Consider the following 144,179-nt stretch of genomic DNA (forward strand, 5'->3'; position numbering starts at 1 on the left):
CAATAAATATTATAAAATATCCAGGCAAGATTAAAATTTCACTGATTGTCTCAGAAATGTTCTTACAGTTTGTTAACATGAGGATCCCATTAGGATTCAAACACTGCCTTTGGTTGAATTAGTTCTTAAATCTTTTAAAATATAAAACGTTTCTCCAGTTCTTTTTTCTTGCATTGTATTTAAGAAACAGTAATTTCTTTACAGAATTTTCTTTATTTTAGATCTTCCTGATTGCATCCCGATGGTGTTATTTAACATGCTCCTCTGTCTACAGTATTGTTTATAAAATTGGTAAATAGGTATAGAGGTTTGATTCAATTCAGGTTCAGTTTTTTTTAAAGTAGGAATATGTCACAAGAAGTATTGCGTTTGTACTACTACATCAAATCAGAAGACACATAAGCTTGGTTCTCTTTCTGTGATATCAACAACAATTAATAATCATTGCTTGAACCCAAGGTTTCATTAGGGGTTGCAGACTGGTGATATTTTCATTTTACCAATTCTTCTTCATTTGTTAACTACAATATTTCCATATAGAAAAACCTTCTCTCATCAACTATTCCCTTAGGCTACCCTGAGGTGCAGTTCTTCCAGGAAAGGCAAGGTAAACACTTGATTCATTCTTTCTGTTGTTTTCTTTTTTGGAAGAATGTATCGGTTTCCCAGCATTCTCCAAAGGGAACAATAAGTTTTGTTGGTCATTTCTGTAGTTGTTGTTGTTGTAAATATCATTATGAACTCTGGATTATTGCAAATTTGATGTGTTCCAATTTATTGTAGGTATTGATCTTCTTAATGCTCAAATTGCTCTATCTCTGGCCACTGGGAACATCTTTTATTGGCTCCTGTGTTCCTTTGTTGTGACCCTATTAGTCTTGGATAGATTCCTTGCTTTCCAGTATGACCAACACATTTTGCTCTAGTCTTCCAATTAGCCTTTTCTCTATTAGATGTTTCTTTGTTCTTTTAAGTGGGAAATACTATTTTGAGTAGAGACCACAATCTCAAAGCTGGGTGAATTCATTGTTACTGCTTGATAAATATTTCTAAGATATTCCCATGAATATAGTTAGAAAAAACTTAAAAAAGAAAAAACAAAATAAATAAAACATCATGCCTGTAATCTCAGCACTTTGGGAGGCCGAGGTGGAGGATTGCTTGAGCATATGAACTCCTGTTCCATATCAGCCTGGGCAACATGGTAATGAAAAAAGTCTCTAAAAAAAAAGTTTTAGAAATTAGCTGGGTGTGGTAGTGCATTGTCTGTTGTTCCAGTTACTTGGAAGGCTGAGCTGGGAGGGTCACTGTAGCCAGAAGGTGGAGGCTACAGTGAGCTGTTATTGCACCACTGTGCTACTGTACCGCCTGGGTGACATGACAAGACCAGTCTCAAGAGGAAAAAGAAAAAAGAAAAAATAGATTATAAATTCATACTATTCATAATGATATTTCTAACTATAAATTAGGATGACTGTATTTATTTAATTTTTATATGGCATCTCTTTTTTTCTAACCCTGAAAATCTTGGTTCCTGATGAGACTGAAATAAGTGTGTGAACACCCTCTCTCTCTCTCTCTCTCTATATATATATATATATATATATACATAATTTCAGAGATAATATTGGTATTACTAGTGATATAATCACAAAACACAGTTCAAGATTTTTTTTTTGTAGTTACTTTTGTACTTAGGCTGTTTCCCACTAGGAATGTATAGATAAATTCCTATATTGTAAAAGAACTTAAAATAATTCTTTTCTGTGTGGTTAAATTTTCATATCTCTATCTTATTAAGTTTATTCCATTTTGTTTTTAATTAAAATTTTATTTTGGTTTATTTTACTTTATAATGATGTAAAAGTCTGTTCTTGCATTGCTGTAAAGAACTATCTGACACTGGGTAATTTATAAAGAAAAGAGGTTTAATTGGCTCATGGTTATGCAGGCTTTACAGGAAGCATGGCTAGGGAGGCCTTAGGAAACTTTCAATCATGGCAGAAGGCAAAGAGAAAGGAGGCCCGTCTCACATGATCAGAGAAGGAGAAAGAGAGCAAAGGGGTAGGGATGCTACATACTTTTAAACAACCAGATCTTGTGAGAACTCACTCACTATCATGAGCAGAAAGGGGGAAATCTGCCTCAATGATCCAATTCCCTGTCACCAGGCCCCTCCTCCAATACCGGGGATTACAATTCATTATGAGATTTGGGCAGGGACACAAATCCAAACTATATCAAATGATATAAATCACGTATATGCTTCCAAAGCTGATACTATCAAACGAGGTACTTTCAGAAAAGTTTAGCTTAATTACATTTTTACCCATTCTGTCCTCTCTGTCCCCCATAGGTTATTGTTATCCTTCATTTAAAAATAATATATGCAAATAGATTTCTCTATATTATTTTCCATCTTAGATAAAAGATGCCTTTTTTTTCCTCTTAACATGCTTGTTTTTTAATGTTTACCTAGTAAACCCTAGTGATTATAGCACACTCATATGTAGATATTTATTTTATGGCTATATATTATTCAAATATGCAAAATCACAGTTTATTCAACCAATCTTTTTATGGTAGGTATATGCATTGTTCCTAGTCTTTTGCTATGTCAAAGAGTGCTGCCATTAATAGCCCTGTGTACACAACTTTTTGTGTTTTTGCTGGTGTTTCTTTGGGATAGGTTCCTGGAATTAGAATTATTGGGTCAAGCACAAATCTATACCTAATTGTGCTAGGTATTGCCAAATTCTCCTCTATAGGGATTATAACATTTTGCAGTCTTAGCAGAAATGTTTGAGAGTATTTCCCCACAGCCTTTTCAACAGAGTATGTTCTCAAACTTTTGGATTTGTGCCTAATATGCAAAAAATTTACATTATAATATCAATTTGCATCTTTCTTATTATGGCATCTCTTTACATGATAAAGGACCATTTGACTTTCTTTTTCTGTGAATTATCTGTTTATATTTCTTGCCTATTTTTCAAAAGGATTTTTAGCCCTTTTAGAAGCTCTTTAAATATCATCCATTTACATATTAATTATTTGTTATATAAGTTCCAAGTATATGAGAGGAATACATTCAACTTTTCATTTCTTCCTCTAGCTATCCAGTTATTTCAACGTCAATGATTAAGAAATGGAATATGGTGGTTTTTATGCAATTGAAATAAGACCAATGTAGTTGGAATAGGGCAGTTGGAGAGCCATGTGAAATAAAGCTAGAGAAAGTAGGTACGGACCAGATCATATACAGTCTTATGGTCTACCCTGAAAATTTTGTTTTTTATCTTAATGGCAGTAGACAGCCACTGAAGAGTTTCCAGCTAGGTAGTATGTGTCAGGGGATGTTTGAGCAAACCTCCCTTAGCTGGAGATGGTAGGTTTATTTGCTCAAATAGGAGGCAAGACATTGATGACCGGGTAGCCAAGTCACAAGGGGGAGAAGTAATGACTAAGTCCCAGGGTTACGTATCTTTAGTATTAAAGATACTAAAGCCCCAATAGCTTTAGTATTAGAAGACATGTATTGACTTTTCTCATTCTAATATGTTTCCCATAAGTATTGCTACTTAAGGTTAAAATTTTAACTTCACCTCATCTGAACTGCAGTAGCTGCCTGTATGTATGGTACCTGTAATGTGTCAAGCTATACCATTCTGTGGGAAACAACACAACCTATAGCAAATTTCAAAACTTCTTTTGCAGCTGTCTGGAACAAACTGGATAGGCACCATATCACATGGGCTGTATAGGGACACTAGCCATGGACTCAGCACACTTTTGCTCTTCCCATCAATTGCAGTAATTTGTAACTGCCCACTTGTCAGCACTCCTTTAAATAATGCTAGTGCATAGTGAGTTCAGCTGGAGAGTCATGGTATCCTACTCTTCACAGATTTAGCCAATATATCTAGCTTTTCTTTTCAAGGTACATTGGATACATTATTAGATTGCTCTTCTAACAAGAAGAAGCTAACAAGTGGGTTGGGAAATTGTCAATTTAATTAACCTAATTAACTTTACGGTTAGTGCCTCTGTGAAGATAATGGCTTATAGGACTATAAAACTCTAATCATTAGTGCCATCTAATTGGCAAAGGGAAAGGGGTGTGAATAAGAGAAAATATGTAGTGTTGGATTAAAATTTTGAGATTAAAATTTTTAAGAATCAGGAGTATAACTTGGATCCTTTGAACTGAGATGAACTGGGACCTCCTTCAGTTTGTAGATGATGTGAAATTAAAATGGAACAATCTAGTAGTAGGTGACAAGTTAACACAAGGTGGAGAAGCCACAGAGTTTAATTTTTATTTAAATTTTATTTTTTTTTGAGACAGAGTCTCAGTCTGTTGCCCAGGCTGGAGTACAGTGGTACAATCTCAGCCCACTGCAGTCTCTATCTCCTGATTCTTGTGCCTCAGCCTCCTGAGTGGCTGGGACTATAGCTGTGTGCCACCACTGGGCATGGCGATTTTAGTATTTTTAGAGATGAGGTTTCCCCATGTTGGCTAGGCTGGTCTCAAACTGATCTCAAGTGATCCACCTGCCATAGTCTCCCTAAGTGCTAGGATTAAAGGAGTGAGCCACTGCACCTAGCCTAGAGTTCAATTTCAAACAAACCCAACAAAGCAAAAATAAAATAAAAAAATCCACGGCTGATCGATCTGTTTCTTGAAGTTTTGAACATACAAAACACTTTCTTATAACAAATAGGTCTGACAAGAATAAGGTCTTATTCTAGTAAGAATAATATAAAGGCCTGATCTTTCCTAAAAAAATTCTCCTAAAACAGAGAAGCAAATTTGCTATATAAAAAGCTGACTTGGGCTGCTTTGTGGTGAAAGGATCAGAGAAAAGCAAGAGTGATACCAGTCCTCCAGGTAATAGATAATGATGGAAAATAGATGAATTTGAGTGATCTGCAGGAATTATAAACAACAGGGGCTGGGCGCAGTGCCTCATGGGAGTCCTAGGCAGGTGGATCACCTGCAGTGAGGAGTTCAAGACCAGCTTGGCCAATATGGTAAAACCTCATATCTACTAAAAATACAAAAATTAGCCAGGCATGGTGGCACATACCTATAATCCCAGCTACCCAGGAGGCTGAGGCAGGAGAATTCTTTGAACCCACAAGGTGGACGTTGCAGTGAGCCGAGATCACATCATTGCACTCTAGCCTAGGCAACAGAGCATGACCCTGTCTCAAAACAACCCCCCTCCAAAAATACGCCCCATAGGAATTGGGGATTAATTGGTCAGGGGTGAGGAAGAGTCAAAGATAAGTGTCAGTTGAGGCTAGGGTTTCCGCAAAGCCCTTATGTGGACATAAATGGAAAACTTGCAGGCTTTGCAGTACTAGCGTGAATAAGCAGAACTTGTCTTGGTGTTGGCAAAATAAGGAAGTGTCTGCTGGCCGGGCGCGGTGGCTCATGCCTGTAATCCCAGCTCTTTGGGAGGACGAGGCAAGTGGATCATGAGATAAGCAGTTCAAGACCAGACTGGCCAACATGGTGAAACCCTGTCTCTACTAAAAAATAAAAAAATTAGCTGGGTGTTGTGGCAGGTGCCTATAATCCCAAATTCTTGGGAGGATGAGGCAGGAAACTCACTTGAACCTGGGAGGCAGGGGTTGCAGTGAGCTGAGATCATGCAGTTGCACTCCAGCCTGGGCGACAAGAGCAAAACTGTGTCTCAAAAAAAGGCAATGTGTTTAATCTTCCAATTTAGAGAATATTTTATTTGATGTGATCCTTATGCCATGGTACATTAGGTATGCCTTCATGAGATACAAGGGAACTAATAAGATAATGAGTTTACCTAGATGCCTACTTATCTCACTTTTACTCTTTACACAGCTGATTTACTGCTTTAATCAAAGCAAAAGTGGGCCACATGGTGGCTCACACCTGCAATCCTAGCACTTTGGGACGATGAGGCAGGCTGATCACTTGAGCACAGGAGTTGAAGACCAGACTGGGCAACATAGGGAGCCCTCATCTCTACCTAAATATAAAAATTAGCCATGTGTGTTGTGTGTCTGCCTGTAGTCCGAACTACTCAGGAGGCTGAGGTGGGAAGACCACCTGAGCCTGGGAAGTCCAGGCTGCAGTGAACTGTGATCTTGCCACTGCACTTCAGCCTGAGTGACAGAGTGAAACCCCATGTCAAATAAAAAAAAAAATCAAAGCAAAAGTAACTGAACTGAGCCCAAGTTATCATTTGCATCATTATGTCTGTAATCCCTGTGCACCTTCAAACTTAAATCAGTGAGTTTCTGGCCTGAGCAACTGACTATGTAGTTGGTGTTGCTGTTGCATGGACCACTAGGATTTTTGTTCTTATTGTTGTCCCTGTTGTTGTAGTTATGAGGAAGGTAAAGAAAATTAGGTCAGTTTTGGACATTGGGATGTTTGAGGTCACTTTGATACTTCAAACGGAAATAGTAACTTGGCAGTTGCATATATGGGTCAAGATCCTAGAAGCAAGTTATAAAGATAACAATTTGAGAGTTCTTGGCTAAACAGATGGAAACTGAAATTATGAACACGGATGAGATCACCTAGGGAAAGAGTACAGTTGGAAGAGAATACAGACAAAAACTGAACCTGAGAAAAACACATATTTAATAGTTAAGGACAGTGAGTAGGCTGAGAAGACAGATGTATATACCAGAATAGGTAAGAGAAGCTTGGTTTCTGAATACCAAGAAGAAGATTATTTTAAGGAGAGCGTGGTCAACAGCGTCAAATGCTACTGAGAGTCATGTAAATGAAAAACTGAAACCAGGCATGGTGGTATGTGCCTGTAGTCTCAGCAACCTGCGAGGCTGTGGCAGAAGGATTGTGTGAGCCCAGCGGTTTGAGACCAGCCTGGGCAACATAGCAAGACCTCATCTCAAAAATAAAAACTTAAAATAAAAAGTGTCCTAGCAATCAGCGGTTATTGATGGCCTTAGTGAAAGCTGTTTTTGTAGAATAGTGGTGGCTAAACTCCGATATTAATGGTTTTTGGAGGGCTTAGGAAGTGAGGAAAGGGCACCAAGTACTGACAACCCTTGAGAAATTTAACCTTGAAGGGAGGGGAAAGATTAACAGGAACATTTTAGGAAGCCAGGAAAGAGATCCAAGTAATAATAGCATGTGTGTTAACTGTTAATTCCACAAGAATTTGATCTCATGAAGGGCACAGAGCAAAGAACAGAATTGAGAGATGAGTAAGATGCAATCCCTTCCCTCAAAGTACTCACGGTTTAGTAGGAGAAAGAGGGATGGATAAATAATTATTCCATGGAAAGTACAATAATAAATGTATTAGACTTGATAGTAGTATAGGTGGGAGTGAAGAGCATGTTTATTAGAAAGGAGAACAGAGAAGATGTAGAAGTGCCTTTTGTAAAAGGCACAAGATTGATATGCTCTGAAGAGAAACCAAAGTATTGACTTTTGAACTGAGTTATGAATTCATATGTGTTTGCTAGGATGACTATCAGAAAGATACTCCAGAAAGAAGGAAAAGCAGAGTTTCTTGGAAAACTACAGGTAATCTTTAAAGAGGTGGGTTCTTGGAATCACACTGCCTAGATTTAAATCCTGCCTCTATCATTAGCAGCTTTGTGTCCTTGGGTAATCACCACAGCTTGAAAAGCCACAATTTCCTCATCTATAAAATGAAGGCTGATATTCCTACCTCAGGATTTTAGGGAGCCTTAAAAGCTGTGAAACACTGAATTCAGTAGCGGGCATGCAGCAAACCATCAATACACATTAACTCTTGTTATTATTTACTTAAAATACAAAAAGAGAGGCAGAACGAAGAAGATAATCAGGAGTCACATCATGGTAGATTTATCAGGAAAGTTTGCACTGTTCCCAGCACTAATTAAAACAAACGAGAACAATTATTAGGAAACAGTTCAACTGAAGTCAGGCTTAGGTCTACTAAAAATAGTTTTCAGGAAGCATCTTAATTATAATCTCTTGTTGATTAAGCCTAAGGCAACAAGTATGTACAAGTACCTTAAAGTCTACTAATTAGGAGGCTGAGATTGCTAACCTCTAATTGTGCAATTTGCAAAATTTTTTACATTACATTTTGCAATGCAATGTATTATTTTCTATAAATATTGGTGGTGAACTTCATTTTTCTAATATTTTTTCTTTTTACATTTCATATTTTAAAAAATTATTTGGTAATATGATAATACTTTGATTTCATCACAAAAATTATTTCAACCCTACCACTCAAAACAACAAAAAACACTGATCATGCAGGGCAAGATGGCTCATTCCTGTAATCCCAGCACTTTGTGAGGCCAAGGCAGGAGGATGGCTTGAGCCAGGGTTGAGACCAGCCTGGGGAATACAAGGAAACCCTATCTCTACAAAAAATTAAAAGAAACTAGCGGTGCATGGTGGTGTGTGCATGTAGTTCCAGGAACTTCGGAGGCTGAGGTGGGAGGATTGCTTGGACCCAGAAGATTGAGGCTGTGTCAGTTATGATCATGCCACTGCACTCCAGTCTGGACGACAGAGTGAGACCTGGTCTCAACATAAAGTAAACAAACCAACCAACCAACCTTGATCACATAGTGTAGCTAACCTTCAGAATGTTGGCAAGGTCATTTTTTTTTTTTTGAGATGGAGTTTCGTTCTTGTTACCCAGGCTGGAGTGCAATGGCGCGATCTTGGCTCACTGCAACCTCCGCCTCGTGGGTTCAGGCAATTCTCCTGCCTCAGCCTCCTGAGTAGCTGGGATTACAGGCATGCACCACCGTGCCCAGCTAATTTTTTGTATTTTTAGTAGAGACGGGGTTTCACCATGTTGACCAGGATGGTCTCGATCTCTTGACCTCGTGATCCACCCGCCTCGGCTTCCCAAGGTGCTGGGATTACAGGCTTGAGCCACCGCGGCCGGCCCGCCAAGGGCATTTTAAGGGTAGAATCAGACTCCAGAAAAAGCTGCAGATGGATCTAAGGAAATTGGCATGGGACCTATGACCCCTATCCTTTAGACATAGTTTGAATTGATAAAGGTTTCCCTAGTCCAAAAAGTAAGCGATTTTTGAGAAAGTAGTTTTCTCTGTAGGAGTTCAACTTCTCACTTATGTGAACAATATTCCTTCCATAAAAGAATTTTTGGTTTGAAAAGATAATTTGGGATCACTACTGTTTGGAGTATTTATTATTTTTGAAGCTAAAAAGTTCATGTGGATATCTTCACTTAGGAATGAAATTTTACAGTCTTTGAGAAGGCATGAACTCTTGATTTTGTTGATACTAGTTATATTGTTAATGCTGATTTTGATATTTAGTATGGACTGGTTTATGTTACAACCTATGTGTGTGCCTCAATTTCCCTAACATGGTCGGAGCCTGTAGATAACACCTCACTTTATGTATAGTTGGGTTAATTCTTCAAGATGTTTAATGCTCTCCGAGTTCACTTCCTGTGGTTGACTATACACTTTCCACGGTAGGAGGTCTTGAACTTCTGCTACTACTTAGCTCTTATCTTTAGGCTTGTGGATGCTTAATAAGAACACTGAGACAATCTAAGAGTACAGGGCGATTTTTTTTTTAAATAAAAGACATTTTTTTTAAAGAGACAGGGTTTCGCTCTGTTGCCCAGGTTGCGGTGCAGTGGTGGGATGGTAACTCCCTGCAGCTGCCAACTCCTGGGCTCAAGCAATTCTCCCAGATTCTCCCACCTCAGCTTCTTGGGTAGCTAGGACCACAGGTGCACCACCGGCCCAGCTAACTTTACGTTTCTTGTAGAGAAGGCTGTGGTGGCGGGTCTCACTATGCTGCCCAGGCTGGTCTCAAACTCCCCGCTTCAATCGATTATCCTGCCTTAGTCTCCCACAGCGCTGAGATTACAGTTCTGAGCCACTATACCCGCCAACACAAACTTCAAAAGGCAACTATGGATTTCAAGGTGACCTCCTCCCACCCCGCCCATAATAACATCTGTGACCCAATACACAGATGGGTCACTGATTTTTTATGACCGAATAAAAAATTTCATCAAATAATATTTATTCCACTATCTGAGATGTGCCTGGTATCTCTATTTCTTTCTTTCCTTTTTTCTTTTTTTTGGAGACAGAATCTTGTTCTCCAAGCCTGGAGTGCAGTGTTGCGATCTCGGCTCACTGAAACCTCCGCATCCCAGGTTCAAGGGATTCTCTTGTAACAGCTTCCTGAGTAGCTGGGATTACAGGAACTTGCCACGACGCCCAGCAAATTTTTGTATTTTTAGTAGAGATGGGGTCTCGCCATATTATCCAGGCTGGTCTTGAACTTCTGACGTCAGGTGATCTGCCCGCCTTGGCCTCCCAAAGTGTTGGGATTACAGGCCTGAGCCACTGCGCCCGGCCATCTACTTCGTAGGAAACTGAAACCACAACACGCACCTGTACCCCTTCAAGGTAGAAACAAGCTAAATTAGTTTTACGAATCACTAAGCGGGTCGCTAAAGGCCTACTGAAAACGCTCTTCGCGGCTGCTCTAACTGTACAGCCCATCCGAAATGCGTCGGTTACAGCTGCGAAGGCCCAGGCCGGAGGCTAAGTCATAGAGCAGCACTCGCGCTTCGCCCCGGCAAAATGGAGCGTTACCTTACGGGGAAGCAGCGCCTCACCCACCTACAGCCAGGACTCGGTGGATGATGCAGGACTCAGCCCATTTCCCTGCCCTCCAGCTTTCACAAAGTCAGCCCCGCCCCCTTATCTTTCCCCAGAGAGTTTGGTTTCGCCCTCGCTAAGTGGGCAGAGCGCCGAACGATCGATGCTTTCCTCCCCGCCCCGAGATCCGCCATTTTTGAGGGCGGGGGAGGAGAAACAAGCCGGAGCAGCAGAGGCTCAACTGGATGCTGACTGAGTTTTGCCTCTCGTCCCAGCCCTGTGGGGCCGAGGCGGAAGAACCTATCAAAGCCCTTCCTCCCGCCGCCTCTCCGAATGAGGTGTCAGCGCCCGTGCGAGACAGCCCCCTTCCTCCTGCGAGAGTGAGTGGCAACCTGCGGCTCGACTGCCAGGCGCCCGCGCGCGCCCTCGCGCGCCCCTTCGCTGTCAGTTACCCCGCGCGCCTCCGCCCCTCTCCCGCCAGCTCTGCGCGCGGCGCAGACTCGTTTGTTTGTTTCTGCAGGAACCCAAGAGGAGGCCGAAACCGAGACCATGCCTGGGAAGCTGAAGGTGAAAATCGTGGCCGGGCGCCATTTGCCAGTGATGGACCGTGCTAGTGACCTGACTGATGCCTTCGTGGAGGTTGGTGCTGGGTCCTGCCCCTCAAAACACAGGGAGCGCCAAGCCCTCTGAAGGATCTACCCACCTCGCCCCCAGCCCCTCAGCTCCGTTCCCTTCTCGACTGCCCTTCCGTCGGCCGTGGTTGCCCAGCTCTCCCACGAGGGATGACCACGGAGACCTCAGCGCGTGCGATGGGTGCACGGCTCCTAGGCGTCCGCGGCACATCCCGTTGCGCGGCGAGGCTCATACTGTTCTGCATGCCGGGGTGACCCTGATGTCAGGACTCATTAACAGGCCACCTGCCACTCAGGAGATCCAAAGGCGTGGCCGCGCAGCCACACACACACACACACACACACACACACACACACACGGACGCCGGGTTGACTCTGATGTCAGGACTTACAGGCCACCTGGCACTCAGGAGATCCCAAGGTGTGTCCCCGCAGCCACCAAAACATGCACACACGCACACACACCCCTTGGGATGGGTGACCAGATTGGTGGACATCACGTTTAAGAACGTGCATGAAGCCCTTTATGGGCACTTGGAGTCCCATAGTCTGAGGAAATCCACTCTCAGGCCTGATATTTTTGTGAATCTGCCTTGCAAGTTTTAAAGCACAACTGTAACACTTCCTGCTCGTGTATGGACTGGTAGGTCTGATGAGGTGTGTCAGGGTAATTTAGGCCTTGAGGTAGGAAGTCAGTTAATTGCCATGGACTTAAATTGCAAAATTGCTTTTTAAGTCTAATGATTAGTTTAAAAGTCATGCAAATTAGTAAAGGCCTAGGGCCGGAAGGTAATAACCCAGAGTCTGAAAGAAGCCAAGTAAAGACTGTAATAAAAATTGGCGTGATGAGCCAGACCATTTGAGCAGTAATCATTTGGGCTATTAGTGCCTAGAGTTGCCGGATAGATACTTCATAATATATAGCCCGATTTCATCTCAATATTCCTCATTTCCTAAATGTTCTCTAACTTAATAATTGCAGTTCATTGCCCCTCCCACCACCTATTGTCATGGTGATTCTTAATTCATTTGAGAAAGTTCTTGAGTGCTCCTGTGCCAGATACTAGGTAATAGGAATCCACAAACAACCAAAGCATAGTATTTGCTTTCAGGTAGTTCAGACATCGACCCACACAGCCTATTTAATAACTAATAGCTAACATGTTGAATCTAATAATTTCCAGATCTATGCTAAGTACTTTTAAATTCTTAGTTTTCACAACAGTCCTGCTACAGGAGCATTGTGACTGTCCCATGTTACAGTTGAGGTAACCGAGGCCCAGGAAAGGTAGAAAATTTGCTTAAGATTACGTAGCTTGCAAACCTCCATAGCCTGACAGACAGTTCTCTTAACCACTCTGCTAATACAGCCTCACTAAACAAAGTGATGAATGTTGTATTAGAAAACAGTTCTGTCCCTGAAGGTTGAGAAGGGTTCCCTGTAGAAGTGACATTTGAAGGGCACCCAGGATTTTACCAGGCAAAGGCATAGAATGGGATATATAGTATGTTCAGGAAACTGTCTTAGTTTGGAATGGCTCTGGAGTAAAGGTAGGGGATATGTGGGTAGTGGAGCTTGATAGGGATGAGGCTGGAAAGCCCTATTTTCTATGAAACCTCCTTTTCTGTAATATTTATAAGGAGGGACAAGGAAGCTTTTTTTTTTCTTTCTTTTTTAAAGAGACAAGTTTTGCTCTGTTGCCCAGGCTGGAATGCAGCTCATTGTAGCCTCCCACTCCTTGCCTCTCAAGCCATCCTCCTGCTTCTTCTGCTTTGGCGTCCCAAAATGCTGGAATTACGGGCTTGAGCCACAATGCCTGTTCAGGGGAGTTTTTTTGTGCAGAAATAAAATAAGATCATACTTGTATTAGTTTGTTTCTTTATAGAATGGCCTGAATGAGAATGCTATTGATGGACTAGACAGATGGGCAGTGAGGCAGGGAGATCAGTTAAGAAGGTGATAAGATTATCCAGGTAATAAATATGTGGGGATGGTAAAAGGAATGGATTTGAACAGAAAGATTTTTGGGATATTGCTTAGGTTAAAATTGTGAGGCCTTGATAACTAGGTGGATTTTGCTGGTGAGGAAGGGGGCTGATTCACAGGTTACTTATTTCCTTCTTTGAACAAATTGAGTGTCTGCTGTTTGCTAGGCCCTGAGCTAGTCACTGGTTTAGCTGATACATATGCATGTATACATGGTGAATAAGACAGACTTGGTTCCTGCTGGGTTTTTTTTTTTTTTTTGAGACAGAGTCTTGCTCTGTTGCCCAGACTGGAGTGCTGTGGTGTGATCTCAGCTCACAGCAACCTCCGCTTCCCAGGTTTAAGCAATTCTCCTGTCTCAGCCTGCTGAGTAGTTGGGATTACAGGTGTGTAATTTTTGTACTTTTAGTAGAGATGGTGTTTCACTGTGTTGGCCAGGTTGGTCTTGAACTCCTGACTTTGTGATCTGCCCACTTTGGCCTCTCACAAGCGTGAGCCACCACACCTGGCTGGTTCTTGCTTTTAATGCAGCTTATATTTTAGTGGGAGAGATATACGTTTAAAGGGTACATAAATGATTAAATATATAGTTACAAATTGGGATGTGTGCCCTGAAAGAGAACAATAGAAAGAGAACGATAAGGAACACCTACTTTAGGTCGAGTAATCAGGGGAAGTCCCTGAGAAAGTGTGCATCACACCCAAGATCTGCTGGATGAGAAAGAGCCCGCTGCTGAGGGAGTATATTTGTGTGTGTAGAGGAGTGAGTGAATAGAAGATAACCTGGAGATTTCATGTAGAGATTTGGTGTGTTTAGGAAGCGAAGAATGATGCATGTGGCTGGCATGTAGTCAGTGAAGGGAAGAGTACTATAAGATAAAGTTGGAGAGTTAATCAAAGAGCCAGTCTTGCAAGGACAAAGGCCATGATTGAGAGTTTGAATTTTACCCTAAATTCATTGAGAAGCAGTTGTTAAGATGAGCACTATTTTTATACGGAAAATGGATTGAAGGGGAAAGAGTAGAAATTAGGCAGTTATCAAGATTCTGTAGTAGTTCAAATAACAGGTGATATGGGAATGGTTTTGGTAATGCGGACAAGTGGATGAATTGCAGGTATATTTTGAAGATGGACTAAAAGGTGACTCCTAGCTTTCTGAAGTATTTGGTTTTCTGACGTTCCATTGGGATGATAAAGATTGAGGAGGATCATTTTCCATTTCAGCATGTTAGGTTTGAGATATCTATACGGCCTTTAATTGGAGCTCTCAAAGAAGTGATTTGATTTATGACTACAGTATTCAAAGAAAAGTCTGAGTTAAAAGTGAGCACACTAGCCAGTGTTTCTCAACTATGAGACCCAGTACTCCCTTTAGATACCTGGTATTTTGAAATCTACCTTTTCTATCCTGGCATGATATTTTTTTGGTAATACAGCCTGTGTATACTTACAATTAAAAAAATCAGGGCCGGGCGCGGTGGCTCAAGCCTGTAATCCCAGCACTTTGGGAGGCCGAGGCGGGTGGATCACGAGGTCAACAGATCGAGACCATCCTGGTCAACATGGTGAAACCCCGTCTCTACTAAAAATTACAAAAAATTAGCTGGGCACGGTGGTGCGTGCCTGTAATCCCAGCTACTCAGGAGGCTGAGGCAGGAGAATTGCCTGAACCCAGGGGGCGGAGGTTGCCGTGAGCCGAGATTGCGCCATTGCACTCCAGCCTGGGTAACAAGAGCGAAACTCCGTCTCAAAAAAAAAAAAAAAAAAAAAAAAAAAAAAAATCAGTACAATGGTTTAACTATAATAAATAGAAGTATTTGTTGTTATTATTATTTTTTTTGAGACAGAGTCTTGCTCTGTTGCCCAGGCTAGAGTGCAATGGTGTGATCTTGGCTCACTGCAGTCTCTGCCTCCTGGGCTCAAGCGAGTCTTCTGCCTCAGCCTCCTGAGTAGCTGGGATTACAGGCTCCTGCCATCGCGCCTGGCTAATTTTTATATTTTTAGTAGTGATGGGGTTTTGCCACGTTGGTCAGGCTATTCTCAGACTCCTGACCTCAGGTGCTCTGCCCGTCTCGGCCTTCCAAAGTGTTAGGATTACAGGTGTGAGCCACTGCGCCCAGCCTGTTATTTTAATATGAAAGTCCTTTTTCATGACCATAATAGAAAGCATGAAGTAATTAGATGAGTCAATAAATATCGGCCTTTGAATGCATTAGGTACTGTACTGGATGCCCAGGCTATAGCAATACATTAAAAAAAAAACAAACTTCAGTCATGGAACTTACATTTTAGTGGGAGGAGGGAGTTCATAAGTAAGATAATTAAATAAAAGATATAGTATGCTGGATGGTGAGAAATGCCCCATGTGGAGAAAATAAAGCTGGGATGTGGGATAGGGAATGCCTTGCCTATGTGAAAATCATGCAAATAGGACTGCTTCTCAAACAGAATGAGACAGTTGTGTAGTTTTGGGATCTCAGATCTTCATTGCCATTGGTTATCTGATTTTTCCAAAATAGTCAATTCATGGGAAAAAGCAGAGTTGCCTCTTGATTTACATGATGGTTGTAGTTCTTGACAGTTACGTACCTTGAAACCTGATTGTAACACTTTTATCTGTAAAACTGAATTGGGTTCTAGGTAGGTTTCTTCTTTCTTTTTTTTTTCTTTTTGAGACGGAGCTTTGCTTTTGTTGTGCAGGCTGGAGTGCAATGGCACAATCTCAGTTCACTGCACCCTCCGCCTCCCGGGTTCAAGCGATTCTTCTGCTTCAGCCTCCCAATAGCTGGGACTATAGGCACACCACCACGCCTGGCAAATTTTTTGTATTTTTAGTAGAGAAGGGGGTTTCACCATGTTTGTCAGACTGGTCTTGAACCCCTGACCTCAGGTGATCCACCTGCCTTGGCCTCCTAAAGTTCTGGGATTACAAGTGTAAGCCATCACACCCAGCCTTTTCGGTACACATGTGATTATCTAGTGGGGCATTGGAAAATCATGACATGGTAAAAGTCTTCATTGTTGATAACTCTTTTGAATTGAAGAATACCTAGCATCTTTGACCCTTCCTCAATGCAAATGCTGTTTTCCCCAAAAGCACTGGTAGGCATTTCTAAAGCTTCTTTAGGAAGTGGTTCTGTCTTTTTTGCAAACCTGTGACTTAGGGTGAGGGAGATAAACAGGATAAATCCTTGAAAAAACTTGATATTAAGAGGTTTATTAGAGGAGGAGGACTAGAGGAAGGAAACTGAGATTGTGAGCCAGTGGGTGGGAGAAAAATGGGGAACGAAATGTCTTAGAAGGCAAGAGAGGAAGTTTCTAGAAAGAGGAAGCTCAACTGTTAAATGTCACTGAGGTCAAGTAGGAAGACAGAAAAATCATTGGATTGAACAACATGGGTTGTGATGAGGCGTGATGAGGATGGAATCCCATCCTGTCGTGATTTAAAGAGAATTAAAGTACATGGGAAGTGAGGAAGGACAAAGAGCATGAATAGGCAACAGTTTCAAGAAGTATAGCTATGAAGTGGGGGAGGAAAAATAGCGTGGTATTTGAGAAGTAGTTTTAGTACTTAAAAAAAATTAAAAGATACAGAACTTATTTGTGTGATAATAGCAATAATCCATTAGAAAGGGGAACAATTAATGCAGGAAAAGGGGGATAATGAAGGATTATACTATAATAAAGGGATAAATAGCTTGATATAGACTGTAAGTTTGTAGAAGAGGGAGATAATGAAGCTTGGGCTAGTCATAAGAAACCTTTATCCTGGTCCTGGAGGATGGTAAAATTTCCGGAGGCAGAGAGAAAAAGGAAGACAAAATTTTCAGGTGACTAGGACAAACTTGGTAAAAGCAAAAGAAGAAATTGAGTATGTATTGATGTAATTGAATGCATTTCAATTGAATGAATTTCATTCATGTGTAATCGAAAGTAGGATTCTTGTTGAATAGAAGTGGGAAATGGGGGATATGGATTACTGAGTAGTCCAGAAATTAAGAGGAGACGTTTATATAGTTGACGCTCTCTTAACAACTTCCATTAACTGACTCATTGCAATCCTCAGCACTCTGCATTCCTTCTAATACGTGTATTTGTAAATGCTCCTCTGAATAAGACTACTCTCTAGTGTGTCTGGAGTCTCCTATCAGTTCGCTGATAATGCTTAACCAAAAAGCAGTTGTGTTTATTCCCAAATCTGCTATGTCAACTGTATTTATTACTATAATTTATTTAAACCTTATATAAATCAGTGAATGTAAAGACATGGAAATGGTCACTAAAAGTTGCTCATGAATTGGTGGAGAAAAGATTGTAAAAAATAGAGGATTCTTTGTTTATATTTTTTAAAGCTGCCCAAACTGGAAATCATAGATGAATGTGGCTTACGCAAAAAAGATGATGTAGACCTCGAAGCAGTTGACCTTTATGCAAAGAAGAGGCCTTGTCCTTACATTAAAGACAGAGGAATGAATGTTTGTTTATGTGTTTTATCTTAAAATGTTTACAGTTTGCATTATTTTTAGTGATTCTCTAATTTAACCAAGTTATTTGATTAACTGATCAAGCATTGGTCCTGGTTGCGTTGATTGAGAGAATTTCCACTCTGTATGATGTCAGGAGTGTAGGGACCCAGTGAAGTAATACTAAAAGATGATTAGTGTTGCTGGAATCTCTAAAGTAAGATGGGGTTCTGTACAAGGAAGTATTAATGGAAATATATCTCAATATTAATATATGTTACAATTGTTTGGCATTGTTTGCAAGAATTGTTTGCTACATTGTCATCTTGTGTTTTTCCAGGAACCTTTGAAGGAACAGGAGAGGAAAATAAATATTTAATGACTATTTCCTATGTACAGACATTTTGCTAGGTCTCTATATGCATTATATCATGTAATGCTCACTTACAATCCCACTTTTCAGAGGAGGAAGCCAATTTAAATAACAGTTTAAATAACAGGTTAAATAACTTTCTCAAGGTAATTTAGCTAATGAGTGGGTAAAGAGGATGCTTTACTGGGGGAATCTCCATTAAAATCCCTGATGTTCTTTAACAGAGTTATAAGACATTCTTTTAATTGCTGAGTAATAAAATATCCTTTTAATTAAGTAAGACTGAGTGAACCGAGATTCTCTTGTACTAGAATGGAAAACATCCAATGTTGGCAAAATACACACTCCAGCCTTTTTCTTTTTGTTTCTTGTCCTTTATATGTTTGTTTGTTTGTTTGTTTGAGAGGCTGGGTCTTGCTCTGCTGCCCAGGCCTGAATGCAGCAGCCTCAAACTCCTGGCTTCAAGCAGTCTTCTTGCCTTAGCTTCCTGAGTAGCTGGGACTCCAGGCACACGCCATCATGCCTGGCTGATGCCTTTTCCTTTTTTTCTGAAATCATTTTTGTTTGTTTAATGCAGTTTGTGGACTATCAGATCTTTATTTAGAATGAACAGTTGCACAACAACAAAAAGGCACAGTATAGCACAACTGTTACAGTGGGACAAAACTGTAGAGTGCTCTAAACTTGTCACTTAAAAAATCATGTGCGACTTTTGGCAGTTGAGCCAAAACCCTTAAGTATATTTGGCTTTTGAATGGTTTTATAAATCCTAACAACATTTTACTTCATACAAAGCAGCTTTAGATAGACTAAACAATAAGTATTTCCATTGTGCCTTGAATATTGAAATGGAATGAAAATTAAATTAGTAATTAAGCAAGAACCTCTCTTCTTCCTTTTTCTCATTGTTTCATTTCTTTATTGTTGTGAATTAAAAAAACATGCAATACATGAATACTTCCCATTAAAAAAGATTCAAACAGTCAGAACTATAACTTGAAAACCCCTTACTTCTTACAACACTGTACTGTATTCCTTACATCCTGTCAGTCCCTTCTTCAGTGATAATTGCTATCAGTTCTTTGGCTTATGTTCATCTATTCTTCATCCTCTTACAAAAAAAATGTTTGTATATCTACCTTGCATTTTTATAAGCAAATATCATACCTTATACATTCTGCTACTTGTTTTTTCAGTTATTGTGTCATTGATATCTTCTCATGACAGTACATTCTTTAGTAGGGTCACATGATGTATTCTGTCCCTTTCCTGTTGAGTGACTATTTTTATAATTTTGGTGGGGAGGGCTTATGTGAAAGTACTTCTGTAGGTTAAATTCCTGGAAGCAAATTTAGGATTCTGTAATTTGAATGAAAATAAAGTTATTGCCATTTGAATTTTAAGTTTTGATGTTTTTGAATTTTAAAGTAACACATTTAAAATAGGTAGTATATATGCATGGTTCAAAACTCAAAATCTACAAAGTGAGTCAGCTTCTGTCTCACAGCCTTTCCCTTAACCAACCTCTTCTACTCTTTCTAGTGGCCACTGTTACTATTTCCTGTATATCCTTCTAGAAATAATGTGTGCATTTCTTGACATATACCTATTATATGAATTCTTTTTTTGTTTGTCGAAGAATGCCATATATCTGCAGTAGAAAGCTATATCTTGGCATATCTTGGAAGTTATTCCTTATCAGTGCATGGAGAACTGCTTTATTCTATTTAGTGCTACATTGTGTTGCTTTACCATAAATTTAATTAGTTCCATACTGATAGATATTTAGATTGTTTCCAAGCTTTTGCTACGGTAATGCTGCTGATACATGTCATTGTGTACCTCTGTGGGATAAATTCTGAGAAATAGAATTGCTAGCTTAAAAATGGATTTAAGGCATTTAAAATTTTGGTATATGTTGTCAAGTGGTTTTCTGTAGAGATTGTTCTATGCTCCTACCAGCAAAGTATGACAGTACCTCACCAGTTCTGTTTTTAAACCTTTTGATCTTTGCCAGCCTGATAAGTAAAAATATTTTAGTTTGCATTTCTCTTAGTATGAATGAGGTTGATCATCTTTTGATGTGGTTAAAGACAGCTGTATTTCCATTTCTGTGCCTTGTCTGATCATATCCTTTGCCTATTTTTTCTGTTGGATTGTTGATCTTTTATTGCTCTGTACATGCTCTTTAGAAATTGGGGAAGTTAGTTCTTTGTGTTATGTGGAGCTGGTCAAGCAGAACAGTGGGTAATCCCTTGTAGTGGGTAATCCCTTGTATAGTCTATAAGCTTACCTGGGCCCATCTGTACCTTCTTCCCTTTGTCTCAGAGGATTAATAGTCTGTTTTTCTCCTTTATGGTTAATCCCTCTATTAGTTTGCTGACATTAAGATTTTCTTTTATTCACATTTTTGATATTTATATGTGAATAATTTCTTATTTGTTTTTAGGTAAAATTTGGTAATACCACCTTTAAAACAGATGTGTACCTCAAGTCACTCAACCCTCAGTGGAACTCGGAGTGGTTTAAATTTGAGGTAAGTTTTAAATGTCAGCATTTTTTAATGTATTTTTTTGAGATGACTCTTTTCCCTCAGGAATGATGAGAACCCTTTATTTCAGGCATAGTAGTTTTTCTACATCATAAAAATACTTTCTTCTCTCTTTACCTGAAAGTATTGAATCTAAAAAAAGTTATATTACATTTAAGAAAATACAGTGTATAATAACACATGAACAAAAGAAGTCCTCAAATGTATCATTTTATTATTGTAGTTGTCTCTAGATTTTAGCATATACCAAAAATTACTTAAGAACAATATATGGATTAAAAGAAATTCTAAAAATTGTGGTAATGTATATCGTGAATATTGCCGTGTAAATCATTTGTAAGTGTACAGTTTGGTAGCATTAATTATAATCACAGTGTTTTGCTACCATCACCACTACTTCCAGAAATTTTTCTTCACCCTAAACGGAAACTGTACCCATTAAGCAGTAACTTCCCATTCTTTCCCTAGACTCTGGTAACCTCTGATCTACTTTCTGTCTCTTTGAATTTGCTTATGTTAGATATTTCACATAAATGGAATCCATATACTACTTGTCCTATTGTATCTGGTTTCTTTTAGTCAGCATAATGCTTTCAGGTTGACCCACACTGTAACATGTATCAGAATTTCATTACTTCTTATGGCTGAATAATATTCCATTGTTTATATATGCCACATTTTATTTTCTAGTTGAGTTATTTATCTTTTTGTCATTGAGTTGTAAGAGTTCTTTATATATTCTGAATATTAATTCATTATCAGATATATAGTTGCAAATATTTTCTCTCATTTAGTAGATTGTCTTTTTACTTTTTGATAATTTTCTTTGATGCACAAAAGTTTTTAATTTTGATGAAGTCCAATATGTTTAGTTTCGTTTTGTTTTCAAATGAAAGAATCCATTGTCAACTCCAAGGTCATGAAGATTACCCCTCTTGTTTTTTTCTAAGAGTTTTATGGTTTTAGTTTTTATATATAGGCCATGGATTCATTTGGAGTTAATATTTATAATGGTGTGAGGTAAGAGGTCAACTTTATTCCTTTTTCATTTTTATTTTTTAAGACAGAGTCTTGCTCTGTTGCCCAGGCTGGAATGCAGTAGCACGATCTTGGCTCACTGCAACCTCTGCCTCCAGGGTTCAAGTGATTCTCCTGTCTCAGCCTCCCTAGTAGCTTGGATTACAGGCCTGAACCACCATGCCAGTAATTTTTTTTTGTATTTTTATAGAGACAGGGATTTGCCATGTTGACTAGGTTGATCTCAAACTCCTGACCTCTAGTGATCCACCCACCTTGGCCTCCCAAAGGGCTGGGATTACAGGTGTGAACCACCATGCCCAGCCCAGACTTCATTCTTTTGCATGCAGAAATTCAGTTGTTTGGGCACATTTATTAAGAGAATGTTCTTTTCCTGTGATTGGTAGTGCACACAGAGACAGAAGGTAGTTATGCTCCGGTGGCTTATGGCCTGGTGATCTTAGGGGACTTCTTCAAGAGAGGAGCCTCCCATCTCCTTACCCAGGTTTTTTTTCATTCCTCCTCTCTTCCCATGTGTGCTTCCTCCCTCGAGGCACTTTGAACCTGGAGGTGCCTATCACCCGTGTTCTCCTCCTGTGCTCTTCTTAGAAAGTCCGTTGTGTTGCTGTTAGGATGTCTGTTTCATGTTGTGCTCCGCCACCTCCCTGCAGTTTCTGCTGTCTTTCTCTGCACATCGGTATATTTTTTTCATGCATCGATTTGGTCTGTTAGCATGCCCAAATCCTCCAAGAGATTATAGGGACTATACTAGGCTTTGGGAACAACAAGATGACATACAAAAGGAGATATAGGTCTTACTTACAGACGGTTATTATAGCCCAGACACTGGTGAAGTGCTTTACATGTGTTAACCTCATTGAATTCTTACAATGCCGTGAAGGCACCTTTTATTTTAAGATGACTCAGAAGTCCAACTCAGAGCTAGCTAAGTGGTAAAGTGGGAAAGATTCATGTGTCAGACTTGAAACTAAAGTCTGTTCGACTTCAAAGCTATTACCAGGCCACCACATCTCCATCTTACATTCTCTCATTCTACCCACCACTCCCTCCCCAAATTAAACATCCCTATCAGTTATTATTCCTGTGCCATCAATGCTTTTCCTGATTTTTTTTGTTCTTCACTGCTGTATCCTCAGCACCCAGAACAGCATGTAATAGGCTCTCAGTAAATATTTGCTACACATATTGCCCATCTTCTCTGATACTACTTCCTTTACCTCAACTGGAAGTGAAATTTTCTTGTTTGAAATTTCTGTTGGACAACTTAAGAACCTTGTGAGGACCAATTTGGTTTTCCTCCCCTGCTATTTCATGCCAACCCTTATACTGGGCAGCATTGTGGTTGCTGTGCCTTTTCTGAGGCCTATGTAACAGCCATTGTGGAGCCTGGGTAAAGTTTAGACCTTGCAGGGTAAGATGTGTTTTTCAATGAAAGAGAACAAGGGAAGGAAAGCATTGGTTTGCTTGAAAGATGCTTTGATCATGCTTGGGAACCTATGTAACTCATAGATGAAGATGGAAGAAATGACACTAGGATTTTTAGGCACTGCTTTGCTTATGGTTTATATTAGGACCTTGATCTTTCTTTTAGTACTGGAAGACACATTCTCTAGTGGTTGGGATACTGGGGAGCAGCCCTCTATTGGAAAAGCTTAAAGGTCTGGATTAAGAGAACAAATTCTATTTCTGGTGCCTGCTAATTTGCAGATGACCTCAGACAGCCTTACTATTTGGAGCCTCTGTGTTTTTCAAATGTGAATCTTTTCCAGAGTAGTATTGAGGTGGCTATGAAACATGTTGTTTATAGGAAGGTCTTTGTGTATGTTAATATGAGTTGGAACTAGTCAAAAAAAAAAAAAGGAAATAATATTTTTAAATCACTCAGCATTTTGGGATAGTCATTCAGCATTTGGCAGAAAGTGGGTTTGAATATCGGCATTTTTGGGTATATCTTCTGTTCTTTAGTTAATGTATAGTTTAGTTAGTCTGAATGGCATAGGTGTGCTAAAATAATAGAACTGCAGTTTGAAAAGCTTTTGTGGCCATACTTAAATGTCAGCTTGCCTAAGAAAGGTGTGCCTCATCTGTAGACTTGGAGCATTTATGGGCAGTGGCAGCTTTTATTTATTATCTCTGTGGAATATAACTGTGTTTCTCAAAATTACTACCTCATTAGAGTAGCTTGTCTGTGTCTCAGTTGTCTACCAAAAGGATTCAGTTATAGAAACTGTTATTCTTCTTCAGTCTAACGCTCTCCCAACTGAGCTATTTCGGCTGACAAACTGTTATTCTTAACCTCCCAGTAGCTTTCACCCAAAGGTTTTCAAGCAGATGGATCTAAGGAAGATAATTTCTAATTTCTGTAAACTCCAGCTCTTTTAAAATGAGCTTCCATGTTATCTGCTAGAACATTGAACTGAAAGTCAGTAAATTTTTTTTAGGACTTCACCTTTGAGGCAAGTTTAAAAAAATCAGTTGGACATAGATATAAGGATTTATTTCTGAATTCTCAATTCTGTTCCATTGGTCTATATGTCTATCTTTATATTCTTACCATACTATTTTAATTACTATAGCTTTGTAGTGAGTTTTGAAACCAGGAAGAGTGAGTCCTACAATTCTATGATTTTAGTTGAGATTTTTGTTGTGAAATATTTTGATTTTCTTCTCATTTTCTTTTGTGTATATGTACATATTTTTCTTTTAGCTGTTTCTAAAATCCCACTATGTATTTTGAAAGACCTTTTACACATGTATTCAGTCTATTGTGTCATTTTAAACTACATTATTAAGATTAAGATGTGGAATACATGCATCAAAAATAATCAGAGTAACTTGCTTACATGATTTCAGATGGAATTAGAATTACAGAGTCCATCTTCATTACCCAAGCAAAACACTGGAATGCTTATACAGTTTTATTTTGATGGCCTTTTCCCCCCACTATAACCTAGAAATGGTTAAAAACAAATAGTTTTAATTACACTGTTATTGGAATGGTGAAAAGAGGCAAGCTTAATATGTCAGAGTAATTTTCATGGTACTAGGAAATATTAAAAAAATGATATTTCATTTTATTGATGATGATAATAAACTGGTAATTTTTAAAGCTAATGAGTACCCAAGAAGCTTACTTAACAATATAAAAAATAATACATTTATTTTATGAAATACGGGATTTACCAGGCAGTTCCCTTAAAATTTAGTTAGTTACTGGCCAGATGCCGTGGCTTATGCCTATAATTTCAGAACTTTGGGAAGCTGAGGTGGGTGGATCACCTGAGGTCCAGAGTTCAAGACCAGCCTGGGTAGCATGGTGAAACCTCCTCTCTACTAAAATACAAAAATTAGCCGGGCATGATGGCATGTGCCTATAATTGGGAGCTACTTGGGAGGCTGAGGCCTGAGAATCCCCTGAACCTGGGAGATGGAGTTTGCAGTGAGTCGAGATCATACCATTGCACTCCAGCCTGGGTGACAGAGCGAGACCCTGTTTAAAAAAAAAAAATTTAGTAAGTTACTGTTTTGACTAGTCTTCCTGAATAATGTATATGCTGTGAAAAATGTACTTAAAAGTTTTGTTTATAGTTATGTAGTTCTTTTTTTAACTCTGTTTATCAGCTGTTAATTGCATTCTGTTATATATATGTATTAACTATATATATATAGTGAGTACTCAAATAAATGTCTTAAACAAAATAGATGTTTTTATGTAAAAGAAATGTGCCAGGCATTGTAAGGGTAGTGTGGTTGCTCCATGCAGTCATTCCGGACTTTGTCATCTATACATAGCTTGTGGCTTCTCTTAAAAAGATTCAACGTCCTTTTGGCTCCAGTTTAGCACCCAGAATTCCAGTGAGCACCTGAGTGTTCCAGGCTGGCAGAAGGAGCTAGAGTGAAGGGGAGTCCAGGAGGAGCGGGTGATGAGCTAACATAACACTTTCAGCCGAGCAAGCCTTCTTTAAGTTTTCCCCCTTCCTACCAAGCTCTGTGTAATGATTTATGCTTGTATCACATTTGGTTGCAAGGGAGGCTAAGAAATGCAGTCTTTTGGCAGTACATATTGCTAATTTAAACATTTAAAACATCTCTCAGAAAGTCTTAATTTAAAATGTTTTGTGATTTCAGATGGACTCCATTTAATCTACTAAATATTCTTAATTACCTCATAATTCTTGAATTTCTCTATTCAGGTTATTCATATAGTTAGCGATCTATGTATGATGTATCAGAAGCTATTTTTGGTCACTTAGTTTTTAGTATAGTGCCCTCTAATGTCAGGAAAGGGATACCTAGTGTACTATGAGAAAAAAATGATAATACTCAGTGGTGAATGTGTAGGTGGTTAAATAAGTATATACAGAGAGTATTTTTAATGGTGTTAGAAATTGGGGGGAATGCCTTGGAGTAATGGTTAATGGTTTGGTTTAGGATTCTTTCTGTTTTATTAAATGTGTAAACAACAGAATAGTAGTGGAGAGAATGCCATTGGATGACAGATGATTCGGAGTGGATTGTTACTCAAAATGATCATTTTATTTTAACATTTCATTATGGAAAATCTCAAGCATGCACAAAGGTAGATTAGTATATTGAACCACCTATGAGTCACCCATCTTTAACAACTGTCTACATTCTGCGGTTCTTGTTTCATCTTTTTAAGTACCCCCCCACCACCAGTTTTCCTTGTGGGGATATTTTAAGGCAAATTTGAGATGTTATATAATTTCATCTATAAATTCCAAATTATATAACTCTTATAAAGAAGGACCCTTTATAAATAAAGCCTTAGATCATATTGTCACACCAATGATATCAATAATAATTCCTTAATGTATTTTAATTCTTAAAATTATCTTCAGAGACTGGTTTATTAGCTTAACATTAACAAGAAATTAAATAGGGATAGGGAAAGGCCTAATGTTTCATATTTAAGTTTAAAAAACCACCAAACTATAAGGGTTGTAGAGCTATCACTTGACCAAAGCATGTATAAGAATGATATAGAGATTTTAGCCAGCCACAGATTTAGTCTTAATAGAACGATATGTCTGATGTAAAGAAGAACATCCACAGACTGCATTTTGAAAGTATAATATTCTAATTATAGAAAATAATGATCCCTTTGTATTCTGTCCCTGTCTTAATATGTTCCCTTCCATCATTTTGAATCCTAACTGTGTATAATATGTTCCCTTCTAGCTACTATATTTGTTGAAGGGTGCTGGCAAATTAGATAATAGCATGATATCCAGAAAGTGGCAGCCAAAATAGTGAATATGTCTTCCATGAGGAAGAAATTGTTTTGTGCTGTTCTCCATTGTAAATCCCTCTGTTTGGCACAGTGTTTGACACATAATAACTCAATAATGACTGAATAAAAGGAGAGAGGGTAGACGTTTATATCATGAACTTGATTCGTGAACTTAGATTGTTTTTTCTTACACACAAAAAATTGTTAGTTTTGCTTACGGGTTTGTTCTCTGAAATTGCCTTTAGAAATTGTGGTGTAATTGTGCTCAGATAGCATTCTTCTCACTATAGATACTACGTGAACTCTGATATGACATTCCTTAGGCATTTTTGCTGTATATTTTAGGCAGAGTTATAAAATATAGGATAATATTTTAAAAATTGAGATATAATTTTTTGTTGTTGTTAATCATCCCACTCTTGTGCTGGAAAATAAACTTTTTTTCTTTAGGAAGATGGTATATTGTGTAGGAAAAGGAGTTATATCTTTTTTTGTTAATTCTTCTCTCTACTTTGGTGCTTAGAAATAAATCGGTAAGATTTTATTTGGAGATATGTCATCCTTTTCATTTGGTATAGGTATACATTTGTGGTAATTCAGATTTAAAAACTATGTGAGATTTAATTTTAAGGTATACTTTTAGGTGGATGATGAAGACTTACAAGATGAACCTTTACAGATCACAGTTCTTGACCATGATACTTACAGTGCAAATGATGCCATTGGTAAAGTGTACATTGATATTGATCCTTTACTGTACAGTGAAGCCGCCACAGTCATCTCAGGATGGTTTCCAATTTATGATACCATACACGGTAAGGAATAATAAGAAAGTATTATAAATAACAATCTTAATCTTTTTTATTTGTCCTTAAATATGTTTGTGCTATATTTGATGGTTTAAAATATATGTCTTTAGGCTGGGCTCAGGCCTGTAATCCCAGCACTTTGGGAGGCCGAGGCAGGCAGATAATCTGAGGTCAGGAGTTTGAGACCAGCCTGACCGGCATGGAGAAACGCCATCTCTACTAAAAATACAAAATTAGCTGGATGTGGTGGCACATGCCTGTAATCCCAGCTACTTGGGAGGCTGAGGCAGGAGAATCGCTTGAACCTGGGAGGCAGAGGTTGCAGTGAGCCAAGATTGCACTCCAGCCTGGGCAACAAGAGTGAAACTCCATCTCAAAAAAACATATATACATATATATCTTTAAATGATGCCTTTTAAAAAATAGACAAATAGTAGTAAATTATTGTTAGTAAAATTCTTGCTTCTCTGAACATAATTTGAGATAATGCCTGCTAAATTTGTGCAATATTATAGGTAAATGAATGATTTAAAATTCATCTAGTATTGATATGTGTTTCTAAAACACATTTTCAAACTGATTAATAATGATTTTTGTACTTAAAAATTATTTAAAAGTCTTTGTTGCCTGAAGCAGAGCTCTCAAACTATAGTCTGTGAACACATAATAGTAGTTCCTTAGAGGCTTTCACAGAGTCTGTGAGTTGAGAATTGTTTTCCATATAATACTCTTATGTTATTCATTATTCTTTTTCTTTCTCACAAAGGTGTAACAAAGTTTTCTAGAGGTTTTATGATATGTGACATTATCACACATTGATTGCAGAGCAGAAATGAGACTGTGCATCATTAGATATGATAGAAAATTCCAAAAATGTAACAGAGTGTCACTCTTTGCACTACATATTTTTTTTTTGAGATGGAGTTTCACTTTGTTGCCCAGGTTAGAGTGCAGTGGCGTGATCTCAGCTCACTGCAACCTCTGCCTCCCAGGTTCAAAGGATTCTCCTGCCTCAGTCTCCAGAGTAGCTGGGACTACAGGCACCCACCACCATACCCAGCTGATTTTTGCATATTTAGTAGAGGTGGAGTTTCACCATGTTTTTGTAAATATATTTTTATTAAAAACTATTGCTTATGTTTACATAAATGAGTTTATTAACTTTAAATGAAGTAATAAGTATATGTTTTTAAATTCCCAGTTTTAATTTTTAATATGGTAAATATTGATAGATGTGACCCACCCATATAGACAAAAGGTCATCAGTGATTTTTATTTATTTATTTTTTGAGACAGAATCTCACTCTTTTGCCCAGGCTAGAATGCAGTGGCACAATCTCAGTTCATTGCAACCTCTGCCTCCCATGTTCAAGTGATCCTCCTGCCTCAGCCCCTCTAGTAGGGGGGATTACAGGCACACGCCACCGTGCTTGGCTAATATTTGTATTTTTATTAGAGATGAAATTTTGCCATGTTTGCCAGGCTGGTCTTGAATTCCTGACCTCAGGTAATCCACCCGCCGGCTCACCGCAACCTCTGCCTCCTGGGTTCAGGCAATTCTCCTGCCTCAGCCTCCTGAGTAGCTGGGATTATAGGCACGTGCCAACATGCCCAGCTAATTTTTTGTATTTTTAGTAGAGACAGGGTTTCACCATGTTGACCAGGATGGTCTTGATCTCATGACCTCGTGATCCACCAGCCTCGGCCTCCCAAAGTGCTGGGATTACAGCCATGAGCCACCGCGCCTGGCCCTGTCTTTTCTTTCTTTCTTTCTTTCAACATTTTTAACTTGGGAATTATATTGAGAGTAGTTTATTAAAAGGATATAAGATGTTTGCTGGGATTTATGTATAATTTGTTTTGTGATATTATTTATATCCTATTATTCACTAATGTTAAAAAATGGTAAATTGAAAAACAGCATTTTTAAATAAATTAGGGAATATATAAACTCTTAGTTATAGAGTCAGGAAAAAGTGTATTTTCAAAAACCAATGTCATAAGAAAATTATACAATATATTATGAATCACAGAATTCAGGTTACAAAACATGATTTAAAATGTGTTTAGAAACAAAAGAATTGCATATACGTGGTATCAGTGGAGAAGTTACAGAATACATGATAAAATATTTATCCCTGGATAATTTTATTTCTGGATTATAATTCTGTTTTCCTTGTTTGCCTTTCTCCATATTTTCTACAATGTATATGTATTTTGTCTGTAATTAGAAAATAAAATTCAGTCAAATGTTATATTACTAATTGAAAAAGATGCTGAAGAAGTCATCTGGGATTAATTCTTGGGTTTGGATTAAAAACAATAGCTGTATGAGTGAATTTTCCAAACATTTTATATTAAGCATTATTTATCGTTGGTTTAACATGTTTATGGGCCCTTTTTTAGGAATGTAATGCTTTCTTTTTCTTTTCTTTTTTGTTTTGTCAAGGCAGAGTCTCACTTTGTTGCCCAGGCTGAAGTGCAGTGGCAAGAACATGGGTCACTGCAGCCTTGAGCTCCTGGGCTCTGGTGATTTTTCTACCACAGCCTCCTGAGTAGCTGGGACCATGGACGTGTGCCACTGAACTTGGCTAATTTTTTTTTTTAACTTTTTGTAGTGATGGGGGTCTTACCATGTTGCCCAGGCTGGTCTTGAACTCTTGGGCCCAAGCAGTCCTTTTGTCTTGGCCTCCCAAAGTGTTAGGATTACAGGTGTGAGCCACTGCACCCGGCTCATATTGCATGCTTGCTCTATTTCTTGTTTCTTTTTTTTCTTCCTTCCTTTCCTTTCTTTCTTTCCATTTTTTCTTTTTTCTTTCTTCTTTTGAGGCAGGGTCTTGCTTTGTCACCCAGGTTGGAGTGCAGTGACACAATCTTAGCTCACTGCAGCCTTGACCTCCTGGGCCCAAGTGATCCTCCCGCCTCAGCCTCCCAGGTAGCTGGGATTATAGGCACATGCCATGACACCTGGCTGATTTTTAAATTTTTTGTAGAGACACGTTTTTGCCATATTAGCTAGGCTGGTCTTAACTCCAGAGCTCAAGTGAACCGCTCACCTCAGCTTCCCAGAGTGCTGAGATTTGCTTTCTTAATATTTTAGTAGGTAAATTATTGAGTCAGTTTTCTTAGGTTTTCCACCACAAGTACGAATTTGACATGAAGTCAGGACAGTTAAGTGAAAATATTTAGTGAATGTTTAGAGATAAGAGCTGGGTCATTCTTATTTATCAGTGCATGTTTTGAAAACCCTTATTCTTGGAATTTATTTATTTAATTAATTTTTAAAAATAGAGACAGGATCTCACTGTGTTGCCCATGCTGGTCTCAAAGCTGTCCTCCTGCCTTGCCTCCCAAAGTGCTGAGATTACAGGCATGAGCCACTACTCCTGGCTTGGAATTTTTTAGTTAGCTTACTTTTTTTTTTTTTTTGAGACAGAGTTTCGCTCTTGTTACCCAGGCTGGAGTGCAATGGCACTATCTCGGCTCACCGCAACCTCCGCCTCCTAGGTTCGGGCAATTCTCCTGCCTCAGCCTCCCGAGTAGCTGTGATTACAGGCGCGTGCCACCATGCCCAGCTAATTTTTTGTATTTTTAGTAGAGACGGGGTTTTACCATGTTGACCAGGATGGTCTCGATCTCTTGACCTCGTGATCCACCCGCCGCGGCCTCCCAAAGTGCTGGGATTACAGGCTTGAGCCACCGCGCCCGGCCCGTTAGCTTACTTTTAACTTGTATTCATTGAGATGAATAAAACTTCTTTTGTTTTAAATCAGATTCTTGCATTAATTGTTAAGAATATATAATCTGAGATCATAAAGATGTGAATTTTAGTCCTGGATCTGCCACTTAACAGCTATTGACACTATGAAAAGTTTTTAACTTTTATTATTTAAATATGAATTTCTTTCTTCGTAAAATGGGGATGATACTACTACAGAAATTACCTTATTGGGTTGACGTGATCACTATGAGATACAAACATAAAGCATTTAGTACATCCTCTGTCAGTGCTCAGCAAATCTTGTCACCATAATCATTATCGTCATCTTCAATTTAAATTGGACTCTTTTCTGATTAGTCTTGGGTCAAATTGGAGACTTGTGGTGAAAATGAAAATTATTCATTTTCTAATGCATATACATGTTAGGCTTCAGAAAATATACAGACACTACTGAGAATAAAATAATTAAAAAACAAAGCTGGCATTTCTATTATAATCAATGTTGTGCCTTGATTTATGATGGGATTATGTCCAGATAAACTCATCTTAAGTTGAAAATGCATTTAATACATCTAACCAACCGAACATTGTAGTTTAGCCTAGCCTATCTCACATGTGCACAGAACACTTGTATTAGCCTACCGTTTGGCAGAATTAACTAAAACGAAGACTACTTTTTAAATAAAGTATTGAACATCTCATGTAATTCATTGAATTCTAGACTGAAAGTGAAAAATAGAATGGTTTTGTACCATGTTAAAGTTCAAAAAATTGTAAGTTTAAATCATTATATTTTAAAATCATTATTTACCATTAACTTGCTTCATTATTTAATTGTACATTGCTTTCTTAAGGTAGAAACTTGATTTTCTTTTTAAATTTGTAGGTATCCGTGGGGAAATCAATGTAGTTGTCAAAGTAGACCTCTTCAATGATTTAAATCGGTTTAGACAGTCATCATGTGGAGTCAAATTCTTTTGCAGTAAGTAAATACATTCTATTACTCAACAGGAAATGTAATAACTGTAAAATATGAGAAATGAAATTAACATTTCAGATAGCAAGTAGAAAAGGTATTCTTGGTTTTAATGCCAAAGTGAAAATTGTTAATTTTCTAGAAATAGTTAACGGTAGTTCTGATTTGAGTATAAATGGTATCTAGTTTTTGAAAATTTATGGAAATTTTCATTAGAAAAATCGGTGACATTTTAATATAGTATAAAACACTGAAAGAAAGGAGCAGAACACTATGGCTAAGCACTGTGGTGCTATCCTAAATGACACAGGCTTCTATGGGTATTGAGTCTATAGAACTCCTTGAAATGTGTGGGTCTGAAATGGGCAGGTCCGGGTTACTCACAGCCAGCCTGCAATAGTAGAATTGAAATCCCTAAGTAGTTGAGTTAGCTTCAGTGCACAAATGTTTATTTTAACAGACTAATTTGGTACAGATGTATCAGATTCTCTTTTTAATTTGAACTTGACTCCTCAGGTTATGTCAGAAAGGCAGTGGTTTGATTTTTGTAACTGCTTTATGGTATACAGAAGTACTTTTACAAAGGGCTTTGAATAATGAAAGATTTAAAAAAATCATTATCTGCTTTCTACGTATTTATATAACAATTAGCTAGCTGACTTTAATTTTGATTTTTTTAAACTTTGTATTGAATTCTATTTAAGGCTGTCTATAGCTGTTTTCCAAATTATGCAAATAAATTCATATTTACTTACATGAGAAAGGTGAGAGGCCTCATGGAAGAAAATAATTATTTCTAAGAATAAAATAGATCTTAGAAGACTTATTGGAAGTATTATTATAATTACATTGAGAATATTATAGTAAAAGGTGTTCTGTTATGTATCTAAAGGTCAGAAAACTGAGATGTACATTTTTTAAAAATTCAGAATTTTTTTTTGATAAACAGAAGCATGATAATTTGTTTTAACAGCAACATCTATTCCAAAGTGCTATAGAGCTGTGATAATTCATGGATTTGTAGAAGAACTTGTGGTCAATGAAGACCCAGAATATCAGTGGATTGATCGAATTCGCACACCAAGGGCATCAAATGAGGCCAGACAGAGACTCATTTCATTAATGTCAGGTATTTAAAAAAAAACCAAAACTTTATTACTGACTGATTTAATACTTTCCTAAATTTTTCACTTTCCTTTGTCATGCCACCTCAAATTTTGCGATGAATTATAAGTCACTAAATGCCTTCCCCTGGCCCAGTCTTCCTGAACACACTTGGATTGGCCTCTTTTAACAAGTGGAAATGTGAATCAGAAGCTTTTAGTGAAAGGAAATTGTGTTGATGAGGTAGTATAGTGGAAAGAGCCCTGAGCAACAGGGTTAAGGAAGGAACCCTGAGTGGGAACCTGGATTCTAGTTTTCCTCCATCTACCATTTATTTGTCAGAGCTTAAGCAAATCGCTTCCCTCTGTCTCTCATTCTTTCTGTTCAAATGTTGCCTTTTCACAGTTCTTCCCTGGGTACGGTAGGTCCCTCTATCCCTCCGACCACTTTCCCTGCCCCTCTGACCTCATTCCCTTTTTATATTTTTCTTTGAAAAATTTGCTTACCGTTTTAAAGTTTATATTAATGTTTATATGTGTATATATGTGAATACATATGCATACATATATTTTACACAAAGTATCAATGTTTTTATTTTTTTTACCACTATCATATCCAGTCTTATAGTATATAATGTAAAGATTCGAAGCAAGAATGAGATTTATATTTATATAATAAATATATGTTTTTATTCTCTATATTTGTGCTGTATAAGTATATATTTTATAATTATGCTATATTGTAATAGAATTATGTTCTATATTTTATAGATTATGTTTGTATATTTTCTCTGTATGTAATATTAATATATGTTAATTGTTTTTTTATCTGTTTACCCCACCACTATGTAAAATCCACTAGATTTGAGCTTTCTCTTTCTCATTCACCTCTATATCTTTAGCACTGAGAAGAAAAGAAGAATACCAGCCTGTAGTACAGAGCCAAAATTGTTTGGTAAATGAATGCATGAGTGGGTGAACCTTACTTGCCACTTCTATAAAATGCAGCTAATAATGTCTTACCTCCCTGAAAGTAGGAGGCTGGACCAGAATATCTTTTAGGTTTCCTTCAAGTTCTGAAAATCGTGATATTCTTGGACTCTTTTTTTTTTAACCACTGTCATATCCAGTCTTATAGTATATAATGTAAAGATACGAAGCAAGAATGAGATTTCCCTTTTTTGTAGGTGAACTGCAGAGGAAGATTGGCTTGAAAGTACTTGAAATGAGAGGAAATGCAGTTGTGGGGTACTTACAGTGTTTTGATCTGGAAGGCGAGTCTGGGTTAGTGGTACGAGCCATAGGAACAGCGTGTACTCTGGATAAATTAAGTAGCCCAGCAGCATTCCTTCCTGCATGTAATTCCCCATCCAAAGAAATGAAGGAGTAAGTATGAATCAGTGAAATTGTTCTTGCCAAGATTTTTATCTTTTATCTGTGCATTTTCATTTGATTTGAAAGATTTCAGTAGGGTTGTTCAACATTTTCTCTGTGATGATTTTTATTTGTGATGACCATCAAAATTTAAACTTAAAAATATTTAAATATTGTAATATTTTATTTATACTGTCTTTTTTTTTTTTTTTTGACAAGGTTTTGCTTTGTTGCCCAGACTGGAGTGCAGCGGCACAGTCTTGGCTCATTGCAGCCTCCACCTCCCAGGCTCAGGTGATCCTCCCACCTCAACTTCCTGAATAACTGGGACTACAGTGGTACGCAACCACACCCAGCTAATTTTTGTATTTTTAGCAGTGATGGGGTTTCGCTTTGTTGCCTGGGCTGGTCTCAAACTCCTGGGCTCAAGTGATCCACCTGCCTTGACCTCCTAAATTGCTGGAATTTACAGTTGTGAGCCACTGTGCATGGCCTGTACCATCTCAATATGAAACTAAAATTAAGTAATATAAAATTAAACTTATTCCAGATTATTAAGACACTGTATATATAAAGCATAAAATGAATATTTGTGCATTGTGTGGCATTTTATTTTCTGAGGAATGCTTAAAACCCTCTACCAGATAATCCCGTTCTGCTTATTAATGGCCACATAGTAAGTATATAAAGCAGGAAAAATTGATTTGTGCATGAGTCTTAAACTCAAATGTCTGGAGACCAGGCAGTTTATATAAATAATTTAAAGGCATATAGTTAAGTAGAGTATACGACCATCTGTAAAGACAAGGTTGGCAAACTTTTTCTGTGAAAGGCCAGTATTTTAGGTTCTGCCCATACAGTCTCGTCTTTATTTACAAAAAAGGAGTTTGCTGATCCTGAATCTAAAGAAATTTAGAGTCATACATTTTAGAAAAACTATGTGTGATCCTGCAAAACACTTCTCTTGGCTTGATTTGGCCTGTCTTTGTGTGTCATCATTGTGTCAGAGGCAGAGGTTTCAACATGATACTGGTGGTGACCGTCAACACAGAATGTTTGGAAAAAGATTTTTCTGTCATAATGATTAGGGGGCTAGGTCCTCTTGGGGACTAGAGGGGCTGATTATCCTGCACAGCAAGGGCCAACCCTGTACAGTAAAGATTTGTTCCATCCTAAGTGCCTGTATTACTTCAGTTGAAGACCACTCATCTAGAGATGCTTTAAGTCAAGGGTTGGCAAACTTTTTCTGTGAATGACCAAATGGTACAGGTAAATAATTTAGTTTTTGCTGATGCTACTTCCTAACTGGCATTGTAGCACAAAAGCAAGCATAAACAGTATGCAAATGAATACAGTGTGGCTGTGTTCAAGTAGAACTTATTTACAAAACAGATGGCAGGATGGATTCAGCCTGCAGTCTGTAGTTTGCGGACTTGTCCTAAATAATCAGGGAGTCAGAATTGTGTAGTCAGAAAAACTAAAACGGTTCCCAGTTCAGCAGTAGTCAGGAGGGGTTGAATAGAAAGGTATCATAGTTTGAAAAAATATGTTTTTTCACAATCATTTTTAAATGAAAGTTTCATCTAAGTGTGTTCTTTTTGTTTAGCCATTTTATTTTTTGCTGTTTGGTAGTCACTTGGGTTGAATTTTATTCATAAAAGGAAGTACAGTGTTACATACTGCTTAATTTTACTTGGAAACACCTTGGCATATGAAATAATTGTTTTAAATTAGTCAAAGAGTGAATTTGTTTTATATTCCATTTAAAATATCTCCCAGAAAGATAAGAATTGCCAGCTGCCAGCAGTAGAGTCAGATTGCAGGTTTAGCTTTTTGAGGGATTCAAATTTTTTTTCCTTCTTTGTATAGCAAATTTAAGTAAATATTTAGTAGCAAATTAAAGTGCAAGTTTAAGCAAATTTAAGTAAGTTACTTAGTGGAAAGAGAATGACAATGCTATGTTAACTGTTGTTTTCTTAGAATGTATATGGATAGCAAGGGGATGTGTTTCGCATGCATTCAGGAAGAGTTCTACTAGTGTAAACCGTAACCTTCTGGGATACGTTTTCTCCTTTTCTAATTTTGTTGTGGCCTCATGATGAATGTAAGTTACTTTCTTAGGGTTTTCTGAAAGGTATCTTACTAAGTAAGTTATTTTTTAAAAACTCCTCAATACTCAGGCTGTTTTATTTCAACTGGCTTCATTGTATTTTTGATAATGAAGCAATTTGGGTTCTATTTCAAAGTCTATTTTATTATTCAGCTGATTATAACTACTCTGGTATTTAATTATCATGCAATATTGTTGAATCTAGACAGGAATTTGATAAAAGGTAGTTCAGATTATGTTACTGACTGACTGCAAAGAAATATTAATATTATAAACACCACGTGATATTATTATGAGGCATCCTTTTATTCAGGGAGACTGATAGAATCAGAAAACTCCAAGAATACATTATGGTGATGTTCTAGTGTATTTGATTTTAATTTGATGCTATAATTTGAATATTTTACACTGTTCATTTTAGTTTTATCATTTTATTTTACTTATATTAGTGCTGTGTTCTGCTTCCTAAAGTTGTTTTATTCTTTTAGGTGTTTAGTATCATGCACATTGTAAATCCCTTTGGTGTTTTCTAGCTTAACTCACTTGGCAATAGAAAGTGCTTTTAAGTATAATTTATTGCTTCTCTACTTAAAAAAATGTACCAAGAGACAAATTCTCCTGTGTATAGTACCATAGCATTGTTTATTTTTAAGTCTTGTACTTTTAAGTTCTTTTTGAGAATTATTATACTTTTTCTCACTCTCAGTGGAGAAATAAAAACAAAAACAAAACCTTACTCATTTTTTTGTGTAAAAGTAGACCACCAATGAATTGTTTGATTTTTATCAGTTATAGTAAATACTTTTTCATTTCTATTAGCAGCAAAGGCAGAAAAATTTCTCCTATTGTAAAATCAGTAATATTTTCAGAAAGTAGTTTGTAGAGCTTAGAAAAGATTATTATGATCAATTATGATTTGATCATAATTGTTTGAACCTTGACAGATTGTGAATTGGGGAATGTTCCTGGGCAGTCAGTAATATAGCAATGGAAAAGAAAAAAAAAGTCAGGCAAAGTTGGGCTCTTGGCCTGCCTTTAATTTGTATTGTAAAAAATGAGAATGATAGTTTTTCAGAGCATACTCACATATGATTCATATGAGTGTGTTTCCCACGTTGTGTGTTAGCAAAGACATTGCACAGTGAAATAATTGCTAATATGAAAATCAGGATTCTTATTTATATAATATACCTTTTTACAACATTCAATGTAATCCTTTAAGCCAAACTTTTTCTTAAAAATTTCAAATGTTATCTATGAATATACACTTGTATACCTGATCTAAGTATAAATATATACACACATAGATATGGTTTATTATAGGATGTAAGTTAATGACTAAGAAAATTTTGATCTGGAATATAGTTTATATAACATATTCTGGATGGGGGCCAAAGTTATTGACATTATGTTATGAAGATGTCTTTAAAGGCATGGTCTCCTTGTTTTGTTTCCAGTGTAACCCAATTTTAAGCTATATATTTGGTGTGTAGAAATACTGGAACACGTTTATCTGTGTACATCCATTCAGTTCACTTATTTCTCTTTATGCGGTCATCTTTCATATTCTTAAGTACTCCTGTCTTATTAGCCTAGACAGATATAGTTATTTAACTTTCTTTATAGAGAATGTAATTAGTTATGTCAGCTATTCGTATCTCAGTTTCAAAGGTAATATAAGAACTTTATATTTGACTTTTTACTTTTATGGGTATCCTTCCCCATAAATAGTTCATAGTAAGTTCTATTGTGATAAAAATAATAATAAATATGTTAAGGAAACTTAAAATACAGATCTTAGTCTTGTTCTCATTTAATTTCATTGACTGTTCTGCTTGCTGTTTTCTTATTCACAATTAATAAATTATAATTAATTTATTAATCAGATACTTTAAAATTATGACTATATCCTAACAAATTAATATTTAGCTATTTTTCAGTTTCAACTTGCTTTTGCATGCTAGGGATTAAAAACAATAAGTTCTCTTCCCTAACTAAAGCTCCTTTGAAATTATTTTAACATAACTCTGCAATCTGTTGTATGTATTGTTTTCTTTTCTTCCACTTTGACCACAAATTCCCTCAGGTCTCCGCTGGTTCATCCTCCAAGCCATGGATGCCGTTCGACTCACAACAGCCCAATTCACACTGCTACTGGCTCACGACTTACTCAGAACTTCTCTGTGTCTGTTCCCACTCTCATCTATACTGGTACGAGACTGCTCAGACTCCAGAGCTGGGGAGATGCAGGCCACGGGCAGAGTGGCTGCAGAGGCAGGCAGGCAGGTAGTGTAGGCAGGTACCACAAGTCCTTCCTTCATCCTTTTCTTACTCGAAGTCCAGCTGCAGTGAGAAACTTCTGTATTTAGCTGCCACAGAGTCTCTAACTATATGGAAGTAAAGGTGTCCTTCCAGCTTCCAAAGTCTCTTCCACAGATCTTCAAATAACCCTATCTTGTATATGTGTACTGTGAATTTTGAGGAGAATCCTCCCATGTATATTTTTATAATTATTTCTGCATTCATTTAAAAATAAAATTGATGATTAGATTCTAAATGAAATAACTGCCAAAGCTTCCAATTTGCTTGTTTTCTTTATATATAAAGCCTGTTACACTAGGTTCTGTTTCATTCTGTGGAAGAGAGCTATTGGAGAACAGGTAAGCAACTATTCTGCATTAAATGCAATGTTTCTGTGTAGTTGTGTTCATTTTTCTCTCTGCTGTGTTTTTAGCTGTGGCACTCTTGCTGCTATAGGATAAGGAAACATTTTTTTCTTTTGAGGATATCTGTTGTGTGTGCAAATATAAAAACAATTATGAGTATTTACACACACCATTTGTAGTTACCATTTTTCTTTTGTAACTTATGGCATTGTTTATTTGGAAATATTTTGTCATATATTCTTTTGATTTCTCCTTTTGATATTTTTTTACCCTCTTAGTCTGTCATTTCATGCTTTTTTGCTTTTTCACTTGGCTTATTAACTGTTTCAATGCAGATAATATTTATCTGGAGAGTGATGAATGGTTAAACAGCAATTGGTTGTCTTTGGCCTTATTCCCAGCTCCACACATAAGAAATGACTGCTGGCCCTGCCCCAGTTCTTTCCTGGTGTTTGGATCATGCTGCCTCCTGTCAAGCCCTTTGGCACATGATTACTTAATATTTCTCCACCTTCTTCTGGCAGGATTCCCTTCAATGAAGATCCCAATCCCAATACTCACTCATCAGGACCCTCAACCCCTCTGAAAAACCAAACCTATTCCTTTTCACCTTCCAAGTCCTACAGTCGACAGTCCTCTTCTTCTGACACAGATTTGAGTTTGACACCCAAAACTGGTAAGGCACTTCCACCCACCTTTTGGTTTTTCTTTTTTTTAAAATTTGTTTCTATTTCTTACTAGCTTTCCATCCAAATCTTTCCTCTTGTTTTTGGCATTTTTATAAGTTAAAAGAGGATGTAAATACTGATCATTTTCAGTTACTGCCATTAAAATATGAAAATTTTGTATAATTCAGAAATTATCTTGTCGGAGATCTATATTTTGTTGATTTAATGATAGTGTAGATATCAAAGTCCAAGATATATTTTGGCATATAGACATTTTTCATTTTATGCTAAAATTAAGAGGAATAACATCTTTAAACATTTGACTAAAAAGTAACACTAGTAGCTTGCAATCAGATTTCTCATGCATATAAGAATTTTTGAATTATTTCTGCCTATTAATGAATATAATTCTAATATTTTATTATGAAAAAATTCTTAACCACTGAAATGGTTATATTGGAGTGCATCTATTAAGTGGGTATTTAAAATGTTTGGTTTTATTAGTCTTTCTAGATATTAGAAAATAGTATTTTTACTTATTCTTAAATTTTTCTGTTTATCAAATTTATATATTTTTCTTTTCTATTGTATTTTGATGAATGATTTCTGGATTTTTATGAATATGTTTTATGATAAAAAGTTGATGAAAAATTAAATTAGTTCCTTACATTTTAGAATAGAATTAACTTATTTAAATCTCCAAATTATTTTTGTTCAGAAAAATCTAAAATAAATTTAAAAATTAAACAGTTAATGGTGTGAAATTTTTATAAACAGTATTTTTGTCTGACAGTTTTCCCATCAGATGATTAAAACATAGTCCTTATTTGTTATTTTTAATTAATATTTTTTAAATAGCCTTATTTGTCTGTTAGAAAAGAAATTTATGTAACAATTCTAGATTTTGTGAAAATAAGGAAAAGTCTAAATCCAAAGCAATGCTACTTCTAAGAATCAATTTTTTCAAATTCTGTAGATTTAGTTTGTTTTTATAAATGAAGTTGTAAAATATAATTACGAACACCTGTTTTCTTGAAGATAACAGCTTCATCTTTCTAGATAATTGTGAGTAATGTCTACAAATAACAAAGTTATTTCATAGTAATGAATGCTTTGGAATTTGGCACCTTATCAGGTTTATGTCATAAAAGTTGAACCATCCAGATTGTAGTGAAACATTTTTTTTAATAAAGAGTAAGAGACTCTCTCCTTAAAACTGATGACAGTCAAGACAGACTTTATTACTATTTGAGTAATATTTAAAAAAAAATACTTTTGAGACTTTGGTCTGCTGACTACATATTCCAGGCCTTTTTTTTCCCTTTTTTTTCTTTTGTCATACCACAGATAAAGTTTGGAAAGCATTTCCTTGATCTGTTTCTTTCTTTTTTAAAAATTCACCAAAAAAACCAAGTCTAAAAGACTGTCAAGTAATAAATTAACTGAACCAGACTTATCTTCTCTTAGCTTTCTAGTAGGCAATCTTGCATTATCAGTGAACTTTTTGTATTTTGTCTTCTAGCTCCAAATTTTTAGTTTAAAATTTATTTACAAATTGGGTATTATTCTCATGTATTTCTGTATTTATAAGCTACCTCTAAATAATTTTGTTTTCCCTAAAATTATTTATTATTTCAATAGCTTAATTATAAAATATTAGCAATTTTCAGCCCCTTGGCCTTATTACGAGTCCCTAAATATCTCTGAATTGTTTGGAGGAGAACTCCAATTTCTCATGGAGACTTTAAATGGCAAAACTGTGATTATTATCAAAGTTCTAAAACTGTAATTTTAGCATGTACTTCCTGATTCTCTGCCTTCTAATTTTCGTTTGTCAGAATCAGTGTCTTGAGAAATAATGGAAAGAGATAAGCTGATTATACTTTATTTGGGAATCCAAAAGCAGAATAAAGTTAATAAAATTTAGACTGAGAAAATTTTTTTTTTCTGTTTGTAGTTAAAGCTATTTATTATCTGTTTCTTCTGGTAGGTCTCTTCTTTTAAAAAATTTTATATTTATTTCTGTAGATACTAATTTTTGACATTTACAAGATTTTATTTTTATATTTTTTTCAAGTATTTAACAGGAGTTGAATTTTAGATTTACTAGTGTTAGAATATTGATTTAACACCTCATTTTAGCTAATTTATTTTTAGCCAGGCTTTTGACTATGTATAGTTTTTACAGAGGGTATTTGACCCTTAGGGTACTCATATCTCTGTAAATGCAAATAATGCTATGATCAGAATAAAGTATAAATGCAAATAATACTCTGATCAGAGTAAAATATTAAACATTTTAGAGGAAAAAGGAAAGTACTAATATACATCTTAAAACTGGACAGAAATAAGTTAAAATTAATACAACTGTCTACCTAATCCAATACTGAGTATTTTTTATGGATATTCAATTAAAGTGTCCATAAATGCTGTCTTATAGTTAGTAACATTTGAAGTACTGCACCTTTATCACTTTAAGTGTTTATATTTTAGGCATCAAGTTCTGGCTCTAAAAATGTGAAAATGTGGTACATTTTAATCTTAAATTTTTAAGCCAAAAGGGCAGGCAAGTTAAGTATTTTGAAGAAGTCAATTAAAATTTACTAGAATCACATAAAATCCTAAGTTAGTGATTTAAAAAATTTTAATGAATGTGAAGTTTGTAAAAGTTTTGTTAAGTTTTAGACTATGCCTTTTATTTACATTTACATTATGTGGGATAGATGGTCTTGCTAGTGACTTTTCATTTGCTTAGTGTAATTTGTCTATGCATTTTAAAGTTCATTTTTACTGTTATATTTTGCCTCATCATTGCTTTCCTTAGCCTGCATTTTCTGATCATCTTCTGAATCTGCATCTTTTCTCTGCTACTTGCCTCCACAGCACCTTACCCACAGGGACCTAGGATTTACCTGTGTCCCAGCTCCCCCTCTCTCTCTTGTGGTTCCCTTCATCTTAAAAAGTCCTGTCTCCTCCTCTCGGAATCTAGCCTTATCCCTCATCATTCTAGCCTTGTCAGCCCAGTTCTGAGGAAAAGTGTTTCTTTCAGTGAAGAGCTGTTCCTGGCTGCTTCTGGTAGGATCACATTATGTCAGCTTTTTAATCCCTTTATTTTTCATGCTAAAGAATTATTGGGTATTTTATACAAGATGCATTTCTATTATTTTTTTTACTGGTAGATGGAGATAAACAATTGGAAATATAAGGATATAATTGAGGATTACTTGATGGCTAGTAATGAATATTCTACCAAATTATATATTAAAAAGATTACATGTTTAAGGGCATAGATCTGGTTATTTACAATATTATTAGGTTCTTGTTACTAGAGTTTCTGTTTTAGATGCTTTACTTTCTTTTCCTTCATACCAGCTCCATTCACATTGGACCTTTATCATCATGTTGCTAAACCATACGATGACATTAATAAATTATTCTGTTTGAATCAGTTTAAGTCTAATTTTGGTGATATTCTTTGATTATCTTTTTTTTCTGTCTGTTGCATTAATTATTAAATTATTCTGCTATTATTTCACTTATCACTACAAATTTACATTTTATTTTCTGGCTTTTAATATGCTTCATATAAAGATCTTAGTTTCATTTCTATGTTTAGTATTGTATAGTCTCTAAAAATAATGTTCAGGTTACTTTAAGAAAAATCATTTTTTTGTTTTTAAGAACAGAGTGGGACTATACACATGCTAACCTTTGTTTCCTTATCCAAGAACAGCTAAAAATGTAAAAGTTAATCAGTTCCTTTTTAAGTCATTGTAGTAAATTTGGCTGTATGCATCTTCAATTTTGAAAGGGATGGGATTAATTCTAGTCTGTAGATCACTGGCTTCTTACCTGTCCCTTACTTTCTATGATTCTTTGATGATAGTTGATCTATTGGTATGGTCAGAACAATAAAATAAGGTAGGGAAAGAAATTTAAAATTAAGCCTTAAAAAGTACATATAAGAACTTGGGAAAGATAATTCTTTCATCCATAACTGTACATTTGTGATGTGTCTATTACATGTCTGTGGTTTTTTTATTTTAAAAAATTTTATGTTGATTTTTGTGAATGAGCATTGACAAGTATGAAATTACTGTTTTGTCATGATATGTTTAGAAATGGGAAGTTACAAGAAAATAGATTAGACTATATTTCAAAATCACCTAAATTTTATGCTTTTTAGAGAATTTTGGAATATTTTAAGTGAGCACAAGTAGTGCTTTTGTCTCTATATTTACATTTAATCAGACATTTAATATTTCTCATTTTTTAGTATTCTTAAATTGTTAGCTTAATAATTGTTATCTTGATTTTTTAAAATGATGAGTCAGCTTTTAAAATGGAATATTTTGCAAAGATTACCTTAACATAATTTTTTAAATAATTTTCAGAAAAAAATTAAGTCCCAAACTAGCTGTGGTCAGTAGGACTCTGACATCTTGCATCTGTAGAAAACTTTGTGAATAAAAATAGAGTAAAATATGTGCTTTAGTTGTCATCTCCAATGCTTTAAATGTTTTGATCATTTTATCATATTTCTACTCATGATGTTTATGAGGATGAATGCAATTAAACTTTGTTTCTATAGTTGTTTTTTTTTTGGTTGTTATTTATGTACTGATGTTCTGTAGGAATGGGAAGTGGTAGTGCTGGAAAAGAAGGGGGGCCATTTAAAGCTCTTTTAAGACAACAGACTCAATCAGCATTGGAACAGAGGGTAAGATTCACTTGATATTCTATATTCTTACACTGTGAATATGACTTTGTTATCTTATGCTTCCATGTACTTACATGCTTTCATGAACTGTTTTGATTACATACCGATAATTTTGCAGTTTCGAAGTCCATGTAGTTAAGGTATCAAAGTAATTTGTTTATGTGTAACTACTTTTAATTTGGAATAATTATATAAAAATTTTTGTTTTGTCCTCCAATCTTTTATCAGAAATACTATTTTTGAGAATACCTATTGAATGCTGAAGTCATTTTCCATTACATCTGTTATTGGAAAGGAGATGGTAAACATTTTTGCAGAAAAAAAATTCCAGTAGCATTTTATTATTTTTAAAATAATTCCTTAGTATATTAATATATTTATTCGCTGAGATTACTTTTATCATTGGCCAATCTCTTAGGAATAAAAAATGTCCAGATTCTATATTTCTAAAGATTAATATAAATAATATGATTGCATTCACTGCAGTATCTAAAAAAAAATAAATAATGTGGTTATTCAGTATAATGCATCTATTTTAGTTATTGTAAGTTTAATATTTAGTTATGTTTGATGATTAGGAAAATAAGCAGTTACAGTTTTTGGATGATTTCTCTCTCTCTTTTCTTTTAAATAAACTTCATTGCTAAGGGAGGATCGCCTCATAGGTTCTGTAGAAGGCGGGTATGTTTCTGAAAAATGTGTGAGAGCCTATTTCTTGTACTGAAAGCTTTTCTAGTTGTAATCTTGGTCATTTAAGTTTTATTTAAGCTTTTAGCAAATATTGACAGCTTTTTTCTTTTCATAATGCAAAGTTTTTTTTTTTTAATTTAGTAGCACTGTGAGGCTCATGTTCTTTTCTCTACTAACTAATATGATGCATGGTTATATGTCATGTCAATAATTTTAAGACAATTCTATAGCTTTCATTATGTCTGATTTGGAAGCTATAAGCATTTACAGAGTTTTCTTTTACATGTTCTGTATTACACTAGCATTTGGGGGAAAAAGGTAAAAGAGTAAATACCTGTAAAAGGATACATTTAATAAAATAAAGGTATTTCTCCTCTAGAGGCTGATACAATTTATTTTTCTAGACTTTTCCCTCCTTATGCTGACAGTATTTGTGTATGCACTGTTTACCTCGACAAGGCTGGAGAGAGCAGAACTGAACTAAGCAATGATGAGACTTTGGCTCATTTTTTGCTTCATGCCCTATATAAGCAGGAGTTACCTTTCAGCTACTCTCGAACCTTGCAGGCAAACCTACAACTGCCACCAAAAGGCCCACCTACACATTCAAATCAACTATTAAAACCAAATGTAACAAAAGACTGAAAATGTTGAAGAGTGTCAGAGTGAAGGTGTGTGTATCTGCTTACCATTTTTTTAGGCCAGAATGCTCTTACCTCTTTCCCTGTCCCATTTTTATGTTCTCTACAGAGTTTTTCACAGTAGGAATATGATTTTTTTGTAATCAAATTACCATTCTGGAATGCACATCAACAAAAAAATGTGGGTTCCCTTGAAATTCGATATAGTAAGATTTTACTTGGATATGTACCTGTGACTTTACTACCTGTACCAAGAATCTTTAAAAACCATCTCACTTTAAGGGAAAAAAATATTAATCAGTGAAAAGCATTTTGAATTTAGTTTGGATAAAATTTGTGTTTTCAAATATGCATTTAAACATTCTTAAAATTTTGGCTACATTTACACATTGGACATAGATTACTAAATAATCTTCATGGAATTAACAGCAAAGGTGTAGAGAACTATAGTTTTCATTTACAACTTTCTCAGTCCTGAGTTGGCAGTACGTCTACATCGTCTTACTTAAATAACTGCTCTTAAGTAAGCAGCAAAAGCATTATCATTTTTGGCTTTCTTATTCACTCGTGACTGCCATTAGTATGGCTTTTTTGGGAAAAACAAGGAGTATGAAGAATTCTCCCCTTATGTATTCAGATATGATTTAATTCTGCCAGCCTGAACACTAGATTATGTCATTGACATGATCTACTTATGTGATGTTTTATATTTATTTCTTTAATTTTCCTTTTTACCCCTTGGTAAACCACCCTTAATTAATTGTATGTCTTTTTTTTTTTTTTGAGGAATGATAAACTTTATTTGCCCAATCTCTTTTACAGATTATTCAAGTAGTAGTTCTCAAAATTAAACAGAAACATTAAAAAAAAGTTGACAAGATCTTGGCAGTAGTTGCCAGGTTTTTGAGTGATGACAAATAGAGATGAAAGTTTTATTTAGATTTAAGTTCCACCTATGAATTTTTTGATGTAAAGTAAATAGGTATTTAATTAATTAATTAGAAGAGAGGCCCTCACTATAATGCCCAGGCTAGTTTCAAACTCCTGTACTCAAGTGATCCTCCCATTTCAGCTTCTCAGAGTCTGGGGAATATAGGAATGAGCCACCATGCTCAACCAGATTTGTTTTTCAATAAGACTTTTATTTTACCTGTGAGAAAACCTGAAAGTACTTTTTTAGTTCCTTCAGCAAAGAAACCTAGTTAACTTAGCATTTCCTAAATATATTCTACCACAGAACTTTTCTTTTAAAATACCTGTTAGTTGAGGAACACACTTTGGGAAACATTGATATACAGTAAACTCTTGGAGAATTTTGATCTTTTCAGAAGTGGGAGTAAAATTGCACAATAAATCATGATAGAAATCTGTTAGGGGTTTTATACCTAAAAGTTTGGTCTTTTACAATAATAAAAAGAGTATTTGATTTGAAGAATAAATAAACTATTTAAGTATCTCCGAAGAAAAATCCTATTTAAATCTCTTTTTAAAAGAATACTCCCATTGTGCTCTGACGATTTTTCAACTACCCTATCTTTGAGCACACACTATTAAATATTTTTATGCTGCCTGCCCTTGGCTTATGACAAAGCATCAGCATGTAAAGTTTATGTAGGTACCACAGGGAAAGCTGCTTTAAATATGAAGACTTTCTGGAGAAAATTTCTTCTGCAGTTCCTGAAATTCACATCTAGGCGTTGAAAGCAGGGTGTGCTTGGGCTGATCGTAAGGAAGCTTTTCTTTTTTTTCTTTTTGAAATGAAGTTTTGCTCTCGTTGTCCAGGCTGGAGCACAGTAGCACAGTCTCAGCTAACTGCAGCCTCCACCTCCCGGATTCAAGTGATTCTCCTGCCTCATCCTCCTGAGTAGCTGGCATTACAGGCTCCCACCGTCACACATGACTAATTTTGTATTTTTAGTAGAGACAGGGTTTCACCATGTTGACCAGGCTGATCTTGAATTCCTGACCTCAGGTGATCCACTTGCCTCGGCCTCCTAAAGTTCAGGGATTACAGGCGTGAGCCACTGCACCCAGCAGAAGCTATTCTTTTACACAGAAGAAAAGTCTATAAATTCATCAGGTGTAATAAAATCAAGTCCTTAACTCTAAATGATAGTGAAACCAGATGATAAAGTTTGTTGCTCAGAAAGAGTCTAGGAATAAAAGGCCCTCTTGACTTCCGTTTTTCATATAAAAAAATGAAGATAATAGTACTTCCCTCATGGGAAAGGTTATAAAACATAGGCCACAGAGCCTGGCACATAGAAGCACTTGACAGTGGTTGCAGTTATGGTGGTGATGATAGGTACTTAACAATCTGCTATAAATTTCAGCAGTAGGCCTTCTAATGAGAGAATTGTATGAAGATGGAATTTTAGCGAAATAAAATGACATTTTAATTCATTATAGGTTAAATTTTGTGTTTTAAAGTGAATTGGTGTGCTGATTAGGTGAACTGGGGACCTGTAAGGTAGAGTTTAAGTCAGCAGAGTGGGCTGTGGCATCTGTGGGCAGCCATTGCCCTGTGTGCTTCTTTCTGACCAACTCCAATATGATGCTTTCCCTCCTTTCTTTATCTCAAACAAAGAAACCTTGGGGAGAAGGGTAAAGAACCCTGAATTGAGAAGTCATTTAGCTTCATTTTTTCATACTTACGTAAAATCTTATATGAAAATGTTTTCTAATATGTAATTTACCTATTTTATTTCTTCTAGAAGGAAGAAGGAAATACTGTCTTCCATTTAGCTTACAAAAATGTTATTTTCAGTGTCTCTTGCCTAGACACTTAAAAGATTTAAGTATAAAGATTACATATAAAGTGATTTTTTTATTCTTTGAGACTACCACATGCCTCAGATAGTTTGAGGAAATATTAAAATTTAAGTGATCCTAACATTGAAAAAAAAATCTCAAAGATTTAATACGTTGCAAATAATATAAGCTCACCTATATGTTTCTCATTTAAAACTCACATTTACAAAGTTCAAATGGACTTGCTCTGTGATTACCAAACTGTTTTCCCAAATTTTTTAACACTTAATATTTGTTGTGTAATTACCCCGTATGTGCTGTACCTAACAATAAATTCATTCACATATTTTTATAACTCAAAACTTCATTTACATTAAAATTTTCTAACAATAAGTATGAGTTTATTATGAGATAATCTTCTAGTTTGTACAATTTTTATTAGATTTCCAGAAATAAAACTTTGAGGGCAGAAAAAAAGTTTAAATGGAAATAAGGATCATTTTGACTAAACATATTGTAATACATTTATTATAAGTGACATATTCTCCTTCCATCCTCTTCCTTATTTTCCCTCTACCTGTCTCCTGAGCCAGACCTAACTACTTTCATAGACTAGTTTTTTACCCTTTTTTCCTATATAGCCTAGATTTTTCTTTCTGTTGTTTAAAGATTACTTCTCAATTTGAACTGAATTTATTTCTAAATATGTGTGTGTATACACACACACAAACACACACACACAAACATATATTTATTTATACTCAACCTTCATGGGTTGCTGAGGTGTGCAGGACTGATTGCTTTTGTGCTAAATGATTCCAAGTTGCTGTGCTTTGTGATTCTGCTTTTGTGAGTTTGTATTCTCCATGCTTGAAGCAGCCAGTGAATAATTCTTGTTGCTTTTAATGTGCCTGCTTCTGGTAGTATTCTGTATCTCTTTACCAGCTTTTTTTGTTGCATTTAATCTGTGGTGGTCTTGAAAATAAGACCATGGTAAATTTTAGAATTGTATGTTCTTAAGATTCATATTTGTAACTACTTAATATTATAGTATGAATATGATCTGTTGGAGTCTGCTATGAATAAAGTATGTGTGAGCTTTAGTGCTTGAGACCGTAACAGTTCTTTTGACTGTTGAGAGCCCTGTTTTCCTTATTTTTGTCAATTATGCCCAATTATGTTCAAAATAGCTTAGGCTAGTGGTAAGTGATTCAGTTAAGTGAGGTACATTAATCTTGGAGTCAGACAGTTCAAACATCAAGTTTTCCTTACTTGCATCCAGTATGTAAATGTGAGGGGCCTCCATGTTTTCACAGGAGCTCCCTTTCCTTATTGGGTGCTAGTTCAATGAATTTCCATTCTCGGCTTTTCCATTTCTCTTTGTTGTGTTTCTCTTTATCTCTAAGTTGATGAATTTCATGTCTTTGAGAGAGAAGGGGAGAATAAAGCATTCAAGAACTTGTGGAATTTTATTCCCTTCCTAGATGTTATCTATAGACCTTTCACATTTCCTTAATATACCGTTATGCGCTTGCATTTGAGTAGAGTAAATAGCTTCACACAATTATTTTCTACCCCCCTCAACTTGATACTTGCCCCTATCCTCTTTCTCTTAACCCACACTACTTATCCTCTCACTTACCCTCCCTTAGTCCCACTTTCATTTAGGTCTCTTGGCCTCAGGTTTTTAACATCTTTACCAGTGTCTTAGATTGGGTGTTCATGTGAAGGGGATATCTACACCACTGAGAAATAGATAATGGGGAATAGGGATAGGGTAGTTTCCTCATCCCATTGAGAAGTTGAATCAGAGTTGGAGATTGAGAGGAAGGAAGAATGTGTTTCAAACAAATTGAATGAACACTTTTTTTTCCCCTCATTGAGAACTGATGAAATGGGTCTTTGGATTCTGTGTAACATTGTATATATGGGAAAATTGATTTAGAACTCTAAACATTTAATACAACTTTTAATTACAAAGCATGTGTAATATATAATGGGTGGCCTTTTATTTATGACAAGCTTTTTAATATGCAATTTTTTTTAACACTTTACACACAGTGAGTTGTATTTTTCCCCTAATCTTTCCACTAGGAATTTCCATTTTTTACCTTGACGGCGTTTCCTCCTGGATTCCTTGTACACGTTGGGGGTGTAGTTAGTGCACGTTCTGTGAAGCTTTTGGATCGTATCCACAATCCTGGTATGTTCTTAAAAAGTTTCAATATTTCCTTTATTTAAACTGTGGTTATTAAAATTGATGTTTATGATTTTTTAAAGCCAAATGTATCTGAAAAGAGAAAGGAAAGTGTAAACTAGCATGCTACTTAAATATATTTGTAGTAATCTTAATTATAAATAATCAAACTAAGGATATTTTAGTTACTTTTCTGTAAAAAACAAACCTTGGTTTATTTTTGGTCACAGTATCACTTTAAGGAAATCCTTAAATAACTTTTTTCAGCTATTTTCTTTGACCCAGGGGAGATAAAAATTTTTATAAATTGACTATTATGGCCATTAGTTTAAGATGTTAATTCTTTTCATTAGCAGTAGCTCTTTATAGATTACTTAATTTCCTTGTTCTTAAAACAGGTATTGAAAAAAATATAATTGGGCACAGTAGCATGTGCCTGTAGTCCCAGCTACTCATGAGACTGGAGCAAGAGGATTGCTTGAGCTCAGGGCAGCATACTTGGGCAACAGCCTGGGCAACACAATAAGACCTATGTAAACACTGTGGGTGTCATAACAGATTGGTAGCAGAGGGAACCAGATGAGTCTGTGGGTCAAAGACCCTCTTCCTGAGCAGGCAACTGGAGCTGTCATTTTTTAGAGCTTATTATGTAACTTGAACACACTGGGACTGTCTTAGACCACGGCCATCTGTCCCCTCCAGCCTGCCCAGGCAGCCCTCAGGAGACTGAGAACCCAGATCCTAGCACTGTGCTGGGATTCTACTCTGTCATTGGTGGAATCCAGCCTGGGCAACAAAGTAACTGTAAACATTGTGTAGAGTATCTAAGAATTGAAAAACAGACAAACCAACCAACATCTGGTCCCACAGTTTCTTTTATGTAGCTATTTGTTTTGTTTAAGCATAGTAGCTCACTTCTTTAAAATATAGGACCATAATTATAACAGCAAGTAGGAATGAAAGTCCCAGTGGATTCAGGCGCTTGGATCAGAAATACTCTGGTGATTTTTCTACGTGTAAAACAAGCATGATAGGTAGTGGGAACTTTCCATATGGAATGTGTTCTTGCATTTCTCATTGACTAGATACTCAAACAACATATGTTAAACCTGAAGTTATGTTAGTATTCTTATTTGGCATATATATATATGTATTTTTTGAAAATTTTAAATTGTCACATCTAGTAACCTCTTTGTGAGACTTGTATTGACAGCTGTAAAAAGAGTAAAATGCTTTGAAGTTATTGGACCAAAACATTGTCGATAATGACTATTTTTGAGGATACAGAGTGTTATTATTCTTTAACTTTTTTTAAAGTTTAATTTATGCCTTGTAGTTTGATGTCATTTGAGTTTATTATAGAGAAGACTGGAATTCTCTGGACCCTGAATGAGATTTCAGAAAAACAGTGCAAGTCAGGATTATTTAACGCTAAAGCTGGGAAAATACATCTTTTAAGCACTGGTTTTCTCTTTTTTTTTTCCTTCTTTAGTTTTTTTTTTCTCTTGTTTCTTATTTTTGTGGACAATATAAGATGTTTATTGTAGTATTTGTGTACAGTACTTAAAGAAAAATTCAGACTGATGCCAGTTTAACATATTGGGGTCTTGAAGACTATGCCAAATACTACATCTTTGTGTTAAGGAACTTGAATTATTTGGAAAATTCAAAGAAGTACTCAGTTAAGATACCTGACATCAACCTTGTGACCCAAGGCTAGTTACCTGTGTTTCTATGGACCATTGACTCAAATATTCTAATATATGGCACCCACTGATCTGATAGTTAGAAACATGGTTTCAGGAATATATTTAATTACTGGTGATATCTTCTGCTTATTGAAAAACATTTTGGGCCAGGTATGGTGGCTCACACCTGTAATCCCAGCACTTTGGGAGGCCGAGGTGGGTGGATCACCTGAGGTCAGGAGTTTGAGACCAGCCTGACCAACAAGGTGAAACCATGTCTCTACTAAAAAAATGTAAAAATTAGCCGGGCTTGGTAGCAGGCACCTGTAGTCCCAGCTACTTGGGAGGCTGAGACAGGAAAATTGCTTGAACCCAGGAGGCAGAGGTTGCAGTGAGCTGAGATTGCGCCACTATACTCCAGCCTGGGCGATGGAGTGAGACTCTTGTCTCTAAAAAAAAAAAAAAAAAAAAAAAATTATTTTATTTTATTTTATTTTGTTGCTTCCATGAACTCTGAGTAAGCTATAGAGTCTGGGAGAACAAATGAAGTTTACTTAAATATAAGGTAGAGAGTTGTATTTAAAATGTTACTACTTAAAAACAAAACTGATTGCATTTTGGGGTTTATTTTACCTGCAAGTTCACGCTAACTTTGCAAGAAATGTAAGAATCTAATTCCAAGGAAGAAAAGAATAATTTTTATTACGGAATGTATTTTGTGTATTATAATTACCAGCTCACCCATTCTCTTCCTTTCCTCCCAGTTTAGAGCATTTTTTTCAGTTTACATGTAGAAATTCTCAGTTATTAATGGATTATTTCCCAAAAAATCATGGACATACATACAAGTGCTTTCAATGGTGTATGAGTTACATTTTCATTTTGTTTTATTTTTAGTTAAATACATATAATTATTCTAATGGTTCCAGTATTATATTATTTTGATTTAAAGTATCACATTCTGGCTGGGCACAGTGGCTCACACCTGTAATCCCAGCATTTTGGGAGGCCAAGGTGGGCAGATCACTTGAGCTCAGGCGTTCAAGACCAGCCTGGGCAGCATGGTGAATCCCTCTCTCTACCAAAAATACAAAAATTAGCTGGGCGTGGTGGCATATGTCTGTGGTCCTATCTACTTGGGAGGCTGAGGCAGGAGGCTCACTTGAACCCTAGAGATGGAGGTTGCAGTGAGCTGAGATTGTGCCACTGCACTCTAGCCTGTATGACAGAGGGAGACTCCATCTCAAAAAATAAAATAAAATGTCACATTCTTCAGATTCTTTTATGTATTATGCACTAAAAAGGAACATTTTCTTAAGAACATTTACTAATCTCCAGGCCTCTTAAGTAATTATTTATGAAGAAATTTTAATATATTGAAGACAAGGTGAATCTTAAAACTCTAGATTAATATCTACTCTAATGATGGTGTTTTAATTTTGTGACACTGAGTTACTCTGCTGAGAGAAACTTAACAGTGGATTGAGATGCATGTGCTAATGTTAAAAATGCCATGTTTGCATTCTCAAATGAATTTTGCAGCTATTTTTTGACTAGTGAATATGGGAAATTTTTGTTTCATTCTCAGTATAGAAGGAAAAAAAAATCTTATTTTAAAACCACTACCACCTGCTAACTATGGATTATTATTTTGGAGGCTTTTTTAAAGAACACCCTCCTTTGGTAAATATTGAGCAAACAGGTGACTACTACAAGGGAAAAAATGGGGTGGTTTTAAAAATGAAGGTAATTAAATAATTAGATTAATGTTAGATTACTGTAGCATGCTCCTTCTCCCCTTTCTATTTCTACTTCTTATTAACTCTGCTGTCTGTGTCTTTCCAGTTCCTGTCGAGCGGTGTTTGTCAATTGCGTTCTTGTTTGTAGTGTTTTTTGTTTTATTCCTACTATTCTGCACCTAAAACTGATCTACTAATTTGCTGTTTTGAACTCAGCCTTTGTCGGAATTATGGGTAACACAAGATCTTACAAACTGCTAGACTGGAATAGTTTCAATTCAGGTATTTTAATGGTCATTCAGTACTACATATGCTGACAAAAATTATGGCAGCTCAGTGAAGTTTTTAGAAATGTTCTAGATGAAGTAGGTTTAAGGTCAATTCAGTTATACAGATATATTCTGTGCTGTGTATGTAATAACTTGTAATTTCAGTGGAAATACAAATAAAAAATGTGTTAACGAAAATGAATTAATGAAAGCCATAGGAATACCATAAATTAGCAGCAACTTTTCTTAGGTGATTAACTTCAGAATGATCATTTAAATTTATATTTATTACCCTTTTTATGGGTTTTTATATCAGGTAAATGATGTAGGCATTAACTTTATGATTAAGCAAATATTTATTAAATATAAGTAATTTTTCATAAATTAAAATTTAGATTTGAATAGAATATGTTTAGTGTTCTATAGAATACTGTAAAAGTATAACTGTTAGCATTTTTATTTATAATTCTAGAAGTGTTCCAAGATTTGATAACTAAGAACAGACTTTTTGGGGATTAACAGCTTTCTTAAACTTTCCTCCTTCCCTTTTCACATGTGAATATAATTTTTAAAAAGTAACTTTATATATGAATATAGTTTGTAGCTTTTAAATAAACCAGACTAAGATAGAGAGCTACAGCTGATGATGTGCTTTAGAGTCAAAGCAATTAATTTTTCCTTTTGCCAAAACATTAATAATGTATATTTCTAATTGTTTATATTATATTTTTTAGATTGAAATAATACAACCATTTTGATTCAGTGTCAGAAGCTGGTATGTTGCCTAAAGAAATTTTTCAGTTGTTTGTCTCAAAGTGTGTCTTACAGAAAAGCAAAAGCACCAAGGGGCTCAGAATTTTAGATAATATCTCATAATCTTTTCAATATTGAAAACTTGTTTTGTTCTTAGGAGTTCAAGATATAAGTTTTGATGTAAGTAATGCATGTTTGACTATGAAGTAAATCATGTTCATCATGTAGATTAACCTAAATTCAGTCTGGTAAACCATGTAAGTCCAACCTTTGCAGATGTAGATTGATATCAATTGGTAAATCCTCAGGGAAATTTCCTATTCAGGTTTTTACCAGCATGCTGTCATTGATTAGAATTAACGTGATCATTTGTTAGTGTAATATTTTATAATTGGATTTTAGTGAGAAATTGAAAAATACCTTGTTAGGTTAATTTCTTAAGAAATTTTAAAACATAGGCAGATTAATATAGTGGAAAGATATATAGAAAAAGGACATTAAGAGCAGATTGATCATTAATAATATAAGAAACTGATATCTTGTCAGGGCAGAGATGTTTAGGGTGAGACATGTGTTGGTCAAATGATGAAACAATCTTGGAAATGGAAATAGTAATAATTAAATCTTACAGATATTACAAGGAGATTGTCCCACATAGGCCGAATTACACTTTGGCAAAGAAAAACATGGTTGAGGAAGCAGTATATCTTGCCATCATTTAAAATAATGTCAGGTAGGACGTGTATGAAGAAAAAAGGTGGATATAAGTTATAGAATGTTAAAAGAACATATATGATGACACCTCGTAGTGTGCTTTTTATTGAGTAATTAGAATCTTTCTGGTAAGAGCTAGTATATCTTCAGAAAACTGATTTTCATGCTTGTTTAGGAAAAATAACTGATAATTCTGAAGAAAAATTTGAGATAGGTAAACATATGCAAATCATTTATGTATTGTTCTTTGTAATTTGAGAATATTTAGCCATTGTTCTCCTATGTGGAAAATCAAGAATTGACCATGTTAGGAAAGTAATTGTTGAGATACCATTTTTATTAGGGCTAGAATTGCTCATTCACACTGTATTTCCTGGCTTCTTTGCACCTTATATTATATGAGGCATCATCATTTTAATGATAACCTTCCAAGAGAAAAGAAAAATATATACCACCATATTAAACATACCTATTAATCATCAGACATTCTTATTTCAGAAACATTAAAATGTGGAAAGATATAGGAAAATGTTATTATACAGTCATGTTGTATAAAACATGACATTATGCAAGCTTAAATATCAGAATTTATTTTGTGCCATACAATTTGCTAAGTACTAGGGTGGAAAGATTGCCAGTCCCCCTGCCTTCATGAAGCTCATATTCTTGGAGGATAGAAAAACATTAAATAATTTACTGTGCGTTATGGTGTGATACAAGATAAAGAGTTAAAGAGGAACTCTTGATTAACTCTGTGTATGAGGGAAGCTTATAGAAGTGGTAATTTTTGAGCTCAGATTTGAAGAATACCTGGGAGAATCACATAGATTTATATTTCAGTGTTTTTGGACCCATGTTTATACATAGTTTGAGTATGGTTTTGAAACTTCCAGCATTTACAAAATGATATTCTAGCCAGTACTTTTTTGATGATGTTTACATAGTTACTTTATACTTACTAGGTTGCTTGCCACTGAGTACAAAATATCTTGGTTGGTTTAGCTTTTTTTTTTTTTGTCTTCTTTTCTTCTGCTTTGCTGCCTTAGTTTGTGTTAACTACAGTGTACAGTGTTATAATTTTTTTTTTTTTTGGGAGATGGAGTCTTGCTGTGTCTCCCAGGCTGGAGTACAGTGGTGGGATCTCAGCTCACTGCAATCTCTGCCTCCTAAATTCAAGTGATTCTTGTGCCTCAGCCTCCCAAGTAGCTGGGATTACAGGTGTGTGTCACCACGCCTGGCTAATTTGTGTGTGTGTGTGTGCACATGTGTACTTGTACGTGTGTGTGTTTTGGTAGAGACGGGGTGTCACCATGTTGGCCAGGCTGATTTCGAGCTCTGACCTCAAGTGATCCTTCTGCTTTGGCCCCGCAAAGTGCTAGGATTATAGGCTTGAGCCACCACACACAGCCTTAGAAATGTTTTTATAGAGCGGGAAGAAGGGAAGTAATATTAGAATTTATTTTTAAAATTTTGCCTTTACTTATCATACTGCTTATGTTTCTGGCTTGGTAATAGACTTTGAGAAAGGCCAGGGAAGGCAAGTGTTGCTGTTAGGAAGGAGGATGCGGCATTTATAAATCTTGTGTGTGGCATTCTAGGAATGGTAGTACATAAGAATAAGGGTAGCTCATGGTCACATTTACATTAGGTCATTGACTATAGAGTGGAGAATGGGCTTTAAAGGCAATAAGATTAGAGACGGGGCGACGGGTTAGTAGACTGTGTGGTAACCTTGGCTATATAGGTAACCTAGGTTTTGGTGGTGATAAGAGAGCTACATTTATCAAGAACTTACTATGTGGCACATACTCTTTTAAGTGCTTTATAATTGTAGGCCATTTAATCCCCAAAACAGATCTATGAGGTTGGCACTGATTTCCTATTTTGTAGGTGAGCAAAGTGAAACAGTAGTTTTCCAAAGGTGAATAGTTGAAAAGTGGCTGAGCCACAGTTGTACCTGAACTCTGGCTTCAGAACCTCTCTTAACTATAAATTAATGAGACATTTTGAATATAAGAACAGCAGGACCTAGTAACTAGTGAAATGTGGCAAATGAAGCAGGTTCTTCTCTGCTTTCAAGGCAAGAGAAAGAAAGAGGAATTATTCCACATGCCTGCAGCTCTAAAATTATACTTAGCAGTTGAGTTCTACCCTTTGGAAACTCAAGTTTATTTGGAAGTTGAGATGAGAAAATATTTAAAGAGTAAATTTTAATAGTCCTAACTCATTTTTCAAATTTTATTTTTTTCCCCTGAGTTACCACTAGAAGTATTTGAGTTGCTCACATATATAATATTTAAATCAGTGATAATCTTGATAGTTGCAGATAATTTGCTATTTTTTTTTGTATAGATTGCATGTCAGCTTAGATACTTTTTCAGGAAGTGGCAAGAAGAAATAAAGTAGTTTTATAGTATGGTATCAAAATGTAATTATTTATTAGTTGGAGATAGCTTTCGATCTTAGACAAAATTTTTGAGTTTATATTTTAAGTCCTGAGTTAGTAAAACAATTGTTTAACACTAGATAGCCTTTCGTTTGTTTTTGAGAATATTTTTAAAGGGTTTTTAAACAAATTTTATTTTAGGCAGATGGTAGATCTTAGGACATATTAAACTTAAGATTTTCTCAATCATATAATAAACTTTTACTAGTAATAAGGCAAGCTTTGGATTAATGGTTCACAATTCAAAAATATTAGTCTCTTTTGTTAGCCATCAGAATTGTAGTTGTTTCAAAAGTTCATTTTATTTTAGAAGCAAAAGTGAATAGTTATGTCCTATAAAAATAAGTACAATGATTACTTTAAAAATATTTAATGGTAACAAAATGTGAGTCACCTGATTATATAAGGATATGTTTATAGAATGTACATATCAGTCTGCTCATCTGAATGAATTTGTTTTTAATTTTAAGTTTCAATTTGATTAAGTTTTTATTCAGTGGATGTTTGTGGAGTGCCTACCATGTGTTGAACACTGTGTTGGGTACTGGAAACATCATTGTTAAGCCAGGCAGACATCCTGTACACACAAGTCTAGGGTAATTCTTAACATTATTTTGGTGTATGGATATGTGTGTATTAGTTAAATAGAGGTAGGTGGTAGGCTGCCTTGGAACTTAAATTCTGCTGATTATCTCAGCAAGTATTATTTTTTCTGAGAGATACTTATGAGCAGATGTGCAAACTATACCTAAAGTAGTTACACAGCTTTTGGTTTTCCTATTTTAATAAGGTTTTCAGGAATTAGATAAATAAGAGTTCAAGATCCAAGATGGCATACATACAGCATGTGTGATATGTGAGCTTTTCTATATTACCAGCAATTTTTAGAGTAATGAAAATCCAGTTACATTGTGTCTGTGTGCATGTGTGTGTGTGTGCAGTGAAATATCACAGTTATGGAGTAGATTACACATTTGACTTCCTGAATTTACAGATAGTAAAGACTCCAGTATGGTCCAACATGGATTATATCTTAACTTCATCCTAACATCCCAAATTACTAGGTCTTGATGTTTGCTCTGTATTTGCACAAAACTTCCTCTGTAATGAGAATCTTCTTCCTGGTCTACGGATCCTCACCCAGTTTGAGGTTATATCCTCCCTTGAACCTGAACTCTCTAATTTCTTTATCATTAGGGGAAATTTATCTTCTTCAAGAGGTTAGCAGTTGGAATGTTATTTTCAGGTATTTGGGAATATAGCTTTTTATACTGTCCTTTAACATGATAGATTATCATTTTATTAAAACCCTTTGATCCAACCTAACATTTTATCTCCTTTTGTTGATTTATAAATTAGGTTAAATAACGGTCCATTTTTTAAATACTTTTTTTAATTGATATATAATATTTGTTTATATTTATGGGGTACATGTCTTGTTTTGTTACATGCATAGAATAAGCAATGATCAAATCAGGGTATTTGGAGTATCCATCACCTTGAGTGTTTATCATCTCTATGTGTTGGGAACATTTCAAGTTCTCTCGTAGCTGTTTTGAAATATACAGTACAGTGTTAACTATAGTCACTCTGCTTTAAAACATTAGAACAATTTCTTTTTTCTTCTAACCATATTAGAAGAATCTGCAAGGCAGAGTTATTCTCTCCCAGAGCTATATAAAAATGGATTGAACTTGACATTTCACGTAGTCGGTGTTTCTTAGTTGCCAAATGTGTGATTGCCTAAAATCTCAAAGAGGTTGAGTTTAGTAAAGGCATATTATTTTGAGTTGTTCACAGGGTTATTTTCTGAGATATAAACTGCCATTTTAGAATTTTACCAGTTTCACCTGCACTTCAGAAACAAGATAAAATATTAAAAAGATGGCAAGATATCAAGCTATGGCCATGCTCTAGAAATGTAACATAGTAAAAATGAATAAATGTTGACATCAACCCAAGTGTACTGACATTGCCCCTAAAGAGACATCAGTGAGGATTGTTTTAGAGCTCAGTTCATGCCTGCTATTAAGAGGATATATTAAAAGATTTGCGATATTATCTACAAAGAGTTTTAACACATAGAAGAAATATAAAATAGTATGAAATATAATTTGTATAATAATTAAATATTTATTTCACCTAAAATGATAACCTTTTATAATTATAAATTCTGTAGATTATCAGGAGAAACATGGTGTTTAAGGTGAAGAGATTTCATTCTTAACATCTTTGAAATGTTTATTAAATGTGACCTCACATCTCAGCTGTATATTCTTCAAATACCTAAATTGTATCATTTCATGTGTGGCATATATAGTTGCCACAAAGTTTTAAACCAGACTTTGTTTGCTTTTATATTAGTATAGTATCCTCAATTTTGTGCTTTTGTAGGGTGAATAAAATAATTCAAATTCATTAGTGTGTTTCTTATAGGAAAACACAATACATTCCTAGGAGACTGTAGTTATCAGTTTTTAAACCTTAAACATTCTATTATAGGGATTAAATACTATGATATCTCTGAATTTTTATTGGTAATAGGTTAGGCTGAATCATAATTACTACTTGAGGATTCTTTAGCTCATGTCTGACGTGAGTATAAAATAAGCTTTGAAGATAAATTTAACTTTTCTTTAATAAATTAATCTTAATTTTGTTTTAATTAAATACCACCTAAATTTAGTAGCCAAAATTTTTCCTTTAGTCTCTTGCTTACAGTTGTAGATAATTGTTAATACAATTACCAGTTTGTGATTAAGTGCTCCCTACTGTATGCTTGCCTTGCTTTCACCTAAAATCTAGGGCCATTACTTTCTGTAACCATTTCAGTGAGCTGCCATAGTTTTCAGTCTGTACTGTCACCTGATCCAAGCATGCGCCAAAATATCCACTGTTTCTGGCTCCTGTATGCTGAATCTGCTTTGCAAACCCTTCGTTCTTTGAGCTTTCGCTTTAGCCAAAAACCCAAATTTAGAAGTTTTCTGGAGTGTGGACATATGCCATTTGCTTCCTTAGCTCCCATGTTATGTAACTCTTTAGCTTTGTATTAAACTTGTAAATACATTATTAAATACAGTAATGGCATCCCCATGTGCAATTGTGTGGCTCATGTGTTAAAATAAAGGCTGCTTGTGAATTTGTCAGAAGAATATGAATGCTCCACTTGCGCTGCATTCAGCTTTTTTGTTTGTTTGTTTTTTGAATCAGCCACTTACTCTTTCATAGTGTTTGGTTTAATTATATGATTATTTTATGTGTTATACTAAGGTAAGTTTAATGTAAATGAACTTTGTTTTCTCTGTGGTATCTCATAGAAATTGTTATAATATATTTTCCCATTTAGACATACTGGCCTTTTAAAAATAAATATATGTAGAACTTAAGTAGCTTCCTCCATTTTTCATTAAGTTTTAAAACAGTGTTTTTGGATTACTTTCTGTAAAATTCATTTTTAAAGCAGTAAAGCTATCGCGTATTACTTTACAGATGTAGGCAAACCTAATGTGAAAAAAATCTATTCTTAAAAAATACATAGTACATAGTTGTTTGATTTAGAAAATAGTATTTTAAACTTCTAGAATGGTTTAAAAAGTAAGTAGTAGGTTGTATTAGTGAGTTTAAGAAAAGTTAGACTTTTTATTTCATGCAGTCTTTTGGGAAAATAGGTATTTTCTAAACAGAGATACATTTCTATAGTTATTTGTTATAATGATTTTCTCAGAATCTTAAATAATTTAATAGATTAGGGCAACCATTTGAATAATAGTTCATCTTATGATACAAAAATTCTCTCTTAGGAAAGGCTGATGTTAAATGGTTGTTCAGATTGGTCCATAGTGTGTATGTCTTAGAAGAAAAAGAGAGTATGGATTTGGAGGTGTATTTTTGCTGTTAATACATACATTTCATTTAGGAATATGAAGAAATTCTTTAACACAAATGGTATTTGTGTAAATAGGGTCACGTAGTTGTTCACACATTTCTTAATTTATAACATTGATTGCTAATACCATATTGTAGTCTTTCCTATTTCTCTTCTTCATTTTATCTTGTGCTTTGATCTTTTCCTCAGTTTCCTGAATTCTGCATTACTTTCTTTTCTTCTGAAAGAAAGTTTTAGGGTAGCACTGTCTTGGAACCAAAACGTTAATTCAAGAACTGGCTGGCATCATTTGTAGTTTTGGCTTTTATCTCCTTATTTCTCCCTTTTGCTGATCTTCCTCCCTGTGGAGGAAACAAAAATTTCATCATAGGAATGTGAGCTATAACACGCCTCTTAACCTTTCTTTACTTTGCTGTCTTCACTATTTTACTAGTGAGTATAATGCTATTTATTCTACTAATTTTAAAAAACATATTTTGAAAATTGAATATATATTGCAATTCAAAAATAGAAACTTCTGATTTTTTTTTTTAGATTTCTAATAGTGTCTTTTATATGGAAAATTTACAATAAGAGCTTAGCGTTCTATAGAATTGATTTTTTTTTTTTCTATCTCAGGTTGTTCCCAAAGGAGAATTGGTCACAAAAAGAAATAAATCATGATATGCTAATTATAGACTTTCTGTTTTTAACATCATTGTACATAAAAAGTTACTATAATTTGCGGCTGCTGTCACCAGTAGTTTGCAACTAAATGCAAGTGATTAGGAAAATATGTATGACAGATGCTCCATTTACAGTGCTCCATTACAAGCAATATTGGACTTCTCTTTGGTAATAAAATAGAATTCTGTAATTCTAAATTATTTTTAAAAATTACAAACCAATACATAAAATGTTCTATCTGAAATTGGCCCTTATATACATTGACAAATTATTTATGTTAAGTTTTTAAGTGTATTTGCTTCCTTTTTTTTTTAAATTAGTTTAGTCTATTTATTTCTTTTACTTTGCCTAAAGACCTACATCTCTGTAGAAGGATGGCTTGCAGATAGCTTTCTCTTTTTAACATTGACAAATCTTTGCCTTGGAAAGAATCCAGAATATAGTGAGTTATAAAAAAATAGGTACCAAGAAATGAAACCAGAATTAAAATTAAATTTATGGATATAACACATACATTGTTCACTCAGTGAGGTGAGGCATAGAATATTCTCTTAGTCTAATTCTTAAATTCTAATCATAGTTAAGATTAGAATTTGGAAACTCTGGGTCTACACTAAAAATTATATCTAATCATACATTCCTATGGGTATCTCTTAAAGTAATAAGGCAAAGACAGTTAGCTAGTTTGTTTTCCCATCATTGAGTTTAAAATGTTAAATCTTATTTTGAGAAGTAGCATTTTAAAGATATGAAGTTAAAAAATCCATTACAGGACAATACATCTTTACTTCCCATAGTATGTTTATTTTAAACATTTCATGTTCATATAGATAATGTGCTATTGAGTAATAAACTGATTTAAAATTTATTTTTCAGATGAACCAGAAACTCGAGATGCATGGTGGGCAGAAATCAGACAAGAAATAAAATCACATGCTAAAGCATTAGGCTGTCATGCTGTAGTGGGCTACAGTGAATCAACTAGCATCTGGTAAATGATAATAACAACTTGATTTTCTAGACACTGTAATTTAGATTGTCATCTGAAAGGGGAAAAGCTTTATGCAAATAAAATGAAAGAGAAGAGCACAGAGATCAGGAACATGGGCTTTAGAGTACATTAGATCAAGGTTCATATGCCGTCTTTGCCACTTAATGACTGCGTAACTTTGAGAAAGTTATTTAACTCTTTTGAGCCTCAATTTGTACATTAAAATGGAGATAATACCACAGATCAGTTAATCATTTAAATCAGTGATTAAATGAGAATATAATACTGGCACATAGCAAATATTAACTCTAAGCTTACTTTACTATAGTGTGGATAACTGTGTTAACTTTTTCCACTGGAACCTTTGCAACCCTTGATCTACTGTAAATAAATTGCCATGTGTCTTTAAAGTTTGTCCATAAACTCATTCTGCCTCCTTTTACCTACTGTAATGTAACTTTCTCCTGCTAACAAATCATTCTTCCTAACACTGACAAATTAGGAAGGGGCTTTCATACTCTTGGTTTTCTATAACTTTTTCCCCTTCCATTCATTTGAACAGTCTCTTCTCCTTTAAAGTGTGTGCCACTCTACTGTTTGATTAGCTACCTCCAAAGCATTCTTCCTGCCTTTCTTAGTTACTTCTCTGCTACCTCCTCCAGTTACATATGATTATGTTCATTCTAGCAGCTGGCATTATAGTTTCTTACTCTCAAGTCCTCTGATCCCATTTAACTTTCAACCATATTTTGGACCTGAGTATCTCTTGAAACTGTTCCGCTTTAAAATTTTGAAACTAAAATTTTACTCTCAGATCACAACTTAACGTTTTTCTGTCAATATCATTTGCTCTTTTATATGTAGTTTATTTTGAACTTATGATAACCAGTTGTTTTCTCAGCTCCTTACTTAGGTTCTGGCTTTTCTTGTTCTTTTGCCATCTTTGAACCCTACTTTCAGCCCCGTCAAAAGTTTACAATTGATATTATCTAGAAACTGTTTAACCTTCTGTCTTATTTGTCTACTGTGTATTCTTAGATATTCTTACTTTCAGATCCTCTGCTCTGATCCTTATTGTTAGGGAAAAATCATTAAACTATAGTAAATATGGACACCACGGAGCCATATTATTTAATCTTCTGTGGGCTTTTCTTTTCCTTTGCAGATCATGTGTTATACTCCTGGACTGTTTATTTCCATAGTAGCTGTTCTACTCTTGTTAACTACTAACTTTGTCGTGCTTATCTTGCCTTACTTCCTGGTTGTCTTCCCTCATTCATGGATTTAATGTCATAAACTTTCAGGGCTTAGAGGTGTGTGTGTGTGTGTGTGTGTGTGTGTGTGTGTGTGTGTGTGTGTGTGTGTGTGTGTTTAGAGGTGAAGTTTTGCTCTTTGACCCCGGCTGGAGTGCAGGAGTGTGATTTCGGCTCACTGCAACCTCCGCCTCCCAGGTTCAAGTGATTCTCTCACCTCAGCCTCTCAAGTAGCTGGGATTATAGGTACCTGCCACCATGCCCGGCCAATTTATGTATTTTTAGTGGAGACAGGGTTTCACCATGTTGGCCAGGCTGGTCTCGAACTCCTTACCACTCCTGAGGTGATCCGCCTGCCTCAGCCTTCCAAAGCGCTGGGATTACAGGTGTGAGCCACTGTGCCTGGCCAGAGATACGGTTTTAAAGGACATAGTTCTTGGTATATTTACATTAATTGGAAAATTATGATGTAAAATAATTTTTAAGATTGAGATATAGGATGCTTTGGTATCCTAGAGGGCTGAAAGCTTGAAGTAGAATTGGAAGAAAGTGTCAGTGAAGTAACTGTTGCTTAAATTGGGTTTTGCGGAGTGAATATGAATTATATAAATAAAAAGAGGCATGAGGAGCGGCTTCAAAGCTTAATAGATGCATTCAACGCTTGAAAGAGTAGCAAAAAAAAGAAGCCCACAGGATGTAGACTCAGGATGGCTGAAGACAGGTCACAGATGGGGGAGTCTCCAAATGAATTGAGTTAACTTACTTAGAAGTTTGAGTTCATCTGACAGAAGCTTTTCTTCCTTTCTAGACCTCAAAGAAATCTTTGTATTTAAATTTTTAATAATCTTTTCTGTTCTAGCCCATGTTACTTTCTGTTACTGGTTTAAACTTTCTGAAACACACTTCTGCTCTTGTAGCTTCCTGATTCGAAGGCCTCAGTGGTTCCAGGTTACTCCTTCTGACATCCTTAATTCCTACCTATACTTTAAGCCTGGTCTCCCTTTATTTACAGTTCAAGTGACTGTTCCTTCCCTGTTCTCTTAGGCTTTTGTTTTCTTTTCAGCTTGTTTTCAGCATTTCATCCCTAGGTTGCCACTTTTCTCATTTGTTTGGGTGATCTCATTCAATAATTATGTTGATTGTTTAATTTTTTAGCTTTCAAATTGGGTGACATATAATAAAGAATTTAAAAATTATTTTGAATATTAGTTTTCTGTTATATGATAATATGGTTTAAGCTTCATGTAGTATATTTTGTATATTACAGAAACCTATATAATTATTTAAATTTAGATTAAGCTATATAAATCACCTATATAGAGATACATAGTTATGCTTTTAGAATAATTTTAATAAAACTATACATTTAAAGATAATTTTAATATAATTTAATTGATTAATGCTAGATTCAGCAATATAATTTATTACTGGTTATATTTTGAAACATTTCATTCTTTCAGCCTTGCCATGTTTTCAATGAAGTTATTGTCTTTAATATTAATACTTTATCTTTTTTTCAATTTTTAATTTATGAGGAGTTCTTGCCCTCTCCATTCAAATAAAGTTACTTCTGTTTTTTAGGCTAGGTTTAGGAGGTTAATCTTATATATCTATTATTTATTATTTAGTAGAGTCTAACTTGAACTTAAATTGTCACTGTTATAATAATCATTTTGATATTTAGCATTTTCCAAAGTTGCACTGTGTGAAAATGTTAACTTGCTTGTGTTTTTTCCTTTATAGTGAAGAGGTCTGCATTTTATCTGCATCTGGCACAGCGGCTGTACTGAATCCTAGATTTCTGCAGGATGGCACCGTGGAAGGCTGTTTGGAACAGAGGTTGTCATGGCAGCCTGGCTTATTTTTCATAGGGGCAGAGAAGGGAGAGGTTGACTTTTTTTTCTCAGAGTTGGGATAATTCTTCTCTGTAGTGTGGCTTACAGTAGTACAATGTAAAAATCAGGAGCAAGCACTTGACTCGTTTTTAACTAACCCACAGTAACAGAGGAGTATTGGATTCTGCACTATTATGGCACACGTTATTGTTTATTGTTCCTAGTATCTTGATAAGTGACATGTATGATTACCAACTGAAGAATTGCAAGTGTACTTTTTTTTTGTTTGTCATGATATAGAAATAATATCTCTTGATTTTTTTCTTCCTTTCTTTTTCTTCTGCCTCACCTCCAGAAACAGAAAGAGGTTATGAAACAATTTTTATAAAAACAATTCTTAATTTACAAATTAATAAAAGTACTATATCTTATCAAGATTATATATAGATATAATATATATGGTCCTTTTGTGTCCATAAGAATTGGTTCCAGGACCTCTTGCAGATACCAAAATCTGTAGATGCTCAAGTCCCTTATATAAAATGGTGTATTTGCATGTAACGTATGCACATTCTCTCCTAGACTTTAAATAATCTCTAGATTATTTATGATACCTGATATAATTCCTGTTCATCATTTCATTTTCATGGATTCAGTGTAATGCTTAGCATGTGGCAAATTCAAGCTTTGCTTTTTGAACTTTGTGGGCTTTTTGTTATTTTTCTGAGTATTTCCAACTTATGGTTGGTTGAATTCACAGATGCCGACCCCATGGATATGGAAGTTAGACTGTATATTAGTTTAGTACCAGAGTCTACCTGGATAATACAGATTTTAATTACTCCTTATTCCACAATGTGCTTTTCCACAATATTTACTTTTCTCCCCATTATTAATATATTAAGTATGTATTAAGAAAGGAAGCAAGACCAAGTGCAGTGGCTTACACCTATAATTCCAGCACTTTGGGAGGCTCAGGCAGGTGGACCACTTGAGGTCAGGAGTTTAAGACCAGCCTGGCCAACATGGTGAAACTCCATCTCCACTAAAAATACAAAAATTAGCCTGGCCTGATGGCGGGTGCCTGTAATCCCAGCTACTCAGAAGGCTAAGGCAGGAGAATTGCTTTAGCCTGGGAGGTGGAGTTTGAAGTGTGCCAAGATGGCACCACTGGTCTCTAACCTGGGCAACAGAGTGAGACTATCTTAGAAAAAAAAGGAAGCAAAAAAATTCTGTGTCTTGTCAAATTTAATGTAAATTTGCAAGCATTTATAACTTAAGATATTCTAGTTCTGGTATTCACAAGAGGAACTTGGTCACTTTCGTCAGTATTATAATGGAAATTGACTATTATAAATTCCATAGCCTTAAAGGTCATTGTAAATAGTAAAGTGAAGGTGGGGCATTTTGAAGCACACTAAATAATTAGAATGTTCTATTGAGAAAACTCTCTTTGGCAGTGAGTTGTACCAGTGATTCAGTATAGTTCTTACATGTCTGTAGATTTCATTGTTGAGTTGATAGGAAGCCTAATTTAACAAATGACCTTTCCCATGTAGCTTGGATGGATACAGTACATTCTCTTTCTTATATGGTAGTTATAAATAGCTGCCATCTCTAGTTGAAAAAAAAAAAAGGAAAATGTCTTTTCTTTCTGCTATAAAATTACTATTGCTTATTAGAAAAAAATTAGAGAATGTAGGAGAGTAGAAGGAAGTAAAAGGAAGAAAGGAAGTAGAAGGAAGAAAAGATTCCTTATGATCTCACTATTCAGGGATAATCCCTGTGTATATTTCATATTCGAAATGCTTTCATAAATTTTAATACTTTTATTTTTATTCCTTATATATACCTCTAATGTTGAAATTTGTGTTGAGCTGTTTAGTTAAAAATTGCTTCAGTTTTCATCCTTTTGTACCCCCTTATAACACATTGGTTTTGGATCCAAACAAACTGAAATTTAAACATAAGGCCTGCTAGTTAGTGCTTAGTGTGACTTAGCAAGTTATCTCAGGTTGGTTTCAGGCTAAGTGGAGCTATTTGCTGTTATATAGTGAACATTATACTGGGGAGGTGAGTGTGTTTAGCTATAGTTTTCTTATTTACTCTCCAAAGAAACCCACAAACTTCTCTAGGTACATTGTCAGTTTTATAAAGGAGGTTCTGAGAGGTTAAATAATTTACTTGTTCAGGTTCACACAGTTCCATTCAGATGTCTGACTTCTCTGTTAGTTCTAATATACCAGAATGCCATTTTCACAGTAAAATAATGGTATCTGGGAGTAATTTAATACGATTTAAAGTGTAATGAAGATTCGGTTAAAAATCCTGTAGTCCCACCTACTTGGGAGGCTGAAGCAGGAGGATCACCTGAGCCCAGGAGTTGAATGCTGCAGTGAGCTATGATTGCACCACTGCACTCTAGACTGGTGACAAAGTGAGACCGTATATCCAAAAAAAAAAATGTCTGTTGTCTTCCTGGTATATATAAGTTTTCCTTTCCCTTTTAAATTTTTCTGTTTGCCAGGTTTCAACTTGTAATAAGTTACTTTAAGTTAGGGAGTATTGAGACTCACATCTTTCCAGAGCTCTGGAAGATATAGTTGTTTGAAAGTATGGAGTTTCTCATGGAGCTTCTCTCTTGTTTCCATCCTTATTGTCCTCAATGAAAAAATGCTTTATCATTTTAGAATGAATTCAAAAACAGCATAATACAACAAGCATTTTACAATGGGTGGGGAAGTTATGATTGTTTCATTTGTGGTTTATGTATGGTATGTATGCCATTTATGAAATAGATGTTTTGGTTTTTCAAAAAATTTAAAACTAACATAGGAAATTAGTAATCTTAGAGTATGCCTATTTTTGACTTACCATTTTTCTTTTTTAATACTTTTTTATATTAAATTAAAAAATAAATATGTTTGATTAAATTTTTTTTAATTTTTAATTTTTTGGGGTACCTAATAGCGTTATATGAAAGATTTGATATAAGCATGCAATGGATAATAATCACATCATGCAGAATGTGGTATCCATCTTCTCAAGCATTTATTCTTTGTGTTACAAACAATCCAATTATACTCTTAGTAATTTTAAAATGTACAATTAAGCTGTTGATTATAGTCACCCTGTGGTGCTATCAAATGCTAGGTCTTATTCATTCTTTCTACCTTTTTTGTACCCATTAGCCATCCCCACTGTTCCTTCAGCCCTCCACTATTCCCAGCCTCTGGTAACCAAAATATTTTTTTCTTTGGGATTATTTTTTGTGTGGTTATATTTTTCAACCAGTGGTAAAATGTCAGCATTATCATCTAACCATTTTTTAAAAAATGTTGTATCCCAGAGAAAAAACTTTGGGGTAATAGTGGTGTTTGTCTGGTGGTAAGTCATCAAGCAAATAAACAGGCACAAAATGACTTTGCAATTGATAAGTCTTTTCTCTCACAGGAAAAACGTATGGTTCTGATTTCATGGTCGTTTTTAATTCTTATCAGTCATAGTGGTGCTCTTGTAGCCTACAGTGGTAGAAGTTAGATAGTTTGTATACAAGTGCTGTGTATGTAATACCAGTTACATAATTATTTTTGAAAAAATTTATACGTTTTTAAAAAAACGTCTTATTTTTTTTCTTAATTTATATAGGCTTGAAGAAAATTTGCCTACACGTTGTGGATTTTGCCATATACCATACGATGAACTGAATATGCCATTTCCAGCCCATCTCACATATTGCTATAACTGCAGGAAACAAAAAGTTCCTGATGTTCTGTTTACAACTATAGACCTCCCAACAGATGCAACAGTAATTGGAAAAGGTTGTCTTATTCAAGCAAGGTATGTTTGTGAAAACATTATTTGGTGTTCCTGAAAAAGTATGAGATATGGAGCCATAAACCTATTTTCAGGTACTAGCTCTGCTGTTTCCTACCTGTTTGATCCTGAACAAACTGGGCAATTCTATTAGAGCTTTGTGTTTTATTGCATTAAAAAAAAAAAAAAACCCCTCTCTGTAAAACTCAAATAAGTTTGTATACAAAAGCAGTTTTTAACATTTATACAAATATATATTATTACGGAAATTATTAACCTGTTACAGGCTAGGTAGGTGACTAAGAATAGACTGCTTTGATGACATTAAATATGCAACACGTTTTAGAAATTGAATCTCTTTCTTTCTTTTAAAGAATAGTGTCATGAAGTGTTTCTTTTACTACTTTAATTAGCTAGTAAGAGTTTATTTTAAAATGCACCGGAGTAGGAAATCCTAATTGGGGCTGTCATGACAACAGCTGCTAGGTTAACAAATCTATCAGGTACTTCTGTCCTCATCTTACTTCTGACATCTCAGCAATAGTGACACCATTGGTTATTTTCGCCTCGAAATTCCTTTGACTTCATGATGCCATGCCTTCTATGTTTTCCTACCTTTATGTATAATCTGCAGCCTCTTTCTTGACTTCTCATTTTTTGATCCTTGAGAGCCATGAGTTTAGACCCTCTTCTCAAAGCTCTCTCCCTAGTTGAACTCATCAACTCATATAGATCTATATGCTATCTATGTGTCTGTGATTCCCAGATTTTTAACTGTAGTCCAGAACTTCCTTCTGAGCTTCAGACTCATATACCTGTTTACTTCATATCCCCATTTTGATATGTCATAGGCATCTCATACTTGTTCCACGTTGAACTCAGGAGACAATCTCCATTTATTAGCCTCTTCTGTTTTCATAAATGGTGCTTTATCCAGTTCTTCATGCCAAAGTTGACACTATCTTCTTTCTCCACCTCCCACATCAAATTTATTACAAACTCTGTTGATTTTTCTTCTAATGTGTATTTCTAATCCATTTATTTTTTTCCCTCTAGCATCTAAGACCTTCCATTTTGGATTGTTTTCCTTTTGCCTTAAGTGTGTGCTTTAGTGTTTTTTTTTTTTTTTTTTGATGGGTCTGCTGTGGTAAACTCTTTTTTTGTGTGTCTGAAAATGTGTTTATTTTACTTTTGCCTTTAAAAAATATTTTGGGCTGGCAGCTGTTTCTTTACAGCACATTAAAGATACTCTTTTACCACTGTCTTCTGGTTTTCATTACTACTGTTGAGAAATAATCTATTAGTCTAATTACTGTCCCTTTGAATGTAGTCTATCAGGTACAAAGTAGATGCTCAAGTGACTTTTGTATTTTTTTATGAGTAACATTTTTCTTCTGCTTTGCATTTATTTTGAACACATGCAGTTATAATACCTAAGATTTTAATTGATACTGTCCAGTGAGGTTGGTCATTATTTCATTTTTAGAGATTTGGAGTTTTTTTTGTTTATTGAAATATGATTTTTAAAAATATTTAATGCTTGTGGGTAAACAGTAGGTGTAGGTATTTATGAGGTACATGAGATACTTTGATAAAGGCCTGCAATGCATAATAATCACATCATGGAAGATGGGGTATCCATTCCCTCAAGCATTTATCCTTTGTGTTAGAAACAATCCAGTTTTACATTTTTACTTATTTTAACTGGTACAATTAAAGTATTATTGACTGTGGACACCCAGTTGTACTATCAAATACTAGGTCTTATTCATTCTTTCTATTTTTTTGTACCCGTTATGAAATATGCTTTTTAGTACAAGTTTATACAGTGACAAAAAGCAGAGAAGATTATTGCTAAAATTCAGTAAGTCCATGAGAAGGCAAGTAAATGTTTTATTCAGCACACCTTTAGAAAGTTTTCAAAATTGGAGATTTTTAAAGATGATACCAAGAATATGTTCACTGACTTATTTTCCTTTGCAGGTTATGTCGCTTAAAAAAGAAAGCACAGGCAGAAGCAAATGCTACAGCTATCAGTAATCTCTTGCCATTTATGGAATATGAAGTGCATACTCAGCTAATGAATAAACTAAAACTCAAAGGAATGAATGCTTTGTTTGGACTAAGAATTCAGATCACAGTGGGTGAAAATATGTTGATGGGCTTAGCGGTAAGTCTAGATGTTTTGGTTTTGTTTTATGATTTTCTTAATTATAGTAGACTCTATGTGATTCAAAGAGACTTTTCAAAGACTTACATAAAGAATTTGACATTAAGACCTTTGTGGGATGAGTAGACTTTAAGAAGTAAAAAATATGGTGATAGGTTTTCACATATTTTAAAGGGACTGTGATCTAACTTTAATAATTCTATTTCTAAAAATTATCATGTGTAGCTTGCTTAATAAGTTGGCCACAGTTTTTCTGGACTTCATTACTGTTTACATATTGCTAAAACAGGGTTCCTCCATCTTGGTACTAGGGCAGGATACCTCTTTGTTGTAGGAAACTGTCTTGTGTGTTGTATGATGCTTAGCAGCATCCATGGCAACTCCCCACTGTATGCTAGTAGCATCTCCCCAGTTGTGACAACTAAAAATGTCTTCAGAAATTGCTGAATGTCCCTTGATGGGCAGAGCATGTGCTCCCCCACGTGATGTGGACCATGTGCTAAAATAATCTTTAGTTTTGATGGAGAAGATAAAGCAAAACATGTGAGACACTATTGGATAGACAATTAGGCTTTATCATAAATTGTGCACCTATGGCCAGTGGTAGAATGTGTAATAAAATACAGGGGTTTCTAGCCAGGTGTGTTGGCTCACACCCATAATTCCAACACTTTGGGTGGCTGAGATGGGAGCATCACTTGAGCCCAGGCGTTAGACCAGCCTGAGTGAGACCGCTGTCTCTATAAAAAAAATACTAAAAGTTAGCCAGGTGTAGTGGCAGGAAGCTCAAGTGGTAGGATCACTTGAGTCCTGGGAGATTGAGGCTGCAGTGAGTCCGCATCATATTAATGCACTCCACCTGAGGTGACAGAGTGAGACCCTATCTCAAAAAAAAAAAAATGTGTGTTTCTTAAGTGCTGATGAAATATGAGAAAAGAGAAAGTTGTGTCTCAGCTTAATATTTACCTTGGCTTGTTAGCAAGTAAGTTCTGACTGGAAAGATGTTAATGAGGAAAGTCAGTGCTGCTTCTATAAGTAGTGTAGGACTCAGAGAACCAGGGGCCTGCAAAATGCACATTGATCATGTAGAATCTGATCAACCACATTTATGGAAATTCTCTCATTTTCTAGTCACTTTGCTACCCAGCATTTTGTTTGTGTTACTGGAAGTTTTCAAATTTGTATTCTCTTGCCATCTTTTTGAGACATGCATAGACATTTAATTTTAAGAAATTTATAGAATTTGACTTTTTTGTCTCAGTATACATTTATAGGTCAAATCCACATTTGTTTCCTACTTCATCTTTCTGTAAGAGCACATATGTAAAATTTTGTATGTAGAGGATAATTGTGTGATGATGATAAACTGATTAGGTATTACAGTTTTCTAACAATAGAAATTTGTAATAATTAAGTAACCTGGTTCATATTAAAATATTTGATACTTAGTCTGGGCACAGTAACTTGTGCCTATAATCCCAGCACTTTGAGAGGCTGAGATGGGCAGATTGCTCAAACCCAGGAGTCTGAGACCACCAGCTTGGGCAACATGGCGAAACCCTGTCTCTACTAAAAATACAAAAATTACCCGGGTGTGGCAACATGTGCCTGTAGTTCCAGTGACTTGGGAGGCTGAGGTGGGAGAATCGCTGAGCCTGGCTGCTGTGAGCTGTGACTATGCCACTGTGCTCCAGCCTGAGTGACAGAGCAAGATCCTGTCTCAAAAAAAAAAATTCTCTTTTATACTTAGAGTAACTTCGGGAAAAGTTCTTATGTTAATTCAGTTAACATAAGAATTAGTGCTGTTAATTACCACTGTTTGACATTTCATCTTTGTGCTTTGTTATAGTTTGTGCACCTAAATCCTAAGGTCTCAAGACTATCTTCTGTGTTAGGTAATCTCAGATGAATGCTGACTAGGTGTCTGGCACTAAGATATTACAGAAGGACTGTGATATTATCTTCACTTTACAGGAGGAGAAAATTTGCATACTTAGTGAGGACATAACATAAATGTATAATTTGTGCTTGATGCAAGACTAATGATTAATGGGTGCCTATGCATGTCAAGAGCTGGATTCAAATTGAGGGGTTTAAAAAACATTCTGCTGGCTATACCAAACATGTTTGATAGTTGAGCTCCAGGAAACTAGTTTATGACACTGATACAATTCAAGACTTGCCTCAAATGTTGCTTTCCTGATTCATACTAATATTTTCCTTCTTGATCACTAGTGCTGTTAATTACCACTGTTTGACATTTCATCTTTGTGCTTTGTTATAGTTTGTGCACCTAAATCCTAAGGTCTCAAGACTATCTTCTGTGTTAGGTAATCTCAGATGAATGCTGAGTAGGTGTCTGGCACTAAGATATTACGGAAGGACTGTGATATTATCTTCACTTTACAGGAGGAGAAAATGTGTGCTGTGATAGGTTGAGACTGCAAAGTGATGTGGTGATATGTGTTAGAACTGGATTTCAAATCCAGGCTTATCTGATTCCAGAGTCTGTGTTCTAAGCCATTCAGGGCTGTTGCCTCATTTATGAATGGAGCTAAAACCGCATTAGAGATGTTGGACTAAGGCTTCGTATGGCATGGAGAAGTGGAGGTTCGCTGGTTGAGTATTAGAGATTGGGTCATCTATGCAGTGGTGAATACTAATGCACAAACCAGGAGCAAGCATATTTGAGGAACAATTTCATCTGCTATGCAGACTTCTTCGTCAATCCCTTTTTAGGATTGATGTTTATAAAATTGGCAATGATTAATTAAAAAAAATAACACTTCAAACAATTAAAAAATACACAGATATCTAGAGTTAAAAGAATTGTCTTTTCTCTTTCCCATTCCACCCCTTTGATGTTAACCATTTGATGTTTATACTACTGTTTTTGCTTTGCTTATATTAGCATATTTACACATAAGTGCACATAAGTATATGTATATAAATGTTACCTTGTTTTGTATTTTCCATGGTAGTTTCCCAGTACTAGTGATATTATAGTACTGTTTCAGAGTCAGATATTAACAGTAATTTAATTCAGTGATATTTAAAATAAATCTGTATTAAGCAAAAAAAATTTTCGGCTAATTAGGAAGGTAGGGCAATATAGTGAAATGTGTTTGGGTTTTGGAGTGAGAAACACTGTTCAAATCATTTGTCCACATTTATTGACTTGGCTTAAGATCCCTGTCCTTTGTGAATTTCAGTTTCTTGCTTTGCAAAACTTTCCTCTTTACTTTTGTCACCTTTAAAGGTATTGTGTCTGCTCATTCACGAACAATTTATTTTTTAGCAACCTTTAATTTTTTTTGCTATTTTAAATTCTAATTGTATTTTTGGAAATTATGAGGTAGGTCCAGACCCAGTGCCTGTAATCCCAGCACTTTGTGACGCTAAGGTAGGCAGATCACTTGACGTCAGGAGTTTGATACCAGTCTGGCTGACATGGTGAAAACCCATTTCTACTAAAATAGAAAAGTTGGTTTAGTGTGGTGGTGGGCACCTGTAATTTTAGCTACTCAGAAGACTGAGGCAGAAGAACTACTTTAACTTGGGAGGTGGAGGTTGCAGTAAGCTGAGATCACACCATGCACTCCAGCCTGGGCGACAGAATGAAACTCTGTCTCAAAAAAAAAAAAAAAAAAAATTGTGAGGTAGAATCATAAAAAATATAATTGGGTATGCTGTGAAAAGTAAATATCCATTTCATAACTGTCTCCCACCTACCCAGGGTTTTCCCCAAAAGAAACCAGCCCTTGTTAACCAGTTGCTTTTGTGTGCCTTTCCAGATATGACTTATATGTAAACTGATGCTGATTATATTTTTCCTAATGGACAAAGACCACATTCTTGTTTTTGTTTTTTTCTTTTTTTTGAGACAGCGTCTCGCTCTATTGCCCGGGCTACAGTGCAGTGGCATGATCTTGGCTCACTGCAACTTCTGCCTCCTGGGTTAAAGTGATTCTCCTGCCTCAGCCTCCTAAGTAGTAGGATTACAGGTATACACCATCACGCCCAGCTAATTTTTGTAATTTTAGTAGAGACGGGGTTTTACCATGTTGGCCAGGCTGGTCTCGAACTCCTAACCTTAACTGATCTGCCTGCCTTGACCTCCCACAGTACTGGGATTGCAGATGTGAGCCATTGTGCCCAGCTGTTGACCACATTCTTAAATATGAAAACTTAAGGACAGCTATCCTATAGTTATTTTTTCTGATTATTTCCCTATTATTTTTACAAGTCTGCCACAGGTGTATATTTAGCAGCTTTACCAACTCCTGGTGGTATTCAGATTGCTGGGAAGACTCCTAATGATGGCTCTTATGAACAGCACATTTCTCATATGCAGAAGAAGATAAATGATACAATTGCTAAAAATAAAGAGTTATATGAAATCAGTCCTCCAGTAAGTAAAACAAACCTATATTGTGAATACATCAGTTATTGTTTATTAGTATATTTTTAGGTTATCTTATTTAGGACAGTATTTTTTTTCACTGTTTAGATTAGCTCTCTTTGTTACTCATTCTTTCACCTCTCTTTTATGTCTTTGCTCAACTGTCTCCTTTTCGGGTAAGCGTACTCTAACCACATCCTATTTAAAAATTATGACTTCATTTTTGGCTCTTCCTATCACCTTTCCCTCTTTTGTTGTTTTCTATAGCTCATATTTGTGTGTGTGTGTGTGTGTGTGTGTGTGTGTGTGTGTGTCGTTGGTTTATTTCCTGTCAATACCAGTAGAATGATACTCCGTGAAGGCTTTATTTCTGATGCCTAGAAAACTTCCTCTTGGTAGTAGTCACTTAATAAGTATTTGTTGAATGATGAAATAAATGGTTTAAAATGTTCTTTGTTAGTAAAAAGAGATTCTTACTGTAGTGAAAATGTGAAAGAATACAGTTTTTCAGTTACAGTTTCTTTTTTTACAATTCTCCTCCCAGTCATTTTCTTTAATCAGTCTTTTTACCAACTTTGCAATAAGTATTAGAGTGCTTCCTCCTCTGTGGATGCCTTATGGCAATAGTCTGAATTGAAAGAAAAACGTGTTGCAGTTAGAATGTAACTATTTGTTTTTATGAGTCTCTGATAATGAAATATTTTCATAAAAGGAAAGTATTTGAGTAACATTATTATTATTGTTTTTATTACTTTAAATGTCTTATCTAATTTTGACTGGTCTTCTGGAACAGTGTTTCTGGATTGTGGCATCTCATGGATAGTTTTCATCATATTATTCTAGCATAGTTGTTAATTTGGGAGGAATTTTAAGTTTATGACCTAGAATTGCACTGTCCATTATTCCCTGTGGTAGCCACTGGCCACATGTGATTTTTGAGCAGTTGTGACTAGTCTGAATTGAGATGTGTAGTAAGTATAAATTATACACTGGATTTTAAAGATTTAGTGTGAAAAAGTAGTGTAAAATATAAATATTTTACACTATTAAAATATCAAAATAAGATGTACATCTCTTAGAATAACAATACTAGTGATGAAATTTCATTATGAATTTAGAACATATTAAATACCAGACAGTTACATTTATTAGGTCTGTGGCATTGTGAACAAAGGCATAACAGAATTTAAACTACTGTAAAATTATAAAAGGTAATATGGTATCTAGGGTGAATAACGTTGCACTGTGTGTCAAAAGACTGACCTAGAATGGCTCTACACTTTCTCGTTTTCAAATCTAGGCAGACTACTAATTTACTTCTGAATTTAAACTCTCTTCCATTTTGTAGTCATTATAATGTGTAACTTATCAACTTTATAGAGGGCAGATTAATTTGGAGTACAAATAAGATAAATGGATGTGAAAGTGGTCTGTAGATCATGACATTATGAAATTGTGCTGTGGTAGACTTTTATTGAAGGTATGTACTAGCAATAAACATTTAAAAAGATATGTTTTTGAAAAACTTTTATGAACAATTTCCTTAATTATTAAAAAGACAACTCTGTTTCATCAGCAGTAGTCTATGACTTTTGCTTTTGTATTCACATATTCATATTCTTCGAGCATTCTTTGTGGCCAACAGATACTTAGAACCTCTAGTGATATTTGGCTGGGTAACAGCAAAAAGCTCATTGAGGCATACAGTATTGCACCGTACACTGACCTTAAAAAGATCATTATTATAACTACCAAAGTTTATTTAGCTTAATAAATTGAATAGCAAATACATGCATAGTATATGTATATATGTATTCATGCTCATACATTTATCATATTCCACATTTTGCCAAGTGGAGCTTTGAAAAATTACCAGTGGATAAGAAAAGATGTAAAAGATTAGAATTCTTTCTAGGAACATATATCTTTAAATTTTTATGGTGTATTAGGACTTTCATAATACTGAATAGAAAATATGCACAGCCAGGAGTACCAAATTTCTGAGCTGTAAGGCCTGCCAATTCCATGCACATTGTATTGTCCTATATGTACACTAGATGTCAGTTTTACCTTGTTGTGTCTGTGACAGTTATATGTATTTTTCTGATTTATGTATCAATAAAGCTGCCATATCCTCTATAAAAGTTTAGTTATAAAGGTTATACTTAAGTACAGACTTCACTGAGTATGTTTTACAGGCTTTTTCTCCACAAGTAGGTGTCTATTAATATAAAGATGTAAAATTTAAACTGGAAAAGACAATCTCATATAAAGCAATTATATTTCTTTTAGGAGATATCTGAAGAGATTATAGGATCACCCATACCAGAACCTAGGCAACGCTCAAGACTTCTAAGATCTCAATCAGAAAGCTCAGATGAAGTTACAGAATTAGACCTTTCACATGGGAAAAAAGATGCTTTTGTTTTGGAGGTAATGTTGTATTGGACTAATTTCTTAAGGGTTTTGGAAGCTAACATACACATTTTTTCATTCATGCTAAATTAATATACTTTATTATTACAACTGTTATAAATATTTAAAGATTATTATATAAATTACAACAAACTTGAAAATAACAGAACTTGGTAACATGTTTGTTCAATACCAGGTGACTGATAAAATAATGCACATGGTTCTGAAAAAATTACTGTATGGATTGACATAATGGTAAAATAGTATTAAAACTTTGAAGTTATTTCTGTAAACTTGAATGAATTTAAATAAGAAATTAAAATGTCATTCTTTAACTTATTGTAATTATTACCTTTGTATGTTATGCTACTATAATTGTAACATTTTTGCATATAATCACTATGAATTCTGAGTATAGTATTTTCTTACCAAATTCAAAAGATATAATTGATCCATCTTCATAAAAAGATACTAAGAACACCTTAGTAACTTCCCCTGAGAGTAAATGTCACGTGAAAAGTTTATGAAAACTCCTTCCTCACATACCTGCTTCCTCTGCACTCTCCTGTAGAATGGTTAGTTTCCAAAGAGATAGATATTTCTTTTTCATATTTAAGGGAAAAATAAATGAGTAAGATGTAAGTTGAGAAAGAAAAAAATAGATGCTTTGATCTCAGTGTAGCAGGAAGCTGGTGGTGGCATTGTATTGGGATGCGATTGGAGGTTTAAAGAGTCAGGGACAGTGCCAGTGGCTGTATCAAGGGACTATGAGAGACACACAGAGCCTAATCAAGGTGAGAGTGTCAATTTGTACAAAACTTATATGGTTTTTTTTTGTCCCCTAATTTTTTCCCCACATTTCTCTATAGCCTGAGAATGGAAAATGTGTCAGGTCAAGGAGGGTACAAGTTCCAGGGTACTTTTAGAGCAATGCTATTCAAAGTGTGATGTGACTACTTGTGGCGTCAGTCAGCTCTACCTGGGAGCTTGTAAGAAATACAAATTCTTGCTCCCCTACCTCAGACCTAGTAAATGAGAATTTCAGGGTGGAGCCCAGGAATCTGTTTAACAAACTTTCCAGATGATGTCAAACACTACCTGAAGTTTGATCCTAGGGCATTATTGATATTTCTGATCTTGGGATCGTGGCTAAGTAGAGAGGCACCTGAGAACAAAGTGTTTGAAACATGGACAAGGGCTAGTGGAAGATTCAATAAGAGAGGACAGAGAGACAGGACTGTAGTTAGAGAATGCTCGAGATCCTGGGTGTGGAGCGTTTTGGGGAATAATGGGTTGAGGTGTGGCTGTGACTGTGGGTAGCCATATGAAGTAGAGGTGAAAGTGGTTCTTGAAGTCCTGAGGGTGATGCGAGAAGAAGCTTAGCAAGGTTGCAGGTTAGGACTTAGAAACTGAGGTGCAGATGCATATCAGTACATGTCCAGCTGGATATTTTCCCTATTTATTATTCACAGTGAAATACGATAAGAAAAATAGAATTTAGACCTATTCATTTTATTAGAAAAATAGAATTTAGACCTATTATTAGATATGCCTTTAAATTTATCTAATTCCATTATAAAGCAATTCTGTATTTAGTCAAAGGATTTGATTACACTTTATTAATTTAAACAAATTGGAATGATTGCCTATGATGTCTTTGTAGGTTTTTAGAAACATTCTTATAAAGGCTTGAGAAACAGCTAGTTTTTTTTTTTTAACTTAGTGTACTTTGTATGTAAAATATTTCACTTAGAAGTATTTGGTTATTACTGTGGAGGAATTTACTGGTATTAGAATTTTTTCTTGTTATACATTTTTACTTAGGTAAAAATGAGTCTACTTTTTCTTGACTCTAATAAATAAACATTTTGTTTTGTTTTGTTTTTCTTTGAGACGGAGTCTCGCTGTGTTGCCAGGCTGGAGCTCAGTTCACTGCAACCTCCGCCGCCTAGGTTCAAGCGAGTCTTCTGCCTCAGCCTCCCGAGTAGCTGAGACTACAGGTGCCTGCCATTAGGCCAAACTAATTTTTGTATTTTTAGTAGAGATAAGGTTTCACCATGTTGGCCAGGATGGTCTTGATCTCTTGATCTCGTGATCCTCATGCTTTGGCCTCCCATAGTGCTAGATGCACCCAGCTAACATTTTTTTCAAAAATGTGAAATGATTGTGCATTTACTACTTATATAATAGTTTTAATCTCTTTATTTTAAGATCGATGATACAGATGCCATGGAAGATGTCCATTCTCTACTTACTGATGTTCCTCCTCCTTCAGGTGAACAAAATATTACCTTTGAGATGAAACTAGCTTTACATATAAATGTTTTAGCTCATATTTGTTACAGTACTAGTTTTACTTTAAAGGAAGGACTTATCATAGCTTGTCATGTAGTTGCTACCCCAAGATAGAAAACATATGTTAAAAATATTTATGTTAGAACTATGGCGGAAGTGATTTTTAGTCCTTTTATATTTGTACATGCAAAAGAATCCCTATGATAATTTGTTAGGATGATTTAAAGTCTCCTGCAGGTCTAGTTTTAGAAGAAAAAAAAAGAAGAATTTTATAGTTAGAATTTCATGTAATAATGGAAAAATGTCATTTAACAGAAAAACCAATGAAATATTATCATATATTTTGATTACAATTTATTTTGACAGGTTTTTATAGTTGTAATACAGAAATTATGCCTGGTATAAATAATTGGACATCTGAAATACAGGTAAACCTTTTTTCTTAATTTTAAGCAAATAACATGTAAGCTATTTTAGTAAGTTCCATCCATCTGTTTTCTTTTTGACCTCTTTATTGCAATTAAAATATCATCCTTATTCTACTGCATTAGTTAAATTGTTAATTATTTGGCAATTTATCAACTTTTCAAATATTTAGTTAAAAATAATAAAATGACATGTTATGTCACCCACATTTAGATGTTCACTTCAGTAAGAGTAATCAGATTAAGCAGCCTCAACTTGACTAATCAAGCTCTCAATAAGAACTTTAATGATCTCTGTGAAAATTTGCTCAAGGTAGGAACCTTCTGACTAAATTTTATTTTAAACATCTAATGACATTTTAAGTGTCTATTTTCTGTATTATTTGTAGTATCTTACACAGTTGTGGGCTGAATCATTCCTACCTACTTATCTTAACCTCTGTCATCAGATGAGATACTAAAATTGTCCTCTCCCCCTTACTATATCATACTATAAAAGAAGTATAATTTAAGTTAATAGCTTTTAATTTCATAAAAATCTAGTGTATATGTGTAAATTTTTAAAAACGTATTTTTTATAACTTATTGGCAAATGATTAAATCTTATTGTCTACTTAAATATTAAAATATATATTCTTAACGTAAGAATACACAAAAGTGGACCTGTTTTGTTTTAATTTTTAACTCTCCATTTGCTGTAATATTATGTACATTAAGAAAACCAGTTTTATAAATTTTTAAATAAAAAAGTGACATTACTAATATTTTCTATTGTGTAGAGCCTGTATTTTAAACTACGGTCTATGATCCCCTGCTGCCTTTGCCATGTAAATTTTACAGTATCTCTGCCTGAAGATGAATTAATTCAGGTAATTAAGATTTAGTCCATTATTAGAGAATAGTCTTTATCTGATCTGTTTTATTATTTTTATTATCTGTTTAATTATTATAATTTTGCCATAATTAAATAACTTAAGCATATACTAGTTTACCTCACAATACTAAAAAATATGTTAGTATGCATTAGGCCATGTATGTTTCTTTTTTCTGTATTTTAGTTATCCGAGGGGGTAAGCACACGTATGCTCTAGCACATATACAGTAGGACCTGTACTCAATATGTGGGATTTCACCAGTTCCCATTTTTTAAGAGAAGGTTCTTGAGTTCTTTCTGGAATACTTAGATTTAGGTATACCTGTTCGGCATAGTTGTAATTTGTGTATCTGAATTTATATTTAATTCTGGTTGAGGATTTTAACCAGAAAAGGTATTTGGTATAGGTCGTTGCATGGTACTGAAAAAAATATGTAAGAAACTTAGTTTTGGCAGTGATTATTGTGCTAACCATATTGTTTCTGTGATTCTAGGTTACAGTCACAGCAGTTGCAATAACTTTTGACAAAAATCAGGCTTTACAAACCACCAAAACACATGTTGAAAAATCATTGCAAAGAGGTAAACCTTTAATGGATAGGAGGTTCAGTTTGTGTTTGTCTGTGTTACGGTTCAGTGATAAAATATAGAGGACAAGTGAAGTCAATAAATGTCTTGTTTCTTGGAGAATATTTGCTGCTTTTTCTGTTGATCTTTATTGAGATAACTGTGTGGATAAGCATATGGCTGACAATTTTTTTCACACACAACTAGGTGATATTTGACTGGTTTTACATAGGGAATGCTGCTGGTTATTTAGACTTAAGTTACAGCATATTAATTCTGCAGTAATATAGGGGTTTCTACATTAAGATCTCTAGCAAGGTCTTCAAGGCAAAATTGTGTGCCTATGTATTGTTCTCAAGACAAGTTCCATAGTGTTCAACAGATTCACAAAGGTGGCCTTAATCCAGTAAAATTTAGGAAGTACTGTTCTTAATAAATTATGAAGAAATTCAGATTATTGGAAACTATGTGTTCTGAAAAACATATAAGTGGGGGATACCATACTTTCTTATATAGTTTAAATGACATACTGGCTAAATGAAATATAGGCAATCTTACTAACCTTGAGGTGAAAATTTATCCTTCATTCCCTCATTATACATTTCTTAATATTCCTGAAGGAGAGAAATTAATGTTCCTCTTATTTTAATTTCTCATGTAATTTCATTATAAGTTATTAAGGTAATGTTTTCTGTGATATTCCATGACTAGTCCTAAACTTTTTAAAGTTGATTGCATTCTACATGTTTGGCGTTGATAAGATGAGCAGTGAGTTAATGTCAGGTAGATATATTAAATGATTATGTGTTCAGATATTTATCAAAGAAGTCATGTAACTGGTTTAAGTATTACAAAAACTAGTCATGGACAAAGTGTAGGATATTAATTATGATCTAGCATTTATTATTGGTAAAGCACTGTCCTAAGTGATTTGCCGGTATTAATCTCTTACAGTCTCATGAGAGTCATACCAGGGAAGATGCACCACTCACAGCATCATGTAGTTGGAAGGTTTCCATAGGAGAAATCAACAAGAAAATAACCATAATAAATTGGGGTGGGGAAATGCAGCTGAGAATATGTATATGTATGTTGTCACATATTCTTAATTTTAAAAATTAATAATAGATCATTACTAAATAACTTATTTTTTTTTGTCTTTCTAGCCTCTACAGATAATGAAGAACTTTTACAATTTCCACTGGAACTGTGTTCAGATTCACTTTCTTCACATCCTTTACCACCAGCTAAAGGTTGGTTAAGTAAGGGAAAAAGCAAACACAAATCCTAGTTTCTAGTTCCTTTCACTTCATTCTTCATTATAGGCAATCTTACTGACCTTGAGGTGAAAATGTATCTTTCATTCCCTCATTATCTGTTTCTTCATATTCATAAAGGGGAGAAATTAATGTACCTCTTATTTTAATTTGTCAAGTAATTTCATTTTAAGTTATTAAGGGAATTTTTCTTATGATATTCCATTTTCATACCTTAATGTATTAAAGCTTTATTTTCAAAGACTTGGATTTTCCAAGTAACCATTCACACATAAAACACTTGATATTTATATTATATTTGGTAAGTTGTTTTCTAGCAACAAACCTTCACAAAAATTTTTCGATTTTCATGGATAGCAGAATGCTTTTTTTTTTTCCAGAAGATATGTGAAGAGGTTTTGAGTAGGAGTAATACAAGTGAGAAAGGGATGAGCTTCCTGTCTTTGCTGTGGTGATAATTGAAGAACATTGTTATGTACTTATATGAGACACTGCCATTTTTTTTCCAGTGCACATTGATAGCTCCTTAATTTAATAGCAATAAATATTTTGATCTGCATAATCTTTGGAGAAAAGTGAGAGGTATTGTTTTTCATTTCTCATCTGATTTTAGTATAATTTTTATTACAAAAATATTTAAATTACTATTTTTTATTTTGTAGCATTATGTATTATGTTTTTCATGAAATTTGAGAAATGATACAGTTATTGGAGATCAGCTATTCTAAATTTTATGTCTTATAATTGATATTATTTTATTATTCCGACTTGTTATTTGATATCAAGTTATGTATAATACAGAATAGTTTTATATTCACTTTGCATATATGTCAATAGAATCTTTATTAAATCAGTATAAGATCTGTTTATATAGATAAACATATCTTGTCTCATATTTTGAAGATGAAAAATAAGCTGTTTCCAGATTGTAATATGGTAACTTTGGTCCTTTTTCCTTTTTGTCATCACCTAAAATTCTGATTTAGAACTTTATAGAGAATTGTAGCATATCTCAATGTCCTTGAAAGAATAGAGAGGAAAAATCAAATTCAAAGGTAATGTGAGTTCAGATTTATGAATTAAATACAGCTTCCAGACAGAAAGCAGAACTGTCAAGAGTCTTCCTTAGGCCAGGCCTATTGGCTCAAATCTGTAATCCCAGCACTTTGAGAGGCTGAGGCTAGAAGATCGCTTGAATCTAGGAGCTTAAGACCATCCTGGGCAATATAGAGAGACCCCTACTCTACAAAAAAATAAATAATTAGCATGCAAATGTTAGTATGTGGTGGTGTGCACCTGGATCCCAGCAACTTGGGAGACTGAGGTGGGAGATTGCTTGATCCCAGGAGGTTAAGGTTGCAATGAGCTATGATTGTGCCACTGTACTTCAGCCTGGGCGATAGGGAGAGACCCTCTCTTCAAAAGAAGAAAAAAGTCTTACTTGGACTCACTATACAGCAATTTTGTTTTTTCCTTTAACATCTAACATCTACTTTATACTGAAACTTGTATTTATTCAGGGTTAGTTCCAAATCACTTCTAGGTATAATTTCATTTATCCTTATTTTGCAATAGGGGCCCCCAAAAAAGCCCCTAAAACCTAATCAACAAAGGTTTGATTGATTGCTAATCTGTAGGAATAGATATTTGTGGACCTGGGGTCCCTATTAGCTCTGTTTTGCTCTGTTGTTAATACCCACCAAATTCTGCAGAAGATCGGATTTAAACTCTTAAGTTTGCCTTGTCTGTAAGGACAACTTTTCACGTCTGCAGTAGCTTTAAAAGGAATTAAAACTGGTGCTTATGCAAATGTTAGTATATGGTGTGCAAAATGATACTTTGTGGACTAAAAAACAAGAAAATTAAGAATTTGAGTAGAGTAAGTCCTATTTGAACAGTACTTAAAATATTTGCAACTCATTTTAGAGAGAATAGAGAGGGACCATGAGGTAGGGTGAAAAGCAACTAACCTGGATTCTTTTCTCAGTTCTGCTACTGATTAGGTGTGAGAACTTGAAGGGCCAATTGTGTAACCTTTTTGAGCCTCAGTTCCTCAGGTGTAAAATGTGAAAAGATTAAGATTCTCTCTAATCTCTAAAATTCCTTGGGTTTCTGTAGTTTATGGATCTTCAATTATTAACATATTTACATTTTCAAAAAGTAAATCAAAAGCTAAATTAGTCCCCAAGGTCACACCGAGCTTGTGTATTTAAGTGTGTTCACCTGGGCACAGTGGCTCCTACTTGTAGCCCCAGCACTTTGGGAGGCTGAAGCAGATGGATTGCTTGAACCTAGGAGTTTCTTCTCTACAAAAAATAGAAAAATTATCCAGACATGGTGGTGTGCCTGTGGTCCCAGCTACTCAGGAAGCTGGGGTGGTAGAATCACCTGAGCCTGGGAAGGTTGAGGCTGCAGTGAGCTCTTATCATGCCATTGCACTCCAGCATGGGTGACAGAGTGACCCTGTCTCAAAAAAAATAAAATAAAAAATTATTTCAAATAACTTTTAACCAGTTAAATCAATAATTTTAATTTTAAATTCTGCTCCTCCAAACCTATGAGATACCATGTCAGAGGTATCTCATAGGCTTCCAGGAGGCAGGGTGAAAGGGAACAAAGAAGAACAGGAGTGAAAGGGTAAGTCCCTGGATCCCCTACTTTTTTGAAATAGAGCAGCTTTGATTCCATGTGTTTTTTTAGATGGAGTCTTGCTCTGTCACCAGGCTGGAGTGCAGTGGCACAATCTTGGCTCACTGCAACCTCCGCCTCCCGGGTTCAAGTGATTCCCCTGCCTCAGCCTCCCAAGTAGCTAGGACTACAGGCAGGTGCCACCACGCCCAGCTAATGTTTTGTATTTTAGTAGTGATGGGGTTTCACTATGTTGGCCAGGATGGTCTCAATCTCCTGACCTTGTGATCTGTCTGTCTTGACGTCCCAAAGTGCTGGGATTACAGGGGTGAGCCACCACACCTGGCCGATTCCATGTGTTTTCACATATCCAACTTCTGTATATAATTTCACTTGAAGAAAGAGGTCTCAAAAAGTTTGAAAACCACTGATTCAGATCATACCACCCTTCGTTGTCATCATCATCTTCATCAGACCATCACATCCAATATGAATATATGTAAAACTTTCTATACTAAGTGCTTAACTGTAAAACCTATGTGCTTTTCCTTGAATATTGCATTGTAAGATCATCAGTAAACACTTAAAAGTATATCTGTACCTTTCTGTAAATATTTCAGTAGTTTGTAAATTGTGGTTTATGTTGCATGCTTATTTATTGTCTTGTGCTTCCTCAAGTCTTTTCAGGAGGACATGGGCTAAACACAGTTTTTAAAGTTATCTCAAAATATTTTGGAAAATTTGAGGGTAAGATAGGTTTTGAAAAGGCCTGAATCGAATGTGACAGAAGGCAATGTTTTGAAAAATTAAAGCAATTTAGTGGAAATAGGAAGAGAGGAAGGTAGAGTGTTAGGGATAAATGCTCAAAAGACTTGTCTGATTTTAAAAATATGCAACCACAAGAGGCTTAAAAGTCAACTACTAATACTGATAAACAAAAGTATAGTTTTTAAATCATTTTGTTAAGTTAGATAAGGCGATAGTTTTTTTTTTTACTTTCAGTAACTGAATTCCAGTTTATATTTCATATTTTTAATCACAAATAGGATGATTGTTAAAATTTTTTATTGCCTTTTATATTGACTGGGGGAGTAGTTTTAAGAGCCAAGCATAGTATGTTTATTAATACTTCCATCTTTTTACTTGTAGATAAACCTTTCATTATCTTTTTGTGTAATTGAAAATGGGTGGATGTCATGTAAAGAAATGTTGCTTCAGTAATGTGTATCTTAATTCACTGTGTAGGGTAAGCCTGGGTCTGAATTGTCCATCCATGTTCAATATTTTCCTTCCATCATTTATTATATTTGGTTTTGTTTTTAAAAGTAACAAAGTAGTTTGATGTGTGTCTCAAATTTATGGTTGATTTGGTGTTACCTTGCTGGTTATCTTGATTTTTCTGATTTGATATATTAACTAACTAGTGCTGAGCTTAAATAATTTATTAAAGGATAGATGATACGGTATCAACATGAATTACTTATGTTTATACAAGAGTGTATTATGAGAAAAACAATAGCTATAGCAAATTTTAATACAATTTTTATGTTTTTTTCTCCTTATTGATATCCAAACCTGTTTTTCTCTGAAATTATTTTTAATAGGCTTTAAAATAATGTGTATATATATATTTCTATGTATATAGAAAAGAAAGAGCAAAATGGAGGGGGAGTCGGTGGAGGTAATCTGGGAGAAGAGTAAAAAAAATCAGCAAGATTTTTTTCATAGACTTCAGTTTATCTCAAGAATTTTATGCATGTAGTTTTTATAAAAAGCATATTACTTTAGAGAAATATTTAAAGGTTTATATCTTGAGCTATTGGTTGCTGTATTGTAGGGCTTAAGAATTTAGATTAGACAAGTGTGTATAAATCATATACCATTTTAAATATATTTTAAATTCTTAAAAAAATTAGCTAAGGTAGGATAATAATTTTTATTAAAACACTGATCCTTTAAAGCTTTAAAAAGGTTTAATTAGGTCAATTTTAGTTTTAAATATTGTTGAGTAAAACTGTATAGAAGACTTTTTTTTTTAATACCCACCTTGTTTCTTGTCTTGCTTTACTAGAGTACTTTCCTCCAGTTCAGTGGCATAAGCTATAGGCTGGCAGGAATATTCTATTTATTATATTAGCTGCTGACTGCTGTGGCAAGCGGAGGTTAAAATCAGAAATATGATATAAAAGAAAACAAGTTGGCTTATAGCCACAATACACTGTACTTCAAAATTAGGTGTCTACATTAGAAGTTTTTTATTGTAGGCTCAAAGAGTTACTTTTTCTTTTGTTAAACCAAATTAGAGGTTTTTTTTTTTTTTTAGAGATAGTCTCACTTCTAGATTATAGCTTAACTGTTTCAATGTAATGTCTTGCTAATACTATTTTAAGCTAGCAATTAGAAGTGTACATTTGTTAAAAAAAAAAAACTGTACATTTGTAAAAAATACAGAAGTTAGCTTTTACTTTTTGTGCCAATTAATGGTTTGAATTCTTATCACTATATATAATTCCTTATGCTAATTAAAAGCATTTTTATATATTAATAGTCCATTGCACCACTGTTGTTTCTATTTTTTTTTAAAAGTATATTTTTTCACTATGACCAAGTGGCAGCAACAATAAAAAACTGCTAAAATTCTTCATGTTATTGGATAGCCAAATAATAAATGACTAGTTTTAAAAGGAAAGAGATGCTTGGCGGAAGAGAATGCAAAAAAATAGAAACTAATTAGAGGAAAATGTGTGAAAAACTCATCCAAGAAATGGGAAGGAAGGAAGAAGTCAAGAGCATTGATGGAGAAGTAGGAATAAAGAATTTTTATCTCTGTAGCTTCTTCAAGGCAGCTTGAGGACAGTGAAATCCACAGTTAGAAGAGGGAGTAAAAAGGAAAGAAAATTGAATTCAGTTACTGACAGAAAACAGATTATTTGGAAGAGAAGCTATAAAAAGATAGGAGTGAGAGGATTGCATACTTGGAAATGGAAGCAGGAAAATCTAAGAAGGGGACTGAAGCAGAAAGATAAGTGGTTTAAGATGTTGTATACCTTTAATTAGAAACTTAAATGACCCAAATAAGAAAGTTAATTGTCTTTGTTATCTAACGTAGGTATCACAGTTGAATTTTTCCTTTGTAAACTGTCCAAATTGAAGCTAGTTCTGTCTTTCTTTGTGCCTTAGTAATTTACAAGTGTAATATGGCAATTTCCTCATCAATTCATTAATATTTGAGAATCATCATAGATCAGGTTTATACTGAATGTTTAGAGATATCATTTGTCTACCTCAGTCATTAAGTTAGATTTTGTAGTTACAGGGCATAACCAATCAATGCATTATTGATTGATGGAAATTCCTGAAGAAACATAAAACCCAGTTTTGATCATAATAAAACTGAGAATGTTTTAATAGGAAAATAAAACATAAATTATAATGATTTCCAATTGCATATATTTTAATCTGCCAGAGAATCGTTTCCAAATTTGTAGGATTTTTTTTTAGTTTTAGTAATATTTAGAAGACAGATAAGATTTTCTCAAATATTCTTTAATTATCTAGAGTAAAGATGATCTGTAAATCCTAATGATATAAAGTGAATAGTCAAAAGATGTACTGATCAGTGTAGAAGTTTATTACTGTAGTTGTCTTAGTTTCTTTGGTACTACTGTGACAAAACACTTGAAACTGTGCAGTTTATAAAGAAAAGACATTTATCAGCTGTCAGTTCTGGAGGTTGGAAGTCCCATATTAATGTACCAGCATCTGGCCAGGGCCTTCTTGCTGTGTTATAACAGGGCAGAAGGGCAAAAAGAGAAGAAAAGTATGTCAAATCCCTGCTTTTATAATGACATCAATCCCATCCATGAGGGTGGAGACCTGTCCTAATCAGGCCTTAAATGTCCTACCTTTTTTTTTCTGAGACAGTCTCCCTCTGTTGCCAAGGCTGAAGTGCAGTGGCGTGATCTCCTCACTGCAACCTCCACCTCCCAGGTTCAAGCCATTCTCCTGCTTCAGCCTCCCTAGTAGCTGGGATTACAGGCACCTGCCCCCATGCCTAATTGTTTTTGTATTTTTCGTAGAGATGGGGTTTCACCATATTGGCCAGGCTGGTCTTGAACTCCTGACCTCAAGTGATTTGCCTGCCTTGGCCTCCCAAAGTACTGGGATTACAGGCACGAGCCACCGTAACTGGCCTTTTTTTTTTTCCCCTCTTTTTCTTTTTTTTTTTTTTTTTGAGACAGGGTTTTACTCTGTCCCCCAGGCTGGAGTGTAGTGCTGTGATCTTGGTTCACTGTAGTCTTCACCTCCTGGGCTCAAGTGATCCTCCCACCTCAGCCTCTTTAGTAGCTGGGACCACCAGCACCCCCATGCCTGGTTAATTTTTGTATTTTTTTGCAGTGATGGGGTTTCATCATGTTGCCCAGGCTGGTCTTGAGCTCCTGAGCTCAACCGACCTGCCCACTTAGGTTTCCCAAAGTGCTTGGATTACAGGCGCAAGCCACTGCCCCTGGCCGGAATGTCCTACTTCTTAATACTGTTACAATGGCAATTAAATTTCAACGAGTTTTAGAGGGGATGTACATTCAAATAATAGCAGCAGCTAACAAATACATTTGTCATTTGTTATGACGAGTTGTTCAGAAGAATGGAAAAGTCTCAGACTTTAGATGTACTGGAGAATGTCTGAGGGAGGAATAATCCTTTTTGTCAATATGCTCATTTCCACTGAATTGCTTTTAACCTGAGTTAGTTTCCCTCCCACACCACTAGACATAGGGCTTGTTAAATATTGCTAGAGTACACTAGGGGAATAATAAAACCATAGTCCTGTTTCGCTTCGCTAGGGTTGTTTATTTGGGGCTTGTGAGGTTATCACTAAGTAGTGACTTCTAAAAAAATGCAAAATAATCTTCTTACATTAATTAGATGGGAAACCACATTATAAGTGGACTGTTGTGTGGCTTGAGACTCTGCTAGAAGGGGAATCTAATATAAGAAGCATTTGTTTCAAACTCTTTTGTATAGATCTACAAATGGCACACAACTGAGCACAACTCAACAAAGCCTGAAAGACTTTTGAGGAGATTTCTACCCTTGAATAGTGAAATCTGATGTTTTAAATTTAGTATTAGCCTAGAGACTGCATGTTGTTTTATTTCTTTTAAACCAGAACTCCCGGTTTGTCAGTGAGCCAGACTGCATATATCTTCAGTACCTTCTCTTTTGAAAAGCCTATCACCTGGGAAACCAAACTGTGATCAGGAGGAGCAGAGGGTCTGGGAGTCTGAGGTCATCAGACATTTGAGGTATTCACACCAGTCCAAGGTGCTAATGTCTATCTGCCGCTGGGACCAGCTGGCCTTGGACCTCTTCAGCCTTTTTTTCTGGGAGAAATATTAAGATAGCAAGCACGTTAAAAGATGAACCTGTTCTCCCTAAGTGAAATCAAAATATTCTTCTTAAACACTTTGGTTTTTCAGATTTTTATTCAGATGCATTTATATTTGAGGGCAGAGAATAAACATTTTCCCTCTCTTTTTTCCCCTCTTCACCCCGTACAAATTTTAGGGGATAAAAGTAATAAACGTATATAGTGAAAAATTCAAATACTACAAAAATCACATAGTCCAGAATAAAGCTCCCTTCTCCATTTCCTTCCCCAAGAGGCAGTTACTTTGAACAGTTTACCATCTGTCTTTCAAAGATACTCTATTCATCATTTTTTTAAAAAAGTATTTTACATATCATTGTGTGCCTTGTTTTTTCCACTCTATCAGAGATGAGAACAGAGACTAAAAATATACACACTAAGTAAATACATACATATATTTAAACTGACCAACCCAAATGATTCTCAGTGGTTTTCATGAGTTATTTCTAAATTGGCAACACTATTATTTTCATTGTAAAATTCCTTGAAACAAAAATTATAATATTCTAATGTGGATAGGATATGAGCATTAAAATAGATTGTGAAGCTTTTTTATAGTGCTATTTAAATTTGTACAGTACGTAAATACCTGTAACAAAAAGTATCAGGGAAAATTCTGGATGCTGCTGTCATGAGGTTACTGGAAAGGAAGTGATGCTGGCTTGGGATTCCTAGTTACCTCTGTGACCACTCTTAGTTTCACAAAGTCTTGAGACCACCAGAGGGAGCTGTTGATACTGAAGTCCTCAAATGAAGTTGGTGGTGAGGAGAGTTAAGACTAGGGAGCAGCTTGTGCTGATCTGTTAAGCATAATCATTATCTTGTCTGTAATTTTTAATATTGTAGGCTCTTCCCCACAGCAAACATTTCCCTTCCATGTTCCATTTCAGGTATTCTTCCCAACACATTAACACTTTTCTCTACCCAGCCTCACATTCTGCTTTCATCATACTCACATTTGTTACTGTGTTTATATTTTCTTGTGATTATAAAGTTTCTGAAACTCTTTTTGTGTTATAGTAAGCAAGTAGCCTTCTTTGGCATGGTATTTATGAACTGAGCTAGTTTTCATGTATCAATAGAAACTGCATTTTAAACCTAAATACTTCTATTTGGTTTGCTTTTGCAATGAAGCCATAAAGATTTCCTTCCATTCTTCTGGCTTATAGAAGATATTAACAAATAACAAAGAAGAGGTACTGGCTTGTGCTTAGCATCTGAGCTAATGTTGTTCATATTGTCTTATTAGAACACCTGGAGAGTGCAAGTTCTAACTCAGGTATACCAGCTGCACAGAGAGGTGAGTTTGTCTAATTAAGCAAATAGTCACCAAAGGTGTAAAATTCTAGTTTGGTGGTGCATAAAATTATAGACATCAAAGAGATGCACTGGACAATGTGGAATAGATGCCAAAATCTGGCTTTTTTTTGTAGATAGAATATGTTCTTTTAAAAAACATCAATTAAACTAATATTTAAAATTTTAGTATGTTAATGGTTTCCAAGTTTCTAAGCATAAAATTTTAGCTCCTTAAAATTTTTTTTCCAGTTTAGCAGTACTAAAAGTTATTCTTTTAAAAAGGGGAACTTGTGAGGCTCACACCTCCCCCAACCCCATGTTATCAGAGGCTTTGTTGCCCAAAATCACACATGGAAGCAAAACATTAACAAAAATAACCCTTTGGTTTTCCTGTTACTGATGGTAGAAAGAAGATAGTTTAATAACAGATAAATGGGCTAGTGACTTTTTAAAATGTATTCTTCAACTTTCATTCACTTTTTTAAAAAAATTAGGGTAAAACTAAGGAAAGGAATGATTCACAAAGTTTTGTTTATAAAGTTCTAAAATAGAAACAACGGAAATAATGTAAATTGAAAAGAATGGGAAATAACATCAGTTAAAGCACAAGATCTGGTCCTTTCATAGATATTTGTGATAGACCCCACTCAGGCTCTCTGTAAGAGACTTCATCACCAAAAATGCCCAGCCTGCTAACTAAGAACTTGGTTTTGGACAAATCAGTGTCTAAAGCTTGACTCTTTACTATCTCTCTTACCTGACTTGAAAAGGACCATTCTTTTTCTGAGTTACAGTTAAATTACATCATCGAAAGGAGTGTTAAGACGAGTAAGAGACATCATCCATATTTTTTTCTTTGTTTTTTCTTTTGTTTTCTGTCTGTGTTTTCAGCAACGTCAGTTGATTACAGTTCCTTTGCAGACAGATGCAGCAGCTGGATAGAGCTCATTAAACTGAAAGCTCAGACCATAAGGCGTGGATCAATTAAGACAAGTAGGCGGATGTTTCTACCACATTATGATAATCTGAGAAACATATCCCTGATTTCCCAGTGGTGAAAGCTAGACCTTACTACCCAGTAATAACATTGCCAATCCATCATGTATTAGAGTGTGAAAGCTGCAGACTCTAATGGTCATTTAGACAAAGTTATTGAGAGGCCTTTAGATTTATTAATTTTACCTATAGAATTGTGTTTTTAAAATTTTCCTTTTTATGCAGGTATTATTAAAAGTATGTAAATAGATATTATGTGATTATAGTTGGAAGGAAATTACCAACTCTCTTATTGAAGAGACATGCTTCCAGGACCCAAGGTACTATTTAATATGTGGCATCTGTTGGTTTATTAAGTGCGATATGCAGAGGGCTAAACGAATAAAGAATTTCTGGAGAGAAAGTAGTTACTTCTTACCTTACTGCTAGGATCAGAATCATTGCCTATATGCTATCTATATCCCATGTATTTTGGTAAATTTGAGGTCAGTATATTTGAGTGAAAGAGCTTACCATACACTGAAAGGGGAAAAACTATATTTCAGAGGAAAGAATATAGGATGTGAAACCCAGACAGATCTGGTTCTCAATCCTAGAAGTGCTACGTTAGTAGCTATGAGACCTTGGGCAAGTTAAGTAACTTCTCTAACCTTCCATTTCCTCATGCATGAAATGGGGATGATGATAACCTATGTTGCTGGGTTGTTGTAAGGATTATATATATATATGTCTGGCTTAATGGCAGTTATTTAACAAGTGGTAGCTTTTTTTTTTATTTTATAAACAGCTTTTAGCTAGCAAAGGTCATTATGTTAAGCTTTTAAAATTATGAGTTGATTTATTGAAAAGGTTTGGAAAACAAATACCTTAAAATTAGTAAATATAAGGTTTATCTACAAGTTGACAATGATGAAGTCATCTGAAAAAGATGGAAAAATTGCACTGGGAAATATAACAACTTTCACACTCTCCTTGTAATAATTTGTTCCTACAGCAGATAATTTTAATGCTCTGCCACTTTTTCTTTTTCTTCACTTTATAACCAATCATTGTGTGTGTAGCTATACTGCATCAACATTTTCTTTTGCAGGAATGCCATTTTTCTTCCAAAAGAATTCCATTCCAGCATTTCCTCTCATGTTTTCTGTCTCTCTTTTTTAATTGCATGCAGTGCATGATAATTTCTTTTCTTCCATGACATGGCTTAGCCTCACAGACAGCTGAATGTTGTCATCACTTATTTGGAAACCTCAGGGAATAATTGTGTTACCAGTGTCTCTTCTAAATGTTTTCTCCTCTTTCTCCAATTTTAGCTGTGACAGTTGAAAAAGCAAGTCCAGTGGGTGATGGAAATTTCCGGAATCGTTCTGCTCCACCTTGTGCAAATTCCACAGTTGGGGTTGTTAAGATGACACCTCTTTCTTTCATTCCTGGAGCAAAAATAACTAAGTATCTTGGGATAATTAACATGTTTTTTATTCGAGAGACTACTTCACTTCGGGAGGTAATTTTATAGAAGTTATTTCATTTTTTTTTTAAAATTTACTCTGATTGAAGATTTAGTAACAAAACCAAACAAGGTTCAAATTGTTATTTTTTGCCAAAAATAATTTACAAATATTTATTTGTATTTTAATAATCTATCTGGATTGAGTCTAGATTTATTTCATTTAGCAGCTAGGATTATCACAAAAATTGTGTTAGTTTTACACCTATTTATTGTTAGAAATCTTAGAACCTTATCATATAGTAAATTAACAAATAGCTGTGTTTGAATAGAAGTTTAAAATGCCCTGAAATAATGGCTTAGGTTTCTCAGTAGTTATTTGCCTGTTATCATTGAAGTAGTAATTTTAGATGTTATATCTAAAATATATATATTGCCTGTTATATATGTTTTTAGAAATTCTTGACAGATCACATTTAGAAATAGTAGAGAACTATATTATAGATATATGTCTAAGCAGATAGTTGATATAATTTAACTCTGTTGTTTCTTCCTCCTGAGAAAGGAATGAAGCTGCTCATTTTTTACTCTCTCCAGAAGTGTATGAGGATTACATTTCTTCAGTCTTATCTCACACTGAGTATCATTAAACTTTGTAATATTTTATTTGATGTGGGAAAAGTTCAGAATCAGAGTCAGCCTGTTATATCTCTTATAACACAGGAGTTTAAACTTAAGAAAAATTATGTTGTGTCATATGTTATGGAATAGGGCTACCAAGCACATTAATGTTGTGAATAGGGACATTTTTTAATTACTGAGGTGTGACATCCAATAATCTTTTCAAATTTTATTTTAGCTGCAGTTTGTATTTTTTAAAAATATATTCATTATGAAGATGACTTAGCTGTGCTTTTTCACCAGCAATGTTTCTATACTTTCTTAGGAATAGCATCCTGCAAACTCTCTTTAATATCATGCTCACCATTCTGTGCCTAGCACACAGAGTAAACACAATATATTTTTGTGTAAAGGAATGAATAGCTCCTGACAGATTATTTACTTTTTCTTTTTTTTGAGACGGAGTTTCACTCTTGTTACCCAGGCTGGAGTGCAATGGCGCGATCTCGGCTCACCGCAACCTCCGCCTCCTGGGTTCAGGCAATTCTCCTGCCTCAGCCTCCTGAGTAGCTGGGATTACAGGCACGCGCCACCATGCCCAGCTAATTTTTTGTATTTTTAGTAGAGACGGGGTTTCACCATGTTGACCAGGATGGTCTCGATCTCTTGACCTTGTGATCCACCTGCCTCGGCCTCCCAAAGTGCTGGGATTACAGGCATGAGCCACCGCACCTGGCCAGATTATTTAATTAATTAGGTGGATATTTTCTTTAAGGTAAATTAGGCCACGCATGGTAGCCCACGCTTGTAATCCCAGCACTTTGGGAAGCTAAGGCCGGTAGATTGCTTGAAGCCAGCAGTTCAAGACCAGCCTGGCCAACATGGTGAAACCCCTTCTCTACTAAAAATACAAAAATTAGCCGGACATGGTGGCTCATGCCTGTAATCCCAGCTACTTGGGAGGCTGAGGCATGAGAATTGCTTGAACCTGAGAGGTGGAAGTTGCAGTGAGCTGAGATTGTGCGGTGTGCACAGCCTGAGTGACACAGCGAGACTCTGTCTCCTCCCTAAAAAAGAAGATAAATTTGTTTTTATATAATTCTAATTATGTTAAGATAAAAAATAAACTATCAAGATATTCTCAAAAACCTTTTGATAGAGAATTAAAATAGATGATACTTCTACATCCATTTAAATTTGACAACGATTTGGTGTCCAAAGCTGGCATATATTATGAATTAACCTTTTCTAGTTGCTCTTGGTAGCTCATGGATATTACATTATTTTGAATCCATAACATTTTATTTCCTAAGCCTTTTTGACTGCTTAAGCTCCCATACCTCAAAATGTTGCTTCTTGTTAGATTTTCCTTCAACAGAAACTTACATTAACTGTGAAGCACAATATCCCAAATATGTTAATTGCCTGATGAGTTGTTTTCTTACATTGAATTGATATTTTAAAAATTAACCCTCTGTAGCTACTGTGTCATCAGAATTTATTGATTTGATAAACAGGTGGAGATTGATAAAAGTCAAAGAAAAAATATACTGAACTATGATTGAGTTAGAGGCAGGCTGAAGCAACTCCCTTAATTTCTTAATTACAAAAAGAGATATCTTTACAAAACTATATGTAGGATCCTCAGCATTTTCGGAAAGAGGGGATCTGATAAAATGGTTTTCTAATACTGCAGTCATTTTCCCCCTTAACTTTGAGTTTAAAGTTGGAAATTTTTTCCTAGACTATAAATAAGTCCCAAGAGAATTTGTGGAAACATAGGTTAAAAAGCATTTTAGTCTATTGACTAGCCTTTAATTTCTGTTTTGCTTGTTTTTGAATATGGAACAAATACTCTGAAATACTGGATTTTATTTCCTAGCAGTTATATATGGAATTCTTATTATATGCATCTCTTGAACTAAATGTTAGCATATAGTTTTGTGCAAAACAGATACAGTTTCTGACCTAACGGAATTTACAGTCTAGTAGAACTGGAGCATGGTGGACATAACAGTTATTCATATAATTAGTATATAATTACAAGGGAGAGTAAGTAATATAAAGATATTGAACTGAGGCTATCAGGGAATTTAACTTAGAATTCACAGTTTGAGAAGGTATCTATCTCTGAAGACATATGTAAATTGGGACTAAGGAGTGAATGAGTTGTCCTCCTAAAAAACTGAGTGAAAAGTCTTCAGGAGCAACATGTGCAGTGACCCTGGGGTAGGAAAAGGGCTCCTGCATTTGAGAAACTGAAAAAAAGGCAAGTTTGATTGGAACACGATTCAGGTTCAAAATGAAAGATGTAAATAGCAGGTAAGTTTTATTGTTTAGGCTTACCATCAATTTGTTTTAATGATGATGAGCATAATTTGATGGAGATATTGCAGATGGAAGCAGAATTTGAATGCTTGCCCTGCCATTTACTTGCTAGCTATCTGATCATAGATACTCATGGGCAATTTATAAATTCTTTGAGTTTCAGCTTTATTTTCTGTAATGTAAGGATAGTGAATCCTTGTCTGGACATGTGTTCAGTAAATATTTGTTCATTCATGCAGTAAATTCCCATTGTGAGGGAAGTTTAAATTATTTGTATATAATTACAAATAATAAATTATTTGTTATATTAAGATAATTTAGGATGTTTTAATATATATTTAATTTATATTTAATTATATATTTAATATATATTTAATATTTAATTATATATTTAATATATATTCTTTGACATGTTGTATACATTGCTATATCCACACAGGTATATATAATAGGATTTTCTTTTGTGTTATTATTTAGGAAGGAGGAGTTAGTGGTTTTCTCCATGCTTTTATTGCTGAAGTATTTGCAATGGTGAGAGCTCATGTTGCTGCATTAGGAGGGAATGCTGTTGTCTCCTACATAATGAAGCAGTGTGTCTTCATGGAGAATCCAAATAAAAACCAGGTAAGATGCAGTTAAAAATTCCTGATTGGCAGGAACCTGAAAATTTCTTCCATGGCTTCCTACCCCTAACCTCCTTCAAATGAGAATTGTTCTTTGGAGCTATTTGAGTCTAGATGCTTAAGACATTTTAATGAATTTATTAATAACTATGGTCAATAGTCACCAGTCAATACATGCTGTTTTGACATCTCAGGTGACTAGGTAATTATTCTTAATCACATCTGGAATTTGTGCTCCTGAGTTACTGTTTCCACTCTCTTTTTGGTGAGTGTTTGGAAAAATATGGATGAAGCCTCAGTGGGCCTGTTACCTCTTTTAACTGAAGGAACCATCTTAATTTTGTTGTCATGCTTATGCATGCCTTTATATCTTAAAAAAAATAATCGTAGTCTTATTTGGTATCTAAAATGTTTTAATAGGTACTACATGATTCAAAATTCAAAAACGTATGAAAGGAAAAGTCTCTCCCTGTCTGCTGTTCTAGCCAGTTTTCTGCCCCACATGCAACCAAATTTTTTAGGTTATTTTTTATTTTTATTTTTATTTTTTGGTAACTTCTAGAGATGTAACACTCCAGAGTATGTAACCAGAGAGATTTTAGATACATACAGGAAAATATGTATATAAATATAGTCTTTTATCTCCCAGTTCAATGTAAGTGGTAGCTTTACAGTACATACTGCTACTCAGCTTCCTCTTTCGCCTAATTTTTCTTGGCAATGTTCTCATTTCAGGTCATAAAGATTATCTTTATTTTTCGTTACAACCACATAACACTCCACGGTATAGGTCGACCAGAATTTTTTTAATTAGTCCCCTACTGATAAACATTTAGGTTGCTCTCAGTAAATGTTGTGCTAATACATACAGTGCTACCAAAAAAAAAAATGTGATACGTAAGTGTTTAGCACAAGTGTGAGCATCTCTATAGGGAAAATTCCTTAAAACAGAATTGTTAGGTCAGAGTAGTACCTTTGTAATTTCCATAGAGATTTCCAAAGTTCCCCTCCATTGAGACATTTTGTACATTCTTTATATAAATATATATGTGTATATGTAATTACATAAATGATTTCATATTGTATATATCATTTTGCAAATTGTTTTTGTCAATTTGTCGTAAGATTTACTCTATTGATCAAGCTTTAGGCTATTTTTTACTTCCATATAGTATTTCAGGCATGAATATTCCACAATTTATTTTCATTTCCCTTTTAATGGGCAGTTAGGTTGTTTCTAGTATTTTGCTATTGTACACATGATGCAATGCAAAGTTACTTACTAATCTTTGTTGCCTACATGCCCAGGATTTCTTTAGGGAGCACATATACATGGAATTGATGGGTCACAAAGTGTGTGTTCTCTTTCTCCTTTAATGGATGGTTCTTTTCTAGGTGGTTGTGCTTCCCGCTGCAGTGTTAAGTGTGTTGCTGTTGTCCCATGTCTTTGCTAATACTTGGTAACATCCAGCTTTTACAGTTTTTTTGCCAGTATATATGAAGTGGTGTCTCGTTGTCATTTTAGTTGTATATCTCTGGCTAACAGAGGGCTTGAATATGTGTTCATATGTTCACATATGAACTCTTTGAGTTTTCTTTCTTGTGAAATGCCCTCTTACCCTTTTCTCATTTTTCTGTTGGATTGTCTGTCTTTATCATAGTGATTTAGAAGCCTGTGCTTTTTCGGCTGTACAGCACTGCCCCTTGTGTAACAGAACATGAACATGTTGAGTATAACCGAACCTATCCTGTTTGTTGTTCTTATAGGCGCAGTGTCTTATCAATGTAAGTGGCGACGCAGTGGTTTTTGTTCGTGAATCTGACTTAGAAGTAGTGTCAACTCAGCAACCTACTGCCAACTGCCAATCATCATGTACTGAAGGTGAAGTTACAACCTGAGGAAAATTAGGAAAAAAGAGCTCAGCTAAATGAAATTCATCTGTCTCCATTATTTTGTCATTAATTATCTTCTTAGACTTAAAATTGAACTTAATTTGAGATAAATAAGGAAGAATTGAGTAGATTTTATTTGCCTGGAGTCTTTTGGAGGCATGAGAATTTTCTGTTCTTGACATTTTGTTTGCCTGTTCTAGACAGATAGGCCCTGTGGGATCTTGACCCTTCAGTAAGTTAAGATAAATTTTTAAGAGAACTGTAGCAAAGATGGAAACTTTGTAATTTATGTTGATTTTAATAAAATCATAATTTAAAAAATGAAATGGGAAGATTATCAGGAAATGAGGATAGCTACTGTAGTGTACTTTAGAAAGGCTAAGCAAGAGATTTGCCAATTGTTAGTGAATATGCGGTCTGATTTGAGCAATGTGTGGGGACGATGGAGAAAAGTTTTCAGAAAACTACTATGTAGATTTCTGAATGTGTTTTATTTTGATGAGGAATTCAGTAACAACTGGAAAGAAAAAGTGCTTCAGCCATCTTTTGAAAACAAGTTAAAATTCTGCAACTTGTATCTGTAATACATCCTAACTCTTGTAAAAGAAAATAATTTATAATAACTGGTGTCCTTTCATTGAAAGTTTTAATACTGTCTCTAAGGAAGGAGGAAAAAATTATTATATAATTTTGTAACTGGCAACATTTGAGTTAGTATTGAATTTGTCTAAAAGAGGCTTGACTTCAACTGGGAAGAAAATGTCAGTGAATTTTTTTGAAGTAGTGAAAATACAGTTGGTCTAATAGGAATATAGAATTATTTTCTAATAAGTTAATATTGCACTTCTACCAAATAAACAGAATTTTAGTAATATCTGAGGGATTTTTGATGTTGAGTTAGACTGTATTTGGCAAAGAATTTGGAAATGTAACTTGAATGTAAATATGCTGCAGAATGTTGAATGTATACATAGAAATACTTTTTCTGTTGATGCCAAATGCCCATTGTAAATGAACCTTAAATACTACATTCCTCCTTTGCACAATAGTATTTCTTTACAAAACTCATGATTTTGTTCCCCCACGATGACAAACTGCCCTTGAGTCATTTCCTTGTTATCACAGGTGTCAATATTTTTCTGTATTTTGTTTATAATTTTATTTTTTAAATAAAAAGTTTATAAAAAGAAACTGGAACATTTCTAAATCTCTTTTTGACCTCATGTAGTACTGTCAGTTTTCTGAATCACTTTCCATCTGATCATCTCCATTCGTTTCTCTAGTAAACAAACCTCTATTGAGCACCTATTAAATACAAATCTTAATTTTGGAGGGGTGTGTAGGTGTAATTTTGGCTCTTTCATTGTTTGAGGGTAGGTAGGTGTTCATTCAACATATGTTTATTGAATGCCTGCTAGATGGCAGGGCACTGTTTTAGGCAGTGAACAAAACACATATGTTCTTCCTCTCATAGAGCTTACAGTCAGTGCTTAGACAAGTAAATAATTTGTAAGATGTGGTGATGTAGTATTTTAACAATTGCTAATGTTTATTGAATGCTTACTATGGCCAGGCAGTCTATTAAAGATATTTTTGTATCAACTCCTTTAATCCTTATGAAAACCTTATTGTTAAGCACCAGTTGATAGTTGTGGAAGCTGAATTGAGAATTTGTGTGAGTTGCCACAAAGACAGTAAATAGTGGAGCCAAGATTCAAGTGCAGGCAATTTGGCCATAAAACCTACACTAGTAAGTGAGAAAATGTGAGTGTAGCTTGGAATAGAGGTACTTCCCAAAGGAGATGATATTTTAGCTCAGTCAGGAAAAATAGCTCACTGGAATTGGGTATTCGCAGTTTATTCATCCAGCCATCCATTCATCCAGCCATCCATTCATCCAGCCATTTGTCAATCCAGCACCTGTTAAGTGATTGCATAGTGTGCTCTAGAGTCTTTTCTAGGCAAAGGAATGATAATAATGCAGCTATCGCTAATTGAGTGGCTGTTTTGTGTCATGTCCTGTGTACATACATTAGTGCTAATACCTAATCCATAAAAGAAGCCAGGTGGTATTATCGCTCTTTTAGTAGGATTAATTGTATACTCATGGTGAGACCCAGACTGAGTTCTTTCAAAAGTTGGAGTTTCCTTAACCACCCACACTTGCTGCCTATATACTTGCATAGGCGTGTTTGCTTCTGTGGGCTACCTTTGAAGCACAATCATCTGTGTCAAGATTGGCTCCTTCCAGAAAGGCTGTTACCCTACACCCCAAGAGCTGCTGCTCTTTCACTATGTGTGGATTACCCCTGAAACATGAGTATCTGGAATGGACATACTGGGACTTATACTCTTTTTGAAATAGGCCGGTTTACAGCATTTACAGCAGACCTAACATGCCCTTCATCCTTCATTGCCGCTTGGAAGAGAAACTGCTCAAACAAATTCACTGTCTACACCTCCTACTCTTCCATGATCCATTATCATCTGGGTTTTATCACCTGTTCTGCCCCTGAATTTGAACAGCCAAAGGTTAAGTATTGGATTGCAGTATTGAGTAGTTGGCAAGTTTTTTTTAAATGCATACAGCTTTTTCTTAAGGGAATAAATGGGATTATATAAACAATGCTTAAATAGTTTTATTTTTTACCTTTTTGCCTGGTTTTCTTCCCCATCACATGCCTCCCGTTCCATGTTAATTAATAACCCAGTATGTATCCTTACATATTTTGAAAAATCTGTTACATATCATTTAAATTCAACAAAATGCATCTATTTTATGTGTACAGTTTGAGTTTGGCAAATATGTTCCATCATGTAGCCAAGATCTGGAACATTTCCATCACCAATAAAGTTCCCTGGTATCCCTTTGCAGTCCGTCTACTCCCACTGCATGTCAGTGGGATCTTGTGCTTGGCAACTTTCATTTGGCATAATGCTTTTGAGATGTGTCCATGCATGGACAACGTTTTTTGGCTATAGGAATAATAGAACTATTTTGCATTTGAGTTTGCACATTTTTCTGTGAAAATCAAAATTTCTGTCCTATGGGTTTGACTTTTTCTTGTTTATTTAATCTGCTGTTTGCAACAATTTCACCCCACTTTGTTGTCTATCTTTACACTTTACAGTAACTTTACAATATCTATACTTTTTATTATGGACAGTGTGACTATCTTTTCTTTTTTTAGGTTCTTAGTTAGAATGACTTATTTTCTCTCCTTGATTTTTTTCAGGGGGCCCATCCTGAAGGTTCATCAATTTTCACACATCTTGAATGGTTCTCATGTCTGTATATCTCCGTCAGTAAAAATGTACTGTTTCTTATTTCCATAAATGCATCACTACTTAGCCAGTTTGAGTTGAGTCAGAAGTCTGGAGATCAAAACCCATCCTCTTTCCAATACGCCGCCTAATCTCATGACACCAGGTACGGAAAGACATGGAAGCATAAAAATATGTGTTGTGTGGAAGCAACACATTTTATTTACAAACTCTTTTTCTTTTTCCTTCAGAGGAGGGTGTTTAACAGAGCACTTGATAATCTGGTCTAAGCGCTGGATCTTTTTGTCTAAAACTAAGCATACACATGAACTTTAGCATACTACTTCAGGAGGTTTATTGAAACCACTTCTTTGACCCCGGGCTGAATAGGGAAACTTGCTGAGGGAAATGTTAGGAGTGGTCGCATAAATACTATCCTCAAAAGCTTGGCTTCAAGGCACTATAAAGACTCTCATACTCTCTCTCTCTATTTATAACTAAATAATTATATATAATTAATATAAATTATAATATATAATTAATATAAATCAATATTTATATATCAGTTAATATTTGTCAATTATTACTATATATGTAATTTATTAATTTAAATTATATATTAACATATAACATTTATGTATGATTACATATATAATATAAATATATAGAATATACCTATATTCATAATTTATATAAATTAATTATATATTTAGGTGTAATTTTTTGAAGTTTTTTTTTTTTCTTAGATTCTAGTACTTCAGCCTCCTGAGTAGCTGGGATTACAGGTGCCTGCCACCATGCCTGGCTAATTTTTTAATTTTACTAGAGACAGTTTTCACCATGTTGCCCAGGCTGGTCTTGAACTCCTGACCTGAAGTGATTCACCCGCCTTGGCCTCCCAAAGTGTTGGGATTACAGGCATGAGCCACTGTGCCTGGCCTGAAGTTTTTTAAATAGCAAAAGATTGCAGATATTAATCTTCTACAACAATTGTTTTAAATTATGTATACATTGTGGAATGACTAGATTGAACTAATTAGCATATGCGTTACCTCACCTTTTTCTTTGTGGTGGGACCACTGAGAATCCACTTCTCTTAGCAATTTTCGGAACACATTACAGTATTAACTGTAGTCACCATGTTATATAATAGATCCCTTGAACTTATTCCTCCTATCTACTTGCAATTTTGTATCCTATGACCAACATCTGCTAATGCCCCTGCTCTGGCAGCCACCATTCTACTATCTACTTCTATGTGCTCAGCTTTTTAAGATTTCACATAATACTATGTAAGATCATGTGGTATTCGTCATTCTTGCCTGGCTTATTTAACATTGTATCCTCCAGGTTCATTCATGTTGTTGAAAATGACAGATTCCTTCTTTTTAAAGACTGAACGGTATCCCATTGTGTAGTTTATCCACTTATCTGTTTGTGGACACTTAGGTTGATTTTATAACTTGGTTATTGTGAAAAATGCTGTAATTAAGATAGATACCTCTTTGATATACTGATTTCATATCCTTTGAAAATGTGACCAATAGTGAGATTGCTGGATCATATGATAGTTCTATTTTCAATTTTTTGAAAGGAAGCCTGCAGACTCTTTTCCATAATGGCTGTACTAATTTATATTCTTACCAACAGTGTGCAAGGGTTCCCTTTTCTCCATACACTCTCCAACAAAGACTATTATTTTTAAATATAAAAAATAAACATATAAAAATGGTTCCTTCTGCTTTTTGAAAGTAAGAGTGTTGTCTGTAAAAATCCTTTTAAATAAACATTTGTTCATTGGAGATATTTCAAAACTATATTTTAAAATATTAACCTCAAAATAGCTACAGTAAGCAGAACAATGGGACCCAAAAGATGCCTCCAACTTAATCCCCGGTGAATATATTACACGACAGGTCACAAACTTTGCAAATGTGATCAAGATTAAGGACCTCGAGATGAAGAAATTATTCTGGTTTATCTGGGAGGATCCTAGAATCTAATCACATGAATCCTTAAAAGTGGAAACAGGGCATAAGAAGGTCAGAGATTCTATGTGAGTAGGACTTGACCCAACTGCTGACTTTGAGGAAGAGGAAGAAACCTGGGCTGGGCGAGGTGGCTCACGCTGTTATCACAGCACTTTGGGAGGCTGATGTGGGTGGATCACTTGAGGTCTGGAGTTCAAGACTAGCCTGGCCAACATGATGAAATACCATCTCTACTAAAAATACAAAAATACAGGCGTGGTGGTGGGCGCCTGTAATTCCAGCTATTTGGGAGGCTGAAGTACGAGAATCTCTTGAACCGGTGAGAGGGAGGTTGCAGTAAACCGAGATAGCGCATTGCACTTCAGTCTGGGCCCTAAGAGGCAGACTTAGTCTCAAAAACAGAAACAAAAAACAAAAAGAAATGTGTGTGACCTCTAGACTCTGGGAATAACTCTCAGCCGACAGCCAGAAACCATCTCAGTTCTACACTAGGAGAAACTGAATTATGTCAGAAATTCAAATGAACAAGGAAGTGGGTTCTCCCCTAGAGCTTCCAGAAAGGAACAATCCTGCCAATGACTTGATTTGAGCCTGGTAAGACCCATGCCGGTTCTTCCTACTGAACTGTAAGTTAATAAATTTGTGCTGTTTAAATCACTAAGGTTGCGGTAGCAACAGAAAACAAACACAAATTCCAATACAAGTTCAACTATAGAGATACATAAAGTATAAAATTACCATATAGCAAGCCGGGCGATGGGGCTCACGCCTCTAATTCAGCACTTTGGGAGGCCGAGGCAGGTGGATCTCTTGAGGTCAGGAGTTCAAGAGCAACATATGAAACCTTTCTACGAAAAATACAAAACATTATCAGGGAGTGGTGGCACCAGCCTGTAATGGCAGCCACAGGTGAGGCTGAGGCAGGAGAATCACTTGAACCCGGGAGGTGGGGGTTGCAGCGAGCCGAGATCGCGCCACTGCACTCCAGACTGAGAGACAGAATGAGACCCTATCTCAAAAAAAAAAAAAAATACCATACAGCTGTGCTATTTGTGATAATAGCATCTAATAGGAAATGCTTCACAAATTCAAGGTGCAAGCACAGTCATCTCTCTTATTTTTCCAAACATTTTTTTGTATACCCATATTAATAATTAGCAGAAGTTCAGAATCTCCTGCCTGTAAGCTCCTCTCTATTTCTAGAATTGTCCAACAATTCCAGGGCTCAATGCAGTCCCCAAAAGGTTAAGGGCTTCCACACCCGAAGGGCTATATACACATACAGTGTAGGAACCTTCTCCGTTCACTGTTGCGTCTGCTTCTTGCTATCACACGGTGGCGCTGTTGGAATGAGTTCCACACAGATCAGTGAAGTACTGCTCTTCCCAGGTGATGATGCCATACTAACCAAAACTCCTGCGCAGGCTTCCAGGGGTCTTTAGGCCACGCCTAATCCAACCAAGAAAGCCTGCCCAGGTTCAGTTCCCAGTGCTCAGCCCTCTAGTTCTCATTCACAGCTGCCTCCCAAAGGACCAGGAAGCACCAGGGGCTCCTTATCATAACTAGTTCTAGGATCTGTCACTTCACAGCCATATCCTCAAGTGCTTCCAGGGACCTTTCCCTTATTCCCCAAAAGGAATCATATCAGGAAATTCCAAAGTGTTCATACGGACTCTTCTAAAGGGAGTTTAGCAAAATCAGGATGACTTTCTGGTAATAGAGGGCTTGCTGTTACTTCTCATTACAGTTAATATTTTAGAGCAAATTAAAAGGATCTTTATGTGGTAAAATTTATTATTTATAAATGTCTATTTTTATTTTACATTATTTTTCCATAAGTTATTGGGGATACAGGTGGTATTTGGTTATATGAGTAAGTGCTTTAGCAGTGATTTGTGAGATTTTGGTGCTCCCATCACCTGAGCAGTATACACTGCACCATATTTGTAGTCTTTTATCCCTCATCCCCTCCCATGCTTCCCTCTAAGTCCCCAAAGTCCATCGTATCATTCTTATGCCTTTGTGTCCTCATAGTTTAACTCCCACATATCAGTGAGAACAGTGATGTTTGGTTTTCTAATCCTGAGTTACTTCACTTAGAATAAGAGTCTTCAATCTCATCCAGGTCACTGCAAGTGCTATTCATTCATTCATTTTTATGGCTGAGTAGTATTCCATTGTATATATGTATATACCACAGGTTTTTATCCAATCAATTGATGGGCCATTTGGGTTGGTTCTACAATTTTGCAATTATGAATTGTGCTGCTATAAACATGTGTGTGCAAGTATCTTTTTTGAATAATGGCTTCTCTTCCTCTGGGTAGATATCCAGTAGTGAGATTTCTGGATCAAATGGTAGTTCTACTTTTAATTCTTTAAGGAATCTCCACGCTGTTTTCCATAGTGGCTGTATTAGTTTACATTCCCACCAACATTGCAGAAGTGTTCCCTGATTACTACATCCACACCAACATCTACTGTTTTTTAATTTTTTTATTATGGCCATTCTTGTGGAAGAAAGGTGTTACCATGCAGTAGTTTTGATTTGCATTTCCCTGATCATTAGTGATGCTGAGCGTGTTTTCATGTGTTTGTTGGCCATTTGTAGATCTTCTTTTGAGAATTGTCTATTCATGTCCTTAGCCCACTTTTTGATGGGATGTTTTTTCTTATTGACTTGTTTGAGTTCATTGCAGATTCTGGATATAGTCTTTCACCAGATGTGTAGATTATGAAGATTTTCTCCCACTCTGTGGGTTGTCTGTTTACTCTGCTGTTTTTTTTTTTCTTTTACTTGTCTTTCTTTCTTTTTTTTTGCCATGTAAAAGCTGTTTAGTTTAATTAGATCCCAGCTATTTATGTTTGTTTTTATTCCATTTGCTTTTGGGTTTTTGATCATGAAATCCTTGCCTAAGCCAATGACTAGAAGGGTTTTTCCAATGTTATCTTATAGAATTTTTATAGTTTCAAGTCTTAGGTTTAAGTCCTTAATCCATCTTGAGTTTATTTTTGTATAAGGTGAGAGATGAGAATCCAGTTTCATTCTCCTATATGTAGCTAGCCAGTTATCCCAGCATCATTTGTTGAAAAGGGTGTACTTTCTCACTTTATGTTTTTGTTTGCTTTGTTAAAGATCAGTTGACTGTAAGTATCTGGGTTTATTTCTGGGTTTTCTATTCTGTTCCATTGGTCTATATGCCTATTTTTATATCAGTACCACACTCTTTTAGTGACTATGGCCTTGTAGTATAGTTTGAAATCAGGTAGTGTGATGCCTCCAAACTTGTTCTTTTTGTTTGGTCTTGCTTTGGCTATGTGGGCTCTTTTTTGGTTCCATATGAATTTTATAATTGTTTTTTCTAATTCCATGAAGAATGATAGTGGCATTTTGATGGGGATTGTGTTGAATTTGCAGATTGCTTTGGCAGTATGGTCATTTTTATAATATTGATTCTACCCATCCATGAACATGGAGTGTGTTTTTATTTGTTTGTGTCATCTATGATTTCTTTCAGCAATGTTTTGTAGAGGTCTTTCAGCAATGTTTTTCCTTGTAGAGGTCTTTCAACTCCTTTGTTAAGCATATTCCTAAGTATTTTATTTTATTTGCAGCTATTGTAAAATGGGTTGAGTTCTTGATTTGATTCTCCACTTGGTTGCTGTTGGTGTGTAGAAGAACTACTGATTTGTGAACATTAATTTGTATCTGGGAATGTTGTTGAATTCTTGCATCAGTTCTAGGAGCTTTCTGGAAGAGTCCTTAGGGTTTTCAAGGTAAACAACCATTATCATCAGCAAACAAGGATAGTTTGACTTTCTCTTTATTGATCTGGATGCCCTTTATTTCTTTTTCTTGTCTGATTGCTCTTGCTAGGACTCAGCACTATGTTGAATATGAGTGGTGAGAGTTGGTATCCTTGTTTTGTTCCCGTACTCAGAGGGAATGCTTTCAATTTTCCCCCCATTCAATATTATGTTGGTTTGTCATAGATGGTTTTTATTATATTAAGGTATGTCCCTTGTATGCTGATTTTGCTGAGGGCTTTAATCATAAAGGGAGGCTGGATTTTGTCAAATGCTTTTTCTGCATCTGAGATCATCATATAATTTTTGTTTTTAATTCTGTTTAGGTAGTGTGTCATATTAATTGACTTGCATATGTTAAACCATCCCTGCATTCCTAGTATGAAACCCAGTTGATCACAGTAGATTATCTTTTTGATATGTTGTTGGACTTGGTTAGCTAGTATTTCGTTAAGGATTTTAACATCTATCTTCATCAAGGATATCAGTCTGTAGTTTGTGTGTGTGTGTGTGTGTGTGTGTCTGTGTGTGGTTGTGTCCTTTCCTGGTTTTGGAATTAGGGTGATGTTGGCTTCATAGAATGAATTAGGGATGGTTCCTTCTCTATCTTGTGGAATAGTGTCAAAAGGATTGGTACCAATTCTTCTTTGAGTATCTGGTAGAATTCTGCTGTGAATCTGTCTGGTCCTGGACTTTTTTTGTTGGTAATTTTTAAATTACTGTTTCAATCTCACTGCTTGTTATTGGTCTTTTCAGTGTACCTCATTCTTTCTGATTCAAGCTAGGAGAGCTGTATTTTTCCAGGAATTTATACATCTCTTTTAGGTTTCCTAGTTTATGTGTGTAAAGGTGTTCATAGTATCCTTGATTGATCTTTTCTATTTCAGTGAGGTTAGTTGTAATATCTCCTGTTTTGTTTCTTACTGAGGTTAATTGGATTTTCTCTCTTCTTTTCTTAATCTTGCTAATGATCTATCAAATTTATTTATCTTTTCAATCAATCGGCTTTTTGCTTTTTTATCATTTGTATTTTTGTTCGTTTGTTTCAATTTCACTTGGTTCTGCCCTGATCTTGGTTATTTCCTTTATTCTGCTGGGTTTGGTTTTGGTTTGTTTCTCTAGTTCCTTTAGGTGTGATCTTAGATTGTCTGTTTGTGCTCTTTCAGACTTTTTGATGTAGGCATTTAGGGCTATGAACCTCTTAGCACCGCCTTAACTCTATCCCAGAGGTTTTGATAGATTGTGTCATTCTTGTCATTCAGTTGGAAGAATTTTACATTTCCATCTTGGTTTCATTTTTGACCCAGTGCTCACTCAGGAGCAGGTTATTTAATTTCCATGCATTTGTGTGGTTTTGAAGGTTCCTTTTGGAGTCGATTTCCAGTTTTATTCCACTGTGGTCTGAGAGAGTGCTTGATATACTTTCGATTTTCTTAAATTTCTTGAGCCTTTATGACCTATTATATGGTCTGTCTTGGAGAACATTCCATGTGCTGTTGAATAGAATGTGTATTCTGTGGTTGGATGAAATGTCTTATATATATCTGTTAAGTCCATTTGTTTCATGGTATATTTTGAATCCATTGTTTCTTTGTTGACTTCCTGTGTTGACCTGTCTGGTGCTGTCAGTGCAATATCGAAGCCCCCCTCCCAACTCATTATTGTGTTGCTATCTATCTCATTTCTTAGGTCCATTAGTAATTGTTTTATAAATTTGGGAGCTCAGGTGTTAGGTGCATATATGTTTGGGATTGTGATATTTTCCTGTTAGATAAGGTCTTTTATCAATATATAATGTCCCTCTTTGTCTATTTTAACTGCTGTTGCTTTAAAGTTTGTTTTGTCTAATATAACAATAGCTAGCCCTGCTCACTTTTGGTGTCTATTTGCATGAAATGCCTTTTTCCACTCCTTTACTTTAGGTTTATGTATCCTTATGTGTTAGGTGAGTCTCCTGAAGGCAACGAATAGTTGGTTTGTGAGTTCTTATCCATTCGTTCTGTACCTTTTAAGTGGTGCATTTAGGTGGTTTACATTCAATGTTAGTATTGAATGTAAATATTAGTATTATTTTTAGTATTGAAATGTGAGATACCATTGCTTTAATTGTCCTCTTTGTTGCCTGTGTACGTTGGGTTTGTGTGTGTGTGTGTGTGTGTGTGTGTGTTTGTTTTTGCTTTTAACTTGTATTTTTGTTTTATAGGTCCTGTATGACTTATGCTTTAAAGAGATTCTGTTTTGATGTGTTTCTAGGATTTGTTTCAAGATTTAAAGCTCCTTTTAGCAGTTCTTATAGTGGTGGCTTGGTAATGGCAAATCTCTCAGCATTTGTCTAAAAATGACTGTATCTTTCCTTCATATACAATGTTTAGTTTCGCTGAATACAAAATTATTGGCTGATAATTGTTTTGTTTGAGGAGGCTGAAGATAGGGCCTCAATCCCTTCTAGCTTGTAGGGTTTCTGCTGAGAAATCTGCTGTTAATCTCATAGGTTTTCCTTCATAGGTAATCTGGTGCTTCTGTCTCACAGCTCTTAAGATTTTTTCCTTCATCTTAACTTTGGATAACCTGATGACAATGTGCCTAGGTGAAGAAGATCTTTTTGCAATGAACTTCCTAGGTGTTCTTTGTGCTTCTTGTATTTGCTTGTCTAGGTCTCTAGCAAGGCTGGGGAAGTTTTCCTTGATTATTCTCCTAGATACGTTTTCCAAGCTTTTAGAATTGTCTTCTTCCTCAGGAACACTGATTATTCTCAGGTTTTGTCATTAAACATAATCCCAGACTTCTTGGAGGCTTTGTTCATATTTTCTTATTCTTTTTTCTTTGTCTTTGTTGCATTGTGTTAATTCAAAGACCTTGGCTTCAAGCTCTGAATTTTTTTCTTCTACTTGTTCAATTCTGTTGCTGAGACTTTCCAGAGCATTTCACATTCTAAAAGTGTGCCCAAAGTTTCCTGAATTTGTGATTTTTTTTTAGGCTATCTATTTCCTTGAATATTTCTCCCTTCACTTTTTGTATTATTTTTGGATTTCCTCACATTGGCCTTCGCCTTTCTCTGGCCCCTTCCTGATTAGCTCAATAACTAATCTCTTGAATTCTTTTTCAGGCAAGTCAGTGATTTCTTCTTAGTTTGGATCTAGTGCTGGTAAACTAGTGCGACTTTTGTGGGGAGTGTGACAAGCCTTGTTTTGTCATATTACCAGGGTTGGTTTTCTGGTTCTTTCTCGTTTGGGTAGGCTCCATCAGAGGTAAGCTCTAGGGCTGAAGGATGTTGTTCAGATTTTTTTGTCCCATGGGGTGTTGCCTTGATGTAGTACTCTCCCACTTGTCCTGTGGTTGTGGCCTCCTGTGAGCTGAACTGCAGTGATTGTTGTTTCTCTTCTGGGTGTAGGCACCCAGAGAGTCTACCCAGCTCTGGGCTTATACTAGGGGTTGTCTGCACAGAGTCCTGTGATGTGAACCATCTCTGGGTCTCTCAGCCATGGATACCAACACCTGTTCTGGTGGAGGTGGCAGAGGGTGCAATGTACTCTTTGAGGGTCCTTAGCTTTGGTGCTTTAGTGCTCTATTTTTGTGCTGGTTGGCCTTCCGCCAGGAGGTAGCACTTTCCAGAAAGCATGAACTGTAATAACGTAGAGAGAGACTGGCGATGAGCAGGGCCCTAGAACTCCCAAGATTATATGCCCTTTGTCTTCTACTACCAGGGTGGGTAGGGAAGGACCATCAGGTGGGGGTGGGGCTAGGTGTGTCTGAGCTCAGAATCTATTTGGATGGATTTGCTGTGGCTGCTGTGGGGCATGGAGGTGAGATTCCCAGGTCATTGGAGCTGTGTACCTAGGAGGATTGTGGCTGCCTCTGTTGAGTCATGCAGGTGTCAGGGAAGCTCTCATGCAAACTGAAGGGCCGGTCTCACTCCCACTGTGCCTACCACAACAGTCCCAAGTCTGTTTCCAGGCAGAGGGTGAGACAGTCTTGAAAATCTGCCTGAGGCTTTCCATCTCCCAGCTATGAAGAAAAGGTCTTTAGTTCTTACCCGGCCTGTGAAGCCTGCATGCCAGATTCGCACCCTCCTGCAAGTCCTGGCCAGGAGGTTTCTCACCCTGTTCAAATTGTTACAAAGTTCAGTCAGAGAATTCCTTCTTCTTGTTGCATTTTACCCTTTTCTTTTCTGACCACCCTCCCGATGGATCCCTGTGGTCCCAGGCACGAATGGGCTGCTTGGGGACCCCGCAAGCTCCCCTCAGGGCCTTTCTGCTGCTTCCTCTACCCCTGTATTTTGCTTGGATTGGCTCTCTAACTTGGCTCAGCTCCAGGTAAAGTTGGAAACCTCTCCCACAAACAGACCTTCAGCTTCTCCAGTGGGTGTGTGTGTTCAGGAGAGGAGGGTCTCCCTTTACCACTTCTACAGTTGGGGCACTCACAGTATTTGGGTGTCTCCCAGGTCCTGCAGGAGCAGTCTACTTCCTTCAGAGGGTCTGTGGGACCTCTCTTACCACTTCTACAGTTGGGGCACTCACAGTATTTGGGTGTCTCCCAGGGCCTGCAGGAGCAGTCTACTTCCTTCAGAGGGTCTGTGGGACCTCTCAGGATTGCTGGTTTGTTCTTGCAGCCAATCTGTAGCTACAATTCACAGTGCAAGCCTCCACATGCTGCTCTCTCTGCAGCTGCAATCAGTCCTGCCTCCTGTCTGCCTTGATCCCTATATGGTAAAATTTATTAATCTTTTAAGTATTCAATATTGTATGTCTGTTGGCTTCTGTTTTAACAAATTCTTCCTTACAACAATGTCAAAATATATTGGGGTATATTGAGGTCTAGTTATATGCAAAACTTTTTACCTATTCTGTGTGTGGAATTCCATAAATTTTGAAAAGCACTTGTAGTTATGTAGCCATCATTGTAAGCAAGATCTAGAACATTTCTATCACCCAAAAGAGTTCCTTCCTGCCCCTATGTAATTAATCCCCTCTCTCAGCACCTAACCCCTCAAAACTGCTGATCTGTTTTTTGTTCCCAAGTTTACCTTTTCAAAAATGTTATATAAATGGAACAATACCTAATGCTTCCCTTCGAGTCCACTTCTCTCACTTAGCGTGATACATTTGAGATTCATCTGTGTTGCTGCATGTATTAACAGCTCATTCCTCCCTTTATTTCTGAGTAGTGCTCTATCAGATGGAAGCAGCACAGCATGTTTATCCATTCACCAACTGCTGTACATCAGGTTGTTTCCAGTGTTTGAGATTATTAATAAAACCCTGCAAACATTCATGTGCAGGTCTTTTTGTGAGCATAAGTTTCCATTTCTCTTGGATCGATATCTAAGGGAAGGATTGCTTATCATATCTGTCATATGATAAGTATATGTTTATATGAAATTGACAAATTGCTTTCCATAGTAGCTGTACCATTTTGCATCCCCACTGACAATGTATGAGGGTTCTTTTTGCTTTGCATCCTCACCAGTGCTTGGTATTCTCAGTTTGGCTTTAGCAATTCTAGTGGTTGTATCTCATTGTAGTTTAAATTTGCGTTTTCCTAATGACTAATAATATTATGAGTATTCTTTCACATGCTCCATTTGCTATCCACATTTTTTCCTTGGTGAAATCTCTGTTTAAGTCTTTTGACCATTTTTGCATTTTAAATTGATTTGCATTTTGATTGAGTTCCTTATATATTCTGCATATGAGTTGATTTTTTTTAATAAGATATGCACTTTGTAGACATTTTTCTTCAATCTGTGACTTGTCTTTGTATTCTTTTACCATTATCTTTTAAGGAACATAAGTTTTTAATTTTAGTAAAGTCCAATTTATCATTTTTTAATTTTGTGCTTCATGCTTTTTGTGTTCCATTTTAGAAATTTTTGCCTAATGCAGGATCACAAAGATTATCTGGAAGTTTCAGAGTTTTGGCTTTACATTTAGGCGTGTGATCATTTCAAATGACATTTGTATATGGTGTCAGGTTTGGTCAAGTTTGGTTGGTTGGTTTTTGCATATGATGTTTAGTTGCTCCAGCACAATTTGTTGAAATGACAGCTTTTCTTCACTGAATTGACTTGACATCTTTGTTGAAAATCATTTGGCCACATCTATATGAATTTACTTCGGGAGTCTGTCTTGTGTTCCACTGATATATATGGCTATCCCTTTTCCAATACTGCACTGTCTTGATTCCTGAAACTTTTAGTCAGTTTGCAAATAAAAGAAAGTAAATCCTGTAATCCCAGCACTTTGGGAGGCCGAGGCGGGTGGATCACGAGGTCAAGAGATCGAGACCATCCTGGTCAACATGGTGAAACCCCGTCTCTACTAAAAATACAAAAAATTAGCTGGGCATGGTGGCGCGTGCCTGTCATCCCAGCTACTCAGGAGGCTGAGGCAGGAGAATTGCCTGATCCCAGGAGGTGGAGGTTGCGGTGAGCCAAGATTGCACCATTGCACTCCAGCCTGGGTAACAAGAGTGAAACTCCGTCTCAAAAAAAAAAAAAAAAAAAAAAAAGAAAATAAATTCTCCAACTTTGTTCACATTTTTAAAATAATTTTTTTTGGCTATTCTAGTTTTTTTGTTTTTTCTTTTCCTCCATAAAATTAGAATAGGTCTTACAATTTTTTTATTTAAAAAATTCCTGAAGCTGGCATTTTTGGTTGAAATTGTGTTGAATCTATAGAACAGTTGAGAGAGCATTGACAACTTACCAATATTGAGTCTCCCAATTCATAAACATTGTATTGCCCCCTGTTTATTTTATTCTCTCACCAATGCTTTATAGTTTTTAGCATACAAATCTTATATGTCTTTGGAGGCTTTATACCTATTTCAGATTTTTTTTGGTCTTATTGTAAATGGTACTATTTTAGTTTTAATTTTATTTCCAGTAATTATTTATTTTTAGCATATACAAATATAATAGATTGTTTTGATGTCAATAAGAAATTTATTTGTTTAAAAAAATCCAAATGCTGGCATTGCTCAGAAAAATTTAACAGGTTTATAATTATTTTAAAGTTGAACTGCTGAAACTTGTTCACTGAAACATTTTAACTTGCATTAATGCTTATGTCTCCTCATTTACATTAAAAATTCACACACATATGAAAATGGAAAAATTGGCAATACTTGATTTCTATCCCCTATTTTTCCACTGCAGTCATATACTTAGGTACCTTTTGTCCCAGTGGGAAAAAATACCTAACGTTCAGAGCTACTAATAACAGGAAGAAAATATTTTTTTTTTTGAGAATGAAATGTTTCCCATTATAGTGGATTTTAAGCACGTTCTCCACGTATGTGGTGTGCTAGCTGGATGTCTTTTAGCCTAATTGCTCACATTTGGCATGAATAGCACACAGGTTGGTGTCTTCAAAAAGGCCAACCATTTCGGTCTCACTTGCCTCCTACAAAACACCCATAGCTGCGCTCTGGAAGTGCAAATCTGTTTTCAAGTCCTGAACAATTTCTTGCACCAGACACTGGAAGGGAAGTTTGCAAATCGGAAGTTCAGTGGACTTCCGATAAAGCCTAATTTCACGGAGTGCCAACAGTATGAATCCTGTAATGATGAGGTTTCTTCACCCTTCAGTAGAGGGCGCACTCCTGCCAGTGGCTTTTGTAGCCACTTGCTTCCTGCGTGCTTTACCAGCAGTTGATTTGTGGGCAGTCTGCTTTGTAGGAGTCATGGTATAGAGACCACCTTACTTATCCCCCTTCTTAGGCTGGAGCTCTGCTAGTGAGAGGTGGCGCTGGCATTGGAGAGCAACAGCGGCGTGGCAGCAGCTGTGAACACCTATAGTTGATCTTTATATTGATCTTATACCCTGGAACCATTTATTAATTTTAGTATCCTTTTGTAGAATTGTTGGAGTTTTCTGAATTTCTATCAGTGGGGTTTCCCATTGTCATGACTACAAATAGTAACAGTTTTATTTCATTTCAATCTGGATGATTTTCGTTTCTTTTCTTGTTTCTTATTAAATTGGCCATATTAATAATTATTTTATTGAATTATTAAATACAATGTATAGTGGTAAGAGTGGATATCTTAGCCTTGTTCCATTTCTTAGGGGGAAGGCATTTACTCTTTCACCATTAACTGTGATGCTATCTTCAGGGTTTTCCAAGATGCTCTTTAGATTTTGTTAAATGCTTATTCTGCGTCTATCAGTGGGATTGCATGGATTTTTTTCTTTACTTTGTTGATATTGTTCATTACACTTGTTGATTTTTAAAAGCTAAACCAAATGTTCCCTCATCCTACTTTACAGAGGAGTTTATCTGCAATTGATGCTCTTTGATTCATAAATGTGTGATTGAATTTGAGTTATCTTTGTTGGTAGGTCTTTATGAATTGAAATCATTAATAAATATAGGGCTATTCAGGTTATCCTTTTCTTTTTGTATAAGCTTTGGCAGTTTTGTCTTTCCAGGAATTTGTCCCTTTTTTACTACATTGTTGAATTTATTGGCATCAACTTATTCATAATATTCTCTTCTTATTTTTTAAAATATCTGTAGAAACTACAGTGTTATATCTGCTATTATTCCTTATATTGGTAATTTGTGTCTTCCTTTTTTTTTCTTAATCAGGTCAATTTGGATAGAAGTTCATTTCATCTATTGATATTTTCAAAGTAGTCATTTTGAGTGGTATAAGATGATATCTCATCGTGGTTTTAATTTGTGTTTCTCTGATGATTAGTGAGGTTGAGCAATTTCATATGTTTGTTGGCTGGGTAATACTAGCCTCATAGAATGAATTAGGGAGAATTCCCTTCGGAATTGTTTGGAATAGTTTCAGGAAGGTTGCTATTAGTTCTTCTTTGTTTCGTGGAATTTAGCTGTGAATCCCTCTGGTCCTGGGATTTATTTGGTTGGGAGTAAAACTGATTCAGTTTTACTGCTTATTATTGGTCTGTTTAGGAGTTTCATTTCTTCATTGTTTAATCCCAGGAGGTTGTGTGTTTTCAGGAATTCACCCATTTCCTTTAAGTTTTCTGATGTATATCTACTCTTATCTTTATTATTTCCATTTTCTAAATGCCTTTAGTTTAATTTGATCTTTTTTAAAGTTTCTTAAGGTGGAAGCTTAGAGCATTTACTTAAGGCTTTTCTTCTTCTCTAACGTACGCATTTAAAGTGATACATTCCCCTTTATATACTACTTTAACTAGAACCACATATTTTGATACTGTGTTTTCATTTTTAATCAATTTAAAATATTTTATATTTTCTTTTTTGACTTTCTCTTTGACACATGGGTATTTAAAACGGTGATGTTTAATTTCCAAATATTTAGGTAGTTTCCAGATATATTTCTGTTGATTTTTAGTTTCATTTTTGTTCAGAGGACATACTTTTCATGACTTCGAGTCTTTTAAATTTATTAAGACTTCCTTTATGACCCAGAATAACCTGAGTTATATTGGATTTTCCGTATGCACTTAGAAAAATGTTTATACTCCTTTTGTTGGATGGCATTTTCTATAAATGGTAATTAGGTTAAGTTAGTTGATAGTGTTGTTTAAGTCTTCCATAGTCTTACTAATTTTTTGTTTCTTTTGATGGATTCTTGCTCTGTCACCCAGGCTGGAGTGCAGTGGTGTGATCTTGGCTCACTGCAAACTCTGCCTCCTGGGTTCAAGTGATTCTCATGCCTCAGCCTCCTGAGTAGCTGAGACTACAGGAGTGCACCAAGATATTCAGCTAATTTTTGTATTTTTAGTAGAGACAGGATTTTACCATATTGTCCAGGTTGGTCTCAAACTCCTGGGCTTCACATATTTAGCAATGTTACGTTGCAGCTTCTGCCATCAAGAGGTGGCATTTATTTCCCTATATGTTGAGCTTCAGCTAGCCTTCTACCTTGCATTAACCAACAGAACACATAGAAGTGATGATGTGCCCACTGTGAGCCTGGATCACAGTGCTTTGCTTTCTCTCTGGAACCTTTGTTATGCTATGCCAATCAGCCTTGCCTAGTCTGCTAGAAGGTAAGAAACTTTGTGAAGCAGAGATAAGACATCCCAGTTGTGCTTATCTTACACTTGAATTAGTTAAATGATGAGTAGATGCTGAGAACAATAATAAATGATGATTATTTTCAGGCAGTGTTTGGGGGTGAGTTTTTAAATGAAGAACTAGCTAACTGATATATAGCATAAAACATTTCCACTGTAGTTACATAGTTGTCAATTTGTCTTTATAATTCTGGCAGGTTTACTTTTTATATTTTGAGACTATGATTTTAGATGCATGTAACTTTATAATTTTGATATCATCTTTGTTGGTTTATATCCTTTAGCAATGTAAACGTGTATTTCACTAATGTTAAATGTATTCTCACTAATGCATTTAAAAAATCTCATTTCTATTTTAAGCAGTTCTATTATAAGCATTAACATATCAGTTTCCTTTGGAATAATTTTTTGCCTGATACACTTTTTCTTCAACCAATTATATTGAAATTCTCTGTGCATTTTTTTTGTTCTGGTTGTGCTTCTTATATTTTCTCCACCGTTTCTTTGGGTCTTTTTTTTCCTTTCTCTGTCTTCTGTTGAACCGAATAAGTTTTAGTCTTGTTTTTCTCTTTTACCATTTGAAAATTGAGGTTTCAAGAAACAAATATGTAATATCATGCTTTTCTACCTGCATGCTCTGAAGCAACTGAGAGATGAATGAGAGGGAGCAAAGCCTTGGACAATCTGACTTTAAGTCTATTATCCCTGAGTTAGGCAGAGTTACCTCTTCACTAGCAGTGGTGAGAAATTTCAGGACTCATTAGGGAGGAGCAGAGCAGAATATAGATTCTCTTCTGGCAAGCAGATGGCAAGAAGAGAAAGGAGGTTAGAAGGGTCTGAGCCAAAATGTTCGGCTGCCTCTCCCAAACAACCATGTAGAGAAGCCATTTTGTCTCCATCAGGGAAGAGTGAGACTGGGTGGCCTGAGAGCCCGGAAGTATTACTTTAATAAAAATCCCACCTGGAAACATGAGTGGGGCGTAAGTGTTCCATGAAAATATGTCATGTATTCTATATCTATTCTTTCAGTGATTACTCCATGTTTAAGTATATTGTATTAGGGTCCTGTGGGTTGCAGTAACAAGTGACCACAAATATAACCCTTTTAATCAAAGCACGTTTATGCTTTTATATTCTGAACACCAAAAATCTGAAAGCAGTATCACTGAGCCAAGATTGGGTGTCAGCAGGTCTGTGGTCTTTCCAGACGCTCTAGGGGGTGTGACTCTATTTCCTTTCCAGTCTCTAGTGTGTCATTTATTGCATGTCTTGGCTCGCTGTCCCTCCCATCATCTTCAAAAACCAGAGCTTAGCATCTTGCCTCAGATGCATAATCACATTACCTGTCTTTACTGTAATCAAATCGCTTTCTCCTTCCCTCTTCTATGGACACTTGTAATTACATTTAGGGCCCACCTAGATAATGTAGGGTAATCCTTCCATCTCAAGACCCTTCATTTAATCACATCTGCAAAATCCTTTGCCATAGAACCACACGTTCTGGAGATTAGAATGTAGATATCTCTGGGTGGTCATTATTTAGTTTATCTTGTATATAAAACTATACTTCTATACTTTTTTTTCTTTTTTTTTTTGAGACAGTGTCTTGCTCTGTTGCCCAGGCTGAAATGCAGTGGTGCGATCTCAGCTCACTGCCGCCTCTGCCTTCTGGGTTGAAGCAATTCTCCTGCCTCAGCCTCCTGAGTACAGGCACCCACCACCATGCCCAACTAATTTTAGTATTTTTGGTAGAGACAGTGTTTCACCGTATTGGCCACGCTGCTCTTGAACTTCTGACCTTGTGATCCTCCCGCCTCAGCCTCCCAAAGTGCTGGGATTACAGGCATGAACCACTGGGCCCAGTCAAAATTATACATTTTTAAGGTGTACAACGTGACACTTCTATGTACATATCTTGATATGTACATACATAGTGAAATGATAGCTATGGTTAAGAAAACTAACATACCCATATCTCATATAACAATCTTCTTTCTTCCTGTGGTAAATGTATCTAAACTCTACTCTTTGGGCAAATTACTGGTACACAATACATTATTACTAACTATAGTTCTCATGTTGTATATTAGCTCTCTAGCCTTATTTATCCTACATAACTACAATTTTGTTCGTTTTGACCTATCTCTTCCCATTTATTTTTAATATTTTGTCTAACAAGTTTCATCTCTCTAACAACTTAGACTGTCTCTATCTTCCTCCCAAATAAAACCAACTCTTAATATTAAGTGAACACAAAATAACTACTATCAATTAAGAAACATTTCCATAATCCTAATTTAAATCTGCATCCACTTCTTGAATTTGATCATGTGCTCTTCAAATGATTCTGAATATTTGATAAGGTTGGCTTTGTATTTCTCCTTGCTAAACAATGGAACCATTTTATTATGTTTCATCAGCTCTTCTCTAAGGAATTTAATCAATTCAAAATATTTTATATTTTCCCTTTTAACTTTCTCTTTGACACATGGGTATTTAAAAGGATGATATTTCATTTACAAATATTTAGGTATTTTCCAGATATGCTTCTGTTGTTGATTTTTAGTTTCATTTTTGTTCAGAGGATATACTTTTTATGACTTCAACTGTGACTACATCAATTCAAAGAACATATACTAAAAAAAGTGTACTGTCACAGCAAGAATATATATTGTATGTTTGAAGACTTGCCTGCAGTATGAATATAGCGCTTTTATTGTGATGACTTTTGAAGTAGGTTCAAATATAAATGGTTAATTGGAAAACTTCGTATTTCTAGTAGTAACATTTTCTTGACAGGAAATAACTTATCTGAGATTGTTCAAGGGAATTGATGAAATTTTTACAGAAGATGTGAAGTTCAGAATGAATAATGACCCAGCATCTATAATGGTTGGAAAAGTTTTTCTCCTCCTTTTGTATTGCAGTCAGTCAGAAGCAATGTTTTATTCTCACAGATAAGATTTTCAAAGAAACTGCTAGAAATCAGGTTGAGGGAACAGGATGGATTCTTTTAAGCATAAGGCTGAAGGTAACTATTCCATATTCTACAAGAAATAAGCACACACATATGTTTTAACAGCAGAGTAGCCTCATTAAGTTATTCTTGTCTGCCTTAGGTGATATTTTCTAGGCTTATTTAGAGAAATTGGTCTATTTACAGATGTCATTCCTATCTCCTTATCACTGTCTGAAATGGAGGAAAAGAATATTTCTACTCTTACCTCTTCACACCCAGTTATGTTGGATGGACCTCCTCAGAATTGAAATTGGTCAGTGTCTTAATTCTCCACTTTGAAATAAAGTACTCAGTCATTATTGACTCCCAGCATGATATTAGAAATACTTAGTGGTCTATGAGGTTTTACTCCACACATTGGCACAAACACCTCATTTACTGAAGTGGTTAGAATGAGGGATATAACAGCTGAAGCCTCAATTTGTAATGGGTGGAAGAAGTGAGGAGGGACTGGGCTCAGTAGATTGATTGCTTTTTGTCCCCTTGGGCATTTTTCAGAAAAGCCTTTCATATTTATTTTTATCATGTTCCAGGGGCACAAATAAAGGATCTCCACTTAATGGGTTCCAAGTATAGACCAATTTTCCTTGACTGGAGACTCACTGGAATGGACCCAGGCACCACTTTACCATCAGATTTTAGTTATTAAACAATGAATAACCTGTTCACAGTTGCTTTTGTGTATTGCTTCAGTTGATCTTGGTGTATTAAGAATTCGCCCACTACCAGCACAGAGACTGGTATGCAATGAGGGTGCAGTAAATATTTATAACATGTGATAGAAAAGTTTACCTTTTTAAAAAAAATTAAAGTGTTATTATTTAGGGTCCAAGATATACTGCTAAGCATAAAGCCATTTAAGCAAAACAATCAGTTAGCTTTCTTAATGCTTGTTGGGCTCTAATAGCCTGTTTCCATTTTAAGATCATCTTATTTTAGTTTGCATTACATTGTTTGTGTGTATGTGGCAGGGAGGGTGTTTTGACATTATATTATTCTTTGCTCCCGATGTTTTAGAATCTTTAAAATTATATATCATTTCTGTCTCAAATATTAATTCCTCTAGAGGCTTGTTTTTCAGACTTGCACCCTGATATTTTGAAATTAGGGTCACTGACCAAGAATCTCTTAACTAATCCCTTCATCAACATCCTAGTTTTAAATACCTGCTATTTAAACAGCAATCAATCAGAAAAAAAAATTCTAATGAGGTCAATGATCCCTTGGTCCAAACCCCAAATTGATACATTCTTCAATTCTGATGTTGTCTTTGTCTAATCATTTAAAACTTTGGCAAAAGTTTTGAAGAGTAAGAGAGCTGACAGTAAGCATTTATGTCTTTTTGTTTGCATTTCACAAGGATTTTCAATTCATTCTCCGTCATTTATCAGATCAGAACTTGGATGTGTTTTGTTGCATAAAATACCACCCATGTACAACAGTTACATTTCCACTTCAGATGACCAGATGACAGTGTAGTTTCCTTCAAAGCCCACATTCACTTTGGAATGAGAATTATACCACGAGTGAAATAAGAAACTGTAAATAGGCTTTGGCACAAAGATTGTATTCTCAAGTGCCAAGGTTTGTTGGCAAGAATGATGGTATTCAGGAGACTCTTGTAGTTCTGGCTCTTCCACGCATCTGGTATTATGACTTCCTCCGTTTAAAGTCACCTTTTCAGGAAGATGAGAACCTTGACAATGCAGATAGCCCCCTAGTCACTCCTTTCACATCCCCTAATTTTAGTTCTCTCCATAGCCCCTATTGCTCATTACTGGGTATTTTTCTTGTTTGTTTCTTTTGATTATCTTCCTAGAATCTAAACTTTAGAGACTTTATTAATCTTTTTTCATTGCTGACTATCCAGCATCTAGAAAAGAGAGCCAGAATATACCATGTCTCATTGAATCCAAAGTGGCATCAATGGTGAGATGCATCATTATGTTGGGGATGTAAGAGTGTAGTTTTTTTTTGAGACAGCGTCTCACTGTCGTCCAGCCTGGAGTGCAGTGGCATGATCTTAGTTCACTGCAACCACTGCTTTCCAGGTTCAAGTGATTTTCCTGCCTCGGCCTCCTGAGTAGCTGGGATTGCAGGCATGCGCCACCACACCTGGATTATTTTTGTACTTTTAGTAGAGATGGAGTTTCACCATGTTGGTCAGGCTGGTCTCATACTCCTGACCTTGTGATCTGCCTGCCTCAACTTCCCAAAGTGCTGTACATTTATTGCACATCTTACTGTACACTCTAAAAGTGAAAATATAGTGTAAGCAAAATATATTAAGCTATATTCCTGAAAATATATTGATTAAGCTTAATTCCTGAAATTAAGCTATATTCAAGTCAATTCTTCATCATTTTCTTCTTTTTTTATTTTATATATATATATTTTTTGAGACAGAGTCTTGCTCTGTCTCCTAGGCTGGAGTGCAGTGGCACCATCTCGGCTCACTGTAACCTCCTCCTCTCAGGTTCAATTGATTCTCCTGACTTGGCCTCCCAATTAACTGGGATTACAGATGCCTACCACCATGCCTGGATCATTTTTGTATTTTTAGTAAAGACAGCAGGTTGGCCAGTCTGGTCTTGAACTCCTGACCTCAGGTGATCTGTCCACTTCAGCCTTCCAAAGTGCTGGGATTACAGACATGAGCCACTGCACCCGAACTTTCTTTTCTTTCTTTCTTTTTTTTTTTTTTTTTGGAGATAGGGTCTTGCTCTGTAATCCAGGATGGAGTACAGTGCTGCAATCACAGCTCATTGCAGCCTTGTCACCCTGGGGTCAAGCAATCCTCCCTCCTTAGTCTCCAGAGTAGCTGGGACTACAAGTGCACATTACCACACCTGCGCCCAGCTAATTTTTGTATTTTTGTAGAGACACGGTTTGGCCATGTTGCCCAGGCTGATCTTGAACTCTTGTGCGCAAGTGATCTGCTCACCTCAGCTTACCAAAGTGCTGGAATTACAGGCCTGAGTCACTGTGCCCAGCCTCTTCAGCATTTTCAATGACAAGTTGCCTATATATGGTATTTCAACATGATATCATTGTTTGTGCCATCAAGAGTATTGGTGAAGATGAATTTCTGAAAATATTCCTCTATTATTGTCTTTGAGATTTTCTTCCTAGATGGTGACATTCATTCCTTTAAGTTTCGATGCTTACGGGCCATCAATGCCTGGCAGACAGCAACTATAAGACTCACACTAATTTGAGATGTGGAAATGTGAAAAATTGAACATCTTAAAACGGAAAAAATAAGGGTTATAGGTGCTAATATGGTTTGGCTCTGTGTCCCCACTCAAACTTCATGTTCAAGTCTAATCCCCATGTGTTGAACAAGGGGCCTAGCGGGAGGTGATTGAATCACAGGGGCACTTTCCCCTTGCTATTCTCCTGATACTAAGACCTCAGGAGACCTGGTTGTTTGAAAGTGGGTGGCACCTCCCCGTTCCCTCTCTTTCTCCTACTCCACCCATATAGGATGTGCCAGTTTCCCCTTTGCCTTCTGCCGTGATTGTAAGTTTCCTGAGGCCTCCCCCAGCCATGCTTCCTGTACAGCCTGTGGAACGCTGAGCCAATTAAACCTTTTTTCTTTATAAATCACCCAGTCTCAGGTAGGTTTTTTTTTTCTGAGACAGAGTTTCACCCTGTCACCCAGGCTGGAGTGCAGTGGCACGATCTTGGCTCACTGTAACCTCTGCCTCTTGGGTTCAAGAGATTCTCCTGACTCAGCCCACTAATTTTTGTATTTCTCGTAGATACAAGGTTTCACTATGTTGGGCAGGCTGGTCTCAAACTCCTGATCTCAGGTAATCCACCCTTCTTGGCCTCCCACAGTGCTGGGATTACAGGCATGAGCCACTGCACCTGGCCTCAGGTAGTTGTTATAGCACTGTGAGAATGAACAATGCTCAATACATAATTTTCAAGTACTTGAATATATGACTTTTGTTAAATCTACATGTCCTTGGGCAAGCCAGTTTATTCCTTAAGCTACATTTTTCCCATTCAGAAAATTGAGAGTTTGGCTTAGAAGTCCTCTAAGAGCCCTTTTTGAAAAAAAAAAATTTACATGCTTTGTAAATGGCTGGAGTTGATAAATGTAAGGATGTATAATTTTAGTGAACGATTAAAAGTGTTCTGTCCAGTCTGGTATTCAAGGGTTTAAATTTCCACGTCAAACAATAAGAATACCACCCAGCTATTCTATTAGACAATTGATGAGGTGATGATTGAAGGGTGAGGATTCTTGCCACAGGTAGCTGACCCCTTTCTCCCAGCTGCAGCTGGTTAGATACAGTGCACAGAGCACTGTCATTAGAGAGAGAAAAAAACCAATGAGATGCTTTACACATAGGAAGAAAGGTATTCTTAGCCTCAGTATGGCCCAGTTCCCAGGACATGTGGAAGAAATAACCTCCGGACTCTTTGCCAGGGTGAGAGGCTCCAGTTAGAGAGCAGACCTCTAGTTGAGGCCATGGTGGACTCTCAGGCCAACTGGGGAAGAGCTGGCCTGACAGCAGGTGACCCAATGAGCAGATGCTGAAAAACCATGTTTGCCAACTAAGACTTATCTGTGCTCAGCCACAGAGTCCCGTATCTCCAAAAGTGGCTGAATGGTCACTAAGTGACTAGTCATAGAATTACTCCCTTATTTTTATGTATTTATTTTTTTGAGATGGACCCTCACTCTGTCGCCCAGGCTGGAGTGCAGTGGTGCAATCTTGGCTCACTGCAACCTCTGCCTTCAAGCTCAAGGAAGCTTCCCACCTCTGCCTCCAGAGTAGCTAGGACTACCCGTCACCATGCTCGGCTAATTTTTGTATTTTTAGTAGAGAGGGGCTTTCACCATGTTGGCCAGGCTGGTCTGAAACTGTTGACCTGAAGTGATCCATCTGCCTAGACCTCCGAAAGTGCCAGGATTACAGGTGTGGGCAACCATGCCTGGCCAGAATTGCTCCTGTATAAAGCCTCAAGTCAATGTCTAAAAAATTGGGGAGCAATTCCTTAATTCACCAGATAACCCATATAGTTGCATATCATCTAGCTAAAAATAGCACTTTTTGTGCCAATTAATCTTTGTGGCCTTAAATTTACTATGCATCGACCTGTGCTGTGTTACAAGAGGCTCTGTCTTGGATTCAGTGATCTTCTGCACATCAGTGAAAGGAATGAAACTAGAAGAAGGAAAATTGGGATTCATTTCTACTTTGTTTCCCACACGTTATTCTGTTACCTCAAGTATCTAACTCCATTGTAATTAATTGCTTCCTGTCTATTTCCCTAGGTTATGAGACCCTCCACAGAGGACCAAGTAAGAACAATGGCGTATATTATTAACTAAAAGTATCACATTTCTTGCTTTATTATTTATTTGGTTTTTTGACCATCCTGGTACAGGTAACGTACTGTAGTTTGTTGCCTCAGGAAAGATTTCATTTTGGTTACGTGGCACAGAGAGAAGTTGGCTTCAACTTCCCTTGGGTCCTTCCTGTACTTGGCTTGGTGCTAAAGGTTCACACCGCTGTGGGAATCTTGCAAGCATAATTCGAATTTCTACTTTCAGGTCAGAATCAAAGGAGGATTAGAAAGGAATCCATTTCAAAATTTATAGACCACTTCAGGAATACTCATCCTATCTTCCCAGTTGTGAATGTATTATATTAAATTTACTAAAAACTGCTAAGTACCCTGCCAAACTTGTTGTTAATATTATAATCAAAGGTACTTATTTATTGGTATCTCTGCAGCCACTGAAAATGCCATGCAATTATAAACAGAATATATTTTCTCCTTTGAAATGGCAAAGTCCCAGAACTTCTAACACCCACCCTCTTCTAGATGCATTAGTTATTGTAAACTAGCTTTCTAGAATCCTAGATTATGGAGAACTAAGCACCTTTTATATTTTAAACCACGTGTATGCTAATTCATACAATGAGCATTTCAAGCAATCTCTTTGCTCCTGGTCAACTTATTTAAAAAAAAAATAAAGGTGGCCAGGTGCGGTGGCTCACATCTGTAATCCCAACACTTTGGGAGGCTGAGGTGGGCAGATCATCTGAGGTCAGTCGTCTGGCCAATACAATGAAACCTCATCTCTACTAAAAATATGAAAATTAGCCAGATTTGGTGGCACCTGCCTGTAATCCCAGCTATCCAGGAGGCTGAGGCACAAAATTGCTTGAACCCAGGAGACGGAGTTTGCAGTGAGCCGAGATTGTGCCACTGCACTCCAGCCAGGGCAACAGAGCAGGACTCTGTCTCAAAATAATAATATTAAAGGCACTAAACATTTTGGAAAAGCTTAAGAAATAAGAAAAACAACAAGTTAGGGGAGTTTAACTGACAAAACATTTGACACAATTCATTATTAGATGAATGACAAACAAGTAAAATGGAAGATGAGTAAGAGATTTATTTAGCGCGTCAACTGTTAAAATGCGAGTCTGGATAGCTTACGATTCTGTATCAGTGCTAGGCTCTAAATGGAGATCTATTTCCCAATCAAGAGCATGAAAGACACCACTTACCAATCGCAGGAAATCCTTCCGAGATTAGATGCTAGGCATCACACATACGGAAGCTTTCCAGAAGACATGTACAGAATTACATACTGGGAGGGGGTTCAGGAGGTCACCCAGAGAAGTCATCTCTCTATTAAATTTGTCTTTTGTTATAGTTGTTAGGGAAGGTTATTCCAAAACTGGTCGGAGGTTTACGTGTCCAAAGACCATGAGAAATCTTAAAATTCTATCACACATTGAATATAGAGAAAAATTTTTGAAAAGTCCATAACAAACCAGATACAATTGTATAGAAACATCTAGATCATAGAGCTCTCCAGATCAAGCCCCCTCCATTAACCTCACCACCCCAAGTTTTCTCATTACATGGAGACTGAAATTAAAATCCTGCAAGATCTGGTGTAATTAGCCCGACTCCTTCTCTGACATCAGCTTCTTCCACTCTCCCACAGTGTCCCAGCTTCCTCTGTTTCTAAACACTGGGTGTTAGCAATGATGTGTCTCTTGTTCATCAGCACATCTACAAAATATCTTCATAGCAACACCTACATTGGTATTTGATTGGATATCTTTCATGTTTTAGCTGTTTAATAAATATTTCTACAAGTTTACAAAATATTAAAAAGTTATATGTATATGGATATATATAATTATTTTAATAGCGGTGTTTTATGATTTTCTTTCTTTTTTTGGGGGGGGGAAGAAAAAGAGGGAAAAAGGAATATTACTTCATTCCTAAAATGGGTTTCAATAATGGCCGATCAATATTTTGAGTGTTTAAAGTGGTTAATGCATATTTTATGTGTTTAAAATGGAGAGCTCTATTGAGTTTATTTGTTCTGGCTCTGAGTTCAAGTCCTGGATATCATTATCAATTTGTTGTCTCGTTGAATCTAAATCTCATTATGTGTCTTATGTATCTGGGTGTTAAGATCTCTTATTGTTGCATTAGTCCTTTTACCCTTGCATCCTTGTAGCTTTGAAATCTATTTTATTAAGTGTGAGAATTGCAACTCCTGCTTATTATTTATTTATTTATTTATTTTTAAATTTTTGCTCTCCATTTGGTTGGTGAGTTTTTTTCCATCCCCTTGTTTTGAGTCTTTGTATATCTTTAGATATATCATTAGATTTTGTGGATAATGTATATTTTGTGTGTTTAAAATGGAGAGCTCTATTGAGTTTATTTGTTCTGGATCTTAGTTCCAGTCCTGGATATCATTATCAATTTTCTATCTCGTTGAATCTAAATCTCATTATGGGTCTTATGTATCTGGGTGTTAAGATCTCTTATTATTATATTAATCCTTTTATCCTTGTATCCTTGTAGCTTTGAAATCTATTTTGTCAAATGTGAAAATTGCAACTCCTGCTTTTTATTTATTTATTTTTGCTCTCCATTTGGTTGGTACGTTTTTTTTTCCAACCCTTTACTTTGAGTCTATGTATATCTTTGGATATACCGTTAGACTTTGTCTGTATCTTTTGATTGGGAGATTTGGTCGATTTAAATTTAGGGTTGCTGCCATTTGATATTAACTGGCTATTTTGTCCTTTTGTTGATAAAAATTCTTCTTTATGTTAATGCTCTTTACTTTTTGGTGTATTTTTAGAAAGGGTCATACTGGTTGTTCCTTTCTGTGTATAGTGCTTCTTTTAGAAGTTCTTGTAAAGCAGGCCTGGTGGTAATAAAATCTCTGAGTACTTGCTTGTTCCTAAAAAATTTTATTTTTCCTTCAAATGTAAAGCTTAAATTGGCAGGATATGAAATTCTGGGCTGAAAGTTCTGTTGATTAAGTATATTGAATATTGACCCCCACTCTCTTCTAGCTTGTAGGGTTTCCGTTGAGAGATCTGCTGTAAGCCTAATAGGCTTACCTTTATGGGTAACTTGATCTTTCTCTCTGGCTGCCCTTAATATTTTCTCCTTCGTTTTGATCTTGGTGAATCTAACGATTATGTGCCTTGGGGTTGGTCTTCTTGAGGAATATCTTTGTGGTGTTCTCTGTATTGCCTGGGGTTGAATAGTGTCCTGCTTTGCTAAATTAGGAAAATTTTCCTGGATAATGTCCTGGAGAGTATTTTCCAGCTTGAATTCATTCTCTCTGTCACATTCAGGTACACCAATCAAGCGTATATTAGTTCTTTTCACATAGTCCCATATTGCTTGGAGACTTTGCTCATTCCTTTTTATCCTTTTTTCTCTATTCTTGTCTTGTTGTTTTGTTTCATTAAGTTGATCTTCGACCTCTGATACCCTTTCTTCTGCTTGATCCATTCGGCTGTTTAAGCTTGTACATATTTCACCAAGTTCTCGTGTTGTATTTTTCAACTCCATAAGTTCATTTGCATTCCTCTCTATATTGTCTATTCTTTTCAACATTTCATCTAACCTTTTTTCCAAGTTCTTAGTTTCTTTACATTGGGTTAGAACAAGTTCCTTTAACTTCCAGAAGTTTCTTATCATCCACCTTTTAAAGCCTACTTCAGATAAGGGAACACAGTCCTTTTCCATCAGGGTTTGTTCCATTACTGATGAGTCCTTTTCCATCAGGGCTTGTTCGGTTGCTGATGAGTCCTTTTCCATCAGGGCTTGTTCCGTTGCTGATGGGTTCTGATTTTGGGTATACTCGGCCTTCTTAGGCTGTTTTTTTCCCTTCATTGTAGATGAACCGCCTTTCTAATTAGTTTTCTGAGTCGACGTCCGACTTATTGATTCCCAGTGCTGGGATCCGAGCAACCCACTGTGGTGGCCTAAATAGCAGCGATAAGACTGATGGTGCTCTTCTGCCCGGGAATCTCTGGTCTGGCTTCCCTCTTGAGTCCGCAACAAGCGGCTCTGACTTCCCGGAGCTCCAAACTCCAGTCAGTAGGGGAAGCAGTCCCGTTGGCTCTGCATGAAGAGCTGCTGCGCTGAGACGCCGGCAAAACTGCTGTGGCAGCCACAAGAGTCGCACTGGCGACCCGTGGGGCTCCTCCACTGGGAATCGGCTGATCGGTGAGTGATGAAAATTCATCTAAAGATGTGGCGTTGTCTCGTTCTCTGGGCTTTCACTGGGAGCTACAATCCTGAGCTGTTAGTGGTCGGCCATCTTGGATCGATCTTCTCTGTTTTATGATTTTCGAAGTGCTTTTTAGGCTTTTTTATCCCCTTTCAGCTCTATCTTGTTTCCTAGTTTCTTGAAACTCCCATATTCTTGATATTAGATTACTAGGACACTAGCAATGGATAGAATTAATTGACAAAATAGATGAATCACTCAATGTGGCTTGGTACTGGCACTGAAAAAATAGATTGGCACAGCAATAGATGGGAAGAATGTGTTTATTGCTGTCAGAAAATACCTGGAAATATCAGTTTCTCTAGTCAGAGAAGTCAGACTCCAAGTGGATATGTCAGCACAGTCTTTCTGGAAGCAAGGTAATGTAAGTATACAGATGCAAAATGGAATGACCCAGCTAGCCAAGATTCAATTAGCTTAAGGCATAGAAGCTGCATTTAGGGGAAACTGTGTGAAGGATATACAACAGCTCCAAATCAGAGCAAAATGGTATGTCCTTAGGCTGAAAAGTCTCTTGTCTTTTTAAGCCTCATTTGAGCCACGGTGGTGATAGCACTTTCTGTCATGGCACCACCTAAAGAGAGCAGAAACTTCGGGCTAATGTGCCACTGACAGGAAGAGTAGTCAACATGTGTATTCACATTCTGTTCATGCTTCTGCTTTGAACTGAAGTCATTTTCTGGGTTGAATGAAAACGAGCTTACCGACCTCATCCTAGCTCTAATTCTAGCAAATGCCACAAGCCAAGTATTGGCCACCCAGGCTGAGCTCACTCACTCAGCTCTGAACATTCTCTCCCCAACTTGTGATATAACAAAACACAGAGAGTTTCTATACACATTTTGCATATCTCTGAGGTTTAGGTGTGAAATGCAATGGTTTGGCTTCAAAACCCAGATCACTGTTTGCAGAGTGTGATGGGATTGTGAACAGCTGGAAGGTGATACATCCTTCTCTCTCCCCACTGAGTTTCTATCAACAAGCATTTAAAAGAGATATTGGACTAACTCACAATGGAATAATCTCCCATGAGTTATTGTGTGGCAGATTGTTTTTTTTTTCAAAATTGACAACACGATATTTTTGGCCCCACATAGTTTACAAGAACCTCACCTTACCTACCAAGAAGTGGAGTAGGTGTCTTCCACTTGAAATAGAAAATAGAATAGAAAATAAAGAAAAGAAATATTGCATGGCTTCTGAGGCTAGGTCTTAGGAGACGAAAGAGTCAGTTTCTCCCTCACACACACACACTCTCTCTCTCTCTCTGTCTTTCCACACTCACCTTGGAAAGCTATCCATCATGTTTTCAAGAAGCTCAAGCTGGCTCATGTGAAGGGAACACATAAAGCGGCCGTCAGCCCCAGCTATAGTCTCAGCACACAGCAGCCCTGCTGCCAGACACAAGATAGTGAATTTCAGCTGATTCCAACCCTCAGTCTGCTATGCAGCTATTGGGAACTAATATAGATTTCATGCTTTTTGCTCATTAACTTTCATTCTGACAGGTTTGGGCTTTGGGCTTTTGCCTATGTCGTGCACTCCACTGGAGACGCTCTTTTCCTTTTCTTCTAAGCAAATACAAATTCTTCATTTTCACTCCTTAACAGAACTCAAAAATGTCTTCTGTAGGGACTAGTGCTGTTCTCCATCCTCTGCAGATCCCTACACACAGTGAAGTCTTTTATACTGGACTTATTTTCATTCACATGTGTTTTGTTTTTCTTTCTCTTTGTGTGTTTTGTTTTTCTTTCTTCTTGCTTTTTCCCTCAGGGCCATGTCTTACATTTTTAGACTGCTAATGACTGGAATTTATAGGATGGGTAGTGTGGGGGTGGTGGGGTAAGGCTTTGGTTCAAGGCCCAGCCTGCTGAGGTCCTTGTACTGGTTCTACTGCTTACCGGCAATGTGCCTGGGAACAAGCTACTTCCAAGATACTTAATGTCTCTAGGGGTCAGGGTTCTACCAGAGAAACAGAAAGGTAGCATATGTGTGTGTAGGCACACACACACACGAAGAGATTTATTTCAAAGAATTAGCTTATGTGATTGTGCAGCCTGGCTGGGCAAGTCCAAAATCTGTAGGACAGCCGGGCTGACCGATAATGCAACCCACAGGCAGAATGTCTTCTTCCTCAGGAAAATCTCCATGGATTGGATCAGGCCCACTCACATTATGAAGGATAATTTTCTTAAAGTCAACTGATTACAGATGTTTAAGCAAATCTACAAAATACCTTCACAGCAACACCTAGACTGGCATTTGAATAGCTAGGTACTATAGCCTAGCTTAGTTGACTCATAAAACTAGCCATTATGGTATCTCTGTAACTAAATTTCCTCATTTGTAAAATGGGACGGTTACAGCACAGGGTGAGTATCGCTTAACTGAAATGCTTGGGACCAGATGTATTTCGGATTTTGGATTATTTTTAGATATTTGCATACACATTATGAGATATTTTGGGGATGGAACCCAAGTTTAAACATGAAATTCATGTATTTTTCATATCACCTTACATATACAGGTTGAAGATAATTTTATGCAATATTTAAAAGTAATTTTGTGCACAAAAACAAAGTTGTATTTTTTTTGAATTATTATTCTTTGTTTTTGAGATGGGGTCCCACTCTGGAGTTGCAGCGGCATGATCATGGCTCGCTGCAGCCTCAACTTCCCCAGCACCAGTGATCCTCCCACCTCAGCCTCCTGAGTAGCTGGGACTACAGGCATGTGCCGCCATGCCTCACTAATTTTTTTGTGTTTTTGGTAGAGACAGGAATTTTGCCATGTTGCCCAGACTGGTCTCAAACTCCTAAGCTCTAGCAATCCACCAACCTCGGCCTCCCAAGATGCTGGATGACAGGTGTGAGCTACCATGCCTGATCAAATACAGTTTTGTTTTGACCCATCACATGAAGTCAGCGGTAGAATTTTTCACTTGTGGTGTCATGCCAGTGTTCAGAAAGTTTCAGATTTTAGAGCATTTTGGATTTTGGATTTTTAGATTAGGGATGCTCAACATGTAACACTTTGTAAGTATAAAGCACACTCGCCATATATTAAGTGCAATGTAAGTGTTGCTGTCTATTAAGTGACTGCCATATATTAAGTGCTATATAAGTGTTGGTTATTACTGTTACTTCTTTGTATGAGTCCATAGTACCCTAAAATACTTACACTTTTCCTAATTAAGCCTTATTAGGACTATTTCTTTAAAGAGTGATGCTTCTGTTTTGCTGTAAGAATCTTGACAGACTAGTGTGTAGAATTAATCCAACCCTAGTTTCCAAAAGTCACAACACATTTTTCTTTTATGTCATATGTTTACAATAACTTTTTACAAAAAGACTTCTTGAGAGCAGCTGTACCTGCACTGCCATAATAGAGGATTAGCTATAAAGGATATAAAAAGATACATTTTTCTAACAACTCCTGGTTAAGGAGCTGGTTGTTAATGCCTAATTCATGAGCAAGGAAACTGGTTTGGGTCAGGTCCAAATTCTTCTTCCTATTTCTAGGTTTCCTCTCAAGTGTCTCACAGAATATTGGGACGACTACCTCTTGAATCAAAACCTTATTACCAAGTCCTAATCTGTATTAATGTACGTATTTAAGTACAAATATAAATACTAAGTCTTGGTCATTTGATTTCTATGGAAGACTTTGCTTGACCCCAACTTGTGCTACTAAATCTAGGCTTCTTGCTTTCCAGGGAAGCTGAGAAGGTGGCATGATGTCAAATACTGTAGTTTAGTTCTTCTCTCTGGCACTTGGGCAATTTGTCTTATGTTTCTGTTCTTCCCAGCAGCTATTGCCTCCTTAGATGCAAGAATGAGATGCAGGCTTATAGCCCAACTGTTGGCAGAACTAAGAACTTCCTCATTGTGGTACAAACTGAAATGAATCCTTTATTGAGTTTGCCATGCCACGTTCTCGGTTCTATATTCACACTGCTGTTGACATTCTCAACTGGAGCCTCATGGTATACCGCTATTTACTGTGTCATCGTCAATGTTGAAACAAAAAGCAAAGCAGGCCGGTGTAGTGGCTCACGCCTATAATCCCAGCACTTTGGGAGGCCAAGGCAGGCGGATCATGAGGTCAGGAGATCGAGACCATCCTGGCCAACATGGTGAAATCCTGTCTCTACTAAAAATAAAAAAATTAGCCAGGTGTGGTGGCACATGCCTGTGGCCCCAGCTACTCGGGAGGCTGAGGTGGAAGAATCGCTTGAACCCAGGAGGCAGAGGTTGCAGTGAGCCGAGGTTGCACCACTGCACTCCACCCTGGCAACAGAGCAAGATTCCGTCTCAAAAAAAAAAAAAGCAAAACAAATGAGAAAAACATCAGATACGTCTTCAGTGTTGTCAGCATTAAATATAATACAGACACACAACTTTTCTATCTGTGTTTACTAATAAAATAAGCTCCCGATATCCCTGTTGAAAAATTTGCCAGTAAGAAAAATAACTCAATATGATGGCTATTTAATGTCTCATAAATATTAAGCAAGCATGATTGTTAGAAACAAATAAAATAGATGTAAGTAAAATAAAAGTATGTAAATAAAATTTTCAACAGTAATTATGTCTACTTAAAGATAGTTTCCCAAATGTTTTCAGTAATTTACACCTCTGAAGTTATATTAAGTGAAATGATGGATAAATATTCACTATCTAGATCATTTCCCAAATAAGATAAAATATAAAAACATTAATGCTGAACAAAAGGTTATTTACTTGTAGCTTTGAAGGAGTTCAGAATACACTGTCCCCAAGATATACTGCACTGGCATATTAACTATTTTGAATTAAAGGCACGTGAAAAATAGCATATGTAAAAACAAAACAAAAGCACTCTGATTTGCCTTCTATTTCTTAAAAGCAGAAGATAAAATTCCCATATGAAAGATGTTCTCACCTGATAAGAAGGAAAGTAACATTTTTGTCAAGAATGCAAAGTTGAGGCAAAGGGAAATCTGTACAAACAACAACTTGATTCTCAGGCTCAGCTGAAAACTCTAAGAGGAGAGAGACGAGAGAGAGAAAATGTTGCCTCCTCCATAGCTTCTTATTACAGAGAGACTCAAAATATTTGAGTTTATAAGTGAACATGTGCCACATTTAAAAACTGTACTATGCTTTCTCATAGTTAGGCAATAGCATACTTCCTCATTTTTGCTGGAAATTAAGGTCACTAAGAGTTAAGACTTAGTTAATATATGTAATTAAGACCACTAGAAATAATAAGAAAAACAAATTTATATTAAGTAGACAAGAAAAGTAAGATTTACTTTTGTTAAGACAAGTTATAAAGTACAAGGATGTGTTGTTTGTTGAGAAAAAGAATTCGTTTGTTCTATTTTAGAGGTTAAAGGTTATTTCAAATGAAAAGGAGGAAAATGATGGACAAAAACTAAATGGACATAGAAATAGGAGTAGAAGAGAGAGAGAGAAAGAGATAATATGAAGAGAGAGAGAGAGAATCTTATGTAGTTAAGCTGGCTAGAATGAAATGAATTTATTATAAAGGTTTAAAAATGAGGTTTTCTTCCTTTGGGCCGGAACCGCCATCTTCCAGTAATTCACCAAAGTGGAGAACACAAAGGGAAAGCTGAGAGGCACCCATTGGATATTCTCCAGGCCTTTTAGAAAACATGGAGTTGTTCCTTTGGCCAAATATATGCGAATCTATAAGAAAGGTGATGTTGTAGACATCAAGGGAATGGGTACTATTCAAAAAGGAAGGCCCCACAAGTGTTTCCATGGCAAAACTGGAAGAGTCTACCATGGTACCCAGCATGCTGATGGCATTGTTATAAACAGACAAGTGAAGGGCAAGATTCTTGTCAAGAGAATTAATGTGAGTATTGAGCACATTAAGCACTCTAAGAGCCGAGACAGCTTTCTGAAACTCGTGAAGGAAAATGATCAGAAAAAGAAGGAAGCCAAAGAGAAAGGTGCCTGGGTCCAACTGAAGCGCCAGCCTGCTCCACCCAGAGAAGCGCACTTGGTGAGAACCAGTGAGAAGGAGCCTGAGCTGCTGGAAACTATTCCCTATGATTTCGTGGCATAATAGATGCACTCTAATTGTATCACACTGAGTTGTGTTTCTGTTCAAATAAAAAGGGTTAATTTATTCTTTTTCTTCTAAAATTAAGCATTCTGGGAATCTCTGCTTTCTAAAAATTGGAATTTCCTATTTGGATTTCTGGATAATTTAATGTACGACTATGCAACCAACTTCAAAGACTGATACCTACTGTGGAAAAACTAATGACTGTCCCTAATGATATATGGATAGATGCTATTTCCCAAATTCATTTATTGATGTTTTCCAAACAGACTTATTGTCTAATAGGTCTTCCATCACCGTCTGGTATAATTAAGAATGGCAAAACTTGCCTCTTGTAGCACAAAATTCATTTTATGGCAAACAATGCAGATGGGAATTCTATGAGATGAGCCAAGATTCTGAACACAAAGGCTTCTTCAACCAGCTGAGAGCATGTAAGTGAAGAGCCCCTGCCCTCCCGACTTGATTCTCCTTCCCCACTGTCCCAGAACATAAGGCAACAGCTGACGTTGGCTATAACTGAAACCGAAGCTTAGCAACAGTATCAACCCAGCCTAAAACTAGGTCAACTTCCAGATGTTGACTGCAGACTTCACTCTTAATTTGCTAGAATTTTTGTTTCTTTGGTTTTCATTCATGCTTGTTTTTCTCAGTAACTATGTTCTCCCTTTTATATCTCCCCCAGCACCTGACAAATTAACATTTTCTAAATTTTTACCTCCTTTAAAGTAACACATAGGATAAAAAACATTCAAACATTAAAAGTTATAAAGTATATAAAGCAAAAGTTTGAAATTACACAACAGAAGTAAAAACTGTTAATAGATTATTTTGTTTTCTTGGATATATATATTCTGTGCATATTACAAGTATAAATAATACATATAAATTTTTGTTTTATGCAAAAGAAATCATATTCTGCATACTATTTTGAATATTTTTCCTATTTAAAATGTGTTTCAACATATTTTCATGGCAGTATATTCCATCTCCTTCCATTAAAAATAATATTGTAATAGGTGTTTGGGGAACAAGTGGTGTTTGGTTACATGAATACATTTTTTTTTAGTGAGATTTCTGAGATTTTGGTGCACCCATCAGCCAGTCAGTGTACACTGTACTCAATGTGTAGTCTTCTATGTCTCGCCCCCTCCCACCCTTTCCCCCAAGTCCCCAAAATCCATTGTATCATTATTATGCCTTTGCATCCTTATAGCTTAGCTCCCACTTATGAGTGAGAACAAACGATGTTTGGTTTTCCATTCTGGAATCACTTCACTTAGAATAATGGTCTCCAATTCCATGCAGGTTGCTGCAAATGCCATTATTTTCTTCCCTTTTTTATGGTTGTCACTCCATTTTTGTATACATCGAGGAAGCACCACTTATTATGCTATGAACAAAAAGTCGAGAGCAGGTTAATTCAAAGGTTCAACAATATCATGAAATATCCCACTCTTTCCCACTCAGTATGGCTGTCATTGACATGTTGGCTTTCTCTCCTGGTTACAAAATGGCTGAAGGATAGCAGGGATCATATTCTAACAGGCCAAAGCATAATATTAAAAGAGGGGCTGTCTTTACTTATCTCTTTAAGAGTGAAAAGACCTTTGCAGAGGGCCTCCAGTAGGCTTCTCTTCACACGTCCTTGGCCAGATCACACACATGTCCATATCTAACCCAGCTACAGGCAAAGAGATTAGGCCTACAATGATTACATAAGACCACATAGAATGAACGCTGGGGAGGAACTCGAAATAGGGTCATTCCTTCAGTTGCATAGAAGGAGGGAACAAAATAAGACCTCTGCTAAATAGAAAGAATGGGAAAATTGTTGTTGTATAGGCAACTGCCTGTGTTAGTTATGTTTTCAGTCTTCATTTTCAAAATCATCTCACTTATCCTTCATTTATTTCCTTCATCTAAATTTGAGAATATCTTTATCATTCTCTTCTATAGTCCACTGTAATAATGATGACTTTATAGGCTATATGTGTGTATCTGCATATGGGGGAAAGCATTTTAACAATCTTATGTTTTTCAACCATGTACATGGTTAAATCTGCATTATTAAGTCTTATTTAGGTCCTCAATAGAGTTTAAAATAGTTCTTCGTAAAACTCTGCATATTCTTTGTTAGGTTAGTTTCTAGGAATTTTATAGTTTTATGTTGTTTAGGGGGTATTTTTTCTCTCCAGTTTGCCCTTTATCTTTCTTTTGTTCCTTTTTTTGGGTGGAGGGGGAGACAAGAGTCTCACTCTGTGCCCAGGTTGGAGTGCAGTCACTCTTGGCTCACTGCAACCTCTGCCTCTCAAGTTCAAACAATTCTCTACCTCAGCTTCCAGAGTAGCTGGGACTACAGGCACGAACCACCACTCCTGGGCTAATTTTCGTATTTTTAGTACAGATGGGGTTTTACCGCATTGGCCAGGCTGGTCTCGAACTCTTGACCTCAGTTGATCCACCCATCTAGGCCTTCCAAAGTGCTGGGATTACAGGTGTGAGCCACAGCACCCAGACTACCTTTTTTAAGAAAATACCTTTCTTCCTTCAATCAAATCTTGTTTTCCATTTTTTTTTTTTATTTTTCTTCTGTTTCTGTTCTGATAGTCAATCAGACTAGTTTCAAATCTATGCGTGGTGTTTATTTGTGTGTTTGTGAATGTCCGTATATTACTACTTTACTGAGTTTTAAAAACTAAGATACATTTTATAAACTCTGCTTTGCTTTATAAAATTTCTCAGTTCTTAGTTATTTTATGCTTACTTGTATTGTTTTTAAATATATTCCCAATTTCTCCCACATAGCATCTTCTTTTCCTAAGTTGTTTTATATTTTCAAGTGATTTTTTACTCCCTTTCTTCTTCTTTTATGTTATCAGGTACTCCCTCCTCTCCATTTTCAGTAGAGAGTATTTTCTTATAATTTATTTATATTATGCTTTATTTATTGGACCATAGTTCAGTTAGAAACATCTTTCTTCCTTCCTTCCTTCCTTCCTTCCTTCCTTCTTTCTTTTCTTTCTTTCTTTCTTTCTTTCTTTCTTTCTTTCTTTCTTTCTTTCTTTCTTTCTTTCTTTCTTTCTTTCTTTCTTTCTTTCTTTCTTTCTTTCTTGTCTTTCTTTCTTTCTGTCTTTCTTTTCTTTCTTGTCGGAGTTTCGCTCTTGTTACCCAGGCTGGAGTGCAATGGCACGATCTCAGCTCACCACAACTTCTACCTCCCGGGTTCAAGCAATTTTCCTGCCTCAGTCTCCCGAGTAGCTGGGACTACAGGCTCATGCCACCATGCCCAGCTAATTT

General features: G+C 35.9%; 1 protein-coding gene across 50 annotated transcripts; it reads left to right on the plus strand.

Annotated features, from left to right (window-relative positions):
• The first annotated feature begins 10,814 nt into the window (after nucleotides 1–10,814).
• Nucleotides 10,815–104,294, plus strand: C2CD5 (C2 calcium dependent domain containing 5). Of its 50 annotated transcripts, XM_078336065.1 has the most exons (31): nucleotides 10,815–11,012; nucleotides 11,153–11,271; nucleotides 20,537–20,623; nucleotides 27,574–27,745; nucleotides 32,347–32,442; nucleotides 33,410–33,565; nucleotides 34,727–34,925; nucleotides 39,110–39,234; nucleotides 40,214–40,365; nucleotides 43,241–43,432; nucleotides 44,992–45,077; nucleotides 45,726–45,758; nucleotides 51,254–51,362; nucleotides 55,000–55,065; nucleotides 64,394–64,508; nucleotides 67,505–67,600; nucleotides 71,245–71,436; nucleotides 73,396–73,582; nucleotides 77,829–77,993; nucleotides 80,277–80,417; nucleotides 82,611–82,674; nucleotides 83,061–83,122; nucleotides 83,334–83,432; nucleotides 83,899–83,988; nucleotides 84,488–84,575; nucleotides 85,727–85,813; nucleotides 95,146–95,196; nucleotides 96,087–96,188; nucleotides 97,505–97,695; nucleotides 101,065–101,211; nucleotides 102,978–104,294. In XM_078336065.1, exons 8-31 carry the CDS (start codon nucleotides 39,140–39,142, stop codon nucleotides 103,107–103,109), a joined length of 2,742 nt encoding a protein of 913 aa, XP_078192191.1. In that variant the 5' UTR covers nucleotides 10,815–11,012; nucleotides 11,153–11,271; nucleotides 20,537–20,623; nucleotides 27,574–27,745; nucleotides 32,347–32,442; nucleotides 33,410–33,565; nucleotides 34,727–34,925; nucleotides 39,110–39,139; the 3' UTR covers nucleotides 103,110–104,294. The 50 variants fall into 50 exon arrangements, with proteins under 50 accessions (XP_078192191.1, XP_035111962.1, XP_035111963.1 ...); XM_035256071.2 differs by lacking the exon at nucleotides 39,110–39,234; XM_035256072.2 differs by lacking the exon at nucleotides 39,110–39,234 and having other exon boundaries at nucleotides 96,117–96,188.
• The last annotated feature ends 39,885 nt before the right edge of the window (nucleotides 104,295–144,179 follow it).

The sequence above is a fragment of the Callithrix jacchus genome, chromosome 9 (genome assembly GCF_049354715.1).
Source record: "Callithrix jacchus isolate 240 chromosome 9, calJac240_pri, whole genome shotgun sequence".
Classification (NCBI taxonomy): Eukaryota; Metazoa; Chordata; class Mammalia; order Primates; family Cebidae; genus Callithrix; species Callithrix jacchus.

Excerpts from the sequence above, each read along its gene's own strand:
- C2CD5 (XM_035256071.2), top strand. The coding sequence starts at position 11,182 with ATGCCTGGGAAGCTGAAGGTGAAAATCGTGGCCGGGCGCCATTTGCCA. Across the intron at positions 11,272-20,536 it reads TGACTGATGCCTTCGTGGAG|GTAAAATTTGGTAATACCAC; the intron begins GTTGGTGCTGGG and ends ATTTGTTTTTAG. Across the intron at positions 40,366-43,240 it reads GAGTTTGACACCCAAAACTG|CACCTTACCCACAGGGACCT; the intron begins GTAAGGCACTTC and ends TTGCCTCCACAG.